The 144,179-nt window shown below is 31.8% G+C and overlaps 2 protein-coding genes across 3 annotated transcripts; both read right to left on the bottom strand.

Annotated features, from left to right (window-relative positions):
* Positions 1-63,657: 63,657 nt before the first annotated feature.
* On the bottom strand, positions 63,658-65,445 carry LOC126886061 (alpha-latrocrustotoxin-Lt1a-like). Its single transcript, XM_050652903.1, has one exon. It carries the CDS (start codon positions 65,443-65,445, stop codon positions 63,658-63,660), a length of 1,788 nt encoding a protein of 595 aa, XP_050508860.1.
* Positions 65,446-65,786: 341 nt separating this feature from the next.
* Positions 65,787-116,818, bottom strand: LOC114338418 (uncharacterized). Of its 2 annotated transcripts, XM_050652734.1 has the most exons (3): positions 116,692-116,812; positions 116,425-116,437; positions 65,787-68,661 (listed from the first exon to the last, which is right to left on the bottom strand). In XM_050652734.1, the coding sequence occupies exons 2-3, from the start codon at positions 116,425-116,427 to the stop codon at positions 65,788-65,790; spliced, it is 2,877 nt and encodes a 958-aa protein (XP_050508691.1). In that variant the 5' UTR covers positions 116,428-116,437; positions 116,692-116,812; the 3' UTR covers position 65,787. The 2 variants fall into 2 exon arrangements, with proteins under 2 accessions (XP_050508691.1, XP_050508690.1); XM_050652733.1 differs by lacking the exon at positions 116,425-116,437 and having other exon boundaries at positions 116,692-116,818.
* Positions 116,819-144,179: the final 27,361 nt, after the last annotated feature.

The raw sequence follows: 144,179 nt of genomic DNA, 5'->3' as shown, positions 1-144,179 counted from the left end.
TTTGGAAATTTGTTTATATTCAGAAATTTTAAGAAATCAATTTTTTTGTAGGTTGCACTTATTTTGGGCGTTGCGGGAGCTTGTCGTGGAAAAGAGTTGGTTGATTTAGAAATCGACGATGTGAGAGATTTGGGCGATTCCTTCCTAATTGCGATTAGAAACACCAAAAATAAAATTGACCGAAATTTTGTGATCAAAAATTCAGAAAACAGTGCCATCAGTTTTGTGGCGATATTTCGGAAATATGTGGCATTGCGAAAGACAGGGACAACTCATTCAAAATTTTTTGTTCAATACATCAACAAAGAATGTACTACGCGAGTAGTAGGAAAAAACATGTTTGGTACAATTCCACGGCAAATAGCAGCTTTCTTGAAATTAGAAAATGCGACGTCTTATACGGGACATTGTTTTAGACGCACATCTGCGTCTTTGTTAGCTGATTCGGGAGCAACAATAGACGTGCTGAAGAGACATGGAGGATGGAAATCCTCCAACGTGGCCGAGGGATATATTGAATCGTCTATTAAAAATAAACAAAAAATTTCAGATAAAATATTTGGTCAAGTCGCCGATTCGTCCACTATAGTTATGCCACAGTCCTCATTCTCGCTTCCTGTTTCCGCAGGATCTTCGAAACAAACACCAGTTCAATATGAAAAGGACCTATCTGTTACTCGTCAGTTACCTGCTGCATTAACCCAGGAAAGACTGGTCAATATGACGAACTGTCACAATATTAATTTGAATATTAACGTTAATTACCATTCTAATTAATTATATTTTTCAATAAAATATCCCTTAAATTCGTTTGTTTGTGATTTAATCGTTCCGGGAGTTTCGTCAATATTTAATCCCGGAGGGATTAAATGTGACACTTTAGTACCTGTCACAAGGGAGTGAAGTTGTCACTTTAGGCCCGGAAGTACGAAAAGGTACTTAACTCTTAGAGAGAAATTCATATTTTTCGACATACCTCGTATAAAGTTGGTAAAATGTGATATATTACGATTGAATCTTCGTTTTGAGAAAATGCAGAGCTTTTTATAAAGAATTTTTTCGTAAAATTAAAAAATTAATAATAAAATAGTTATTATAATTATTGTAATAAAATGATGTTGGTTATCGGTAATTTGAGAAATATTTGGAAAAATTAATTTTTTATTTACAAGGATGTAATTACATATTAAAATTAAAATCGTATATTGTTAAATATAAAAGTACTTTATCATTGAGTTAAATTCCTATTTTTTGACTTACCTCATATAAAATTGATAAGCTTTGATATCTGATGGTTTATCTGGCTTATTTTGTATCTCAGATTTAAGACCATTCAAAGCATTTCATGAAGAATAACTTTTTTCGTAAAATTGATAATAAAAATGTTTCCCATATGGTTCGAAGCCACGCAGACATACTGTATAAGTGCTCAAAAAAATTTATTTTGAATTTTCAAATTGTAATGTCTCACAGGGCCGTAACTACCATTGGGGCAACCGGGGCAGTGCCTCGGGGCCCCCGGCGAAGGGGGCCCCGCGATTGTAATCGCGTTATACTGCCTATAGGCAATATAACGCGATTAAAAACCTACATTATATCCGAAGAATGTAAGTAACATTATATGTATTTAGTATATTTTTTATGAAAACAGAAAATATGTTATATTGATGGTAAATATATTTAGCTTAAAATAATGTGATTTCAATTTTTTTTGTGTTGCTCAACTAAAATAGCAATATGTAGGTAGGTACAGGAAACTTCAGTCATGGAGTACATTAAAATGCGTTTCAAATGGTTAAATATCAATTTTCCCGGACTCCTTCTGCAGGGTGATTAACCCCAGACCTCCCGGCAGGGGGCCCCCAGATCACGTTTGCCCCGGGGCCCCCAACATCGTACTTATGGCCCTGATTTAATGACATGTTCGAATTCAGTTTAATCAAAAAGCAAATAGAAACATTTTTTAACAAAATAAAATGATGAATTCGCCGATATTTTTTAAAATTATTTAATATAAAACAGTTTTATTGTTTAAAGAATTAATAAACAATTAGAGGCATCAGTGAGTAGAACTTTTCACTTTAAGATAAGATATATAAACTAACAAAAAATGTATTAGAAAAATATAAGCTTGTTTAATTTTTTCCGAAACCGAAACAATGCAAGCTTTTCTACATTGACTCCCCTAAAGCGTAAGTGTTATTATTTCCTTATCTTACCGTTTATCTGTTGAGAGATTGTCCAATGATTACCTACACAAGAAAAGTCGTCAATAATTGTTAAATAAATGCGTACCAAACTGATGCAACTAAAACAACACAAACATAAATAACATTCAATGCAAACAACCAATATGAAATTACTGGCGATAATATTGTATCGAAATACTAAAAGGTAAAGAACAGAGAGACAGAAAACCCATTTTTAGATTTAAAAATATTGTTCTTAAATTCGTCAAATTGCAATTCTAATATCTGTCAATAGTCACGTACAAAGCATTATATAGGTAGTTTATTGTCGCTGCCATAAAATTTCGGTAGCGGCCGGAAGGGATTCAGTTTCTAGATATTATGAGATGATTCACTTGGCAAATACGTCTAGTTAGAAATTTTTACGTTTTTAAATTTAAACAGACAACGTAAAAATAATATAACAATAACAGATTTTTACATAATATCAGATGACAAGATGGGGCCCTTAACCTTTCGTTACTCGCGCCAACTTTTTGTGATCGGATACTCGCGCACGGTGCAGGAGACCGGGTCCAAAAATATGGGTCAGCAGTGTTTTAAAATTATTTTTTTTTTGCAAAATTGTGTATGATTAAATTATTTAATGAATATATGATCATATAATTTTGTAGATATGCGTTTGTGTTCACATTATATTACTTTAATCAAAAATTTAATAATTTTCATTGTTATCCATTTATATGTATATACAAAAACTTTGGAAGTGAAAAAAAATTGAATATGGTTAAATTTGTTTACTAAGAACTTTAGATCTTAATTCAATACACAAAAAAATTAAAAATAAAGAGTAATTGTAGTAACAACAAAAGTTATAAAAATTAATTAACGTTTTTAAAACATGAAATACACAATGGTGTCACATTCATTGGAACAATGGTGTTCCAAACACAGATATTTTGAGCATATTTGGCAGTAAAACATTGTTTTTCTATTTTTCTTCCAATCACAAACAGCACAGCGATCTGAAGTTCCTGGTGTTACGACTGGTACTTGTTCTGTTGGTAAACCACATATCTCCCTAAACCTCATTCTGATGGTTCTGGGTAAGTTATATATTTATATATATAAATATAAATAAACTAATCTATAAACATTGAAAATAAGGAAAAGATCTTAAATTACCTTACTAATTAAAAATATCGATGTGTGATCCAAACACAAAAATTGGTGCACAAATACTCGCACACGGTGTACGGGATCGTGTTGCGTAATAACAAAAGGACAGTACTATTTTTTACACTGCGAACTTACTTTACCCACAGTTGATTGACCACTGAAGAAGTATACGAAGTAGCCATTCAAAATCCCCACTACAAGCAGAGTTACAGGAATTTATTTACAGGCCCTGTCTCCCACACCGTGTGCGAGTAACGGAGGGTTAAGCGATTGGGGCCCCCCGCAAGCTTCACGCTGCGGGGCCCTCTGTTACGCCCCTGAACGACACAGAATACGACATCTCAATACTCTAGTTCTAATTTCTATTCCCAATTTTCCATTTGCATGATACAGTTTTCATCTTATAGGGCTTTTCATCGATTGTCATTTGTTTCGAGCTTCTGTCATATGTTGTATAATCTGTGTATAATATTAATATGCACGGATTATACGACATATGACAGAAGCTCGAAACAAATGACTGTGAATGAAAAGCCCTATTGAAAGCGCTTCTGGCCGTCTCAATGCGTCGTTTTATTTCGAGGATGTGCTCTGATTGTTCATTTAGCCCACATCCCAAATAATTGTATCTGGGTACTTTTTCCAAAGCTTTTTCTGTAACGTAGATTGTTTCGTATTCAATCTTGTTTTTACTGACAATCATGATTTTTGTTTTTTTTTGTGTTCAGAGCCATTCCATACCTCTCGCGGTACACCGAGAGAACAATTTCTTTTCTCCTAAAACACCGATTTCTTTGAGCAATATTTCTTAAAAGTTAACATATCCTATTAACTTAAACATACCGGTTCACATATAAAGGAACGAGCTTTTTAAACACAACTCAATAATTTCTTACAGATAATTTCTTCAATACTAAGAAATGCATTAATGGTTACACTTAATTTTCTTATCCTAAAGTTTTTATTTCTTAAATTGAAAACTACAAATATTTTGCAGTATAAGAAATATAATGTTAAGTTAATCCATATTTATATCTGTAAACAAGAAATTTTCTTGAAATCAAATAAATATTTTAAACCACAAGAAATAATTCTTCAGAAATACCCTCTGTAGTAACTGTGGTTATAAAATAAAAACTTTGTCATTAATGCCGAAATGTTACTTGCAAAGAGATTTTCTTCCACAAAAGAATTGCGCAGATTAACTATTTATGATTTAGTCGTCAGTGTTTGTCAAGATGGCGTGATATGTTCATGTTCATATAGATGGATTTCGGATTTATCAGTGTTCTTTAAAAATTAACGGATATTTTGAAGGTATTGAGTAATTTAAGATGTAATAATAATATTGTTGCGTATCCGAATGGTTAAAAGAGAAACATAATAGTATCTTTATATATGCTTTTTAGGTATAATGATGGACGACTCTGAAATAAAGGAGCTTATTATTCTAACTGGGAAATATGCCACAATTTAAAGCTGGGACAGAATGATATAATATATAGCTTCAGAACAATATTAAGAAAGGAGTTATTAACCAACTGCAAGGCCTTCCAGAAATGGTAGAACTTCATACATGTAAGTACCTTTTTAAAAATGTGTATACTTATGTATCAACTACATATAATAGGTTTCTTGAATGTATCGTCTTCTATAAAAATATACAATACAACGATATATCAAACATGGCGGGTGCAACGCTGAGGATGTGTTCTGTTAATTTATTTGAGATAAAGAAATCAGTTAGTCTAAAAGAAATATATGTTTATGGTTAAGAAATGTTATTGCCGAAAACCGTGAATTAGTTCATATGTATTAAATGACTTAGATGTAAACTAATAATACTTTCCCGTAATAAAATTTCTTAATGATTAGGTATGCTGTCTCTTTTAGATTATAAAAATTAAGAAAATTACATATTATTGTGTCTGCTTCAATGTTTTACATTGGTTGTATTTTCCCTCTTGTTTCAGCTAAACAATGTGTATTGCGTGACTTAATATTATACAGATAAATAATTAATATTTCATTAAGAAAAAGAAAAAAATAAACAAAGATGTGTAGGTTAAATAATGCCATGTTTGAACTAAATATGATTGATTATTATTAGTATTAATAGTTCTTATGTGGGGCCGTGTATTTGTTTTTTTTTTGTATTTCCTAAATTTGTCAAAATAAATATCTATATCTTTATAAAAATAATTTTATTAAAGTAAGTTTACTCTTTCTACATAACGATTTTGTTTTAGTGAATTGCTGATATACAAAGTTCTATTAACAAAAGAAGGAAATTTTGAGGAAGTTGGATTTGCCTCTCCGTCCTTTTATTGTTGTGTAGAAGCCAGTGGTTTAAGAGTGGAGAAAATATTTGTATGTAATAATAACGTTTTATATCTTGTTTTATTAATAAATAATGATTTTACCTTAACACAATGATTTATTTCGCCGTATGTAATATCACTTTATTTTCAAGAAATATTAACTTAACTCTAAATATACGTGTATCTCTGCGAAATATATTTTTTAACATTAAATACATTAATTATTAATAGTAAAATAATAATATTCCTTACTAAGAAATATTATTGCTCAGAAACAATAGTTTTGTAATGTGTAGAAAATATATTTTTATGACTAATAAAATTAATTAACATCAAGTGTAATTTCTTTCTGGTAAATGGGTTTGAAGTTTGCCAGAAAGTGATAGTTCAATCATGTTTAAGATATATTTCTTTGGCTATAGTAGAATTTATTTGAAATATTTTAGAAAATTATATCTTACATACAAAGATATATTTCTTAGGCAATATGCCAAGTCGATCTTTCTTAAATATTAAGAAAGTTTCTTTATGTCAAGATTTTTTTTCTCTCGGTGTAGGTACTGAATAGTGCTATCAACCAACATTTGCAGCCCTTCCCTGCTGTACGCAAGGAGTATTGTATCGTCTGCATATCTGAGATTATCCACTAGTGTTCCGTTAATTGATATACCTTCATTAATGTCTTCTAATGCCTTTTTAAACATCTCTTCTGAGCACATATTAAAAAGTAGAGGGGATGATGGTACTATGGTACATATCCTTGCTGTACCCGTCTTCTTATTTTAATCTCTTTAGATTTTTGTTGGTCTACTCGAATTATGGGTTTTTGATATCGGTATAAATTTTTAATTATTCTCACATTCTGATCATTTATTTCTGTGTTCCTTAAGAGGAAACAGTAGCGATCAACAGGTAGCGAAAACGCGTTCCAAGATTGCGGCTGTAATTTTGAATATTTTCTCGAGATATTTGGTACACGCATTCGTAATATAATAAAGAATGGCGGTACAGAGCCCAATTTGAAAAATATATTAATATGTGGAAGTTACTCTGTAATTAAATACAGTATTAAAAAAACGAGCCTGTACCGCCATTAAGAAGAACAAAAAATACACTTTCTTCAAATATTTTTTTTATCCGATGCCTAGATTTTGTGTCATTTTGGAACTACTAAAATTTTTTATTTCATTAGTAGTTCCAAAATGACACAAAATCTAGGCATCGGATAAAAAAGTTTATTTGAAGAAAGTGTATTTTTTTGTTCTTCTTAATGGCGGTACAGGCTCGTTTTTTAATATTGTATTTAATTACAGAGTAATTTCCACATATTAATATATTTTTCAAATTGGGCTCTGTACCGCCATTCTTTATTATATTACGAATACGTGTGCCAAATATCTCGAAAAAATATTCAAAATTACAGCCGCAATCTTGGAACGCGTTTTGGCTACCTGTTGATCGCTACTGTATCACCTTAATATGTTTGCAGGCCTTCTGTGTTGTATTTTGTCGAAGGCTTTTTCCCGCCAACCAGACATATGAATACGTTACAGTTGACAATGAGTTATTCATTAATTTAATTAGTATGATTATTTTTTCCCTAAGTATGTATTGTGATTACAATTATTTATGTACTATGCAATAAAAACTAATAATCGAGAAAAGAGAAAAATTGATAAAGTAATTTTAATAACATACTATAATCGGAAAAAGTAGAAATATTTTGAAATTTTTTTTACAAATTAAAATACAATTAGCGGGATTTTAGCGCGTTCTTCAGTCTCTTATATCTAATCAAAAACTAAAAGGTTCGTATCAAGAAAGTTTCAATCTTGTCCTGTAATAATAGACTAAGTTTTCAATCTAATAGCACATAACGTCGGTATACTGCGAAAACCAGGTAAATGACAAATTTTAAAATATTGAGTTAAGTATATCAAAATTCTCAGCTTTTTGCGCTCTACGTACAGGTAAAACCTAGTAAATGATACGACTTACCATTCAGCAGATAATTTGTGTGATAAACAAATAAGTTACACATAACCAACTTTTCATTTTCAAGTAAAACAATATATCGCTACTAGTCCTGTCGCCAGGGGGGTACAACGGCCTCCTTAATTCAGATGGACTTACCCAAGTTTTTTTTATATATTTTGACCCGTAGAATACGAATTTTTTGGGTAACAGTTGATCCGGATGTCGATAAGATTGTTATAGACAAAGAACTTGAGGAATTACATAACAGCGATTTCTCGCAAAACAAAACATCTTTTTGTATTTTTTGGGTCATTCTAAGCAAAAAATATTCCTACAAGTTTTTTTGTAGAATGCATAGTTTTCGAGATAACCGCGGTTGAACTTTCAAAAAATCGAAAAATTGCAATTTTTGAACCCGAATAACTTTTGATTAAAAAATAAAGTAGCAATTCTGCTTACCGCATTTGAAAGTTTAAGTCAAATTATATCGGTTTTGATTATTTGCATTGCTAAAAATTAATTTTTTTATTGCTAAATAAAGCTATAAACACATAGTGTTTCCCGCGCCTATACATGCGTTTTAACGCATCCTACGTAGAAATTGCCTCGCTTGCACTTGTAGCTACTCTACCTACTCGTTCGATTTTAAATGAGAAATCATTGAAAACATCACTCACGCACTAGGTGTTTATAGCTTTGTTTACCAATAAAATAATAAATTTTTAGCAATGCAAATAATCAAAACCGATATAATTTGACTTAAACTTTCAAATGCGGTAAGCAGAATCGCTACTTTATTTTTTAATCAAAAGTTATTCGGGTTCAAAAATTGAAATTTTTCGATTTTTTGAAAGTTCAACCGCGGTTATCTCGAAAATTATGCATCCTACGAAAAAACTTGTCAGAATGACCCAAAAAATACAAAAAGATGTTTTGTTTCGCGAGAAATCACTGTTATGTAATTCCTCAAGTTCTTTGTCTATAACAATCTTATCGACATCCGGATCAACTGTTACCCAAAAAATTCGTATTTTACGGGTCAAAATATATAAAAAAAACTTGGGTAAGTCCATCTGAATTAAGGAGGCCGTTGTACCCCCCCTGGCGACATGACTATACCTACTTCCACAAAATTAAAGTTCTGTTGCATGTAAAAACAAGTAAGCGCACATATATTAGTTTGCCAGACAACAATATATTTCTACTACTGTACACCATATTCAGTAAAAAGGTGATAAATGTCTTTAATACATTTTACATGTATATTTTATTAAAATTTCTCATTCATATCGACTGGGAAAATCGATAGTATCAACTATGTTTCTTTGAATGGTCAAGAGGTACAGGTATGTGAGAAGTTTTTTTGTTAAGACACTTTGTATATCAGCGTCGTTAATGCAAGATGTAAGAAAAATTGATATTCTATGTTGTTATGCAGATACGGGCAAAAGAGGCAAGCATATACTGCCAAATAAAGCAAGTAATGAAAACCGAAAAATTGTGAAGGCTCATATTGAGTCTTTTCTACCAATGGTCCCACATTATATTCGCCAAAGTTCGAAGCGTAGATATTTGGACAAAAATTTGAGTATAAGGAAAATATATCAACTTTATATAAATGATTGTCAGCTGAACAAACCGGAAGGTGTTAGCGAAATTACATACCGAAGAATATTTTCTAACGACTATAATTTAAGCTTTTTTGTCCTAAATAAGATCAATGTTTAGTTTGTAATAAATAATATTTATTAGCCCTATCATATTATGATATGGCTAATCCAACTAAGAAACTGGATTTAGAAAACAGTTACAGAAACATGAGAAAAAAAATAGAAGTATGAAATCTCGAAAAACGAAATGATAAGGAAAACTCTATATAATCAACAACGGAATTTTGTTTCAATCACTGTCGATCTACAGGCTATACTACAGATTCCAGATTAACTGGACAATTCATATATTCTTCCCGAAAATTATGGGTCTACAATTTGTATGTAAATAAAGCCGCATTACCAAATGTAGCTTACCGTTTTGCCTGGTCGGAAATTAACGGTAGACGAGGAAGTTCTGAAATAGAAAGCATTATACTCAACTACTTATCAAAATGTGTCCCAGAATATGTAAGCAAGTGAAATAAGAAGTGTATTTTCTTATACCTGCGGAGGACAGTATCGTAACATTAAATTTTTAGAGTCGGGACATTCTTGTATGGAAGTTGACTCTATACATAGCAGAATCTAAACAGCTAGAAATCAGGTCTCTCTATGGTATGCCAGATTACTTGTCTGTTTTTTCAAAATGCAAGGGAAACTAAAAATGTCAAGGTCAGTTATAAAAAAGTATGTATAGAACCATACAAGTGTACCTAAAGATTTTAAACAGGTACTACGACTTTTATGATTTAAAAAAATTGTCACACACTCTAATTAAAAACCGAACAAAAGACCTAAACGGCGAAAAAATAATGTGGTTAAAGACAAAAAGATGAGATTCGTGAAAGAAGAGACAAACAGAATCCATTTCAATTATGACGCATCACCAAGCTTCATTTCCTTATTGATACTGCACGGCAGTCAACAAGAAAAAAGCAAGCTGAGTTATCAACTAACATAAGCATGCTTAGTCGATAAAAACTTAAGCATCTTTATAATAGAACTTCGTTAACTAACATAGCAAAAAACAGAGATTTGTTACAGCTATTTGATAAGGGAGTGATACCGTAGGAATATAACAGGTGGTATCGTATGTTACGATGCCAATGGCATCGTGTCAGATCCTGCTTTCAGTGACTAATCTGACGAGTAATACGCATAGTGATACTATTTTCTTGTATCTATAACACGTTCAAAATAAATTTGATTTTTCTATAAAACTGCCTATCATTTATGTAAATAATATCCATATAACTACAAACAACTCTGAATAAAATGTTCACGGAAAACCAGTTAAATGTTATAATTATCGACTAATCCCTTAAAAACATGGCTATTAACTAGTTAAATCCTCATATTCCGATCACAAAACTACTAAATATTATATTTGGTTTATTATATTTGTTATAATTGTGTTATTTTAAGGGTAACTGATTAATTTAGATTTACAGGTAAAAACAGGTAAGTGACCGCATCTCCATCTTAAATTTAGGTTTAATCAGCTAGGTGTCTTAACTTTTTTAAACTAGTGATATAATATCATTTCTGATATATGAATCTTTCACTAGAATACCGAATATCAAACACAAGTTGTCCTCTTAATTCAAAATAAAACACTAAATTTTAAAAACGTTTTTTCTCGGTTTCGGTATTTCGGCATTTACCTGGTTTTCGCAGTATACCGACGATAAAACAACACCAAAAATGCTACTCTACATCCTACCAGATTGAAAACAATGGGAACCTTCTCTGGTTACACCTCCAAGGCTTCTACAATTTGCAAGCCATAACGGATGCTGAGACTAAAGAAGATGAGGGAATTTTACAATTTATAATTCACGTCCCATCTGCTCAGCGCGGTAAAGTTCCAACGATAATGGTTCCCTTCGTACTCCAATCAAAGTAAACATTGGAGTACGAAGGGAACCATTATCGTTGGAACTTTACCGCGCTGAGCAGATGGGACGTGAATTATAAATTGTAAAATTCCCTCATCTTCTTTAGTCTCAGCATTCGTTATGGCTTGCAAATTGTAGAAGTCTCGGAGGTTTTACCAGAGAAGGTTGCCATTGTTTTCAATCTGGTAGGATGTAGAGTAGCATTTTTGGTGTTGCTTTATGTGCTATTAGATTGAAAACTTAGTCTTTTGCTAGCAGTTGCCTCTAGGGCATCCCTGTCATTTCGTTCGTTGCATTTCGTAGCTGCACGCCGAGGTTTGTCCTGGTTGGGTCAGAGAGAGCTGCATATGTGGCTCCTGATCAGAGACTAATAAGTTTCGAAACCGGTAGAGGTGCTTGCAGTACTCTCTCATTGAACTAGAATATGATATGATGCGGCTCTAGTTTTGTGTTGCAACGAAATTGAAAATGGTTATTCATTTTTGATTTACATAATAACATTCAGTTTTGTTTAATAATAAGATTTCCAAAATTGTACGCCTCAAAACCTTATAATAACTTAGAAGTACAAATTTAAAATCTTCTATGTATTTAAAGAATTTCAAACGATTTAAAAAGCTCGCAAACACTTGTGACGTCATATTATCATATTTTGTAGACATTTCTAACGTCTTATTTAAAATTTCATACAATTTTGTTTACTTTGGAGTCTAACACAGTTCTTGAAGAAATAGTACCCAGGCAACCATATAACGTTTACAAAACGTTGAAAAGACGTCATAATAATCACCAAACCACGTCAGATTATCACGTTTTTCCGACGTCGAAAGTCACGTGAATTTGTCCCACCACAATTGACGTCATTTTTATCACCTTTTAACCTACGTGATATCAATAACGTAGTTTTTATGTAGTTTTTGAGATTATTTTTCATTTTATGGTTTTAAAAATAACAATTATTTGTATGGGCATTGTTGGTAATGCAATTTTTCATTTAACTGTTTTAAATTTAGCCCATAGGCTGAAAGTAAAACCAAATGGAAGACTATCTAAAATGTATAGAATTACAATACCCTCAATGCAACAAATATAGAATTTTCACTTTTTATATATACTTACTGTGTCAAAATTGAAACAACATATAAACTAATAAATTATTTATTAACAAAATAATTTAATTAAACTCGATAACACATAATTAGTTCATTAACAGAAAATAAACACCAAACAAAACAAATAACATAATCTCAAACAGTCTTCAAGAAGAACTATTGCATTGAACTAACTCACTTGAGGAAAACGAACAAAAATCTCTTAATTAACACATTTCTTCAACTAAATGTCTAAATGAAAAGTCTTATTTTACCACATAAACCATGTAAACAATAAATGAAAAATTTCTTATGGAAATTGTTTTGAGTCATAAGCATTACCGAAGTCTTTAAGCTCCTCCCAAATTTGTGACGTCAGACTTTGTGAGGCTATCAAATGAAAACGTGTTTTTAAACGTACCTATTTTAACGTCATTAATCTTACGTATTTAAAATCACCTACAAAAGATGTTTCTACGACGTAATGTTCAAACGCGTGTATATATTCAACCAAAAACTGACGTTTCTTCGACGATATTGACGTCACTTGGTCGCCTGGGTATTGAATTGTGTGTGTTTTAACTATCGAAAATAAAAGTAAATACTATGAAAGTGTTGATTAATACCATTCTGTTAAATTAAAACCATTAAAACCTCCAATAAAATATTTATTAGATTACCAGTCGATATGAAACGGAGTTTAATAAAGTGATTACAAAGGACATTAAAGATATTTTAGTTCATTCTCAACGTCATCATGGATGCGAAGCTATTTCTAATGTAAGAATTTGTTGTTTTTATGTAATATCTGTTGTCTGCTTATTGATTTATTAAAAAAACTAAGTGTATTTTGAACAAAAAGAACATAGAACTTTTGAATAGAGAATATAGATATAAAAGATAAAAATAATAATATAATATACTATAATATTGTAACAAAAACGAGCGTTCGTATTTATATACGACTTTATTAATTTATTTATACAAGTTTTCTTTACAAATCTCTAGCTTAAAACTAACTGTATTTACAAAATTCGTGTCGTTATATATACTCTAGCCGTTATTTTGGAATGTTCTGTCCATCTCTAGTTATGACCAAGAGATTCGGTTAGTTGCACGTCCTCCTCGCCGCTGCATCGCGTCTTATCACGAAACATCGATATTGTTCTGTCTGTGTGGAGATGGTTACTGTTATACGAGGGTCGGTCAAAAGTTCTCTTTCGTTACACTGGTCCCCTCTTAAGATCTGAACGTCTCGATCAGCAACTCTAGATGAAGGCCCAGTATGCCGGAATCTACAGGAGTCTCCAGCTCTGCATACACCCTTCAAGAAAAAATAACAGTCTACTGTCTTTAAAGGGTATGACATCTTCGGGTTCATGCAACACACAGTAATTCGTACGCCAGTTTCTCTGAAGACCACTTCAAGCATGCTTCTCACAATCGTCCAATCCAGATTTTCTACTGCATGGATTATTTTTGGTAAAGCCAATTTTTTGATGTCATAATTACACACGATTTTCTTCAAATTAGTTAGAGCACGCCATATGTTCTCGTAGCTTGGCGTGTCCGTATAAGACTTTCTGGTCACCATATACAGCAAAGATCGAGGACCATCTTCCAATCGCAGTACTCTTCCAATTTTAGGCTGCTGATTTCTTAACTCGTCCAGGCGGCCGAACTTTCTATTGAATACGGACGAGATTCCTTTAGTCATCTCAAGGTCTTGGGCAACACAGTGGGCTAGAGAGACGTCTTCTGGAACACAAAACAGATCTTGCTGAACTTCTGTTCAGGCCGAATTTAGCACTTTTTCTCTCTGCGTAATTTGACATAAATTCCTTAAAATTTGGCTGTGCGGCATCTGTCATCTCCTATTGGTGGACTCGGGCTTCTTCTGTTTCATTTGAGCCAGCATATGGTGCAAGACGATTTATGTGAATAACTTTTGGTTTACCGTTTGGCAACTTCATAATTCTGTATATTACGTCATTTATTTTCTTCTTAACTTCATACGCACCTTCCCATTGTCTCTGCAGTTTAGGACACAAGCCTCGACGACGTTGTGGATTATAAAGCCAGACAAGATCATCTACTTCGAAGCTTTCATTCTTGCATCGAGAATCGTATTGATCTTTCATTCTGTCACTGGCTATCTGGATGTGTTGTCGGGCAAGTTCATGAATGTTGTTCATTTTTAACTTCAGCCGGTCGACGTATTCTTCGCCTGCAACATGTTCCTCGGAAGGTCTGCAGCCAAACTCTAGGTCGCAGGGCAAACGAACTTCACGACCCAACATCAGGCAGGTTGGTGTCTGACCTGTAGTTTCATTCACGGCCGAGCGGTAGGCCATCAGGAATAAATGAATGTGCTGGTCCCAATCTCGCTGATGTTTAGATACAACTTTGGACAAGTGTTTATCCATCGTTCAGTTCATCCTCTCGACCATTCCATCTGATTGAGGATGCAGGGGTGTCGTTCTAGTCTTATTGACAACAATCAATTTACAAACGTTTTGGAAAAGGGCTGACTCAAAGTTTCGCGCATGGTCGGAGTGGATCTCCAAGAGAACACCAAATCGGCTGAAGAATTCTTTAACAAGTACCTCCGCAACGGTAGCAGTTTCTTGATTTGGTAATGCATAGGCCTCGCTTTATTTCGTAAAACAATCCATGGCTACCAGGATGTATTTATTTCCAGCTACGTGTAACGATAATTTAATCGTTACGATATTGTGCATAAGGCAGAATTTATTCAGATAAGCAACTTAATAGTATGCAACCAACTATGCGTTGACGTGTAGTGAGTGTCACATAGATTGGTACTATGTACTTGTAGTATGTTGGTAACCTTTGGTGAATTCGGGATTTATAAGTTGGTTCGTCTAGCGATGACAGCTTCCGCTTGGCGTGATTGGCATAGTGGCCAGAGTGGCCGGACACTTGACCTTCCGCCTCCGTTCGTTGCAGACGTCGATCCTCCAGCGGCCATTGCCTTGACACCATTTTATTTTATTTCGGAAGGTATTATTCAGTTTGGAGATTCAAGAATTTAAGTTGTAAGGAAGCTTTTTATTTTAAGTTGAAATTTATGAATAGAGTAAGGTTTTAGTTTCAATCTCGGAGAATTCAGGACACTGGGTATGTATAAAAATGTCACTTCGCCATGTTTTTTTTTCATTTCTCTTGCGATCCAATCACGCCAAGCGGAAGCTGTCATCGCCAGACGAACCAACTTATAAATCCCGAATTCACCAAAGGTTACCAACATACTACAAGTACATAGTACCAATCTAGGTGACACTTACACGTCAACGCATAGTTAGTTGCATACTATTAAGTTGCTTATCTGAATAAATTCTGCCTTATGCACAATATCGTAACGATTAAATTATCGTTACAATCGGTTTCTGGAAATGGACCTGCAATGTCGATTGCTACTCTTTCCATAGGACTACCAACATTGTATTGTCTCATGGGTGCTTTGTTTTTACCAACTGGACCATTACCAGATGCATACAGTTCACATTTCCGGCACCATCTTCTTACATCATCTTTACAGTTCACCTAATAGAACCGTTCTCGAACCTTTTGCAGAGTCTTCGTAATGCCAAAGTGTCCACCTGATGTACCGTCATGCAACTGACGCAATACTTCACAATCAACTGAAGCTTAGATTCTGTACCATCATCACTCTCAATGGTTCTGTACAGAAGATCATCTTTTAGTACTAGGCAATTCCATTGGCTCCAGTAGGCCTTGGCTTCTGGACTACATGCACTAATGTTCTGCCAAGCTTGGATAGCTGCTTCGTATTCCAAGGCAATAGCAAGTGCTTCAGCTAAAACTTTTGGTCTTGCTAGTCGTAAAGCTTTCTGTAGTTCACTCTCTTTCAACCCATTGACGAAGGTATCTACTGCAATTTCTTCTAAAACGCCGTCTGGCATCTCTGGAAAAGCCAACCGCACCACACGAGCCACATCTGCTTCAAATTCTTGCAGATTCTCACTTGCTCCTTGACTTCTGCTTCGCAGTTGTGCTTTGTATACTTGTTGTACATGGGAATCTCCATAGCGTTTTTCTAGACGAGTGAACAAGGTTTGGTAACATTTTTCTTGACCTTTAGGAATTGACATTAATATATCTGCAGCATCACCTCGTAAAGCAGCAGTCAAGGAAACAGCCTTTTCTTGTTCGGTCCAATGATTGGCGGCCGCAATAGCTTCAAATTGTCTAAGGTATATTACAAGTAATGTTCATAGAAAGGTTTCAAAACTCAATACAATTTTTTATCCGTTCATAACATTTATTACGTGCACAAAATTAGCAAGTTTACTTTCAATACAATCCTGAATTGGTAATACATATGAAGATGTGCCCTACTAATAGAACTGCAACCTTCTTGGAGTTCTTGTGTATTGGCAGATGATTTCTTCTGTCTTCACTTGCAAATCTCGATGTATGGATAAGAGTGCAAGGGAAGTGAGCCTTTCTTCACCTATTGAATTTCTTAAATAGGTCTTAAGTGTTGAAAATGATCTGGAAAATTAAAAAAAAGCTGGAATCTTTTGAACTTTAAAGTGAGGTAATGAGTAATATTTACTCCTCCGTCCGTACTCAGTCTCGGTTTTTTTTAGAAATGCGTCCATTTGATTTATTTAATATGAATATAAATTATCATCACAGTTCACAGCAAGCATTAGACTGAACACTAAAACACTTCACCATGTAGGCCTATGAATAATTACGTTTTCAACTGTCGAGTCGAGTCGGTGCGTCCTAACCTCAAAACAAACCAGAAAGGCGTGAGAGCGAAAAAAAGTGAGAGCTTAGCAGCCTAGTGGCTGCTGCTGCTGACAGTCAGTCCCATGAACAGTGTTGCCAACCTTTACCTTCTAGAGAAGAAAATATACCCAGTACCATTGATATAAAAACACCCAGGATAGAACCTATAAGCAAAATTCTGGCGTCCAAAGTAGCTGATAAAAAGTAGCTAATAACTTGACATAAGAATGGCCGACTCTTGGTTTCCGGAATAATTTCTTGATTTACCAACAGGAATGCATTAAATTATTGACTTAATATTTCCTTAATAGATAATGTTACCTATTTTACAATGTATTTTACATTAAAATATGTCACCAAATAAAATATTTATTATTTATTAACCACAAAAACACCTGTCAACGCCAACTTCACGTCAGAAATTTTAAACAGTATGTGACGTCAGCTCCGTCGCAGATCAGATGCATGTAAAATTATACACAGTTAGACCGCTTGCCCAGTACCGACACACTGTTACTTTATAATAACTGCAACTCTTTATTTATGAATGCAATAATACGTGTACACTGTTAAATAAGATGTGTGAAGCACATTGTTTTACGTACAAGATTTAATACAACTAAACCGTAAGTCAATACCCGTAAAACTTAGTTTTTTATGATTTCTACAATGTTTAAAATTTTATAAATTTCGGGGGGGGGGCGGCCCCCTTGGGCCCCTTCTCTGGCTACGCCACTGTTGTAGGCCGCGCAGTAGACATCCATGTAAAACAAACTTATTTTATTTTCAAAAGCATCGATGTAAACCTCCTGGATGGCATCGCGCTAAACCTTCACCACGACTTACCTACTCTGTTCTCTTCCATTCAGTACAATGTGTTTGTTTTATATGGATATCGACATCGACCGCGACCTCCACCTCCACCTCCACCGAGACCCACTTGTTCTGTTCTTACCCTTACTTGCAGTCCAGTCTGTTTTACCTCTGCTTAACATTTTCTACCTCCCTGATAAAATATTTTTGAAATTAAAAAAATAATATAATAAATTTCATTACAAATTTTTAATAACAAATAACAATTATTCAACCCTACGTGTCAAATTTTAAAACAAACGTATAACGCTTAAATTCAATATAGCGATAGCGCATATTGTTTATCAAGTTTTACAGGATAAATCAACAATATAATACGTGATTATAATTGATAATTATTATCAATATGAATCTCTATCGTGAATCAATATGGTGATGTAACTGAATGCATATGCAATGTAACATTTTTGCACCTATGTGTTTATTGGCTTTTGATTTTTTTTAACATCTGATATTTGATAAACGTGTTTGATTTTTGATAAAAATAAGTTTAGTGGAAATTTTGTCTACTATAATATGGATATAGTTGGAACACATATCCTCATGTCCATTTTTGCCAATTCGAGTTTATACATTGTTCTCGTATATAATAGTAGTTTCTTTATCTATCTCACACATTCAGTTGTGTAAAAATCTCAGATATCTAGAGTACACTACATAGAAAATTGGGATAGTTTTAGAAAAACAACAGATGTCCATGTTGTTTGTTGTAAAAGCAACACTTGTCCCATCTTAGTCAACGGTTATCGTTAAGCTTGAATGATCTTATCCGTAAATTTATCAGTTGTGTGCTTTCTTTGACAGTACGGCGTGCTGGAACTTTTCGAGCAGCTCGGTGATTTTATAGAAAAGCGGCCTCCCATCCTCATCTTACCTTCTATTATCAGGATTTTTTATTCGTTATTTATAAAACAAAAATACAAAAATATAAATTATTTTTAAATCAAACATAAGAATTTGAATTCAATGAAATTTTTTTTAAATTTGCTATATTTTTTATTTAGCAATAAGAAATTTTACAAATAATAAATATTATCACCTATCATCACATATCACATAATAAAATATACATCGCTTCAAAAGTTTTGCATTACCTAAAAGTATGCTCATTTTCATAGTTGACTTTTTCGTGAACAGATTAACGGATTCCGCTAATTTTTTTTATTATTTTAGATTTTTCTTTAGTATTTACACAGTTTTGCAAAGCTTTACTCAAACTTCTTTTTTTTGTAACTTATACCGGGTAGAAGAAAAGATATGTTTTTCCGATGTTAAGTTTGAGACACCCTGTAGGGAGGACAAGGTATAAGTGTTGATATACATCTAAATCGTATTATAGTCTTATGTTTTGTGAACATTTTGTTTTTTGAATGCCTGATATCTTTAGAAACATAGAAAATGGACGGTTTAATTCTTTAACATGACATGTTTTATCTGAAACAAAACTAAATTAACAATAAAAAATAACAGCTAACAAACCTTTAAAAACAGAGAGGCATATAACGTTAACAATTCTGGTCGAAATATTAAGATATATTTGTCGACAAAGTGAGCGGTAAGCACAGCGCAACATAAGAGAGACGAGATTGTTTAATAGAGGCTCTGTGATATTTTGGGGTGGAGTTTCCTTGAGAGTGAGTACGGATTTGGTGTCTACGCACTTTGTTCCTTTCGTACTATATATTGAGAATAATTTCATCTTAGTGTATGATACGACATAATCTCCTCACGTATCGCATGTCATCAGTTAAAACACATATTAAAGAGTAAAACCTTCTAGTTTCTTTGTTATTAAAGATATCAGAGAAACTAAAAAAATAAAATGTTCACAAAATATGGGACTACAACATAACTTCGATGTATACCCACCTTTGTACGTTTTCCTTCCTACAGGTGTCTCAAACTTTTGTTTCAGTTAAAACACATGTTAAAGAATAAAACCGTCTATGTTCCTTGTTTCTAAAGATATCAGTGACATTCAAAAAACAAAATGTTTTTGAAATGTTTTCTTAATATCATTCGATTAAAAATTTTAAAAAAATGTTTGTTTTACATCTAAAATTTTTTGGGAAAAAATCTTATTTTACCGGCCTCAAGAGGCCGCAGCCTCTCGGTGATTGCACCGATTCATTTATATGGCCAGCACGCCACTGCGGTACTGATAGTACGAGGGGATCTTTGTTTCTTTTGCATGCGATATAGTTCAGAATAGCGGAAATTGTTCAACATATTACCTCTATATTTTCCAATATATTTTCCTAAGTTTGTACCTATTTTTACTTAAAATATTAGAGCTGGATCCCGCGTACCAAAAAAAAGTTGATTATTAGCAAGCTGAAAATTTGTTAACATCTTAACGGTGTCTAGTCGGACAAACTTTGATGTATGGGAACACTGGAACAGGGGAAGTTTTAATTGTGGAACAGGTTAAATATGTGGAACGTCAGACTACGAAAACGTTCCATGTATTTTGTCGGACAGAACTTCCAATTGATTTGTTACCATTTCATTAAACTCTCATGCAAAAATCAGTTTGGTGTTTATCACCAACTGGGCATTTTAATGAGTGGAACACGAAGAACATGTCAAATGACAGGAATCTTGTTGGTTAGTAATGGCAGTCTGATTTTTGCATGAGAGTTTAATGACAAGGTAACAAATCAATTGGATGTTCTGTCCGACAAAATAAACCCACAAATGTTCCACAATTAAAACTTCCCCTGTTCCAGCCCGTACAGCAAAGTTTGTCCGACTAGACACCGTTAAGCTATTAACAAATTTTTCAGCTATTAATCAACTTTTTTTGGTACGCGGGATCCAGGCCTATATCAATAAAAATATGAAACTAACTTGTACATTTATTTTTATACGCACATTCCTTGCAATGAATACCTTGGTAAAAGTAAGATTTGAAATGAATTGAAGCTAGGCAGTTTTTCTTGATTTCTCACTTTTTATTTTTGGATAAGTGTTTTTTAAATAAACGCGTCAAATATGTACATGCATTTAATTACTAATAATTCACTTTATATTAATATTAAAACTATTAAAGAAAGAAATTTATTAAATTTTTCATTAGGTTCAAGTTTGTTAATAATAACTTTTTTGTAAAAACTTGTATTTGAGTTATTTATGAAAAACCGCTTTAAAACATGCATTTTTTCACGAAAAATTAAAATCTTTGATCTTTAATAACTCAAAAAGTATTCATCTATTTTGCTAACTTGATCTAATAATTTTGCTTAGAATTTGTCCCTCTATCGCTTTATGGGTTTATTTTTAACAAAATAATTTTCAGTCCCGGAAGGGATGGCATCCAGCCACAGGGTAAAAGCACAATTTAGCACCATGTCACTTTTGTTTCTTGAGGTATGCTCTAACTACTCACCAATTTTCAAGAAAATCGATGGTGGTCCACTGAAATCGGAGGTAATAGTTGATTTTTATCTTAATATGTACACTGTACACGGTTATTCACTATATTTTGACCCCCCTGTAAACTGCTTTAGTTACAAAATTAGTATTATTATTATCATTCTAATTAAATATTATAGTAGGGGAGGAAAGTATGCTAAATTTGCAGTTACTCGAGCGTTATGGGGACCTATTGGGTTGTGAAAATTAGCTCCCAAAACTAAAAAAAGTTAAGTAAAGTTTTCCATTTAAGTGGTGACTTTTCATTTTTAATTTAATTCTCCATTTCCAACAATCGTTTTTTCCGATTATAGCGCCATCTATCCATAATTATTGGAAAAAATGTATCGAATAAAAGTTTTTATTTTTACATAAGGAACCCAAATCTGCAATAAAAAAAGGGGGCTCCTATTTAAGATTTTAAGTAACCCCCCACCCCAAGTCCCCCAAATTTTTCAAAGATGTTAAATATGTATATGTCCCTATTTTGCAGTTTTTCGATTTGATGTTCATTTCGCGAAATATCGCTGTGTTCCTATTTAAAATTTTAAATTTAATTTAGATTTTTGAAAAATATTGAAAACTTATTTTTTAGTTTTTTGATATGACGTTTATTTCATCAAATATTCGCTTTTTTCTTGTGAAAGTTTGTGATTCGCCCATTTTCTTACGCCACGCTCAAATCGTCAGATTTTTGAAATATTCAATTTTCTGCATGTAGGTACTTAACTTATCTCAATCTGACGATTTCGAGTTTTTCTAAGGATATATTTTTTTTCGGGCCCCCCTTAACGAACTCCCTTGTATTAAGATCCAAAATATGGTAGGGGTACATTTACAGGATACAAGGTTTTTCCCCATATGATAATCTGATATCTGAGTAACTGCAATCGAGTAACTAAATAATAATATAATATAGAATATAGAATAATAGTAATGCAAAAATGCATCGAGTAACTAAAAACCCTGCTCGGGCTCCCATACCATTATAAATTGTCAAAAAATAACATTGTGGTAGAGGAGCCCAAGCGGGGATTTTTGCAGTTACTCGAGCGCGTCTGATTATCTTATGAGGAGAAACTTGGTACCCTGCAGATGTATCTCTACCATATATTGGCTCTTAACACAGGGGAGTTCGTTAAGGGGGGCCCGAAAAAAATCTATCCTTAAAAATACTCGCAATTGTCAGATTAAGATGAGTAGTCTGGGCTGATGATATCGGAGAATAGGCCATTTTTGGGAAAAGTTATTTACCAGCAATTTTATTGCTGGAATCGAAGCTTATGATTTATTAACAATATAGGTATGCAAAGTCCGCAGATAGTGTGCTACTTTTTTTTATAAACAAAATGGCGCCCGAAAATCGTGTATTTTTCAATTATTGCTCTATAACTCCGAAGATTTTAACTTTGTAACAAAAACACTCAAATAAAAATTCACCGCAAGTAAATTCTGCATAGAGATATGTTTTTCCCGATCTGCTCCGACGAAAATTTTCCTCGGAAAATGCGGGTTTTCCCAACAAAATCTTTAATTTTTAAATAAAGTTTTAGATAAGTAATTACCTACCAATAATTAAATAATTTGGTGACTTAAAAGCCTTCTTGGTTTAGATTATAGTTCCAGAAGCTGGTGAAAATTGAACGAATATTTTAGCAACAATTCAATTGTTAATTAATAATTTACGGTCGCAATAATAACCAAAATAATTATGATATAGTATTTTTACTACAAAAACGTTATTACGTAGGTCAAAATTTTTGACGTAAGAGAACTGTCAAAACATTAGAATGTGACTTTTCATTATTGCTATGTTTATTATAAACACGGCAATAATGAAAAGTCACATTCTAATGTTTTGACAGTTCTCTTACGTCAAAAATTTTGACCTACGTAATAACGTTTTTGTAGTAAAAATACTATACACTTAGATTACTGTTTAGCTACTTTAGATAAGATATGTTATGTTTATTTATGTTTTGTTTATATTATGTATAATTGTTTTGTTTGTATTATGTTTCTATTATGTACTACTTACTTTGTTTCTGGCCGCATGGTCTTATCCTAAAGCTATTAAAAAAAACTTTTTTGCAACCATTTGCAAAAAATTATGAAACAGCAAAGTAAACATACGATGACTACGTTGTTTATAATTTTTTTTAATTCTTTCAAAGCGTAAAAGTGAGTTTAAAGTACAAGCTAATTATTTACAAAAAATATCGACTATTAGTTTAATGGTTATATTTTAATTAAAGATTATAAATATATTTTTTTGTAATTTACACGCGCGAAAGTAGACTAATACAATACAGTAGCTATTTTAGCTACTGTAGCTAAAATGTTCACTCGAAGCGACGACCGCCGCGCGACGTAGAGTTAATAATAGTTATTTATGTACCAAGTCAGTAAAGTGACTTTTTATCGAACGAGTCTTGATATTACGAGAAGAGCGAGCGTAGCGAGCGAGGCGAGTAACAGACGAGTTCGATAAATAGTCTTTACTGACGTGGTGCATACAAAATTTTATCGCCAACATAATTTGATTGGAAATCAACTTGGAATTTGTATTCTGATGATTCGCACCTTAAAGTTGTCTACGTAAGAGTTTGGACTCTGTAATTATTTAAAAACAAAAATAAAATTTATAAAATAAATTGAATAAAAATCTGTCGTTTATTTAACTTCTTTAAAATCTCATTATAACACTACACATTTTTTAAATTTGATTATCTTCATTATTTCATAAAATTAATCATCTTCAATTTTAATAATCCCTGAATGAAAAACTGGAAAATGAAGTACTGAAAGCCTGACAGCTAGGATAATGCCAAAATATATTTTATCTACAATTTCACTTTCTACAATAATTTGATATTGGTTTTAACACTTACTTGCAATTTACAATTTAAGAACTTTTAAAATTTTAGACGTAATAATAATTTCATGACAGTGATGACAGATAACTTTTGCAAGATGGCCGCTTTCGATTTTTAATCGATAGTAGTTATTAATATTGAATAATTACTAAATCGGTAAAGTTTTAATTTATTTTATATGAATATATTTACAAAATACTACAGAATTTCACTTTTTGGCATAAATTTAATTGATAATAATTAAAGTAAATAAATTTTAAGTTCACTCAAATTATCGCCATTCGATTACTGCCATCGACCACTTACATTCAATCTGGGTTAATTTGATTAATCGCGGCAGGTAAAGTAAAATTATTCTTTCAGTACAATAAAGTGTTACTTTACTGCCGCAAATGAGTACAATAATGAATGACTTTAGTGACGGTTGGCGATAAATAAAATTATATTATTATGTATGCTGCGTGTCAGTCGCTTCGAGTAAACATTTTAGCTCCGGCTCTGTATCAAGCCTACTTTCGCGCTAAAAATTACAAAAAAAAATATTTTTAAACTTTGATTAAAATATAACCATTGAACTAATATTTGATATTCTTTGTGAGTAATTAGATTGTACCACAGACTCACTTTTAAGCTTTGAAACAATTAAAACAAATTATAAACAACGGAGCAATCATATATTTATTTTGCTGTTTCATAACTTTTTTGCAAATGGTTGGAAAAAACTTTTAAGCATTCATTTTCATGACCTTTGAAATACGCATTTTAAGTATTTTTTAAAATTAAAATAAAATAAGGAATTTCTGAGAAATGTTAATATGTTTATTACTATTTTTTTTTAACATTGAAAGATTATGCAAAAAAAAAATTATATTTTGTCGACAAAATATTAAATAGGCATCTCATCTTTATAATCTTTCTTAGTTTGATCAATGTCTCATGATTATTTTAGTTGTTATTGCGACTGTAAATTGTTAATTAACAATTGAATTGTTGCTAAAATATGTGTTTACTTTTCATCGGCTTCTGCAATTATAATCTATACCAAGAAAGCTTTTATTTCACCAAGTTATTTAATTATTGATAAATAATTACTTGCCCAAAAAATTAATTTGAAAATTCGAGATTTTTTTGGGAAAACTCACATTTTCCCAGGAAAATTTTCGTATGAGCAAATCGGAAAAAACAAGCCTCTATGTAGAATTAAATTGCAGTGAATATTTATTTGAGTGTTTTTGGTGTAAAGTTAAAATCTTCGGAGTTATAGAGCAATAATTAAAAAAAAAAACACGATTTGGGGGCGCCATTTTGTTAATAAAAAAAAGTAGCACACTATCTGCGGACTTGGCACACCTATATTATTAAATAGGATCATAGTATTCGATTCCAGCGATAAAATTGCTGGTAAATAACCTTTCCTTGTACTTTGCTAATTAGACCAAAGTATTATAACTATTTTTTTTTCAAAATTTATAGATTATGCAAAAAAACGAAAAATTTATATTTTGTCAATAAAATATTAAATAAGCATCTCATATTTATACTCGTTTAAGTTTGATCAATGTATCATGATTATTTTGGTTATTTTCGCCATCGTAAATTGTTAATTAACAATTGAACTGTTGCTAAAATATTCGTTTAATTTTCACCGGCTTCTGGAATTACAATCTATACCAAGAAAGCTTTTATGTCACTAAGTTATTTAATTATTGATAAATAATTACTTACCTAAAACTTTATTTGAAAATTAGAGATTTTGTTGGGAAAACCCGCATTTTCCGAGGAAAATTTTCTTCGGAGCAAATCGGGAAAAACATACCTCTATGCAGAATTTAATTGCGGTGAATTTTTATTTGGGTGTTTTTGTTATAAAGTTAAAATCTTCGGAGTTATAGAGCAATAATTGAAAAAAACACGATTTGTCGGCGCCATTTTGTTTATAAAAAAAGTAGCACACTATCTGCGGACTTTGCATATCTATATTATTAATATATAGGATCTTATAATTCGATTCTAGCAATAAAATTGCTGGTAAATAACTTTTCCATGCATTTTGCTAATTAGCCCAGAGTAGAGGTCAGTTAAGTACATACAAAAGAGTGTATATTTAAAAAATCTGACGATTTGAGAGGGGCCGGGCGTAAGGAAATGGGCGAGTCAAAAAGTTTCACAAAAAAGCGAATATTTCTCGAAATGAACGTCAGATCGAAAAACTAAAAACAACGTTTTCAATATTTTTCAAAAATCTATCGAATGATACCAAACATGACACCCGCGGAGACGGGTGGGGGGTAAATTTAAAATTTTAAATACAAATCCCGCGCTATTTCGCAAAATAAACATCAGATCAAAAAATTGCAAAATACACTTCTTATTCAATATTTTTGAAAAATCTATCGAATGGTACCAAACTCGAGCTCCCAAGGAGATGGGGTGGGGGGTTACTTTAAAATCTTAAATAGGAACCGCAAATTTTTATTGAAGATTTGGTTTCTTTACGTAAAAATAAGCAACTTTTATTCGAAACATTTTTTCGAATTATGGATGGATGGCGCTATAATCGGAAAAAACGATTGTTGGAAATGGAAAATTAAAAAATGGCAAGTCCCGACTAAAATGGAAAATTTTACTTAACCTTTTTTTTGGTTTTAGGACCTACTCTTCACAACCCAATAGGCCCCCAAAGCGCTCGAGTGACTGCACATTTAGCATACTTTGCTCCCCTACCATTTTGTTATTGTCGTGATATTCCTATCATTGTCATAGCCTAACACCATGACGGAGATTTATTCAAAAATATCTAGTATGCTTCTTTTCATGAGCATTTTTCAGTGCGTCACAAATGATAGAAAAAAAGGTAAGTCCTTGATAATATATTAGTGACATGACATTTTAGTTAAATCTGACAGTTGTCACATTTTATTTGCAATTTGGCATAAAATCAAATCAATTGTGTTTATTGCATTTATAAAATGGTATTTTCTTTGATTTGTATAGTCTTATAAATTGTTCAGATTATATTCGTAGATATATTATATAATTCGCAAATTATTTTATTTTCGATTATAGCTCCATCTATTGACAACTAGAATAAATGTTATAAATGTCACCGACGAAATGTAATCACCGACGTGCGTTTTTTTCTGTCACATACAATTTAATGCGTTAGAAAGAAATCGAAAAACTGTGACGCACTGAAAAATCCTCATGAGAAAAAGCATATCTAGCTTATTTTTCCAGATAGGCCCATGAAATTCAATATGGAAATGTTCGTTACAGAACGTTCTATTCAATTGTGTAACCATATACAGGCTGTTCCATTTAAATTAACAAAGTTACAAACATCTGCGGTCATTTTGTTTGCACCTTCTTTGTTTTTCTACTATCATTTTCGAAAACTACATTAAACACCATGTAACTTTTGTATTTTACATTTTTTTCTAGTTCTGTATATAAAGCAGTTTACAGGGGGTCAAAAAATAATGAATAGCTCTCTACATACTATCGGACCACATGGTTGCACCATCCTGTACGCACTAACCAACAATTTACGATCCTATAAAATTTTATAAATTAAAAAATATGATTAAGCCATCTCGCTAACATTTAATCACTCATTGTTTTCGAAACTATATTAATCTTTCTTTACAGTTTGCTAGGTAAGTCCTTTTTGAGTTAGAGTTTTTATGTTGAAAGTATTAAAATGCATGCTACGGTTTTGATTTTATTATTAGTATTTGGTAGGTAACTTTTGTAATTATAAAACATCGCAATATACATGTAACAGTGGCGGCACCTAGTTTAAAGTATTCAGGGTGCACACATATTAAGATATACAGGGTAGAGAGAAAGTATGGCAACATGGTAATTTCTGGGAAACCGCTTGAACGATTTTTATAAATATTGGCGGGTAGGGGTGTTCTAATGTGGCCGATATTATAGTGGTAATTACACTGTTGTCAAATCTTCCGTTTTTCTGTAAATCTAATGAACTTTCTAATTTTAAATAGAACACTCTATACTTTTTTTTTGAGTTTTGAAGTCCATAAGAAATAATGATTATTTTTCATGTTATATTCCCTATACCTAATTGCCATAATTTCGGAATTATTGCTACATTTATAAAAAAAAATGGTTTAACAAATTATAAAAATAAATTTTTTCGGCCCGGGTAGACATTATTTTAGATTCTTTGGATCATTGGGAACAAAAAAGATCTTTTGCATTTTTGCTCTAAAGTTAATCATTTCCGAGTTATAAACAATTTAAAACTGAAAAAAATTGAAAAATTACGATTTTCAAGGTTTAAAAACACAAGTATATAAGATTGTCCCTCGCAAAGTCAGAGTGTTCCACGTGACTTATAATCATAGTTAACGCTCTCAGCGGATAGGTGTGTTTGGCAGTCAACCTGTTAAAGTTATGGTGGTGGGGGTAGCCCCTCCGTGCACGGGGCTGATTCACTTATTGCTACTAATAAACACTACATTGTTATAAAAATAATAATATTATTTATAATATAATTATATTAAGTAAATAATAATTTAGGTTATTTGGATCATTGGAAACAAAAAAGATCTTTTGTAACTTGTCTATAAAATTAATCATTTCCGAGTTATAAACAATTTAAATCTGAAAAAAATCGAATACTGACGATTTTCAAGTTTCAAAAACACAAATAAAAATTATCAGTTTTGAAACTGCGTAGTACCCAAATTCAAGTTCAAGCCTTACTTTATCAAATACCGATAAGTAATTTGAACTTGTTTTATACTAAAATATGTTTTTTAGTTGATCGCCGGTCTTCTCATATGCGCTTTATTAACAAATTAAAAAGCGATATTTTAGAATAAAACGTGCCAAAAACTCTTATGGCAAGCTCCTAGAAAAAGGGTTGAGTTTAAATTTAGGTACATTAATTTAGGTAATTAAAATGTACTTCGTAATTTCTAAAATTATATTTTTTATTTGTGTTTTTGAACCTTAAAAATTGTTATTATTCGATATTTTTCCGTTTTAATTCGTTTATAACTCGGAAACGATTAATTTTATAGAACAATTACAAAAAATCATTTTTGCTTCCAATGATCCAAAGAATCTAAATTAATATTTACCCGTGCAGAAAAAATTGATTTTTATAATTTGTTTAAATTTTTTTTTTAAATAAATGTAACAATAACTGTGAAATTATGGCATTTAGGCATAGGGAATATAACATAAGGAATAATCAGTATTTCTTTAGGACTTCAAAACGCAAAAATATATAGGGTATTCTATTTGAAATAAGAAAGTTCATTAGATTTCCAGAAAAACTGAAAATCTGACAACAATGTAATTGCGACTATAATATCGGCCGCCTCAGAAAACCCTTACCCAAAAAAACTATAAAAATCGTGTAAGCCGTTTCCGAGATAATTGAGTGTTTCCATACATAAAACTCACTCTGTATATTAAAAAATAAGAGGAAATTGGTTTATTTCAGGACTGATTTCATTTGGTACTACTGAAGAAGCTAAAGATAATTGTGATTATTGCGTAGAAATAGCAAAAGCAGCAAGAAGATTGGTAGACGACGGAATAGGGGTAAGATATTTACTGTTTGTAATGAATTGTCCTCTTTACTTATAAAGGGAGTAACAAAAAGGTAGGGCATTATTTAACCCGTGGTCAGTACCGCTGTTAGAAATTATCTAACATTTTTAATTTTTGTTTGTATTACTTTTCTTGCACCTCGTATATTCATCTCCGGCTAGCTATGCCCAGCTTATCGTTTTGACTAGTCACCCCACAATCAGGGCCGCCGAGAGGGATGATTGGGCCCCCGGCAAAAAGTGAAGAGGGATTTTTTTTAAATATTTATAGAAATAAAATTATTAATAATAAATAATAAGAGACATTTCAAATATAACTTTTATTAAATTTTGATTATACATATTTTTATAATAGTGAAAATATTTGCAATATCGGCATTTTTTGAGTTTTTTGATTGGCAAAGATGTCTATAATTTTCGAGAAATCGCATGATTTAATAAATCATTATCAATGCACAAAGTTGCTTGACCAGATAATCGATTCTGTTTAATTGTAGATCTCATAGCATTTCTTATGCGAGAAAGAAAACTAAAGGATCATTTCCCTTTTGCGACTACCACCGGTAATATGCAAAATATTTTTGACGCTATAACGACGTTAGGAAGTAATGATTCCAATTTGGGATGTTTAGTTTTATTAAGTAAATCTATTTGAGAAAGGAGAGATTCACAAATATTCTGCTTGTATATCGCTCTATCGTCTTCTTTATAAAACTCACGCAATATATCAATTTTTTTTCTTAATATTGGCGTTATCTTTATCTCAGAATGTCCATAAATGTTAAATAGGGAATGAATTTCAATTGCCGCATTAAATCTTCTAGTTAAGTTGCTTATTATACAATCTATGATAATATTAAATATTTCACAGCGGAATAATGCGTCGGGCTCAAAATTATCAGTTGCCTCAATACTATGCCCTATATTTCAAAATAGAGTTAAAGATCATATTAAATAAATATAGCTTAACTAAACGCATTCATTATGCACATACAGTGAGGAGCAAAAATAAACGAGAAAAATTACGTCTTGGGTTTGGTCGATGCCTGGCCCCTTACATCGCCGGGGCCCGGTAAAATGTACCGGCTGTACCCCCCTCTCAGCGGGCCTGCCCACCATTAATGTATATCAGGGGTTGGTAACCTTTTTCGGATGGTGAGCCAAGTTCAAATAAAAATTTTATGCGTGGCGCATATTCAAACGCAGCTTAAATAGGGGAGAGTTGGACAAAACCGGGTACCACTCCAAAAACCGTCTGTATCTTTTGCTATGTGAGAGTAGCAAATGTTTGCTGCAGATTGAAATATTCTCAAATGACTTAAGTTTGATATGCCAATGTCAATTTTTAAAAATAGTCTTAGATTTTTAATTTTTTTAATTTTTATGAAAATATTGCAAAATTCCCGGTTTTGTCCAACCGGTATGATAAAACCGGGTAGTAACTTAATTACCATGTAAAAAGACAAATGGGCAGAAAATAAAATATTTATTAAAAGTTTGTGAACAAAAATCGAAAATCTATGAACAGAAGTCACAAATAAAAACTTCATCTACATCATCATAGGCACTACAGGCGGCATAATTGCCCATTTGGTGCAAGACACACATTTTATCCAGCCTTCCTTCGCATTATAATTTGAAAATAGTTAATTGTAATATAGACACGCATAGTCATTATTATCTTCTTCCTCCAAACTCTCCAAAATTTTGTTTTTGATGCAGCCCTTTTTACACGTTTTTTCTTTTTTGTCCAGTTCATTTAGTTTTAATTTTTTTACGACTGGAGATGTTTTTTTAATTATTCCTACTAGCTTTCTTACTAGCTTTTTCAACAGAAGAAGCCACATGTTGTAATTAACTAAAAGCAAAAAACCACTGCAAAAACTAGAAGTAATAACAGGTCTGATAAAATCGGGTACCCGGTTTTGTCGATTTTCGGACTACCCGGTCTTGTCAAACTCGTAAACAAGACATTAATTGTTATTTAATTTTTTAAGTTATGAAATAATATTCAAAATTTTTGGCCAAATTAAAAGTAATATACTAGGTTACATGTATTAAATTTTGAAATGGCCATTAGTTATTCATTAGAGGAGAAAACAGCTATAAACTTACCTTAAAAATCGAGTTTTCTGCATCAAAAAACAGGTGAGGTCTTATTGCTCCAGCACATATTACTCAAATGAAGTAAAAATGAATACACACGACTATTGGTGGTAAAGGGACACTAAGTTTAACATTGTCTAATAGATAGCAGCAGACAATTAAAAGAATTAAGGGGTACCCGGTTTTATCAACCTACCCGATTTTGTCCAACTCTCCCCTAGTCTTCTTCTTCTTCTTCAGTCTGTTTGCATCCATTCCTGAACAAAGGCATCCCCATGAGTTCTCCACTTCTCTCTGTTTTTTGCTATTTAGTGCCAGTCTCTCCCCGCTTTTGCTGGCTTTTTTTGCCATCGTCTCTACTACGACTGTGTACTCGTGATTTTATCGTGAACAGATTACAGAATTCCGCTAATTTTTTTTATTGTTTTAGATTTTTCTTTAGTATTTACACGGTTGTTGGGTAACACAAGCTAGAAGAACAATTGGATGCCTAAATGGAATACTTTGGAGCTCCGAAATAGGAATACAGCGAAAATACAACATCTATGAAACACTTATTAAAAGCAGCCTACTTTACGGAGCAGAGACTTAGAGAATAACCGAGAACAGCAGGAAAAAATTAGAAGCTGTAGAAATGGATGTGTTTAGAAGATCGTTAGGTATATTCCGTAGGGAAAGAATTCGAAATGAGGAAGTAAGACGACGAATTGGAATAGATGGTTACTTAACACAGACATTGAGAGGAAACAGTTGATTTGGTATGGTCATGTTCAAAGAATGGAAGACACAAGATTGCCCAAAAAGATCTTGGAGTGGGTACCACCATACCGCAAAAAACGAGGAAGACCCAAAAAGACATGGAAAGAAGGGGTAACCAAAGCAATGAGTACAAGGGATCTTAGAGATGGCCAATGGGATGATAGAAGGACGTGGAAGTTAGGCATCGGACAACGTCGAAAGACGTTCTAAAACCGATACATACATACATTTACACGATTGTGCAAAGGTTTACTCAAACTTCTTTTTTGTACTTATACCGGGTGGAAGAAAAGAAAGGTTTTTCTTATGTTAAGTTTGAGAGACCCTGTATAGAGGACGAGGTACAAATATGAGTATACATCAAAATCGTATTGTAGTCTTATATTTTGTGAACATTTTACTTTTTGAATGTCCTTGATATTTTTAGAAACAAAGAAAATATACGGTTTTATAGTTTAACAAGTGTTTTTTAACCGAAACAAATGTTTGAGACACTTTGTAGGAAGAAAAAGACATAAAAATGGGTATAAATGGATATTATGTTGTAGTCTCATATTTTGCGAATATTTTACATTTTTAATTTTTCTGATATCTTTAATAACAAAGAAATTAGACGGTTTTACTATATAATATGTGTTTTAACTGACATATAGTGCTAAAGCAACAGAGTGTTTAAAGAAAAAAATCTGTTTAATGTTCGTCTCGCTATTTAAAGCTCCTCCATGTAGACACCTAATCGGTACCTACTTATTCTCAAGGAAATTCCGCCCCAAAACATCACAGGGACTCCATTAAACAATTTCGTCTCTATTATATTGCGCTGTGCATACCGCTTACCTTGTCGACAAATAACTCTTTATGGGTGTCGGTAAGAACTGTTTACCTTATGTGCCTTTCTGTTTTTAAAGTTTTGTTAACAGTTATTTTGTTTTGTTAATTTAGTGTTGTTTCAATTAAAACACCTGTGAAAGAGTAAAACCATCTATCTTCCTTGTTTCTAAAGATATCGCGGACGTGCAAAAAAGAAGATGTTCACGACACATAAGATTCCTACAGGGTGTCACAAACTTAACATAAGAAAAACATTTCTTTTCTTCCACCCGGTACAAGTACAAAAAAGATGTTTGAGTAAACCTTTGTACAACTGTGTAAATACAAAAGAAAAATCTAAAATAATAAAAAATAAAAATTAACAGGATCCGATCAGTTCAAGAAAAAATGAACTATGAAAATGAGCATAATTTTCCATATCCCTAACTTTTGACGAGCAGTTTATTTCTCGTCCATACTTCGTTGTTTTTTCATGTCACGTGTCCTACCCAGTTCCATTTTATTTGTGCAATTATTTCAATTTTATCTTCCACCTTCGTCCTGCTTCACACGTCCTTATTTTCGTATATGTTGAATATGGTAGGGGAGCAAAGTATGCTAAATGTGCAGTCACTCGACCGCTTTGGGGACCTATTGGGTTGTGATTATTAGGTCCTAAAACCAAAAAAAGTTAAGTGAAATTTTTCATTTTAGTGGGAACTTTCCATTTTTTAATTTAATTTTCCATTTCCAACAATCGTTTTTTCCGATTACAACGCCATCTGTCTATAATTCGAAAAAATGTTTCAAACGAAAGTTGCTTATTTTTATGCAAAGAATCCAAATCTGCAATAAAAAATGGGGGCTCCCATTTAAGATTTTAAAGTAACCGCCCACCCCACCTCCGTGGGGGTCGTGTTTGGTACCATTCGATAGATTTTTCAAAAATATTGAATAAGTGTATTCTGTAGTTTTTCGATCTGATGTTTACTTTGCGAAATATTGGGGGATTTGTATTTAAAATTTTAAATTTACCCCCATCCTTCTCCGTGGATGGTCTTGTTTGGTATCTGTCGATAGATTTTTGAAAAATATTGAACACGTAGTTTTTATTTTTTCGATCTGACGTTCATTTCGTGAAATATTTGCATTTTTTTGTGAAACTTTTTCACTCGCCCATTTCCGTACATTTCACTCGCCATTTCACTCGCCCGTCAAATCGTCAGATTTTTGAAATATACACTCTTTTGCATGTACTTAACTTACCTTATCTTAATCTGACAATTTCGAGTATTTTTAAGGATAGATTTTTTTTCGTGCCCCCTGAACGAACGCCCCTGTGTTAAGAGCTAATATCTGGTAGGGGTACGTCTGCAGGGTACCACGTTTTTCCCCATATGCTAATCTGACGCGCTCGAGTAACTGCAAAAATCCCCGCTTGGGGTCCCCTACCAATATTATGTTCTTTCAGAGATCATACTGTAGCACCAATAAGATATATGTTTCATAATTAGGATATTACATTTCTACAGTGGCCAGCTCAATCGCCAGACTTAATCCCATCGACCATGTATGGGAGATTCTTCGAAAGTGACTGATGCCCGTACAATGTTCATATTAAACAAGATCCTCAAGATCATCTTACACAGGAATCGATCCTATGGCCTTAAAACAAAATTGAAAATCTACACTAGAAATCTACTGAAGCACTCACTTTTGGAGTAGAACTTTTTGATGTGTTGTTTATTAAACATTTCTTAATGAAATTGGAAAAAGTATTTCTGATTTGTGTATATATGAGAATAAATAATCTATTTGTTGTTTTTTTTTCAGAGTCATGTAACTAAACTGAGGAAGAAGTTATGTAAACGTTTACCTTGGTATGCACGATTATCTTGTCCAAGAATAGTTAATACAATACACAGAAACCTGAAGAAAAAGATTCGAGATTCACCCAAAGACTTATGCAAAGAAGTTAAATTATGTAATTAGTATTTTTACTTTACATGATTAATAAAGAAGAATTTTTCGTTATTTTGTTTCTTACATAGTGAGTGGCGTTATGGAGTGAGAAAGTCTGTTCGTTCGTTAGTTCGTGCGTTGCCGCTCCTGCAACACTTAGAGCCGATCTAGCGATGAATTCCTGTATATCTTTGTCCTCAAAATCCAAATCTGAAAACCGCATTTCGGTATCTCTAACCATCTTCGAGATATCCAACCTCAAATTCGACATTGTGACGTCACAATCCTTCTTTAAGTTTGTTTTCGTTTGCCGCAACTAAACGTCAACACAAAATTGAAACGTCAAATAAATAAATATTACGAACAAAAGTTTTACTTTTAATAATAGCAATATTAAAAATAAAACTTTATTACCACTAATCTTCTGGTTACACCATTCGTGGCTTTTAAAATTTGCAAGCCAACGAATTGACGAAGCTAAGAAGGCGAAGGGAGATCCATCAGGTTGTATCTCACTGCCCCCTGTCCAGCACGGTAAAATTCCAACAAAGATTAGTTCCCAATACTCAGAAGTAGAACTAATAAAAATAATAAATAATCATTTCGTTGTGAACCGAAACAAGAGCCGTCCTATATTAGTTAGTTCAGAGAGCGCCAAGAGCACTTTAACTAGTTTCAACTCTTTTAAGTTTATGGTGGCTCCTGACTTCTGAGCCACCCTGGATACTTAGGGGTGGTTACCCCGACTATGAGGGTTGATGTAGTAAATATCGTTCGTTGTTAATACATTTATTTACACGTTAAATATATCACAGAAAGTAACTGGTGGTATAGTATTTACTTGAAATCGATGTTACCCCCTGGAATCTCAACTGCTAATTGATTTATCTGTTCTCGTAAAAATATAATTAAAGTCGGTTATTGTTTATTTACTGTTTTGGTAAGCCAAGGTGAACGTGATTCAAAAGTGCTGACTGTTAATAAACACCCACTGAATATTATTGCAACTCAACATTGTATCAAATACTAGCATGCATAGATGCAAAAACTAGGTTAATCGTATTTATTAAAAACAAACATTACCACGGGCATTTAATTATTAAAAGGTTTATTTTTAATATGATGTTTACTGAGATGCTGTGTATCCCAATTCATCTTCCCCTTCCCCCGAAAATTTTCTGACTACGGAAAAGGAAGAAAATTTTTCTAATAGTACCACTAATTACTTGCTGCGTTTTACGAAGTACAATATATACATTTTTCCTATAAATACTAATTAAATACAAAAAATAAAAGTGAAAATGTTCGTTATCTACACTGTTCCCGTTTCACTTGTCACTCACGGTGTTCTCGGATTGTAAGCATATAATCTATTCTTATGTATTTCCTTGATTTTATTGTTTTCCGATCTGATCTTACAATTAACATTATTTACCTATGTTATTGGGAAAGGGCCTACATAAAGACTATCAAACTTACCATTCTCTTCCCTTTTTACCAGGACTAGGTCTCCTATTTTAAAGTGTTGTGGTGTTGCTTTGAGCTTATTCTTTTCTTGTCTCTCTCTTTTTTGTGCTTTAGTAAGAAGGTTCTAGCTCTCTCGTGTGCGCTTTGTAGTTTGTAACGTAACTCATTGTAGTAAGCATCTATATTGTAACATGGTTGAACCTCCTGTGTAAAGTCTTCTGGTAGGTTAACCCAGGCCCGGACTGGGCCGCCGGCCCACCGGCCCGCGGGCCGGTGCGCCTTTTGCCTCCGTTAGTATCTATCCATTAAAAAAATTAAACGCTGAAATTTGTTTTTTTAATCTTTACACAAAGATTAGGCGGCTAAAGTTCCCCTAAAAACTGTTTTTACTTAATGAAGAAACAGAAACTGCTACAAAAACCTACATAATAAAGCCAGTGGGCACAACAAAATATAACTTGTATCAGGTATCAGATAATCAAATAGCACAGATACGACGCGCGGCGCCCTCGAAGACCATTTTTACGATTAGGGCGCCTTTCGTATGTATCAATATTCGCTGTTTTTATTATAATACATAAGCGCCCTTGAAGACCATTCCTACGATTTGGGCGCCTTTCGTAGGTATCAATTTCCGCTGTTTCCGTAATAATAAATAACTTAGATACGACGCGCAGCGCCCTTGAAGATCATTTTTAGATTCTGCCGCCTATTGTAAGTATCAATATCCGCTGTTTCTATTGTAATAAATAGCTTAGATACGACACGCGGCGCCCTCAAAGATAATTTTTACGTGATGGGCGCCTTTCGTAGGTATCAATTTCCGCTGTTTATATTACCTACTTATAAAAATGGTCTTCGAGAGAGCTGCGCGTCGAATCTAAGTCATTTAATTATCTGATACTTTGATACAAACAGTGTTACATCCCACAATTAGCCTATAATAGATATGTGTAGTTTCTGCGCTCCATAACTACATTATACATATATAGGATTGTTGTGCCCCAGAATCCTAAATAATGAAGCCAGTGAGTACAACAAAATACAACTTGTAACCTTGTATCAGGTATTAGATAATCAAATAGCTTAGATGCGACGCGCGGCCCCCTCGAAGACCAATTTTACGATTCAGGCGCCTTTCTTAGGTATCAATATCCGCTTTTTCTATTTTAATATAATAAGAGTGTTACATCTCACAATTGGCCTAAAATATGAGTGCAGTCTTCTACGCTCCATAACTACATTATACATATAGGATTGGTGAGCCCTACAATCCTACACAATGAAGCCAGTGGACATAGTAAAAACGCAACTTTGTCAGAATGCGCAAAAAATGGCCATTTCAGTGTTTGGTATAAATATTTAAGAAATTCGATACGCCGCCTTTAAAAATAAGAGCTTGCCGATATTGTAACATCCCATTAATCATTAGTAGTCAACTTGCATATATTAGTACAGTTAAAATTATTAAAGCGTAAATTATTAAGCAAGAGAAATTTAACTTTTTTTCTACTTTTAAGGACAAACATTTCATTTCCCAATTTCATTAGCGAAACTGAATTCAAAATTATTATACACATCATTTTTCAAACGCTATTTGGTTAAAATATCTCATATTTGTTGGTAAAAAAATATATTAATTTGTCTGGACTAAATTACGGTTTTGTTGATATCATAGGACTTGGTATTCACACAATGTTGCCAAACTGAATTTTGTTACATTCGGTTTAAATTTTCTAGCGCATTTCAGAGCCGACTATACAACAAAATTTAACACACTCGTTGGTACTGCCTCGTTCAAACTCGTTGAGCAATACCTTGCTTGCAATATTCAAAAATTCGTTGATTGTCAGAGCCATGTTTAATATTTTTATATCTTGTTTTATGTCGCTTTTTCCCTCTTTTATTTCCTCGTCAATTTTTTCCTCTATCTCCTCGTCACTTTTTTCCTCTTCTACTTCTTCGTCGCTTTGTTCTTCCTCTATTTCCTTGTCGATTGGTTGGTGTATTGAACTTGGAACTACTGTCCTTAAGTTTACAGCTTGAAATGAGCGTATAACTTTGTCTCTTATTTTTCCGAAATATTTGTTGCACGCTTCTCTTTGTTTGTCCGATAGCGCTTCCCAATTTTTCTTCGTTAAATGTGTGAATTTGTTATACAATTTAATTAGCTGTGTCGTTACTTCTTCTTGTATATCCTTAGATTTAGGTACTTTCTTCTTCAAGACCCTTCTACTTTGTCTTGTTACCTCTTGCGTAATCTCCTCAACTATTTTGATGAAATCTTCCCAAGTAACTTTGTTGCTACTCATTTATTCATAATTTTCTTATTCCTGTACCCGTAACGAACGCATAAATTTGACAGTCTTACGATGTATAGTAAATATATATGTATATAAAATGTTATGTCAAAAATAGTAAAAATATAGTAAATTGCAATAAAAAAATCATTATATCAATCAATATAAATCACCATAAAAATCAGTAGACCAATAAAAATGTAATAAAAATCAGTAGGTAAAATAATAAATGGATAAAAAGTCAGTAAAGATAAAAATGTATGTTGGTAAATATATAAAAATCCAATAAAAATCAATATTAAATAAAAATGTATCATTACGTCCTATAAATAACCATAATATTTGTAAAAAAAAAAATTCTTATATATTGGTAAATATTGGTATTATAAGGAAATTAAAAATAGAATAATTAAGTAAAAATAGGTAAAACTTAAAACGTTATGTGCATCTTAAATTATAATTACGTTAATATTACTTTATACTTTATACTTTATATTATACGAATCAGGAAATACCATAAAAATAGCTAATATGGACTTACCACTTTAAACGTCTTTGTTCGTATCACCAAAAAGTCCTCGCTGCACGTCCCATACCATTGTCCACACGAAGTTCCATCTCCATACCAAGTTCCATTTTCCATATCATTCCATTTTCCATACCTCAGCTCCGTCTCGGGCCTGACGTCTCCATCGTTTTCCTATATACCACACTGTTCTAGGGTGGTCGAGGTGCCAGAACCTCAGCCATAGACGTTTTTCCCATTTCTCGTTCTAGACTGCTTGTTCCTTACGTTCTCGCCTGGTCTTGGATCGCCATATGGTGGCTCCTGACTTCTGAGCCACCCTGGATACTTAGGGGTGGTTAAACCGACTACGAGGGTTGATGTAGTAAATATCGTTCGTTGTTAATACATTTATTTACACGTTAAATATATCACAGAAAGTAACTGGTGGTATAGTATTTACTTGAAATCGATGTTACCCCCTGGAATCTCAACTGCTAATTGATTTATCTGTTCTCGTAAAAATATAATTAAAGTCGGTTATTGTTTATTTACTGTTTTGGTAAGCCAAGGTGAACGTGATTCAAAAGTGCTGACTGTTAATAAACACCCACTGAATATTATTGCAACTCGACCTTGTATCAAATACTAGCATGCATCGATGCAAAAACTAGGTTAATCGTATTTATTAAAAACAAACATTACCACGGGCATTTAATTATTAAAAGGTTTATTTTTAATATGATGTTTACTGAGATGCTGTGTATCCCAATTCAAGTTTCTTCAGAGAGCGCATATTTGAACTTTTGTTAGAGTTTCTTCAGAGAGTGCAAGTCATCAGAACCGACTCCCGGAGAGCACCTGGTGCCCAGTGTCACTGTTAACGCAAGTCATCTTCTGGTGGTTCGAAGACTTTCTGCATTAAATTGATGCAAATAGATTACTTGCGAGGTTTTTTGGGGTTTCTGAAAACGAATACGCCATCTTAACGGACACTCGGAGCACCTGGCATCTTCTGGAGTTTCGAGGAATTTTGGTACTAAATTAATGCAAGCACATTACATTGTTGTGTTCAATGTAATGGTTTTTGGGGATACTGAAGAAGAATACGCCGTTAGAACTGACCGGAGCACCTGGTGCCCAGGGTCACTGCCAAGGCAAGTCATTATCTCGAAGTTTTTCGGCCTTGAATAGATGCAAAAAGATTACTAGGCAGTTTTTGGGGTTGTTCCCTAATAACACAAAATATTCTAGGAATGTTCCTAGAAGGTACACACAGGACATTGAAAACATTCCTGGAATGTCCCCAAAAGCACACGAACGTCCTTGGAAAGTCCCAGGAAAGTGCTGTGTCAGCATTTTAAACATTCCTTGAATGTCTTGTTGGAACATTCCATGAATGTCTACAAATGTTCTTTGAACATTCACAGTATATTTTTTAGACAGGATGTCTTGTTGAAACATTCCATGAATGTCTACGAATGTTCTTAGGAGATTCAAAGTATATTTTTTTAGACATTTTCTGAAATATATCGTCAGTGATGTGACACTACCTCCTATATGTTTTTTCATGAGTTTTGCAGGAGACGAAAAACCTTTTTTAAGGTCACCTCCTGTTATCATACATAAGATTTGACTTGTTTTGTAGTAAATAGATAGTTGAATTTACTACAAAACAAGTCAAAAAATATATGAAAACAGGAGTTGGCCAAAACAAGTTTTTCATCTAATACAAAATTCATGAAAAAGCAGATAGGAGGTATTGTCAAATCACCGACGATATATCAGAAGTATATGTGGCCATACCAAATAATAAATCCTTGATAAATATAAACATTTTTATTGCACAAAACCTTGTCATATATTTTTTTCCATAATCATCACTACGATGACGATTCATTGTATTGAATTGTACATTACAATTACAATTTGGTCATAACTCTGACCAATGAGCAATTTTAATTTAACCTAAATTACTACTGTTCCTTAAAATGAAGAGCTTACCCCATGGCGTTTCTTATCTAATCTAACAGGCACACAAGCACTATGCTCTGCTTTTCTAACCGCACTATTCTAACATACACGGGCACACAAACATTATGCTCTGCTTTTCACTATCACCTATCACTCAAACTAGTTCAAAAGGCTTTGTCCTCTTCAATCTTCTAGTTTGCCCAGTAGTATCGAGGAGCTGGATTTCCTCAATATTCTTGTAGGTACTTACGAAGTTGGTGCTTGTGACTTCCAACTATACTCCAACTTTAAAAACAAATCCAGCTGTAAAATATTTATGTACCTGAAGGCTTTTGTATGCTTTCATCTGCTGCTTAGAGTAGTAACTGTGAGACTTTACCAGATATGTATAAATATCTATAATAGTAATTTGGTGGAATGCACTTTATGGTAAAATCCAATTCTGACTGAATTGTATGTGGATCTAAATCCCCAATTATTTTCAGCTTCAATAAATATCTAAAACAATAAAAGAAATAATGTTATGGCTTGCAAAATTCATCAATATTGATAAATATCAGATAAAATTGAACAGTAAATAAAAATAATTGTTTCCCTACCTTTCTCCAAACATCTGGAGTTCCCAATAATAATTTCCTTAAATAATCACTTTGTAGTGTGGTAAAGTTTATAAAGTTCACAAAATAGAGCAAACGAAATCCAAATGAATCAAAAATAGACAAAATACGTCGATAAACAATGAAATGAAATTATTTTACAAACATAATCTCTGTAACCTGTAGCTTTTTGTATGCCAACCAGAACCAGAAGTCACGTGATTTATATTGTCTAAATACCTATATACACGCGCGGCAAATTTTAAAATGAATGCAAATTGAATAGTAAATGGCCTCTCTTAAAATATAGGACATTGGTAGTATGTTCATAGAATGTCTTGTGGTAACATTCCACCAATAACTTAATCAGATGTTCACCGAATGTTCCTTGAATGCCCAGGACATTCAAACATTAATAGAACTTTGACAGTACATTCCAGGAATGTTTTGTGTTGTTAGGGTTGAATACGAATATGTCGTCAGAATCGACCCTCGGATCACCCGGTGCCCAAGGTTACTGCTAAGGCATGTTATCTTCGGGAGTTTGGAGGGTTTTTGGACACCAGGTGCTCGGGGGGTCGGTTCTGATGGAGTATTATTCGTCTTCAGCGACTTCAAAACCTCCGAATAACAAAATCTGGCCCTTAATACACTTATTCTGACATTATTATATTGCTTGGTAAAAAAATTATTTTAATAATTTAACTTTATCTCTCATTCATAAGAATTAATATTAAAATTAAACTCACCGGGTTTACGGGTTTGAGTGCGGCGATATTATCATGGCCCTTAGTTGTTGTTTTGGACTTCAGGGTGTTGATGGTGAAGGGATTTAGGTATAACCAGAAAATTAGTCTTCTAGAAGTTAAATGCATTTATTGCACTTCGTTCTGCTAATCATTGTTCCTATCTGCATTAATATTATATTATCAATGAAAGCTAGTACACAATCCTAGCACCCATGTCTGAGGACACTATTGGTCCTCATACAAATTAGAGGACACTATTGATTTGGTGGTATAGAGAATGAATGAGGTGGAGTGAATGAGTGAATGAATGAGTGAGCTGTCGAAACACATTTATAGCCTGAGACCGGATGGAGTGACATAGGATTGATGGCCTGGGATAGATGGCCTGTAATGATAGAGACCTGGGTTAATGACAAAAACGACCAAAGCAAAGAAATTAAAATCCGAATTGAAACTGCAAGGCAAGCATTTATAAAAATGGAGACACTGCTTACAAACAAAGACCTTCAGTTGCCTCTCAGATTGAGGGCTCTAAGATGCTATATATTTTCTATATTGCTATACGGAACGGAAGTTTGGACATTGAAGAGACAACACATAAGGAGAATAGAAGCGTTCGAAATGTGGTGTTACAGAAGAATATTGAAAATTCACTGGGTTCAAAGGATTACCAATGTTGAAGTACTACGACGTTTAAATAAGGAGTTAGAAATTATGAAGAGTATAAAAACTAGAAAACTGGAATATTTGGGTCACAGTACCATAGGAGAAAAATATGAGAGAAATGAATGTCGACTCGATTCAAGTTCTCTGTTTAACCCAGGTATGACAGTAACAAAAGGCACCGTTAGGAAAATATTCCAATTTTCGGTTTCAAAGAACCCGTATGAATCGGGTCTTTGTACTCTAATACAGAGTATGGCATTAGTAAAATAAGAAAATTTACGGTTTCATTTTGATTAAAATCTGTCTCCCTCCATCCCCCGATAGTACTATTTCTAGGTCTACCTGTTGTCAAGGAGGCTCTGAGGAAGACAAATTTACACCAACACGACCGTAGTTTCTCGATATAAATGCGTATGGTTAGAACGCCTTCTAACGAGGAATAAGTGAAATGAATGTCTACGAGAAACTACGGTCGTGTTGGTGTAAATTTGTCCTTCCTCAGAGCCTCCTTGACAACGGGTAGACCTAGAAATAGTACTATCGGGGGATGGAGGGAGACAGATTTGAACCAAAACGAAACCGTAGAATTTTTTATTTTACTAATGCCATACTCTGTATTAGAGTACAAAGACTCGATTCATACGGGTTCTCTGAACCGAAAATTGGAATATTTTCCTAACGGTGCCTTTTGGTATTGTAATACCTGAGTTAAACAGAGAACTTGGATCGAGTCGACATTCATTTCACTTATTCCTCGTTAGAGGGCGTTCTAACCATACTGCGATATAAATAGTTTTAATTTATATCGAGAAACTACGGTCGTGTTGGTGTAAATTTGTCTTCTTCAGAGCCTCCTTGACAACAGGTAGACCTAGAAATAGTACTATCGGGGGACGGAGGGAGACAGATTTGAATCAAAATGAAACCGTAGATTTTCTTATTTTAGAAAAATATGAGTTGCTGAGAATTATCATGCAAGGAAGGATCGAAGGAAGAAGAAGCATAAAAAGAAGACGCATCTCCTGGCTGAGGAACCTTAGAGAATGGTCTAACTGTAGTTCATTACAACTGTTCAGAGCAGCAGCCAACAAAGTGACCATAGTTACTATGATATCCAACCTCCGATAGGAGAGGGAACTTTAAGAAGAAGAAGGATGGAGTGAGTAGAAGAGGCAGGCCCAGAGTACGATTTAAGGACAAGGTGGAAGACGACTTGCGAGTGTTAAGAGTACGAAATTGGAAAACCAAGGGGAAGGATAGGAAGGAATGGTAAAGAAATTCTGGAACAGGTCAAGATCCACTATGGTTTGTAAAGCCAATGATGATGATGATTGATTTGTTGGCAAAGTTCTACGATATGAATTTAGCAATAAATAGAGGAAGAGATAATTGGCGAATACGACATAAGATAAGTTAAATTAAGGTTTTGGGAACATCAGTTGATGATCAGTTGATCTAAGCCATTTAAGATTTGTCGATGATGTTAAGCTAATAGCAAAAGACAGAGAACAATTTCAGAAAAGGCTGTTAGACTTAAATACCTAATCAAAAGAAATAGGATTAAAAATAAATCTAGGAAAAACTAAATATCTAACCAACAAGTCTCTAGATATAACTGAAATATAACTCTGCATTATAATAATACAGAAAAGTTCGATAAACAAAGAAAAATCAAAAACAATGATAATTGGAAGACAAAAAGGAAAACATGAAATAGAAGTAGATGACAAGCAACTTGAACAGGTAGACAGATATAAGTATTTGGGGGTAATCATAAGGCGGGATGGAAAATTAGAAGATGACATAAATGAAAGAATTGCAAAGACTGATAAGCTGTACAATATTATTAAGAGTAACTTTTTAACTATTTATATTGGGAAATAAGCCACACTATTATTAAAAAATGATTTTTATTAACGTTTCGACGCCCAAATCGGGTGCCGTTGTCAAAATACAAAATACTATTAACATAAACAAAAATGTTGTTGCTTAGTAAAAAAATTCTTCTAATAATTTATTTAATCTGACTCATTTATATCGGCAATTCAGACACATATGCTACATTTTAAAGAAGAAGACTTTAAAATGATATTGCCAATATTTATGAGTTGCGTTCCTGGGACGACTTTACTGAAAGATACTTCATTCGATTACATGAAATTAACCCTAACTCAAGAATATCCGTCACAAAAAAAATCATAGCATGTGATCTGTCTTTAAAAAGACAACCACATGCAACGGTGACATTAAAATTCTCGCGTTAGAGATCTCATAGTAAATCACGAGGGAAAACCAGGAAAAACCTCGTGATACTATCCCGACATCATAAGTATTTGGTCTTACATAATTTACTTAATTTACTCTCAAAATTAATACCAAATTCTGACTTTACTATAATTTTGTTTAAATTATAAATAATATTATAAATACATGGATATATAAGTAATACTAAAATATATATGTACTAACTTGACTATTGACTTACTAATTGTGGTATTTTCTTTCTATTGACTTCCTCTTTCAGTATGGGTATCCACATCCTACTGCATTCCACCGAGGAATTTGCGACACAATTGGTTTCGCTTAGCATAATTAGAACCGCTTCTTTGATTTTTCTCTTTTTACTATCACTTATTCTAACGTTTAATGGTCTTGATGTTTCACCTATATAAAATTGTTCGCATTCACAAGGTATTTTATAAATACAATTCTTTGTTCTTTCTTGTTCATAAAGAACCTAATTCTAAGCAAAAATTGTTCTATAATTTTTTTTTGAAAACTCAATACTTTTTGAGTTGTTCGTGGTTGAAAATTGGCCGTTTTCATTGAAACAACATCTTTTCGAACGGTTTTTTTTGCAATATTTTAAAAAAATATGCATCTAACTAAAAAAACTGCACAAAATATTTTTGTAGGTTATAAAAAAACAAAGACACACTTGCCTTCATAAATCTTCTAGTTATAATACAAAAAGAGGTACATATGGTAGGTGAAAAAGTTTGTTTTTTGCTACATGCTCCAATTGGCTCCAACTTGAAATAAAAGATAAACGGTTAATTTTATGCGTATAATGCTACCAATATTTTTTGTAGTGCTTGAAAAGATCTTTCAAATGAGCAATATTAAAGGTAAATTACATTCAAACTAAGCGAGATATCTTGCAAACGAAATTGATAACTAATGGGTTTTTTTCTACAACCTTGTTAAAAATGCCATTTTTAGCACTCCATAGGAGCGTTAAAAATGCTACTTTAAAGCACTAGTGCTTTAAAAATTTTAAGGCACTGCACTTAAAAGCAAATTGTCAAATTGTCATAAACGTCAAAATATTTATATTTCATTTATTAACATTAATATTAATAGTACAACTTGCGCAATTTGAAAAAGGTGCTTTAAAAGGTTTTTTAAAATTTAATTTAAACTGTATTATGTATTATATTTTTAACACGTTCGTAGAAAACAACTATTAAAATTTGTTATTCTTTTTCTCATGATCATCTTTCAGTGCGTCACAGTTTTTCGATTTCTTTCTAACGCATTAAATTGTATGTGACAGAAAAAAAGGCACGTCGGTGATTACTTCTAGTTCTGTTATTATTCTAGTTGTCGATAGATGGCGCCATAATAAAACAAGAATGTGTGTGTACTTTGTACGCACGTAAGAAGTTATACTTCTACTACATATTATGTGATTTGTAAGACAATACCAAAAATTTAAAAAAATAAAAGAATAAAACGCACACAAACACATTGAAAAATGCCACAAAAAAAATGATTTCTGAACGATAATAATTGTTGGCAAAAGTTTTAAATACGCATTTTCTGAAAAAAAAAATTATATAACAAATATACTTACAATCATAACATGCATAAAAAAATAAAACTTGCATCGGGAATTGAACCCTTGAATTTCGTGTCGCTTTGACTCGTAATCGAAGCGTAGACTCACTCGTCCAATTCCACATTATTCGTCATGTGGAAAAATAGGGTAACTGACCGTTTTACTGTTTGACAGTTGTTTTGAAAATTAAAATATGGAATTTAAATTTTGTGGAAGAAAATATAAAAATATAACAAAACAATATATTAGATGAAGATTGGTAGAACTTTTGTTGGTAATCAAATTAAGTATGTAAATCAAAGCATTACATACCTACTAGATAAATAAATCTACGCCAAAAAATCATAATTTAAAAATAAAAATCGAACCTAATTTGGGATTTCTCTCTAAAATCCGCATTCTTGAGAAAATAAATGTATGTATTTCAACCTAATCCAAATGTATAATTACAATATGATTATAATAAAAACTACTTACCAAATGAGAATGAGTTTTCCTTGTCCAAAATAGTCCAAAAGTCCAAAAATATAGGTATATGAAAACTATTTAAAAAGGCAGTATAACTATTAACTAACTTTTGTTTGTTGTTTCTTTTCACACAAATTTTAAAAAGCAACAACCATAAATAATCTAACTACAGCTGTGCCACAGCCGCCATATTGAATAATTTTTGACATGTCATTTGAACATCCAATCAGAAGTTATAATGCGCATGCGCCCGGTCGCTAGATTTTCCCATATAAAAATTTACCCTCTATCGCCGGTAAAGAAGTATAACTTCAAAAAAATAATTTTTTTTAATTAGATAATAATATTACAAATATAATCTGTATAATTTATAAGACTATACAAATCAAAGAAAATACCATTTTATAAATGCAAGAAACACATTTGATTTATTTTTATTCTAAATTGAAAATAAAATGTGACAACTGTCAGATTTAACTAAAATGTCATGTTAGAATAAATGTATGGCTCCAGTACACGTTGGGCCAACTAGTTGGCCAATGAGTTGGGCCAATAAGTTGAGCCAAGTAAGAACAGTGAATACCTACATGGTGATTACACGTTATCAGTCTGCATTAACCTTTCTTAGTGGATAAACAAAAAACAAACTCTGATTATGGATATGGATGTGGAGACTGTAGCAGCTGCCGCAATTAATTTGTACAATGCGTTCAATGCTTATAGAAAAGTGTACCAAACAAGAGTGATTAAAAAACAATGGCGCAAACGACGGTGCTTTTACACCGAAAAAAGTATTCATATTAAAACACAACCTTAAAATTAATACTTATAAACAGTATCAGTATTGTGAGAAGAGAAAACAAATATTTTAAACTCAACGACAACAACGTGTTCAGTGTTCATAACCAAACAGCTGTTTGGCAGATCGCGCAAGTCCCAAAAATCCTTTGATTTGTGCACCAAATACCGACAAGATTCGGTTTGTAGACCAACGCTGACCGCCAATCGCAAACTCATGCCAAGTGGTCCTGTACACGTTGGCCCAACGTGTACTAGCCCCAATAAATGTGTATTATCACGGACTTACCCTTTTTCCTATCATTTGTGACGCACTGAAAAATGATCATGAAAAGGACAATAGAATATACGCGATGAGCTTCTCTGGTGTCGCTCCTGGCGGATTACTAATTCAACTTTCACCGGTAATTTTTAAATTTATTATTTAATTGTTATCGATTAATATTTACAACGCTAAAAAGTAATTAAATTGTTACAGATTTTTTTAAGATTTTGCTAATTATTTTGACGTTCTATTGATGAAATATTAATTTCTTACTTCGGATACTTTCACAATTATCGTGTAGATGGCGCTAAGATTAACAGATTAATTTATAATTACATATTACGGAACATTAAAAAAACGTAAATTCAGTATTTAAAACGTAAGTATATTTAAGGTAAAAATATATAGGTACCACAGCTTTGACAAACTAATATTTTTTATAATTAATGTTTTTAATTTTAGTTTTAAATTAATCACTTTGACATTTATGTCAAATTTCCGGTAAACGTTTACAGACTTGCCACTACTGGCGCTCGCGAATTTATAAATATCCCCTCTACGTACGAGCTCACAGCGTATACAACAATAAAAGTAGATGTTAATATTCTATAGTTGTTATGATTTACGTATTGACAGCATAGGCAGTTTTGACGTAATGTCAAGAAAAATATAAAAATGGAATGTCAGTCAAGTTCAAGTAAAAGTTTTTGTAGATATTGTCCTGTAATTGAGAATGAATAAATTATAATAGCTGATATATAAGACGTTTGTAGAAAAAATATTGTATGATATATCTGTTAAAAAGTACATTTTTAAGGCACTCATGTGAATTGCAGAATTCGCTTCGCTCATTCTGTAAACTTTCACATGCGTGCCTTAAAATTGTGCTTTTAACACTTATATCATAAATAACTATTAAGAAAAAATGAGAAGTAAGTTTAACCCCCATCCACCAAAATGTAAATGCATCATTTTCCGTCTACAATACCTTTTATTATAGCGTTATTTCTATGTTCAAAAAGTTGGACGAGTTTAAAATGAATTGTTTTTGAAAAAAAAAAAGATTAAATTATAGAGCGCATTTTTAAATTTTCTTAAAAATCTTCCTTTTTCTCCATGTAACTGGAAAATGATAACGGATATAGTAATAAAAAATAGAAACGAAATTTTTATCTAAAAAAACTTTACATTTTTGTATTATATCTTTTTTTTGTACCTCTTATCATTTTATCATTTTCGAGTTACATGGAGAAAAAGGAACATTTTTAAGAAAATTTAAAAATGCGCTCTATAATTTGATCTTACTTGTTTTAAAAATCCTTCATTTTAAACTAGTCCAACTTTTTGAACATAGAAAAAACACTATAATAAAAAGTATTTCAGAAGGAAAACGATGTATTTAAATTATGATGGATGAGGGGTTAAATATACTTCAAATTTTTTCTTAAAATACATTAGTGATCAATTGTTTGCAGCATATCTCGCTTAGTTTCAATTTAACCGACATTTAATACTTCCCATTTTAAAGATCTTTTTAAGCACTACCAAAGTTATTAGTACCATTATACACCGAAAATCAACCGTTTCTCTGTTATTTCAAGTTGAATACACCGATTTGAGCATGCACCAAAAAACAAACTTTTCTCACCTACCATACCAATTTTTTTATTATAACTAGAAGATTCATGAAGGAAAGAATCACTTTGTTTTTTTTTATAAGCTACAAAAATATTTTATAAAGTTTTTGAAGTTATACTTCTTTACCGGCGATATGAGGGTGAATTTTTATATGTTATAACCTATGATCCCGGCGCATGCGCATTATAACTTTGTTCTGATTGGATGTTCAAATGACATGTCAAAAATTATTCAATATGGCGGCTGTGGCACAGCTGTAGTTTGATTATTTATGGTTGTTGCGTTTTAAAATTTGTGTGAAAAGAAACAACAAACAAAAGTTAGTTAATAGTTATACTGCCTTTTTAAATAGTTTTCATATACCTATATTTTTTGACTTTTGGACTATTTTGGACAAGGAAAACTCATTCTAATTTGGTAAGTAGTTTTTATTATAATCATATTGTAATTATACATTTGGATAGGTTGGAATACAGTAGAGCGTCGATTATCCGAACTAATTGGGGGACATAGGTGTTCGGAAAACCGATTTGTTCGGATAATCGAACTACAATATATTGATACATATTTATAGTGATACATATTTATCCACAAGTGAATAAAAGCCATATTTATATACCTACATATTTATCTATATCTTGATAATGACAACTAGCAACTAAACAAAAAAGTGCAGTCTTTGCAACAACATAATTATGTTTGGATACAATATTGAAGAAAATTGAAGATATTTTAAGCGTCAATTACTAACGCTTGCTCGGTATTCGAGTGCGGGACGCGGGAATCGATAGTTCGAATAAGCGGTCGTTCGGTTGATCGACGTTCGGATAATCGACACTCTACTGTACATTTATTTTCTCAAGAATGGGGATTTTAGAGAGAAATCCCAAATTAGGTCCGTTTTTTATTTTTAAATTATGATTTTTTGGCGTAGATTTATTTATCTAGTAGATATGTAATGCTTTGATTTACTTAATTTTGATTACCAACAAAAGTTCTACCAATCTCCATCTAATATACCTATTGTTTTCTTACTGTTTTGTTATATTTTAATATTTTCTTCCACAAAATTTAAACTACATAGGTAATTTAATTATATTTTAAACAACTGTCAAACCGTAAAACGTTCAGTTACCCTATTTTTCCACGTGACAAATAATGTGGAATTGGAAGAGTGAGTCTAGGCTTCGATTACGAATCAAAGCGCCCCGAAATTCACGGGTTCGATTCCCGATGCAAGTTTTTATTTTTTTATTTTTTTATGCATTTTATGATTGTAAGTATATTTGTTACATATTTTTTTTTCAGAAAATGCGTATTTAAAATTTTTGTCAACAATTATTATCGTTCAGAAATCATTTTTTCTTTGTGGCATTTTTCAATGTGTTTGTGTGCGTTTTATTCTTTTATTTTTTAAAATTTTTGGTATTGTCTTAAAAATCACATAATATGTAGTAGAATTATAACTCCTTACGTGCGTACAAAGTACACACACATTCTTTTTTTGTTGGATGCATAGTTTTTAATTTATTTACAAAAATCCGTCCGAAAGGGTATAATTTTTCAATGAAAATGGCCAATTTTCAACCACGAATAACTCAAAAATATTAAGTTTTCAAAAAATAATTATAGAACAGTTTTTGCTTAGAATTAAATTCTCTAGCCTCTTTCGTAGCTAATTGATCCAAAAAAATTTTCACCCCGGACAAGGGGTGAGAAGCACCCCCAAGATAAAAGCGCACATCGACATAGGGTAAACTTTGTTTCTTGAGCCATTCCCTACTTACTGTGAAAATATCTAGTAAATCGATGTAGTAGGATGGAATTCGGAGCCAAATACCCTCACTGACTGCTCTATTTAGAGAAAACCTGCAAATACGCCCAGTTACAACAACAATCAAACAAGCACACCTTATATGGCTCGGATATGTACTGAGAAGAGGAGAAGAAAATATAGTAAGACATATATATGAAGCGAGAGATATGGGAAGAAAGAAGAGAGGAAGACCAAGAAAGACGTGGACAGAAGAAGTGAGGGAAGCGGCCTATGGTGGTTCCTCATCATCTGGACCATCTCAGATGGTTGGGGGTTGGTTACCCTCTACGATAGGGGTTGATGAAGTAAACAATACTTACGGTATATTCATTTATTCACAATTCGGAGTAACTTCGGTAAAGAGTTGGTGGCTAATGTATGTTCACCCTCTGGGGTCTCAAATATCAATGATGAGTCTTTACGCAATGAATTTAGAATGTGGAATTCCCTGTCTATGTTTTGTATATAGAAAAGTTAGTGTTTGTATTATAAATACTCTGGGCTAATTAGCAAAATACAAGGAAAAGTTATTTACCAGCAATTTTATTGCTGTAATCGAATCTTACTATTGTATGTATTAATAATATAGGTATGCAAAGTCCGCAGATAGTGTGCTACTTTTTTTATAAACAAAAGAGCGCCCGAAAATCGTGCTTTTTTCAATTTTTGCTCTATAACTCCAAAGATTTTAACTTTACACCAAAAACACTAAAATAAAAATTCACCGCAATTAAATTATGCATAGAGATGTGTTTTTCTTGATTCACTTCAATCAAAATCTTTAATATTCAATTAAAATTTTAGATAAGTAAATGTTAATCAATAATTAAATATCTTGGTAGTGTAAAACCCTTTTCGTATAGATTATAATTCCAGAAGCGGATGGAAATTGAATGAACAGTTTAGCAACAATTGAATTGTTAATTAAAAATTTACGGTCGCTATAATAACAACAATAATTATGATGCATAAAAATAACTATGATTTTTTCATAAAAAGACACTATACCTATCTAATCTACTTTACAGAATTGAATTTGGACTATTTAAGCGGCCTCAGGAATATTTCAAAATTATAAACAATTTTTTGGTTTATAAACAAATATAATATCTCGGGAAATGTTAAACTAAATTAAATTGTGAAAACGGTATTCAAAAAACAGCGGGAGGACGCTTCTTTTAAAGAAAAAACGTTTAATTACGACGAGTGGTTCCTGAGATACAACCGGTGAAAGTTGACCGGAATTTACGGCAAAGATATAAACAATAAGATCATAATATTCAAACCATCACCTTTTTATTTTTGTCCTCTTTCTCCACACCAATTTTCATATCTTTAAAATACTCATAACATATATTATTATAATAAAAACTATCGATAATACGTAAGGAAATTGCCAAAAGTAGCAAAATTCCATCAAAAATTAGGTTGGAGAAAGTGTAACCCTCAAAGTTCAAAATCGGTATACGTTAAAAAAATGCATTTTCTCGGCCTCCCATGGAGCAATTTCCTTCATTCTTTTTTTGTTCCTTGATAACTCGAGTAGGGCCATCGAACTAACGCATTATTAAATGTCAAACTTGCTTTTGTTTTGTTATAATAGATTAATTTATTTATAATAACAGAAAACTACATATTTTTTCCAGTTGTAGGCTTTTTTAGATAAACTTACTACAAGTGTACCTTTTAAAGTTAAAAACATAAATATTCTCATTTGAAAGCTGTATAATTATTTAAACAATTTTTATTTAAACAAATTAAAATTTTGTGTTATAATAAACAAATTAATTTATTATAACAAAACAAAAGCAAGTCTGACATTTAATAATGCGTTTGTTCGATGGCTCTACTTGAGTTACTTGGGAACAAAAAAAAGAATGAAGGAAATTGCTCCATGGGAAGCCGAGAAAATGCATTTTTTTAACGTATACCGATTTTGAACTTTGAGGGTTACATTTTCTCCAACCTAATTTTTGATTGGAATTTTGCTATTTTTGGCAATTTTCACACGTATTATCGATAGTTTTTTTTATAATAATATATGTTATGAGTATTTTAATGATATGAAAATTGGTGTGGAGAAAGAGGACAAAAATAAAAAGGTGATGATTTGAAAATTATGATCCTATTGTTTATATCTTTGCCGTAAATTCCGGTCAACTTTGGCCGATAGTATCTCAGGAACTACTCATCATAATTAAACGTTTTTCCTTTTTAAAGAAGCATCCTGTCGCTGTTTTTCGAATACCGTTTTTATAATGTTATTCTGTTTAAAATTTCTCGAGATATTCTATTTGTTTATAAGCCAAAAAAATCTTTATAATTTTAAAATATTCCTGAGGCCGCTTAAATAGTCCAATTTCAATTCTGTAAAGTACCATTAGATAAGTATAGTGTCTTTTTATGAAAAAATCATAGCTGTTCTTATACATCATAATTATTGTCGTTATTATAGCGACCGTAAATTTTTAATTAACAATTCAATTGTTGCTAAACTTTTCATTTAATTTCCATCGGCTTCTAATTATAATCTATATAAAAAGGGCTATTACCAAGTTATTTAATTATTGATTAACAATTACTTATCTAAAAGTTTTTTTTTCCTGGAAGCCGTCTGTTGTGAACCGGTTGTATTGCAGCCACTTGGCTTATTGTACATCTTCCATTCGTTTATGAAACCCATTCCAGAATTCTGGAACCCTGTACCAGCTTGTACAGGTCTAGTTGGTGGGTGCCATATAAATTTGGAGTCATTTCGATGTCTCCGAAAAGTGTTTGCCGCCTCCGATCCAATGCTTCACAGTCATGCAAAATATGGTTGACTGTTTCAGGTTCTCTGTTACAGAGTCTGCAGCTCAAGTCTCCATGAAACAGCCCCATTGTATGCAGGTGACCCTTAACTGGCGCATGTCCAGTGAGGAAACCTGTTATGACTCTGAGCTGATTCCTGCTTGTTTTCAGCAGTAACTCAGCTCTACTAGCACATGTCCTTCCGATATACATCTTGCCATGTGTTTGACCGGGTACACTCTCCCAGTGTGAGGTGTGTTGGCTTCGGATCCAGGCTTTTTTTCGTTCACGGACGGTGCTTTTTGGCATTCCAACGGCCGGCTCTGGACCCAGGTATTTTGTAGCTGATGCTCTCTTGGCAAGTGCATCAGCTCTTTCATTGCCGTATATGCCCCGATGACCTGGAACCCATACCAGTATAACACTGTTATGTTGTGCCAGTCTATCAAGTTCTTGTCTAAAAGTTTAGTTGAGAATTAAAGATTTTGTTGGAAAAACCCGCTTTTTCCGGGGAAAGTTTTCGTCAAAGTAAATCGGAAAAAACACGTCTCTATGCAGAATTTAATTACGGTGAATTTTTATTTGGGTGTTTTTGATGTAAAGTTAAAATCTTTGGAGTTATATAGCAAAAATTGAAAAAAAACACGATTTTCGGGCGCCATTTTGTTTATAAAAAAAGTAGCACACTATCTGCGGACTTTGCACACCTATATTATTAATATATACAATCATAAGATTCGATTCCAGCAATAAAATTGCTGGTAAATAACTTTTCCCAAAAATGGCCTATTCTCCGATAATCAGCCCAGAATAAAATGCCGAATCAGCTTGATTATAAATAAAGAATAATATGTGACACTTAAAAGCTGACGCTTGCAGTATCGATAACTGATACACTCGTGGAGTAATCTGGGTCAATCATGTGTATGAAAACAAAGCGTATTTGTTTACCAAGGACATTTAAATATTAAAAGAAAGTGTCTTGCTCTTAATAGGATGCTTACTAACAGATGCTGTGAATCCCAATACAGGCCGACAAAAGAGGAATAAAATGGGAGGAAACAAAAGCATTGGCCATGGATAGAAGGAAATGGAAGGAAATGTGGAAGAAAACGACGGAGAACCTAACGCCGTAATAAATCACACCGAAAGGTATATGAGTTCTGGATTAAGTAAGTAAGTAAGTTCGAGTCGTAGGTATACCTATATACTTAGGACAAAAAATCGAACTATCAAAGCTTAACCTAACACACCTAAGAAAGGCTCACATCTGACGATGGATGGAACAGCTGTTGATGATGATGAGTGATACATGTTTATAAATAATAAAAATATTTAGGAGACTAAAATTAAACAAATGGCGGAAAATCTTAGAACAAGCCAAGACCCAAAAAGGGCTGTCGAGCTACTGATGATGATGAAAATTAAACAAATCCTGTTTTATTTATCATTTTCTTTATTTATTTGTTTAATATGTCGTTACAAAAAATACAAATATTACTCACACTTACAAACTTACAAAAATTTCCTTACAATATAGACTACTTAAAATTAGATATTTATAAGAAATATAACAATAAATTAAAATAAAAAATTAATAGGGAATATAATGATGTTTATTTATTTATTTATTACGTCTTTACAAAGATTACAAAGATTATTCACACTTACAAACTTACAAAAATTTCCTTACAATATAAACTATTTAAAATTGTTTACAAGAAATATAACAAAAATTATAATAAAGAATTAATAAAGAATATTATGCTATTGTTCAACGTTTTATATTTTTTTATACAGATTTACTTATTGTCTAAACAGACCTGGATCCCGCGTACCAAAAAAAATTTGATTAATAGCAAGCTGAAAAATAACTAACAGCTTAACGGTGTCTAGTCGGACAAACTTTGATGTACGGGAACAATGAAACAGGGGAAGTTTTAATTGTGGAACAGTTTAAAAGTTTGGAACGTCAGATTACGAAAACGTCCCATATATTTTGTCGGACAGAACATCCAATTGATTTGTTACCCTTTCATTAAACTCTCATGCAAAAATCAGACTGCTATTGCTAACCAACATGATTCCTGCCATTTGTCATGTTCTTCGTGTTCCACTCATTAAAATGCCCAGTTTTGTTGATAAACACCCAGTCTGATTTTTGCATGAGAATTTAATGAAATGGTAACAAATCAATTGGAAGTTCTGTCCGACAAAATACATGGAACGTTTTCGTAGTCTGAAGTTCCAAATTTTTAACCTGTTCTACAATTAAAACTTCCCCTGTTTCAGTGTTATCATACATCAAAGTTTGACCGACTAGACACCGTTAAGCTATTAACAAATTTTCAGTTTGCTATAAATCAACTTTTTTTTGGTACGTGGAATCCAGTTCTAAAAATTTCGATAAGGGATTTTGTCTTTATATCTTGTGTACTATTTTTTATATGCCATGATTATTTCCATTTACTATTAATCGATGGGTTTTGACAAAACATCGTAACCGACAAAAAGCAAATTTTACAGGAGGCGACTTTTTCTTCTACCGACTTTTCGGTTAATATAATTAAAATTTTGAAACTGTGATAAATTAGTACATAAAAAAAGATAATAATTAAAGAAAAAAAACTGTAATATAACATTCTTTAATTAAATTATGTAGCATACGATACTTTGTGAGACCTTGTCTGTGTAAATTTTAGTTGAAGCTTGTCGCTTAAGATAAACATCGATAGTTTTAAGGTATCAATTTATAAATGAATATTCATAAATAACGTAAGTATCTTAAGAGGAAAAATATTATTCACGACTCATGACAAAAATCGACAAAGAAAAATAAAATTTAATACATATATTAATATGTGACACTCTGATCTTCTTTTTCTGCCAATGTGTCAGGAATTTCACTTTTGTAACTTAACTCTTCATATTCTTGCACAAACTCCTGTGGTATGACATGTTTCCTACATAGGTTTATGTGTCTTTTAAAGCTTAAGATGTAATCTTTAAACTGCACTAAATTATTTTGCATTAGACATGAAATAAACAACATCTTTTTGAGAAAATTAAGAAAGATAAAACAAATGTAGGTAATACAATAACCGAAAAATATCAGTTAAAAGAATGTTTGTACAAAGTCATCAAAACCTTTTTCTGTACCTACAACTTACCTAAATAATAACAAGCTTAAAAATGTATAGATGTAATTGTTTTTGAGCTCTTACACAGTATGTCTGCATATCTTGGAACCTATTGATTACTTTTTATTATTAGTTTAAAAAAACTACTTATCACTCTTATCAGATATTAAATTTCATTAATTTCATACGAGGTATGTCAAAAAATGTGAATCTTGTTCAAGAGTAAAGTAGCTTTATATTTCACAATATCGAAAATTGTTAATAAAAAAAGTTGTTTACAATTAAAAACTATCTTTCAATGTTCGTTCTATATTGACTCCCCTACATTTGTTTCAGGTTTCAGTGAACTTACTACGTTGATATATTTATTACTAAGTTGATATATTTTTGTTGCAAAGATAATATTTATGATATGTGCACAAGAACAACTAAAAACCATAGGTTACGTCATTACCAAATTAGTAAATTAGACTTCAAATTCTATGAAAAAGACAATAAACCATAAAAACAAGTACTAAAAACTTACCGCATCTATTGAATAAAAGGATTTATAAAAACTACCACTATTTTCGTTTTAAATTGTTGGAGCGAAATAAAATTTCCACTGAATTCTAACACATTTAAGATAACACTGAGTAATCCTAACGGTCATTTTGGTCATTGAATCTTATTGTAAGCGGCAAAATATCCAAACGTAAACGACAAGATTGATGGCGTTTACCATCAACTGTCGGTACTACCTTGGCGTTTACGATACCATAGGCACAAAATGAGTTTGAAATGGGGTGGTTACGATAAACATTAAATTCAATTTTAGACAATTCGGATGTTATTAGGAAAAAAATAATTTTTAATTAGCTGTATACTATCGTAAGGAACTATTTAAGATAAAAATCCCATTTTCGGAAAATTGATGCTTACGATGTTTTGTCAAAAACCCGTCGTAATATTAGGTAGTCTTAATTAACTTAATCAATGGCTTTTAGCTAACACGTCAACATGCTCGTTATATAGAAGACCTATGTAAGCTTTATCCAAATAAATGAACAATTAATTGGTTTTTATGGATGCCATAAAGAAGTTTTTCTAATTTAAAGGACTCGCACGTTTAATTTATTACTAGGAAAATTTGAAATTTCAATGGCTATATAATTTAAACATAACAGATAATCAGTTCTATTGAATTTGTTGTTTTCTGAGTTTTTATTTAATATCTTAACGCTTCATATATTGGCGTGGCTCCAGCACTAAAGATTACGAAAATAATATTAACTTGACAAGTTTTACTCTTAGTTGGTGGTGTCGCGTTTACACGATGCCAATTGGCGAGACAATTGTCATCACGTGGTTGCGGATTGTCGAAGGCCAGTCCAGTTGAAGGAGAAGATGTTTACACGGGGCCAACTATTGCCATTGCAGTAGACAGCTAAAACATGGCCGACTGCTCGTCATCTAGAGGGAACTGGCAAAAAACAAGACAGCACTAGTGGCCTACAAAGTTCACATGGCGCCAATTGTAGCGACAATTGAGATTTCGAGTGGTGGGGCCTCACTGGGCGCAGCTCATTTTCCCCAGTCTACTCCCGGAGACAACTGAATTTTGGACCAATTGTGAGGGCAGTTGGCAAGGCAATTGGAATAAAATGTTTACACGAAGACAATAATTTCATGTCAGTCAGAACGCGACTTTAGGGATGTAAAAACTAAACGGTCTGAGAGAATATAAAATCACAACCACAAAATTTTGAAACTTTCCATGATATTTTGGTTGTATTTTGTAAAATGCAGAAACAGAAAAACAATTTCGAGAAGAACTAAATAGAGAACTTCTAGAACAGAGAGAGGACACAATACAAGAAGAATGAGATAGGAATAAAAAAATAACATGAGAAACGGCTAAAAGGGTGATAGGAATTAAAAAACATCAAAGAAAAGTGGTTTGGTTTGACGAAGAATGTAAACAAGCAATAGACAAAAGAAATGAACTTTACGTGCAGTACACTTAAAGAAGAAAAAAGAAAAAAGACGTGAAAAATTTGAAGAACAACGACGAAAGGCAGACAAAATATGCAAAAGAAAGAAGACGAGATACGAAAACGAAGAAATACTAAGAATGGGGGAAGATTTCAATCAGGGTGACACTAGAGGAGCATATAAATTCCTGAAACGACTTAGAGAGGGATATAAACCACGTACTACTCATTTTAGAAATAGCGAAGGACAAATTATCAGTGACGATGCAGAAATAAAAGTAGGTTGAAAAAATTATTTAGACGATCTGCTTACAGAGCAAGTACAAACAAACACAGCCCATGCCGTACCTGATGTCGAGATAGCAGATCAGAACCAAAATAATGAACTGACAAATTCACCCACAACACAAGAGATATTGGATGCCATTAAAGCACTAAAAAATAATAAAGCCCCAGGGATTGATAATATACCAGCTGAAATTCTCAAAATTGGAGGACACACATTGATAGATAGATTCCATAAACTAGTAAGAGACGTATGGAACACAGAAGAAATTCCAGGAGACTGGAAAAGAGCAATTATATGCCCAGTCCACAAGAAGGGAGTCAAACTGAGGTACAAAAACTATAGAGGCATATCCTTACTCTGTGTGAGTTATAAGATGTTTACTTGAATCATAAACCTGAGATTAAGCCACTTCACAGAACAAATACATAGGAGAATACCAGGCCGGATTCAGACCAAGATTGTCTACCGTTGACCAGCTATTCAACGTAAAACAAATATTAGCTAAAGCCTGGGAGCACGACATAAATATCTACCAAATCTTTGTAGATTTTCGACAAGCCTAGAGATAAAATATTTGTGATTATGCAAGAATTTAGTATCGCGCAAGTACGAGTTCAAAATTAATTGACAGATCCTTTTCAGATAACTAGAGGGCTAAAATAGGGAGATGGGCAGGCATCGATCCTGTTTGATATATTTATGGAATATGTCATGCTTCAGTAGTTAAGTAGGACATGGAACGAGATACCCCAGAAGGACATTGACAACCTAATTAAAAGCGAACCCAGGCCCATCCGAGAGTGATTTGCCTGCCAGGCGCGTAAACACATTTTTAGTTGATTTATGTTCAAAATGTTCTTCATTCACCTGTTTCCAGTAATATAACCTATCTATTTTTCATATGATTTATGATTATGTCGTTTATTGTAGTTGTTATTCTATAACATATTGACATATTTTGCAGTTTACGTAGTTGCCATTTATTTTTAAGTGCTTTTCAGAGTGTTTTTTCCTAACAGAAGTAGTAAATCCTTTGACGGTTTTTGCTGTAAATTTTAAAGAACCGCTTAGATTGACATGAAATTTGGCATACGCATAGCTAATATGTCAAAGAAAAAAAGTGATATTGTGACGTGTGTGCTTTTGCCTCGGAGATTAAAATAGATACTTCCAAAATAAATCTGGAATTCGATAAACTGACTAATTCTAAGCAACTTTTGTTCTACAGAGTTTTTTCACCAAGACAATACTTTTCCAGTTATTTGCGAGTGAATATGTTCATTTTTCAACAAAACAAACACGTTTTTAGACATTTTCGCAAATAATTCAAAAAGTAAGTAAGTATTTTATCGAAAAAAAAACATTCTTAGCAAAAATGGAGCCTGTAAAAAAGTGATAAAAATGGTGTACACATGAAATCTTTAGACCTAGTAGAAGCAGAGTTACAGCTAAAGAAAAATAGGTTTATATTGGCCAAATTTCAAATAGAATATTTCTACGTGAAATAACCAAACAATCAAGCACCTTTTGGAGAAAACTCATTACAACTTTTTGAAAGAGTTTAAAAAGCTTTACTTCTCTTTGTATAGAAAAATATTTTAGTATGAAACATAAGCAAGTTACGCTTAAAATACAGTAGGTGCCGTTTGTTTTGGCAAAAAAAATCGGGAAAACCACCCCTTAATTAGCAAATTAAATGGAATTAATCGTTACCGCTTCACAAGTTGCTTTATTTATATTACGTTTATTATGATCTGTAAGTTTTTAAAGTAAATTGGTTTTAAAATAAAATTGAAAAAAAATTTAATTTTCAAAATGCTTTTTTTCAAAATAACATAAAAACTCTTATTGGTACCAAAAATCTCAAACAATAAAAAATGTCGGTATTGCTTTTCTGAATATCTTGTATTTTTTTGTTTTTTTTGTAAGACAAATATTGGCTAAGAATTGGTGTTTCGAAATTTACATACACTCATGATTGCATGATACACTCGTTGAAGCCCTTTCAACTAGAGCCCTTTCAAAAATAAGAAATTTGAACCGATTAAACTTATAGATCGTATAAACAATACATACTCCAGTAAAGTAGCATGTGAAATGGTAACGAATAAGTTCATTTAAGATGCTTTATGGGGTGATTTTCCTGATTTTTTTACCAACAAAAAAGGGATCAACTTTATTTTGAGCGTAACTTATTTACTTTTGATGCTAGAATTTTTTTTTATTAAACAGAAATAAAGCTTTTTTAAACACTTTAAAAAAGTTGTAATGAGTTTTTCCCAAAAAGTGCTTTATTTTTTGGTTATTTCACGTTAAAAGATTAGATTTGGAATATCATGAATATGAACCTATTTTTCATTAGCTAAGTATATGACTGCTTTTACTATGTCTAAATACCCAATACCTACACAATCTTTTTACTTTTTTACGGGCTATATTTTTGCTAAGAATATTTTTTAGACAGAATACTTACTTTTGGAGTTATTTGCGAGAAACTGTCTAAAAACGTGGTTATTTTGTTAAAAAATGAACATATTCACTCGCAAATAACTCGAAAAGTATGGACTTGGTAAAAAACTCTATAGAACAAAAGTTGCTTCGAATTAATCAGTTTATAGAATTCCAAACTTATTTTGGAAGTATATTTTTTCATCCCCGAGAAGGGGTTAAACTCACCCCCAGGGCAAAAGCACACATAGGCATAATATCACTTTTTTTGACTTGTTAGCTACGTGTATGCCAAATTTCATGTCGATTCAAGCAGTTTTTTAAAATTTATAGGTTTTGTCATATTTTACCATTAAAGAACGTACTAAAGGCAAAGAAAGTAAAAAAATGCACCCTAAATTCTAACATTATTACAAGCAGCACTATCTTCATATCCATGTTTATCACATAAGTCTTAATTAAAAGAAAGTTTGCATTCATCTTTAAGAAAATTTAAAACATCAACCGCACCAGCTGCAGCTGCTATATTCACTAGAGTCTCTCCTTTATGATTGCATTGATTTAAATCACTCCCAACTGATTTAAGATATCTTAAAATCTCAACTTTATTACTTTTAGCTGCGAAATGAGCCGGTAAATTACCATTATTATCAGAAACGTTAACCTCCAGTTTACATTCTTTTACTAAATATACTAGAACGTCTAATGTGCCATATTCAGCAGCTGTATGAACAAGTGTATACTTATCCTTGTTGGAAATGCATAGATTTGCCCCTTGCTCTTTAAGATACTTTAATGCTTTCAGATTACCATAACTAACTGCAATGTGACTGGGTGTATATCCATTATTATCACCGAAGTCTAAAGAAAATTTACATTCGTTTTTAAGAAAATTTAGAGTCTCAACTGCATCACCTGCAGCTGCTAAGTGTACTAAAGTTTGCCCATAATTGTTATATTGATTTAAATCAATTCCAATTGATTCAAAGTAGCATAAAATCCCAACTTTATCACAAAAAGCTGCCCAATGAGACGGTAGATTCCCATGAATATCACAAACGTTAACATCCATTTTACAATCTTCTACTAGATATTGTACGACTTCCAAATTACCAGATTGAGCAGCTGCATGAACAAGTGTATGTTTTTTATTATTGGAAATGCTTAGATTTGCACCTTTTTCTTTAAGATACATTAAAATATCAACTCTACCAAATTCAGCTGCTAGATGAACCGGTAAATTTCCATCAACATCAGAAACGTTAACATCCATTTTACAATCTTCTACTAAATATTGTAGGACTTTGAATGCGCCAATTCGAGCAGCTTTATGAATAAGTGTATATTTTTGATTTTTGGAAGTGCTTAGATTAGCTCCTTTTTCTATAAGATACTTAAAGAGGGCAATATTATAATCACTCATATCTATCATATCAATCGGTAAATTCCCTTTAACATCAGAAACGTTAACATCCATTTTACAATCTCCTACTAGATATTGTAGGACTTCCAAATCACCAAATCGAGCAGCTTTATGAACAAGTGTATGTTTTTTATTGTTGGAAATGCCTAGATTTGCCTTATTTTCTTTAAGATACATTAAAATCTCAATGTTCCTTACTGCCATATGAGTCGGTAAATTTCCATCAAGATCACAAACGTTAACATCCATTTTACAATCTTCTACTAAATATCGTAGGACTTTGAATGCGCCATTTCGAGCAGCTTCATGAAGAAGTGTATGTTTTTGACGGTTGGAAATGCTTATATTTGCTCCTTTTTCTTTAAGAAACTTTAAAATCGTAACATTAGAATTTGTAATATCTATCATATGAACCGGAAAATTCCCATCAACATCAGAAACGTTAACATCTATTTTACAATCTTCTACTAAATATCGTAGGACTTCGAATGTACCATTTCGAGCAGCTTCATGAATAAGTGTACGTTTATCCTTGTTGGAAATGCTAAGATCTGCCCCTTGTTCTTTAAGATATTTTAAAGATTTAAGTGAATTATACTTTGCTGCGAAGTAACTAAGTGTATGTCCATCTTCATCACATACGTTTAAATCTATATTGTATGCTATAGTTAAAAATTTTAAAAAATTAACTGCATATTCATCGTAGTCGTAGTCGGAGATTGTCGTAGAGGGGAAAGAGTATTTTAAGTGGAAATTTTCTATGCAGAATTTTGCAATAATAAAACCCATTTCATTGACTTTATTGACCTTTGCTCCCATTCCTGCAAAGTATTTTAGGAAAGTATCAGAAAGTTTATTAGAATAAGTTGCCCTTTTTATTAACCCCCAATCATTGAGTTTTTTTAGAATAATTAAAGATGACACAGTCAATGAATGGACTTTCCAAGGAACAAATTACAAAAGAAATTGGACCCAATATAAGAGTTTGCCAATTAAATAATGGAAGGTATAAGTAGAGCAAAATGTCAAATTCTATACAGATATTAAAGGATGACGATGTTGATCTGGTCGCAATTCAAGAAACACACACAGAAAACAAATTTCAACTAAATTGTCGTTTATAAAAATTAATTATTATTTATAATGTATTGTTATCTTTATTTATATACAAAAACTGTGATATAGCCGTACGCTAAATAAATTGAGTTTTAAAATATCGTGAGACTTAGTATAATTATCTAAAATTAATTTAACGATAAAGAAGTAATTATAATCACATAAATGTGATATATCTTTTTCCCAATTTACCTTAGTAAGTGCCGAATTGTATTCAATGGATACTTCAGATATATGATTTTGATTAATTTCCAGAATTTTTTCAAAAAAATCCAAAACACCTCTATATGTAAATTTAAAATATAACCCATATAAACCACCTAAAAATACTTTATCAAGAACTTTGAGCAATAAATCATGATTATGTTTCTGTTTATAAAGGCGGTCCCATAGCAATTCTGCTGCAAAATATTCCTCAAAAGTTTTATGAACAAATGCATACCCTTCATCTGATTTCTTTAATAGCCCAATAATTAAAATGTCTTCACTTATCTCAAAATTAGCATCAACATTAAGCAAACCTAAAAGGTCCGGAAAATTAGAAAACAAATTCTTAGCCGCAAATTTTTTTAACGACTCTATATAGTATCTGTCAAACACAATACGGAATCTTTTGTCATCTTGTAAAAATTCGTCTTTGATCACTTGTAAATAGCGATTATAAAAATCATATATGTTTGTAACATTATCAAAAGCCTTTGAAAAAGATCCGATAGAGTCACCTTTAGATATTTTGTTTTTGAATATTTTAGAAACCATTTCTAGCGATAATGGCGTTGAACAAATATCTTTAAATGCTGGAGCAAAATTTGTTATCTTTTTAAATAAATCATTATTAGTATTTTCTCCAAGTAATAACTGTTTAAGATATTTTTTGAGAAAAAAAGACTGTTCATAAGGTGAAAATGGAGATATTGTAACTAACTCACAACCATGTAAATCTCTTAATCTGTTTAAGATAAAATCGTAATCTCTGGCACCCATAATAACCAATGAAATATTCAAAGCCTGGAGGGAATTAAGATCTGCTAATAGTTTTAGTAATTCTTCGATATCTTCCGAACAGTCCTCGTCAATTCCGTCTATAATCAAAATTTTATCGATAGACTCAATAAGTTTTCCTTCGAAATAAGAGCTATCAGGAGTTATATTTTCATTGTGACACAATAGATTATTTATGGTTTTCTTGATGTCAGTCCGGAAAAATTCTCTAGACTTTTTTAAATCAACATTAATTATCCATGTCAATTTGGAATTTACTTTTTTTTGGAATTTACTGTCTTGGTCTTTTTTTAGTGAAACTAGTTGTTTCAATAAAGTTGTCTTGCCTGCACCAGGTGGACCAGTAACAACAACTATTTTTTTTTCTATTTTTTCGAAAAACTCTATTTCTGTAAATTCTCCCGAGTTAGCCATTAGGCGTCTTTTAACATAGACTTCCTCACGTTTTGATTGGGCTTGCATATTAGAACCTATCGAGTAACTATCTTCGCTAAATATTATTTCTTTAAGACATTCATCTATCTCATTTTCATATTCATTAAGTTCAGTGTTTATATTTTTCGTAATTAAATTATTAAATGTGACAATTTCTCCTTGAAACTGAATTTTTTTGGCATATATGTGTTGTTTTGTTTCAGTATCTAGTGAATTGAAATATATTTCATCCTTAAATATTTGGATTGGTATTTCACTCATTTCGAATTGATGTTCTTTAATGATTATAAATACTTTTTTATTTGAGTTTTTCCTAGAAGCCATATACTCAGATATCTCCTTTAACAGTTTTACTGCTTGATCTTGACTAAGTGATAGGAATGAAACAATCAAGTATTTAATTTTGTCGCAACATCTAAATGTGTTTATCATATCACATATAACTTCATATTGCATTATATATTTCATTTTATGTAATGTATTTTCCATTTTTTGCATTAAACATAATGTATTCTCTTCTAAATATAACCCTTTTGCAATTTGAATGCTTCGAAAAATTTTTAATAAATGCATAGCGATATTATCATGCGGTTGGACACAAATAATATTTGAATCAAATTGATATAATGTTTTTTTCTGGAAATAAATTTCAAGATTAACGAACCTATGAAGAAAGATTTGATTGTTTTCACCACACAAAATATACATTAGATAGTCTTCTGTCATATGCACAAATTTATTAATTTTTAAATAGTACCACTTTTCGACATGATGTTTTACATATTCGTAATTTGAAGGTTTAAACTTCAGACAGTTATTGAGCTCACTTAATTTGCTTTTAATTAACGTTTCGATGCTCGCTAGATTAATTTTAACAACAACAAAAAAACAAATGAAAAGTTTTATATCTTCTTTGTTGATTTCCAAATTCTTCCATTCTTTTTTTTCTTTATCGGTTTCTTCAATACTAATGCTACCTTGAAATTGTTTTATGATTTTTAAAAGCTTGTCAGCGATGTCTTCTTGATTTTTAAGTTTATACTTTTTTGTCCCGGGACCAAAAATTTTCTGTAAGTTATCATCAGCAATGCTTTTTGTTTTGGGACCAAATTCATCCATAATATCAGCAGCTTTCATCTCAGCAGCAGTACATAGTATTAAGGAGTTACGTGTTCTTTTACAAGATTTCTTAAAAGTTAAAGAAGATAGAAAATACTTTGCTATACTGAAATCACTTTTGTTGGGATTGACTGTCATAAAATCTTTAGTGCACTTTATACCACTTTGAACTTTTGCTTGTAACCACATGCACTTTTCATCCGATTCAAAGCCGAGATCATCAAATTTTCCCGCGGATTTAACTTCATTTGATATTTTCCAGTTTGTGTAACTTTTGAATGCAGATAAAGCAAAAAGTGTATGTAGAGCTTTCTCGTAAGGTAAGCCTTGGCTGGGATTTTGTGCTTTTACCGAACCCATCACCTGAAAAAAAAACAAATAATTTTACGGAAACCAAAGATATGAAAAAGAAGATATGAAAAAATAAAACAGACTTTAGTCACGTGATTGCGTTAGGGGCGCAGTGTTATTTTTGAAGTGAAAACTTCTTTAGGGACGTTGTGCGATTTTTGGATAGGGGAAAAAGCATTGAATTCGCGACCGTCATCCGCGTCGTTGTGAGATTTTTGGATAGGGGAAAAAGCACTGAATTCGCGACCGTCATCGCGGCCGTCATCACGACCCTCATCGCGACCGTCATCACGACCCTCATTGCGACCGTCATCGCTTATTCTATATATTATGTGTATGTATTGTTGTGGAATTGTTTTTTTAAGGAAATTCAAAAAATTAAAACAAACTCAGAGAATGTTTTTGAGAATGTTTATACATGTTCAAAAAAATTAAATTTATATCAACGACCATGAAATGGTAGATTTCACCACCCTGTATATGACCAAATTTGTTTAGAATTTAATTTTGCTTTTAAACAAGTGTTTCCGAAAAACTAAAACGATTAGTGATAATTATTCGACGAAATGGACGGGGCATTAACAAAACATTTCGGTGATTAGAAAGTGGACAGAGCGTTGACAGAACAATAACGTTTTTAAGATTCTTCCGGGAAGGTATTTTAATTTTTAGTTGTAAAAATAGAAAGTAGAAAATAACTAATTATGATTTTCCTTGAATTTGACAAATTGGAAAAGTTATGTGAAAGAATATTGGGTTTCTTAAGAAATAAATGGTTTGAGAGAGGGTGTTGTTTATTGGACGGAAGATATCGGGAAAAGGGATGATGAATGTGAGAGTATGGATTTGAGAGAAAAATAAGGCACTGTGTAATTGACATTTGAAGAAGGCAGTCGAGTTTTAAAAGTGGATAATCAGTGTAGAGTGGTGTGATCAGCCTTTGTGAGGAGAGTCAAGTTGAAACCAAATCGTCGACCGTTTGAAGAGTTAATTTTCCTGGTCCGAGGGAGATTCCTTTATTTGTCTAGAACGAGTAGCTGATTATTATCCGTTTTTACACAAGATATTCGAGCAAGTCCTGTGTGCTTTTCTTGGAAGCCGTTTTGACGAGGGGGACTTTGTCACAACAACCAGAGAGTACGTGTTGAGAGAATCAAGGACAGCGCAATCCAGAAAACGAGGGAGTGAAGAATAAAAGGTTAGTCAAATCATTTGTCTGAATGGAGAAAAGTTATTTATATAAAGACCATATTTGTTTACTTGTTTATTGAACAATTTTTTTTTGGTAACGCAGTTAGTCATTTCAAATTTGAGAAATCAATTCAAAAGAAGAAAAGTAAAATTCATTCAATTTAGTATGAGTAACTAAGAAATTAATTAAATATAGTATATTAAGTATGGAGAACGGTAAGGGTTTTATACCGATCGAAGACAATTGTTTGGAGGAGAAGCGGAGCGACGACTCCAATTATTGTCTGAGATCGGTTACCCTTAACGTTCGACATGCTTATAACGTTTTTTGCACGACTGATACCATTATAAATTATAAAATTAAACATTTTCGTCATATTGACTACAGTTTCATTCATTTTATCAAGATAGATACTTTGGTTGTTAGGTAGTAACTAGGGTGCATAACAACAATGGAGAATTGAGTTTTTATTTAGTTGTCAATAATTTTAAGTACAATTTTGATTATTATAAATTAAAATATGAGCGAAAGTGAATTTGAAGAAATTGAACGGGCTTGGGAAGAAGGGTGTTCCGCAATTAGTCCCGAAAAATCCAAAGTCCGTTATCAAAATACCTACCAAAGTTTTAAAAAATGGTGCGAAGGCAAGAATTTAAGAATCGAAGAAAAGACGCTATTGGCATATTTCGTTCAAAGACCTATGCAGTTGAAAGCTCCTGGAAGCCTCTGGGCAGAATATTCAATGATTAAATTCACCGTTTTTCTTTATGATGGCATTGATATTTCCAATTTTTTCAACTTTGATCGTGTATTTGAAGAGAAAAAATGTTGGCTATAGGCCTAAGAAAGCGAGAATTTTTACACGGGAGCAATTTGAAAAATTTAACTCGACGGTAAGTGAATTATTTACCGTCGAGTTGGAGTACTTACCGTCGAGTTAAATTACTTACCGTCGAGTTGCTAGGAAATGTGACCTACTGACGTAAAATCTGTCACGGTAAACAGTCAAAAATGATCAATCGTGCAAAAAATAATTTTGTCAAAACAAGGAGATATCACAGTAGAGTTTTTAATTTATTAAGTTAGGGATTGTTGCAACAAAGTTAAATTTTAATATTTTTGAATCATATGTACACGGCATTTGATAAAAACAATAGATTACATTTATATGAATTTGAGTGTTGTTAATTTCCCTGTTTCTACCCTGGAAGAAGTAAGCAACTAGAAATACTAGAAGCCACAGATTACAGGTATTGTATCAAATACAAAATAAGCCCTGATAATAAAATTAATTGGAAAATTTAAGTGGAATTTAGTTATGTCTTTACTTAGGCAATAAATAAAATAATTGGATAATCAATCATATTAAGAATTTGCTAGTTAATCTAAATAAATAGAAAAGGTAGAGCATAACAGTACATATATACAGGGTGAGGCAGATAAAAGTCCTATTAGAAATATCTCGAGAACTAAAAGAAACAGAATCATGAAAATTGGAATGAAGGGGTTTTGAAGAGTGGTCTCTTTAATGAAAATATTTTCATCGATTTGCTACTTCCGGTTATACTGGAAGTGGCTTATAACTTCGTTTTTTTAAATGGAACATCCTGTATATTTTTACATTTTTGGATTCTCCTGGATGTCTTCTTTCTTAAAATATACGTTTGGTAATGTTATACAGGGTAGTTTAAGAGATAATTACGTTTCTTTTCTTAATTTCCTAGCAATATTTACACCCTGTAGAATTGTAGTAGTTTGACATCAAAAACTCTATTTATGTTCAAATGATTTTTAATATAGTCTAATATTGTTAAAAATTGTTAGTATAGATAATGTTGAATTGTACTATACAGGGTTGGTCGAAACTCGGAAAGAGTATTTTCTGAGTTTTCTTAAATGGAACACCCTATATTTTATTATTGTAATGAAATGATATTTTCTGCTACTTTTTTTATTTCTTAAGCATTCCCTATACCTAACTGCTTTAATTTGTGAGTTATTGGTGATTCAAGCCAAACATTAATTTCAACAAAAAATACGTGAAATTTTATTAGGTTGGCCGTGAAAATATTCAATCACAAATAATTTTTCGGAAATAAATACATATTAATCTAGACTGATCTTTAAAATTGCCAATAATGGTTGAGCTATCAAAATACCTACATAGTTAACATTCTTGGCGCGATTAACAATTAAGCACAAATTAAAGCATTTAGGTATAGGGAATGCTTAAGAAATAAAAAAGTATCATAAAATGTTTTTTCATTGCAATACTAAAATACAGGGTGTTCTATTTAAGAAAACTCAGAAAATACTCTTTCCGAGTTTCGACCAACCCTGTATAGTACAATTCAACATTATCTATACTAACAATTTTTAACAATATTAGACTATATTAAAAATCATTTGAACATAAATAGAGTTTTTGATGTCAAACTACTACAATTCTACAGGGTGTAAATATTGCTAGGAAATTAAGAAAAGAAACGTAATTATCTCTTAAACTACCCTGTATAACATTACCAAACGTATATTTTAAGAAAGAAGACATCCAGGAGAATCCAAAAATGTAAAAATATACAGGATGTTCCATTTAAAAAAACGAAGTTATAAGCCACTTCCAGTATAACCGGAAGTAGCAAATCGATGAAAATATTTTCATTAAAGAGACCACTCTTCAAAACCCCTTCATTCCAATTTTCATGATTCTGTTTCTTTTAGTTCTCGAGATATTTCTAATAGGACTTTTATCTGCCTCACCCTGTATATATGTACTGTTATGCTCTACCTTTTCTATTTATTTAGATTAACTAGCAAATTCTTAATATGATTGATTATCCAATTATTTTATTTATTGCCTAAGTAAAGACATAACTAAATTCCACTTAAATTTTCCAATTAATTTTATTATCAGGGCTTATTTTGTATTTGATACAATACCTGTAATCTGTGGCTTCTAGTATTTCTAGTTGCTTACTTCTTCCAGGGTAGAAACAGGGAAATTAACAACACTCAAATTCATATAAATGTAATCTATTGTTTTTATCAAATGCCGTGTACATATGATTCAAAAATATTAAAATTTAACTTTGTTGCAACAATCCCTAACTTAATAAATTAAAAACTCTACTGTGATATCTCCTTGTTTTGACAAAATTATTTTTTGCACGATTGATCATTTTTGACTGTTTACCGTGACAGATTTTACGTCAGTAGGTCACATTTCCTAGCAACTCGACGGTAAGTAATTTAACTCGACGGTAAGTACTCCAACTCGACGGTAAATAATTCACTTACCGTCGAGTTAAATTTTTCAAATTGCTCCCGTGTAAAAATTCTCGCTTTCTTAGGCCTATAGCCAACATTTTTTCTCTTCAAATACACGATCAAAGTTGAAAAAATTGGAAATATCAATGCCATCATAAAGAAAAACGGTGAATTTAATCATTGAATATTCTGCCCAGAGGCTTCCAGGAGCTTTCAACTGCATAGGTCTTTGAACGAAATATGCCAATAGCGTCTTTTCTTCGATTCTTAAATTCTTGCCTTCGCACCATTTTTTAAAACTTTGGTAGGTATTTTGATAACGGACTTTGGATTTTTCGGGACTAATTGCGGAACACCCTTCTTCCCAAGCCCGTTCAATTTCTTCAAATTCACTTTCGCTCATATTTTAATTTATAATAATCAAAATTGTACTTAAAATTATTGACAACTAAATAAAAACTCAATTCTCCATTGTTGTTATGCACCCTAGTTACTACCTAACAACCAAAGTATCTATCTTGATAAAATGAATGAAACTGTAGTCAATATGACGAAAATGTTTAATTTTATAATTTATAATGGTATCAGTCGTGCAAAAAACGTTATAAGCATGTCGAACGTTAAGGGTAACCGATCTCAGACAATAATTGGAGTCGTCGCTCCGCTTCTCCTCCAAACAATTGTCTTCGATCGGTATAAAACCCTTACCGTTCTCCATACTTAATATACTATATTTAATTAATTTCTTAGTTACTCATACTAAATTGAATGAATTTTACTTTTCTTCTTTTGAATTGATTTCTCAAATTTGAAATGACTAACTGCGTTACCAAAAAAAAATTGTTCAATAAACAAGTAAACAAATATGGTCTTTATATAAATAACTTTTCTCCATTCAGACAAATGATTTGACTAACCTTTTATTCTTCACTCCCTCGTTTTCTGGATTGCGCTGTCCTTGATTCTCTCAACACGTACTCTCTGGTTGTTGTGACAAAGTCCCCCTCGTCAAAACTGCTTCCAAGAAAAGCACACAGGACTTGCTCGAATATCTTGTGTAAAAACGGATAATAATCAGCTACTCGTTCTAGACAAATAAAGGAATCTCCCTCGGACCAGGAAAATTAACTCTTCAAACGGTCGACGATTTGGTTTCAACTTGACTCTCCTCACAAAGGCTGATCACACCACTCTACACTGATTATCCACTTTTAAAACTCGACTGCCTTCTTCAAATGTCAATTACACAGTGCCTTATTTTTCTCTCAAATCCATACTCTCACATTCATCATCCCTTTTCCCGATATCTTCCGTCCAATAAACAACACCCTCTCTCAAACCATTTATTTCTTAAGAAACCCAATATTCTTTCACATAACTTTTCCAATTTGTCAAATTCAAGGAAAATCATAATTAGTTATTTTCTACTTTCTATTTTTACAACTAAAAATTAAAATACCTTCCCGGAAGAATCTTAAAAACGTTATTGTTCTGTCAACGCTCTGTCCACTTTCTAATCACCGAAATGTTTTGTTAATGCCCCGTCCATTTCGTCGAATAATTATCACTAATCGTTTTAGTTTTTCGGAAACACTTGTTTAAAAGCAAAATTAAATTCTAAACAAATTTGGTCATATACAGGGTGGTGAAATCTACCATTTCATGGTCGTTGATATAAATTTAATTTTTTTGAACATGTATAAACATTCTCAAAAACATTCTCTGAGTTTGTTTTAATTTTTTGAATTTCCTTAAAAAAACAATTCCACAACAATACATACACATAATATATAGAATAAGCGATGACGGTCGCAATGAGGGTCGTGATGACGGTCGCGATGAGGGTCGTGATGACGGCCGCGATGACGGTCGCGAATTCAGTGCTTTTTCCCCTATCCAAAAATCTCACAACGACGCGGATGACGGTCGCGAATTCAATGCTTTTTCCCCTATCCAAAAATCGCACAACGTCCCTAAAGAAGTTTTCACTTCAAAAATAACACTGCGCCCCTAACGCAATCACGTGACTAAAGTCTGTTTTATTTTTTCATATCTTCTTTTTCATATCTTTGGTTTCCGTAAAATTATTTGTTTTTTTTTCAGGTGATGGGTTCGGTAAAAGCACAAAATCCCAGCCAAGGCTTACCTTACGAGAAAGCTCTACATACACTTTTTGCTTTATCTGCATTCAAAAGTTACACAAACTGGAAAATATCAAATGAAGTTAAATCCGCGGGAAAATTTGATGATCTCGGCTTTGAATCGGATGAAAAGTGCATGTGGTTACAAGCAAAAGTTCAAAGTGGTATAAAGTGCACTAAAGATTTTATGACAGTCAATCCCAACAAAAGTGATTTCAGTATAGCAAAGTATTTTCTATCTTCTTTAACTTTTAAGAAATCTTGTAAAAGAACACGTAACTCCTTAATACTATGTACTGCTGCTGAGATGAAAGCTGCTGATATTATGGATGAATTTGGTCCCAAAACAAAAAGCATTGCTGATGATAACTTACAGAAAATTTTTGGTCCCGGGACAAAAAAGTATAAACTTAAAAATCAAGAAGACATCGCTGACAAGCTTTTAAAAATCATAAAACAATTTCAAGGTAGCATTAGTATTGAAGAAACCGATAGGTAGAGCATAACAGTACATATATACAGGGTGAGGCAGATAAAAGTCCTATTAGAAATATCTCGAGAACTAAAAGAAACAGAATCATGAAAATTGGAATGAAGGGGTTTTGAAGAGTGGTCTCTTTAATGAAAATATTTTCATCGATTTGCTACTTCCGGTTATACTGGAAGTGGCTTATAACTTCGTTTTTTTAAATGGAACATCCTGTATATTTTTACATTTTTGGATTCTCCTGGATGTCTTCTTTCTTAAAATATACGTTTGGTAATGTTATACAGGGTAGTTTAAGAGATAATTACGTTTCTTTTCTTAATTTCCTAGCAATATTTACACCCTGTAGAATTGTAGTAGTTTGACATCAAAAACTCTATTTATGTTCAAATGATTTTTAATATAGTCTAATATTGTTAAAAATTGTTAGTATAGATAATGTTGAATTGTACTATACAGGGTTGGTCGAAACTCGGAAAGAGTATTTTCTGAGTTTTCTTAAATGGAACACCCTATATTTTATTATTGTAATGAAATGATATTTTCTGCTACTTTTTTTATTTCTTAAGCATTCCCTATACCTAACTGCTTTAATTTGTGAGTTATTGGTGATTCAAGCCAAACATTAATTTCAACAAAAAATACGTGAAATTTTATTAGGTTGGCCGTGAAAATATTCAATCACAAATAATTTTTCGGAAATAAATACATATTAATCTAGACTGATCTTTAAAATTGCCAATAATGGTTGAGCTATCAAAATACCTACATAGTTAACATTCTTGGCGCGATTAACAATTAAGCACAAATTAAAGCATTTAGGTATAGGGAATGCTTAAGAAATAAAAAAGTATCATAAAATGTCTTTTCATTGCAATACTAAAATACAGGGTGTTCTATTTAAGAAAATTCAGAAAATCTTCATTCCGAGTTTCGACCAACCCTGTTTACTAAAATTTAACATTTACCTATACTAATAATTTTTAATAATAGTAGACTATTAACCTAAGCGCGTTAGGAAAAACTATTATGGCCTAGGTCAAACTAGTTTGTCCTATCGCGCGTAGGCCAAACTAATTTGTCCTAGGCCAAACTAGTTTATCCTGACATAAATACATACACTTCAGGCCAAACTAGTTTATCCTGATATAAAGACACACACTTCAACCCAAACTAGTTTATCCTGAAGTTTATGTTTTATATCAGGATAAACTAGTTTAGCCTAGTCCAAACCAATTCAATTTAGTCGAAAGTAATTGATTACAGATTGGTTGCTGATTTAAACGTAGGTTTAGAAGACACTATTAGGAGTTGTACAAGAGATGGCACTTGCATGAAAGATATAAAATGAAAATAGTACCAGGAAAACAAGCCACGAAAGCACTCCATGGAGTGATATGGAAGAACACTCTAGCTAAAGAAAACAAAAAAGGATTTTTCAGAGTACAGTGCTGAAAACTACCCTACAAGAGCGGAAGAATGGCCAATGACAACAATAACACAAAATAAAATACGAACAGTTAAATTGGAGTTTATGAGAAAGTGTCTAAAAATCACCAGGTAGGATAGAATAAGAACAGAGGAAATATGAAACAGAATAGAAGTAGAATGCTCAATTACAAAAAAGTTGTGGTAGTAAAAGTATAGCCCTGAAATGGTACGGGCCTGTACAAAGAATACCGGAGCACAGGTGGCCGAAAAGATTACTGGATTTGACCCGCGGGGAGAAAGACGGAGAGTAAGACCTGCTGTGAGATGGAAAACTCACATACGAAATGCTGTGATATTTAGAGACCTCAGAGATGGCGACTGGAAGAAAAGAGTGCTATGGAAGACGTAATAAGACTTATAAATAATAAATTGAATAAAATATTTTTTCTAGGAAAAATAATCATTTTTATTAAAATTAAAATTACTCGTAACAAACAAACAATAATATTGAGTTACATTCGCGGCCGGACGGACAGACAGCCTAGGTCAAATTTCTCACCTTTAGTACCATCTTTGGATTATAAGCTTTCATTTGACACCTCGTTTGTCATTCTACCTGGTATACTGACGAAGGAGTTGAGTTCACGGACAGACAGACAGACGGACGGACGGACAGACGGACGGACGGACAGACGGACGTGGATAATTCAACATTTTCACATTTTTTCAAAATTGGTGAAAACAATATTAATTCCTACTCGATTTTATTTGTAAGTGTATCTTTTCTTTTAATTTTTGGAGAACACCTCATCCTTTTATTTATTATTTTTTATATTATTTAATTATACAAGAATATATTAATTTATAGCATGTATCAATATCTTCATTCGATTTATCATATGATACAATATATCGATGTATAATTTTTTTTGCCATCCCTGTTGGAATGTGATTTGGGAATTTCCCCCATGTAATAGCTATATAGCTATTTGTATAACAAGTGAGGAAAGTGCTACTTTTCCTCCCGATAATGAAGTTTACTGCCCGACGCGTAGCGGAGGGCAGTAATCATTTATTCAAGGGAGGAAAAGGCACTTTACTCCCATGTTATAAATATGGTTTTTCCAACTTCCTCAAGTAAAAAGTAATTTTTTCATTTTTACTTAATTTATTTATGTAACTAACCAACCAAATTTATTAGAAGTAAATCTAACAAGTAGGTACAATATAACTGTCAACTGTCAAATATAAGTCAAATTATTAATGTAAACATTGTTAAATCAGAATAACTTTCATTTACTGTTTCTTACCATTCTGTAAAATAGAGAGTTTTTAAAAATAAACGTTAAAATGTATAGATACTTACGTAATAGAAAATAGATATTGTACAGGGCGTCAATAAGTTATATTTCATGAATGAAATACCATGACGTCACTTTTACTTTTCCTCCCTAGGGAGGAAAAGTACAACTTTGCTCCCTACAATCAGGTCCGGAAAAGTATACTTTCGGTAGAGTTAGGTGGAAAAGTCCTTACATGTTCGCTAAATTATTTTCGACTCGTCTAAATTGGTTTAGACTAGGCCGTACTAGTTTATCCTGAAATGTGAGTCTTTATTATATCAGGATAAACTAGTTTGGCCTGAAGTGTGTGTATTTATATCAGGATAAACTAGTTTGGCCTAAGACAAACTAGTTTGGCCTACACGCGATAGGCGATGGCCTAGGCCGTACTAGTTTATCTTAACGCACTTAGGACAAACTAGTTTGCCTAGGCCTAGGACAAACTAGTTCGTCCTGAAATCGGGTTTGGCCGGTAACATATACATAAATTGTATAGAAGTATTTAAATTTAAAATAAATTTAAAACCTATTCTGGGATGGGGAAAAAGGATTTATTTCCCGACCGTCATCTCTTCGGCGAAATAAATTTTCTACGTACATTTATTATGTGTATGTAGGTATATATAATTTGTGTAGGAGTATAAAAATTTAAAATAAATGTAAAATCTATTTTGGAATGGGGAAGAAGGATTGATTTCGCGACCGTCATCGCTTCGACGAAATAAATTTTGTACGTATTTTATTATACATAATGTACGTATAATAATAGTAATAATATGATTAAAGTGAAAACTTCTTTAGGGACGTTGTGCACTTTTTAGATGGGGAAAAAGTATTGGATTAGCGATCGTCTTTGCTTCGACAAAAATAAATTTTTCAAGTGAAAACTTCTTTATAGACGTTTTGCCCTTTTTAGATTAAGAAAAAGTGTTGAATTAGCGACCGTCATCGCGACCGTCATTGCTTTGACGAAATAATGTTTTGAAGAGAAAACTTCTTTAGGGACGTTTTGCCCTTTTTAGAGGGGGAAAAAGTATTGAATTAGCGACCGTCATCGCGACCGTTATTGCTTCTAAGAAATAATGTTTTGAAGTGAAAACTTCTTTAGGAAAGTTGTGCCCTTTTTAGATGGAGAAAAAATATTGAATTAGTGACCGTCATCGCGACCGTCATTGCTTCGACGAAATAAATTTTTGAAGTGAAGCTTTTTTAGGGACGCTATACACTTTTTAGATCGGAAAAAGTGTTGAATTAGCGATCGTCATCAGTAAGGGTACTGCAACAGTTCTAGCTATTTCCCCGTGTTAAATCCCATAAGAAATCGCTAAGGTCCATTCTGGTCATTTTTGTCTCGTTTTACGGTAGAGGCGCGACGGCTCGTCGGAACGTGACGTGTGAGGTATCGTAGGAAAGGGAGGGGGTAAGGAATAAGTTTACATAAAAAAGATGACGGCCAAAACGGTATTACAGCATATCACCGTTATTGATCGTGACGTGTGAGGTATCGTAGGAAAGTGGAGGGGTAAGGAATAAGCTAATACAAAAAAGAGGACGGCCAAAACGGCACTACAGCATATCTCCGTTATTCAGATCGTGACGTGTGAGGTATCGTAGGAAAGGAGAGGGGGTAAGGAATAAGTTTACATAAAAAAAGATGACGGCCAAAACGGTATTACAGCATATCACCGTTATTTATCGTGACGTGTGAGGTATCATCGGAAAGGAGAGGGGGGTAACAAATATGTTTTCACAAAAAAAACCAAGGATGACGGCCAAAACGACACTATAGCATATCTCCGTTGTTATTGGCCAGATCGTGACGTGCATCGAGGAATAGCGAATATGTTGAGAAAACAATCATCGGGTCATTACCAAAAGGAGTATTGTATCATGGAATTACAATGGCTGCATTGTCAGAGAAACATTTGCAATGTAGACTTATCTTATAAGACACAATAGAATCAATAGGATATTATATCCAAACCACCGAACATACATGGCATGATCTCACTTTCATCTTCCGTTCTTTGTCCAAACCATCTAGCATCTATAAGACATCATAAAAAGACTCTCTCTCTCTCTCTCTCTCTCTCTCTCTCTCTCTCTCTCTCTCTCTCTCTCGCTCGAAACAGATCATAAAAGATACAGGTGTTGATAAAAACAAAATAGCAACGTATGGGGTATACTAGAAACAGAATATAATTAATCAACGAATGTATACCATTCTTTCAGCATGACCAAGCCAACAACTATCCTCGATATAATCTATTATTGAATACTACTATACATGAATCTCCCTCCATTCATACACCAGGTCATTACAAAGAACATTCTTAAGACCAAACTACTATACATCAATCTCCCTACAATCTTACACCTGGTCATTACAAAGAACATTCTTGCGGCCAAACCAACAAACATCCACCGTCTTCTCTGATTCCCTAGATCTCCTTCCAATCATACACCTGTTCCTTACAAAGAACATATAACATTCTTAAGACCAAACCAACAAACATCCACCGTCTTCTATGATTCCCAGGATCACCCGCCAATTATACGCCTGTTCCTTACAAAGAACATTCTTACGGTCAAACCAACAAACATCTACCGTCTTCTCTGATTCCCTAGATCTCCTTCCAATCATACACCTGTTCCTAGAGACATATAACATTCTTAAGATCAAACCAACAAACATACACAATATAATATTCTCTGATTGGATCTACATAGATCTCCCTCCAATCAAACACTTGCTATTTACAAAGATTGTAAGTTGCATACTATATTTTATCTACGGCAAGTCGGGTAATATTATGTTTTATAGGTAGGTAGGTATCTCAGGTAAAAAATGGGAATACGTAATAAAGTTGATATCACAGTCTTTACAAAGAGAAACTAATTTTGGCAAAGAGAAACAAAGAGAAAACTAATATTGTAAACATTTACTTTGTATATTTATGCGAATAACGTATAATTATTATTTTTAACCAAGAAGAACCTAATAATCTACATTGAATACCAGAAAACTATTAGATACAATTTAAGATGAAGTTCCTAATGAGAAGTAAAGTACCTTTATTGTTGCGTATACAAATGCATTACACCCTGCAGAGTAGAAAAATAGTCAGAGTTCAATAAATCATTAATTTAGACAAAAAATGTATCGATAATGCTAAAATTACGTAGTCTACTCGTATACAATTACTAAATAATCAAATGTCTGAAAGCATCGTTATTTTTCAAAGTGTATTGTAAAAATAGATTAGCTATATTTTTTGGTACCTGTCTAATATAGAACTAAACAAAAAAAAGTTCTGTTCTTAAAAAGTTTGAAGATATTCAACACATAAGTAAGATTTCTTTATTGTTTATAACCAAACTGTTTTTTATCAATTTAAAAATATACCATTTTTGTCTTTATTGATTGTACCTTGAATAATTGAAAATTATTTTACCTATTATTAACCGAAATCAAAGAATAGACAAGACAATCGATAGAACAGTACTCAATAGAGTAAGTATAGAATAACAGAAAGCACTTTACTGTAATTATTTATTATAATACCTTAATTTCATTTAGTTTACTCAAGAGCTGTATACAAGTTATATAGTAAAACAAGTCAAATATCTCGATAACCAATTAATTATTATAGTAGAATCAATCATATTCGTAATGCATATATTAAGCATTGTAAGCAGATGTTATTGGAGCGGAGCATAAAGCGGTTAGGCGTAATAAGACAGGTGTTGCATTACATTACATTAAGAAGACTTTTAGCGGAGCATACTGCAGCAGGTTGATTTTTACAAAAACAAAGTGGAGAGTAAGTGTTCATATAAACTCATATTGAATCAGTATTGTGAAAGCGCGTGCGGTTGATGGTATAGCTAGGTAAGTACGTATGCATTATTACAATTATTAAATAATTTCTGATAAGTAGACATATTTTAAAACTACTGATGAATACACATAACATTAAACACCTTATTAATAATAAACATTTCGTATATTGGTAATAATTCTGATAGGATTTTGTATGAAAGTAAATTTCAGTACTAGCTATAAGTACGTAAATTAAAATTTTCAGCCGGGTGGTTTTGTACACTGGATATCTTTGTACACTTTTATAATTGTTACAATACGTAAAAAGTAAGAGAATGTATACAATCAAACATTTTTTCTGAAAATAAAACTAGAACCTATCATAACTTTATCAATTAGTTTGTTATTAAAAAATTGTACTTCTCTTGTTTTTCACAGAAATTATCATGTATCTATTAGTATTTCTTACAAAATTTAAAGTTATTTTTATTTTTATAGTTATTTCGAATTTGTTATTGTAGTCTCATTAAAACATCGTGTTATGTATGTACATACTTACCTGCTACCATTCTTCTTTTTGCATCCACTCCTGGACAAAGGCCTACCCATGAGTTCTCAATTCTTCTCTGTTTTATACTATTTTTACTTTTTGCTTTGATGTCGTCTAGCCATCTTCTTCTCCTTCTACCGTGATGGATTATATTTCATTAATAAGGCAATCGTTAATCATTTTTCCATATGGATAGTATTTGTAAAATTGTTTTCCTGAAATATACATATAACATCATAATTAATCTTCGCTAGTCCACAGCTGAACAGAGCTCACAATTTTCTATCTATTTCGACCTTTTGCATCCAATTCCTATGATTGTCAATTCGTCAGTTAAATTGTATCCGTTTATCCATCTATCATAAATATATGGACTAGATTTAAATTTTTAATCCTTTAATGCTCCTTATACTTGTAGAATAGCTCATACTTAAAAAAAAAATACAAAACCCTTTTATGTATCTAAAAGACACCAAGATGAATTCCTAAAAATTTTTGGGTAGTAAATGCTGTATTCATTTTTCGGGTAACAAATTCGTCTATTTGAAATAATTCGGATTCTGTAATATTTTTTCCTTGTGCGAGACGAATGTAATTATTCTCTCAGTTGTATGATTATCACTTATTAAGGGTGTTTAATGTACGTTTTCTTTTGTGACTAGGAGAATCCTCTTCATTCGATCTATGTATAACTCTTCTTATTTTCCTAAATTCATTACTGACAACATTAATCACGATTTAGTATGCAAAGGTTGTTTTGATAAAAATAGAATTCTCAAAAACTCGTTCGTAAAAAGATATATTTTAAAAATAATTAAAATCATATCTTGCTTGAACATCTTGAATATTATTCACACTAAATATCATTTTTATTCAAAATTTGTTTATACATTATCAAAGATTTTTATCGTTAGAATGTTCTAAAGCTGCACCTTATTTCATGTATTGGAATATACCTACTTCAGTTAGACGATATTCATTCAAATGAATTTCTACTGGAGTACCTTCTACGTCAGGAAATGTAGCGATTCCTGGCATACGGTTATCGTGGGTATTATTTATTTAGTATGATGTTAGAGATATATACACATACTGATTTATTAAAGATCTTCTTTCAAAGTAATATCTCTCTTAAAAATAATACTCTCTTAATACCTCTAAAAATTACTCTCAACTGCTTATAAAGATATGATTAACTGTAGATCTCATAAGGTTTTCCCTATTCCCGATCTGATGTAAGATAATCCCCTTCTGGTATATCGTAGATAGGTTCTTCAATATTCCTTTAATAAATCCCATTTAACCCATGAGTTGGCTTGAAATTCACCAAATGCTTTAATGATATCATCGGTATCACATTCCACCATCATTTTTTTAACATCTGCCTCAATTTATTTACATAGCCGAAAACAAACACTACCACAAATAACAATTCACTATTTACTTTTGAGTTTTTAAATCCCTAATGACCGACTAATTGTTTGGATTTTATATGATATACTGGATTTGCAAACCGTAATTGGCTGAAATTCCGGAAAGTTTGGCAATTTTCTATCATATAATCCAATATTAATATCATGTATTACTTAAATTAATAAACAAAAAAATTATATTGTATAGACAGAAGAATTTTCAGTAATTATAATACTAAACTAGCTAATGAACTATTTCTACTCACAGTCCTTTTCACAAAATGTTTATATTAATACTCATATATTCACAAAGAATGAGCGGCTATTCAAATTTCTGAGAAGATATGCTAGTCTGTTTACATCACCTGAATCATTCCATCTTAATTTGAAAGGTTTAATGACAACAAAAACTCAGCTTTTTGGAAATAAATAAAAATTTATTAGTTTATACAATTATGTGTCTAATGCGTAGGGACTTTTCTTCATGTGCCTCATCCTCTAAGGATATTATCGATCTGCATTTTACTCTGATTGCAGCAATTCCTATTGTTGTATTGTTGTTTTTCTACAGCTTTAAATTTTTTAGTCAGGACGTTCATCGTCTAAAAGATCCTCTTTTTCTTTCACTTTCCCTTATATAACCAACCTTATCATATTTTTTATTTCTTAATATGTAATCAAAGTAGTTCATTATTTTTCTTTATGCCACTACTTGTTTCATCTTTCTTAATATTTCAGTGGTTGTTACATGTTATGATAATACCACAGCTCTCATTTTTTTCACTTACGTCCGTAATTCTCCAAGTTTCAACTTTCTTTATATAGCACAGTTCCTAATGGAACCCTTTAAAAAATTGTGTAAACCGAACAAAGAAATATATAGACAATTATGATTATAATACAGGGTTGTTTAAAATATAAAAAAAATCCACATCAGATATAATTCAAATGAAATATTAGTTCAACAAGTTCCATACTTCCACAAAACAAGGTAATGCCACTACAGCTGTTTCGGCAGAATATCTTTCTAGAGTAATTTATCTATGAGTCTGCACTATCTGAATAGGTTGAGGTGCGGAGAGCGGTAGCCTCAAGTTGGGCATACATAATTATATCTCTATTTTTTCCAGTTTATTGATTTCCATAAATTTCAATAAAGATAGCTTGAGGCCTTTATTTTGGATAGGAAGAATTTGAAACTGTATATATTAAAAGAAGAATTATGATCTAGAAGGTACTTACGTAGAATCTGTTTTCCTATCTCTTTTCTGGTTTGTTAAAGGCGTCTGATTGATGTAAGTTTTTGGCCAGTTACCATAGTATGTCAGTTTGTATACACCTCTCTAAAATTGCATTTTTTGACTCTTATTGTTTTTTAATGTATTTGTCTAAGTTATCTAAGCTGGTGTCATTTCCTTCTTTTTTATGCGTTTGATGAAAATTTAATTCTAAGAGGGTTACAACACACAAAACAAAGTCATATGTTTACAATATCTACATTTATTCGCAGTGATATTAATAATGCTTTAAAATAATTCATATTTAAAAAATCAGAACTAAATACCAATAATATACTCCATATAATTCGTTTTTAATTAAATAACTTCACATACCTTCATTAATAAAATTACTTGGGTATTCAGTATATACATAGAAATTAGTTTAATACGTTAAATTTCATATAGATATCTCTGCTAACAATTTCAACAAACAGAAGAATTAGTAAAATACTTGATTTTCAGTGTGCTTTTCAAGTAGCTTGTAGGTTAATGACATTTCAGAAATTTCTGACGTAAAAAAACTTCTACGTGATCTAGTTTTCTTGTGCAGGATTTCAATTCAATTAAAAAATAAATTAGATTGCTGCAAAATCTATTATATGGGTTTTAATGAAATTTTTGTGTACTGTTTTATTGTGCTACAAGATTTTATAGACGAATTATGAAGGTGCAACCTAAGTAATTGAAAACCATTGAGTAGGGAAAGGCTTGTTTCACCTTTTCTGTATTTATTTTTTCAGCAAGTGTAGTAAATTAAAACATTTTCAACCAGTCGTATCTCGTAGATATTTCAGTTATCTTTATTTTGTGTTCATCTTTTGCTTCCAAATTCATCATCTTTAAGTTATAAGCAAGGAAAGCAGAAGAAACGCAATGTTTTTCGAAATTTTTAAATATTTTAATTTTTGTTAATATTCAGGACATATTTGAGAGGTAGGATGAGTCAATTATTATTACTAAATCTTATCTACTTTTTCTGCAAAAATCCTAATGCCCTCTAAGTGTGACAAAAATAATTTTAAATAATATATAATAAAAATAAGCCTAAAAAATTTGAAGACCTAGTAGAGAAGAAAGCAGAGACAAAGTATTTCCTTATGTACAAAACTATTCATATTTTAAGCATATCAGTGTGTATGATACTCTCAGAATTTTAGAAGAGGAATATCATTTAAATCCCTGAAGTCTAATCAAAGTATAAAAAAATGAAAAAAATAATATAAGTTATATATAATTATATTATTGGAATGGGATTTAAAATATAGTCGTAATATCAATCTTGAAATTATTAATATGTCAACACCCGAATTTTATTTTATAATAACTAATTATTGAGAAAAAAAAACGCACATAAAATTGTTTAAACTTGATTTTATCGTTTAACAACTTGTCAAATAAAATGCTATAAAACATGCAGAATTAGTGTTATTAGGATTTCTATTACTAAAAATATATTCCTTTAGGCCATAAGTAAAATAAAAGCTGATTGCATTTTTAAACTCCATCCACAATTGTATTATAATATCCCAAACATTATTTTTAGTACAAACAGTTTTTCATATGCATATGTTTTATACATATTTTAATAAACATGACGATATATTTTAATGTTTGAAAAGTAGTCGGAATCAGCAAAAAATGTGAATCTATATTGTTTATTTATGACGCATAACGTAAACAATTATCGTAAAAAGTAAAATTATGTAGAGTTCATATAATCTGTAAAAGTCACAAGTTTCTTCATTGTAAGAAAACAAGAGAATTTAACCATTTTCCGTTAAAATCTTTTTTTTGTTCAATCAATTATTAATAAACATAAAAAAAAATTTATTGACTATTCGTGTATTGTTTCCGCGAACGCATATTTCTACACATTTTCAGTCATTTGCATTGAAAAAGACAGTCAAATTAACGTCTAAAGATTTGGTCCAAACGATCGAGCTAAAGAAAAGCGTTTAGTTAATACGCCAAAACGAATTCTAACATTAATTGTAGCACAAAAACCTCTTTACCGGTGGTTTTTCTAACACTACAATAAAAACAGAAATTTTTGAATTCGAGTTTTGGTTGAATTTGACACGAACAAGAGCCGATTTTTATATAAACAAATATATGAGCGTTCAAAATTTGAAACTTTATTATTTATTTATGACGCATAACGTAAACAATTAACGTAAAAGTGAAATTATGTATAGTTCATATTAGCTACAATCTGGAAAAGTTTCAAGTTTTACATTTTAAAAAACAAGAGAATTTAAACATTTTTCATTAAAATCGTTTTTTTTTATTTAATCGATTAATAAACAAAAATATTTTTATTGACTATTCGTGTATTGTTCCCGCGAATGCATACGTCTGCAAATTTTTATTCTTTTGCATTGGAGAAAATGCAGTCAAATTAACATCTAAAAATTTGATGCAAACTATTGAAGTAAATCGTTTAAAAATACTCTATATTCCCATTTTAGTAGTCATCATGTTTTTATTTTTCTATCTTAATATGTTCGTTAGATCCTCCCCTTTCATTTGATGCTTCATATGTTACGATTCTACTAATTGTTTATTTTTACTATATCAGAGGTCTTCTTTATATCAATAAATGCAAATTTACCTCATAATGTGTCTATTATAGTCCATTGTATTATACGAGATGACGTATGTAGCTATACATTCATTAGATAATAGCAAAGATAGTGTATAGTGCTCTTTTAACAGTCGCCATGTCTATGTTTATATCTCAACATATACATAATATCACCCCACTTTCATTGGAGATGTTGTATGTAAGGAGTCGGTGGGTTGTTGATTTTATTCTCAATCAGAGGTCTTCTTCATATCAATAAAACAAAATTTGTCTTACAGCAATTATATTAACATCCATAGCGTCATATATCTCGTGTTACTATATATTTATTAATAACGCTAAAATTAGTTTTATTTTCAAAGTAACTTTTGATCAACACCGTATATTCAATTACTTTCTATAGATATTTTTAGTTATAATAATTGAATTTTTAGTAGTTGTGTGTTCAGCTTTCCTTTAAAAGCATGCGTTTAGTTGCGAATAGAAATATTTCTCAACTATTCTTGCTTTTTTGTTTAAATGTATATAGTTTAGAGATAGTATCAGTGCTTATCGCGTAAGAATAAAATTGTCGAATCTAATTTTATATTTTATGATGTTATCCAGTAATTTAGGTAACATTTATACTTTATATATTTCAAACAATCATAACTATTTTTTGTTTTGAATACTTTTTATTATGACTCCGATTATTTCCAATGAGCTCTGTTTTTTGTTACTTTTTTTCTACATTATCCTCTGCAAACACTCAGTATAGAGCGTCTTATGTATTTTAACACAAATTTGACTGTAGTCGTCTAGCATAATAATTCTACCATTTCTTAAATTCTTTAGAATAGGATTATGATTTACTGCTAAATGCTGTAACTTGTTGGTATTATTCAATGTAATTAATTGTGTTAGCGCTGAAAGTGGTGGATGGGGTTGGGTAGGGTTGGTCAAGATTGATGGATGTTTACAGCTATAACTTGCTATTTATTTGGTTATAATATCTACGGCTATTCTTGTCAACTAACTGATTACCCAACCCCCTCCACCACTTTCAGCGCTAACACAATTAATTACATTGAATAATACCAACAAGTTACAGCATTTAGCAGTAAATTATAATCCGATTCTAAAGAATTTAAGAAATGGTAGAATTATTATGCTAGACGACTACAGTCAAATTTGTGTTAAAATACATAAGACGCTCTATACTGAGTGTTTGCAGAGGATAATGTAGAAAAAAATAACAACAAACAGAGCTCATTGGAAATAATCGGAGTCATAATAAAAAGTATTCAAAACAAAAATAGTTATGATTGTTGAAATATATAAAGTATAAATGTTACCTAAATTACTGGATAACATCATAAAATATAAAATTAGATTCGACAATTTTATTATTACGCGATAAGCACTGATACTATCTCTAAACTATATACATTTAAACAAAAAAGCAAGAATAGTTGAGAAATATTTCTGTTCGCAACTAAACGCATGCTTTTAAAGGAAAGCTGAACACACAACTACTAAAACTTCAATTATTATAACTAAAAAGATCTATAGAAAGTAATTGAATATACGGTGTTCATCAAAAGTTACTTTGAAAATAAAACTAATTTTAGCGTTATTAATAAATATATAGTAACACGAGATATATGACGCTATGGATGTTAATATAATTGCTGTAAGACAAATTTTGTTTTATTGATATGAAGAAGACCTCTGACTGAGATTAAAATCAACAACCCACCGACTCCTTACATACAACATCTCCAATGAAAGTGGGGTGATATTATGTATATGTTGAGATATAAACATAGACGTGGCGACTGTTAAAAGAGCACTATACACTATCTTTGCTATTATCTAATGAATGTATAGTTACATACGTCATCTCGTATAATACAATGGACTATAATAGACACATTATGAGGTAAATTTGCATTTATTGATATAAAGAAGACCTCTGACATAGTAAAAATAAACAATTAGTAGAATCGTAACATACGAAGCATCAAATGAAAGGGGAGGATCTAACGAACATATTAAGATAGAAAAATAAAAACATGATGACTACTAAAATGGGAATATAGAGTATTTTTAAACGCTTTACTTCAATAGTTTGCATCAAATCTTTAGATGTTAATTTGACTGCATTTTCTCCAATGCAAATGAATAAAAATTTGCAGACATATGCATTCGCGGGAACAATACACGAATAGTCAATAAAAAATTTTTTGTTTATTAATCGATTAAATAATAAAAAAAAACGATTTTAATGAAAAATGTTTAAATTCTCTTGTTTTTTACAATGTAAAACTTGAAACTTTTCCAGATTGTAGCTAATGATATGAACTATACATAATTTTATTTTACGTTAATTGTTTACGTTATGCGTCATAAATAAATAATAAAGTTTCAAATTTTGAACGCTCATATATTTGTTTATATAAAAATCGGCTCTTATTCGTGTCAAATTCAACCAAAACTCGAATTCAAAAATTTCTGTTTTTTTTTGTAGTGTTAGAAAAACCACCGGTAAAGACGTTTTTGTGCTACAATTAATGTTAGAATTCGTTTTGGCGTATTAACTAAACGCTTTTCTTTAGCTCGATCGTTTGGACCAAATCTTTAGACGTTAATTTGACTGTCTTTTTCAATGCAAATGACTGAAAATGTGTAGAAATATGCGTTCGCGGAAACAATACACGAATAGTCAATAAATTTTTTTTTTATGTTTATTAATAATTGATTGAACAAAAAAACGATATTAACGGAAAATGGTTAAATTCTCTTGTTTTCTTACAATGAAGAAACTTGTGACTTTTACAGATTATATGAACTCTACATAATTTTACTTTTTACGATAATTGTTTACGTTATGCGTCATAAATAAACAATATAGATTCACATTTTTTGCTGATTCCGACTACTTTTCAAACATTAAAATATATCGTCATGTTTATTAAAATATGTATAAAACATATGCATATGAAAAACTGTTTGTACTAAAAATACTGTTTGGGATATTATAATACAATTGTGGGTGGAGTTTAAAATTGCAATCAGCTTTTATTTTACTTATGGCCTAAAGGAATATATTTTTAGTAATAGAAATCCTAATAACACTAATTCTGCATGTTTTATAGTATTTTATTTGACAAGTTGTTAAACGATAAAATCAAGTTTAAACAATTTTATGTGCGTTTTTTTTTTCTCAATAATTAGTTATTATAAAATAAATTTCGGATGTTGACATATTAATAATTTCAAGATTGATATTACGACTATATTTTAAATCCCATTCCAATAATTTAATTATATATAATTTATATTATTTTTTTCATTTTTTTATACTTTGATTAGACTTCAGGGATTTAAATGATATTCCTCTTCTAAAATTCTGAGAGTATCATACACACTGATATGCTTAAAATATGAATATTTTTGTACATAAGGAAATACTTTGTCTCTGCTTTCTTCTCTACTAGGTCTTCAAATTTTTTAGGCTTCTTTTTATTATATATTATTTAAAATTATTTTTGTCACACTTAGAGGGCATTAGGATTTTTGCAGAAAAAGTAGGTAAGATTTAGTAATAATAATTGACTCATCCTACCTCTCAAATATATCCTGAATATTAATAAAAATTAAAATATTTAAAAATTTCGAAAAACATTGCGTTTCTTCTGCTTTCCTTGCTTATAACTTAAAAATGATGAATTTGGAAGCAAAAGATGAACACAAAATAAAGATAACTGAAATATCTACGAGATACGACTGGTTGAAAATGTTTTAATTTACTACACTTGCTGAAAAAATAAATACAGAAAAGGTGAAACAAGCCTTTCCCTACTCAATGGTTTTCAATTACTTAGGTTGCACCTTCATAATTCGTCTATAAAATCTTGTAGCACAATAAAACAGTACACAAAAATTTCATTAAAACCCATATAATAGATTTTGCAGCAATCTAATTTATTTTTTAATTGAATTGAAATCCTGCACAAGAAAACTAGATCACGTAGAAGTTTTTTTACGTCAGAAATTTCTGAAATGTCATTAACCTACAAGCTACTTGAAAAGCACACTGAAAATCAAGTATTTTACTAATTCTTCTGTTTGTTGAAATTATTAGCAGAGATATCTATATGAAATTTAACGTATTAAACTAATTTCTATGTATATACTGAATACCCAAGTAATTTTATTAATGAAGGTATGTGAAGTTATTTAATTAAAAACGAATTATATGGAGTATATTATTGGTATTTAGTTCTGATTTTTTAAATATGAATTATTTTAAAGCATTATTAATATCACTGCGAATAAATGTAGATATTGTAAACATATGACTTTGTTTTGTGTGTTGTAACCCTCTTAGAATTAAATTTTCATCAAACGCATAAAAAAGAAGGAAATGACACCAGCTTAGATAACTTAGACAAATACATTAAAAAACAATAAGAGTCAAAAAAAGCAATTTTAGAGAGGTGTATACAAACTGACATATTATGGTAACTGGCCAAAAACTTACATCGATCAGACGCCTTTAACAAACCAGAAAAGAGATAGGAAAACAGATTCTACGTAAGTACCTTCTAGATCATAATTCTTCTTTTAATATATACAGTTTCAAATTCTTCCTGTTTAAAATAAAGGCCTCAAGCTATCTTTATTGAAATTTATGAAAATCAATAAATTGGAAAAAATAGAGATATAATTCTGAATGCCCAACTTGAGGCTACCGCTCTCCGCACCTCAACCTATTCAGATAGTGCAGACTCATAGTTAAATTACTCGAGAAAGATATTCTGCCGAAACAGCTGTAGTGGCATTACCTTGTTTTGTGGAAGTATGGAACTTGTTGAACTAATATTTCATTTGAATTATATCTGATGTGGATTTTTTTTATATTTTAAACAACCCTGTATTATAATCATAATTGTCTATATATTTCTTTGTTCGGTTTACACAATTTTTTAAAGGGTTCCATTAGGAACTGTGCTATATAAAGGAAGTTGAAACTTGGAGAATTACGGACGTAAGTGAAAAAAATGAGAGCTGTGGTATTATCATAACATGTAACAACCACTGAAATATTAAGAAAGATGAAACAAGTAGTGCCATAAAGAAAAATAATGAACTACTTTGATTACATATTAAGAAATAAAAAATATGATAAGGTTGGTTATATAAGGGAAAGTGAAAGAAAAAGAGGATCTTTTAGACGATGAACGTCCTGACTAAAAAATTTAAAGCTGTAGAAAAACAACAATACAACAATAGGAATTGCTGCAATCAGAGTAAAATGCAGATCGATAATATCCTTAGAGGATGAGGCACATGAAGAAAAGTCCCTACGCATTAGACACATAATTGTATAAACTAATAAATTTTTATTTATTTCCAAAAAGCTGAGTTTTTGTTGTCATTAAACCTTTCAAATTAAGATGGAATGATTCAGGTGATGTAAACAGACTAGCATATGTTCTCAGAAATTTGAATAGCCGCTCATTCTTTGTGAATATATGAGTATTAATATAAAAATTTTGTGAAAAGGACTGTGAGTACAAATAGTTCATTAGCTAGTTTAGTATTATAATTACTGAAAATTCTTCTGTCTATACAATATAATTTTTTTGTTTATTAATTTAAGTAATACATGATATTAATATTGGATTATATGATAGAAAATTGCCAAACTTTCCGGAATTTCAGCCAATTACGGTTTGCAAATCCAGTATATCATATAAAATCCAAAAAATTAGTCGGTCATTAGGGATTTAAAAACTCAAAAGTAAATAGTAAATAATTGTTATTTGTGGTAGTGTTTGTTTTCGGCTATGTAAATAAATTGAGGCAGATGTTAAAAAAAGATGGTGGAATGTGATACCGATGATATCATTAAAGCCTTTGGTGAATTTCAAACCAACTCATGGGTTAAATGGGATTTATTAAAGGAATATTGAAGAACCTATCTACGATATACCAGAAGGGGATTATCTTACATCAGATCGGGAATAGGGAAAACCTTATGAGATCTATAGTTAATCATATCTTTATAAGCAGTTGAGAGTAATTTTTAGAGGTATTAAGAGAGTATTATTTTTAAGAGAGATATTACTTTGAAAGAAGATCTTTAATAAATCAGTATGTGTATATATCTCTAACATCATACTAAATAAATAATACCCACGATAACCGTATGCCAGGAATCGCTACATTTCCTGACGTAGAAGGTACTCCAGTAGAAATTCATTTGAATGAATATCGTCTAACTGCAGTAGGTATATTCCAATACATGAAATAAGGTGCAGCGTTAGAACATTCTAACGATAAAAATCTTTGATAATGTATAAACAAATTTTGAATAAAAATGATATTTAGTGTGAATAATATTCAAGATGTTCAAGCAAGATATGATTTTAATTATTTTTAAAATATATCTTTTTACGAACGAGTTTTTGAGAATTCTATTTTTATCAAAACAACCTTTGCATACTAAATCGTGATTAATGTTGTCAGTAATGAATTTAGGAAAATAAAAAGAGTTATACATAGATCGAATGAAGAGGATTCTCCTAGTCACAAAAGAAAACGTACAATAAACACCCTTAATAAGCGATAATCATACAACTGAGAGAATAATTACATTCGTCTCGCACAAGGAAAAAATATTACAGAATCCGAATTATTTCAAATAGACGAATTTGTTACCCGAAAAATGAATACAGCATTTACTACCCAAAAATTTTTAGGAATTCATCTTGGTGTCTTTTAGATACATAAAAGGGTTTTGTATTTTTTTTTAAGTATGAGCTATTCTACAAGTATAAGGAGCATTAAAGGATTAAAAATTTAAATCTAGTCCATATATTTATGATAGATGGATAAACGGATACAATTTAACTGACGAATTGACAATCATAGGAATTGGATGCAAAAGGTCGAAATAGATAGAAAATTGTGAGCTCTGTTCAGCTGTGGACTAGCGAAGATTAATTATGATGGTTTTATATGTATATTTCAGGAAAACACTTTTACAAATACTATCCATATGGAAAAATGATTAACGATTGCCTTATTAATGAAATATAATCCATCACGGTAGAAGGAGAAGAAGATGGCTAGACGACATCAAAGCAAAAAGTAAAAATAGTATAAAACAGAGAAGAATTGAGAACTCATGGGTAGGCCTTTGTCCAGGAGTGGATGCAAAAAGAAAAATGGTAGCAGGTAAGTATGTACATACATAACACGATGTTTTAATGAGACTACAATAACAAATTCGAAATAACTATAAAAATAAAAATAACTTTAAATTTTGTAAGAAATACTAATAGATACATGATAATTTCTGTGAAAAACAAGAGAAGTACAATTGTTTAATATCAAACTAATTGATAAAGTTATTATAGGTTCTAGTTTTATTTTCAGAAAAAATGTTTGATTGTATACATTCTCTTACTTTTTACGTATTGTAACAATTATAAAAGTGTACAAAGATATCCAGTGTACAAAACCACCCGGCTGAAAATTTTAATTTACGTACTTATAGCTAGTACTGAAATTTACTTTCATACAAAATCCTATCAGAATTATTACCAATATACGAAATGTTTATTATTAATAAGGTATTTAATGTTATGTGTATTCATCAGTAGTTTTAAAATATGTCTATTTATCAGAAATTATTTAATAATTGTAATAATGCATACGTACTTACCTAGCTATACCATCAACCGCACGCGCTTTCACAATACTGATTCAATATGATTTTATATGAACACTTACTCTCCACTTTGTTTTTGTAAAAATCAACCTGCTGCAGTATGCTCCGCTAAAAGTCTTCTTAATGTAATGTAATGCCACACCTGTCTTATTACGCCTAACCGCTTTATGCTCCGCTCCAATAACATCTGCTTACAATGCTTAATATATGCATTACGAATATGATGGATTCTACTATAATAATTAATTGGTTATCGAGATATTTGACTTGTTTTACTATATAACTTGTATACATCTCTTGAGTAAACTAAATGAAATTAAGGTATTATAATAAATAATTACAGTAAAGTGCTTTCTGTTATTCTATACTTACTCTATTGAGTACTGTTCTATCGATTGTCTTGTCTATTCTTTGATTTCGGTTAATAATAGGTAAAATAATTTTCAATTATTCAAGGTACAATCAATAAAGACAAAAATGGTATATTTTTAAATTGATAAAAAACAGTTTGGTTATAAACAATAAAGAAATCTTACTTATGTGTTGAATATCTTCAAACTTTTTAAGAACAGAACTTTTTTTTGTTTAGTTCTATATTAGACAGGTACCAAAAAATATAGCTAATCTATTTTTACAATACACTTTGAAAAATAACGATGCTTTCAGACATTTGATTATTTAGTAATTGTATACGAGTAGACTACGTAATTTTAGCATTATCGATACATTTTTTGTCTAAATTAATGATTTATTGTGACTATTTTTCTACTCTGCAGGGTGTAATGCATTTGTATACGCAACAATAAAGGTACTTTATTTCTCATTAGGAACTTCATCTTAAATTGTATCTAATAGTTTTCTGGTATTCAATGTAGATTATTAGGTTCTTCTTGGTTAAAAATAATAATTATACGTTATTCGCATAAATATACAAAGTAAATGTTTACAATATTAGTTTTCTCTTTGTTTCTCTTTGCCAAAATTAGTTTCTCTTTGTAAAGACTGTGATATCAACCTTATTACGTATTCCCATTTTTTACCTGAGATACCTACCTACCTATAAAACATAATATTACCTGACTTGCCGTAGATAAAATATAGTATGCAACTTACAATCTTTGTAAATAGCAAGTGTATGATTGGAGGGAGATCTATGTAGATCCAATCAGAGAATATTATATTGTGTATGTTTGTTGGTTTGATCTTAAGAATGTTATATGTCTCTAGGAACAGGTGTATGATTGGAAGGAGATCTAGGGAATCAGAGAAGACGGTAGATGTTTGTTGGTTTGACCGTAAGAATGTTCTTTGTAAGGAACAGGCGTATAATTGGCGGGTGATCCTGGGAATCATAGAAGACGGTGGATGTTTGTTGGTTTGGTCTTAAGAATGGTATATGTTCTTTGTAAGGAACAGGTGTATGATTGGAAGGAGATCTAGGGAATGAGAGAAGACGGTGGATGTTTGTTGGTTTGGCCGCAAGAATGTTCTTTGTAATGACCAGGTGTAAGATTGTAGGGAGATTGATGTATAGTAGTTTGGTCTTAAGAATGTTCTTTGTAATGACCTGGTGTATGAATGGAGGGAGATTCATGTATAGTAGTATTCAATAATAGATTATATCGAGGATGGTTGTTGGCTTGGTCATGCTGAAAGAATGGTATACGTTCGTTGATTAATTATATTCTGTTTCTAGTATACCCCATACGTTGCTATTTTGTTTTTATCAACACCTGTATCTTTTATGATCTGTTTCGAGCGAGAGAGAGAGAGAGAGAGAGAGAGAGAGAGAGAGAGAGAGAGAGTCTTTTTATGATGTCTTATAGATGCTAGATGGTTTGGACAAAGAACGGAAGATGAAAGTGAGAGCATGCCATGTATGTTCGGTGGTTTGGATATAATATCCTATTGATTCTATTGTGTCTTATAAGATAAGTCTACATTGCAAATGTTTCTCTGACAATGCAGCCACTGTAATTCCATGATACAATACTCCTTTTGGTAATGACCCGATGATTGTTTTCTCAACATATTCGCTATTCCTCGATGCACGTCACGATCTGGCCAATAACAACGGAGATATGCTGTAGTGTCGTTTTGGCCGTCATCTTTGTTTTTTTTTGTGAAAACATATTTGTTACCCCCTCTCCTTTCCGATGATACCTCACACGTCACGATCAATAACGGTGATATGCTGTAATACCGTTTTGGCCGTCATTTTTTTTATGTAAACTTATTCCTTACCCCCTCTCCTTTCCTACGATACCTCACACGTCACGATCTGATCAATAACGGAGATATGCTGTAGTGCCGTTTTGGCCGTCCTCTTTTTTGTATTAGCTTATTCCTTACCCCTCCACTTTCCTACGATACCTCACACGTCACGATCAATAACGGTGATATGCTGTAATACCGTTTTGGCCGTCATCTTTTTTTATGTAAACTTATTCCTTACCCCCTTTACTTTCCTACGATACCTCACACGTTACGATCAATAACGGAGATATGCTGTAGTGCCGTTCTGCCGTCCTCTTTTTTGTGTTAACTTATTCCTTACCCCCTCCCTTTCCTACGATACCTCACACGTCACGTTCCGACGAGCCGTCGCGCCTCTACCGTAAAACGAGACAAAAATGACCAGAATGGACCTTAGCGATTTCTTATGGGATTTAACACGGGGAAATAGCTAGAACTGTTGCAGTACCCTTACTGTCATCGCTTTCGACAAAATAAATTTTTGAAATGAAAACTTCTTTAGGGACGATGGGGAAAAAGTATTAAATTAGCGAGCGTCATTACTTCGACGAAATAAATTTTTGAAGTGAAAACTTCTTTAGGGACGTTGTGCACTTTTTAGATAAAGAAAAAGTATTGAGTTTGCGACCGTCATCACTTTGCCGAACTAAATTTCGTACGTATATGTATATACAGGTGAGTCACCACTAACGGGACGGAAGATTACAGCAAAATGGTAAAAGATTTGTAAAAATGTTTATATTAATAGATTGTAAGTTGATAAAAGCTACAATTTAAAATTATCTTGAAATATACAGGGTGTCCCAATAAGGGTGGCGACGTATCAAAGTTATATTTTTTCTTTTGGAACACACTGTATTTTATTACATTTTTTAATTGTCCGTAAAAAATAAGGTATAGTTTTACAAGGCCTCCCTATATCCATGTACAGAGTGTTCTGAGTTATGTTGACTTTTCTTAAAATTTAAAGGTTTAAAAGAAGGCTTGTTCTCAAGTTATTTAAATAATTATAAAAAATTACTTTTACATTTAAATAGCTGGATACTGGTTGGATGTATTCTATTATTGATTATTACGCATTTATTTACAGAGTTTTCAAAATTTACATTTTCATTATTGGATTATTCAATGTCATATTATGCTTATTTTAAATGGAACACCATGTATATTAATAAATAGTTATACTGAACAGATTTACTACCTCTTTCGAATGGTGTATGGAGTTCATATACCTAGGTCTCATAGTTATTGCGTAATTTGCAATTATTTAAATTCTTAATCTGTAAATCGATTTTAAAACAAAATATGTAGGTAGTTAATTAATGCCATTGTATGACATTGTCATTTTAGGACAGTATGATCTGGTAGTTATCAAAAATATAAACATCCGTGCATAATATTCAAATTTAATTGTTCCTAAAAATGAATAATCACGCTACCTACGAAAGCCACCCAGGTCACCAGGATTGGTGACCCGGGGTCTTGGTGACTTTAAATGGGGTTATATTAAAAATATTGTTTATGCTACACTTGCTACTACTTAAGATGATATGAAATTAAGAATTTCGAACGCTTTTGCGTCTATAACACCACCTATGTTAAATAATGTAAACAAATCATTTGAAGATAAAATGGCTTGTTGTATTGCACAAGAAAGCAAACATTTTGAACATCTATTACATAACTGATAATTTTTTACTAATAGTAAGTTGTGGTTCATTTTGTGTTATTTATGTATTTGTTTTAAAATTCTTTGTTTCGTTATGTATTTAATTATTTTCAATAACGAAAAAAATTATTTTTCAAATCAGCAACTAAAAGTATACATTTTTATTTACAACTACACTCGTTTATACCAACTATGCCAAGATGATGGGTTTAAAAATCGAGAGCGACTCTAAAATAAATATTTTTAAAATCGATTTACCGTTTAAGAAAATTGTAATTTACGCAAAAACTATGACTCCTAGTTATATAACATCCATATACCATTCGAAAGAGGAACCTGTCTTTAGTATAATAATTTATTAATATACGCCATACGGTGTTCTATTTAAAATAAGCATCGTATAACACATTAAATAATTCAATAATGAAACTGTAAATTTTGAACACCCTGTAAATAAATGGATAATAATCAATCATGGAATGGGCCATTTAATTTCAAATCACTAAATTTTGGATCAAAAAAATTTTGGATCTTTGATTTGGCTGAAAATTGGCATATAGCATCTGTGGAATGTAAAAATAAGATACTGTCAGTCGAATTGTCTTATTCTACTTCTTCTTCTTTTTTTCTTCTCAAAATGTTATTTAAAGCGATTTTACAGTGATTCGGTAATTATTTAAACAAATTTGCATTTTCTATCGTAAAGTATCAATGTAAAAAATAATATTTTAATAGAAGTGACTCAAAAATGTCATTATAACAAATTATTCTGTTTCAAAATAAGTTTTTGATCAAATTTTAGTGTAAAAAACGTTAAAATACCGTTTTTTACATTTTCCTCCATTCCTAAAATACATCATAATCGATTTGGCTGAAAATTTGGCGACAGATTGCCAAACCATAGTACTTTAAGTGTTTAAAAGGATTTGAATTATATTACAATACAAAAAAAGTTACATGCAATATCCTAGTCAAAATTGTAGGTTTCTACTTAAACTGCTGAACTATACAGTTATCATGAAAAATGTTTATTGATATCATATTCTGCATTTATTATACAATTTATTATTATTATTGATCCAACTACGTCAAAACTTATGAATATAATAGAAAATGAATGAGAATGCTAGGATTACAAATCTTGGTGCTTGCGTTTTCTGCCACGCTTCGAAATCACATTTTCCACTTTGTGAATGTTTTTGTTTTTTGATTTTGCATACGTTTTTGTTTCTATTTCGTTTTCAGATATAGGAACAATGCTGTGACATGTCCTAATGTTTAGTATAGACTGTGCTAAATTAAATCTATTTACAAGAAACGATCTTGCATCATCAATTTCAGCTTGCTTAACAAATGAAAATTGTATGTTAGTATTATCTGCCTTCCATTTCGTATTTGCCCATTCAAATAATTGCTGAGGATTTAAAATAACATTTCCTTGCAAACTTGCTTTGGCCGCATTTCGTTTCACTGTACCGTTCAAACCATCACACGGAGATTTACCATGTGACGTTGCAAAATACATCCATTCTGCAGAAATTTGAAAGTCTTGATGATGATTCACAATATTTATTACATTATACTTGTTTTTGTATTGCGAAACTGCACCATTCGAAAAATATATTATTTTATTAATTCCAGGTATTTTCGTTTTTGAAAATTTAATAAATTTTTTCTGGAATGCATAAAAGGATTGCACGTTGTGTTCTGTTGTATCCGATATCACCATCAAATTTAGATGTTGTAAATTTCCATCATCGTCTTTGAAGTATGAAACGAAAGGGTGAAGAGTACCCATATAGCACACAACGTCCGATGTACGTCCATATAACGTACATTTAAAGTCCAAACGTCCATGGACCAAAACTATACGTACTATGTACGTACATTACGGGACGTCCATTGGACGTTTGATTTCAACGTACATTGGACATCCATTTGTGGTCCATGGATATTTTACACAAAACGCGACTATTATATTAAGTCACAATACAAACTAAATGAGAATCTTCTTGACAACGTTGTCGCTCTTCGCGCTATCGGTCGTGAAAGGTAGTTTAGGCAGGTACTTTTAGGGGATTATCGCTGTTAATTGTTGTGGAATACTGAAGGAGGGTTTATTTATGATAATTCATAGAATGGTAAACCAGCTTGTAATATACAACAACCGTACTGACTCTAAAAATAGTTTGGAACAGAAACAGAACAGAGATTAAACCTCTTTTAATGTGCATGCTTCCTAGGGCGTCATTATCTGAATCTCGTCTTTATGAAAATACATCCTGTGATATATTATATATTTGTGTTTTCTGTTTATCATGCAAGTGCAGTCGTGCATTAATGAAGTTCCTAGTTCCTATAATAAAGTATATATTATAATGAAGTTATAGTAAAGAGAAATAAAAAAGGTCTTTTGTGTAATATTTTTAAGTATAAGTTTAGTATTATAAGGAACTATTTCCTATAAAGGCTTTTTGCTATGTATTCACAAAATTATGGATACTAGATTGCTTTCTGAAAAGTGCCCTACAAATGTCCATAAGACGTACATTGAATGTAGATAAGGTGTACACTGAAAGCTCCAATACAACGTACAATGTACGTTTGTAGCGGACGTTCTATGGACGTCCAATTTTGTGAACTCTGGACATTCGTTGGACGTCCATCGGATGTCCATTGTACCTTAGCGGGACGTCCATTGGACGTTCCAATGTACACAGATGTACGTCCATTGGATGTCCATAAAACGTACTTGTGCTATCTGGGTATATAGCTTGTTGATTATTCCAATGAAAACGTTGAATTTCATCTTGTACAATGAACTTATAATTTTCGGCATAGTCAACAAGCACAATAACTTCACCTTTGTTTAAATTTTGTTTTAATTCCCGCAGATAAGAACTTTGCTGTTTTGCAATGAAATCGTGCATTAATAACGCCGGCATTCTGTCAATTAAATTATCCATAAACTCTTCAACAGTCATTGAAATTACTTCCAAAGTACACCGTTGATCAGTTCTCCATTGTTTAAAAGTAACTTTATCAATCAATTCACTTTCAAAAATATCTGTCAGAGTGTCTCTAAAAAATTCTAAACCAGGACTACACTTTGAACACACAGAAAAATAACAATCTTCCGACGGATTTTCACAAAGGATAATTTGAAAACAATTTTTATAAGTGGAAATCTTAACATCAGAATTGTTGGTTAATGAATAAAGATTACTTCCATCGATCATAAGTTTTACATTTTCATGTATCATGCAAACGCACACAGTGTGGGTACCCGCAGATCCAGCCAAAACGCAGTGTTTTGGTCTCAATTCGGCAAATTTTGAAAACCCAACTTTGATGTCAGGATAAGTTGTTTTATATTCTTGATACAGTTCTTTTAAATTTTGAATAATGAGCCGTTTTTGTTTTTTTACTTTTACGCCATTTCCCATTATACTAATACAGTCTCGCATGCCTGGCATTAATTATGAGCTAGTTTCATCGTTTTCGTAAAAAGAGGTAAACAGTTCAATTGTCGATGAAGCTAAAGAATGACCACATTTGGCATTCGGGGTAATCAGGACTCCATTCAATTTCTTCATATGTCGAACAATATAATTCGAGGCATTAAACTTTTTTTCAATAGTTTTAAACTCCAGAATTTTGGAAGAACCGATAAAGTTAAAATTTTTTCACTTAATGAAGAAGCATTCTCGAATTTATCTTTTAGTTGTAAAATCATAGCATCATAACTGAGTTCTTTGAATGACTTTTCACTTTCTAAACTGTTAAATCTTTCTATTTCCACTTTCTTTGCTGCTGCTGTATAAAATTTATGTTTTGAAAATTCTTTAGACTCGTCGAATTTTCTTAAAAACGTTTTTACCGGTGCATTAGTCGACAAAGGAGACTGCTTAGTTGATGGAAAAACATTTTCATTTAGAAATTCCCAAGCATGAATTGGTGGAGTTGAATAATAAGAGCCAACGTTGGTTACTTCACTTATTGATGAATCAGTTCTGTTCATGAGATGACTGTGGATAGACCTACAAAGACAAAGTTCAGGTAATTAATATGAAAACTAGCTACATACGTAAGAGAAGAAAACACAGTGAAACTCCTATTTTATAAAAAAAATACGTCTTTTTTTATTTGCATAAAAATTCCAGTGTGTAGGTTAATTTAAATTTAGTGTTTCTTCTTATTTTTTAAAGAAAATGATTAGCTAAAAATGAATTCGAAATGTTAGTCCTAATATTTATTTTATCACATAAATTAACTATCCATTTTAACACCTAATAGATTGCTTCAATTGATTTAGAAGAATGCTAGATCCTTGTAATCAATCAATATATTACAGTATGAAAGATAAATTCAAAAAGGGGGAAAAGTGAAGTTATGTATACGTGGTATGTACTTGTCGCCATGTACAAATTATTAAGCTGATTTGTTCTCCGTTTAAGGTTAGTTAATAATTAAAAACAATTGGTTGGCAAAATATAATATTACCTTGAAAACTCTTCTTGAGAATATTCGAATTCCATGGGGGTAGCGGTAGATGCAGAAGAAGTCCCTGGATTATTATTGCTTAGATTATTAGTGTATGGATTACTGTTATCGCTCAATTCGTTAACGATGCCTTCAAAACACCCGTGTTGAGCTGGCCCCCCCCACTTGCAAAAATTAAAAAACAAATAGCCTTGATTTATGAGCTATTTATGAGCTCTCATATTCCGCAAACTAAAAATTTTGAGCTCGTTCCACTGAGCAGGAATTTAATACCCTAGTGGGGGGGCTGAGTCAGCCCCCCCACTACTTAAAAATAGGAATATTGAATCGGTTTTTGCGGCAGAATTACGAGCTATTTATGAGCTCTTGAAATTATATAGTTTCGATTTTTGAGCTCATCCCCTTCACCCCCAAACAACCCTTTAATTGATTTAACTTAAGAGAAAGATGCTGAGAAAACTTAAAATATATCGTATTGCGGATATAATTCCTATAGCTTATATACTCTAAGAATAAACTATTAAATCAAGGGCATTTCGATTATTGAGCTACAACCCCTTCGCAAGAAAACCACCCTATCTTCCCGGCTTAAGGGAAAGTTGTATTTAAAATGCGTTAAACTAATTATTTGGCGACTACATATCATTTAATAATTTATAAGCTTCCAAATTACGCGAATTTAGATCAGTAAATTGCAATTTATTTTGTATAGTGCAGTCACTGAAGGTAAAAATCAACGATTACCTTCAAGTTCGGTGAACCTTCATCGATTTTCACGAAAATTGGTCAGTGGTTAGAGGATACGTCAAGAAACAAAGGTGACATGGTACCACCTTGCGCCTTTACCCTGAGGGTGGATACCGCCCCTTCTCGGGGGTGAAAATTATTTTATAAAAAATAACTGCACAAATCAATAAATGAACAAATTAAAAGCAAAATTTATTATATAAAGTTAATAAAATAAGTCAATACTTTTTAAGTTATTAAAGATCAAAGATTTTAATTATTTGTGAAAAAAATGCATGTTTTAAAGATGTTTTTTGTAAATCACTGAAAAACTGTAAGTTTTTACAAAAAGTTAATAGTAGTTTAATTCGTATAGTTTATATTCTAAGAATAAACTCTTAAATCACGCACCTTTCGATTATATAGCTACAACCCCTTCGCAAGAAAACGACCCTATTTTCCCGGCTTAAGAGAGAGTTGTTCTTAAAATAATTTAAATTGATTATTTGGCGACTACATATCGTTTAATAATTTATTAGCTTGCAAAATATACGCATCTCAATTATTGAATTGGCATTTTCTTTCTATAGTGCAGTCACTGATGGTAAAAATCAACTATCAACAAATTATAATAAATTGCTTACTTGAAAATCCTTTAATATTAATTTAAAGTAAGTTATTGGTAATTAAATGTATATTTTTTTCCGCGACTGTTCAAATCTAAGGGTTCAAGCTTAAATAACGGGAAAAAGATGCATTTTATAACACTTAGGTACTAAATACTTGTCAAAGTACTTAGAAATACCCATCAAAAATAAGATCCAGAAAAAGTTGATAGTATCAAAATCCGCTCACCAATTTTCGTGAAAATGAATGGAGATTTACCGAAATCGAAGGTCATAGTTGATTTTTACCTTCAGTGACTGCACTATAGAAAGAAAATGGCAATTCAATAATTGAGATGCGTATATTTTGCGAGCTCATAAATTATTAAACAATATATAGTCGACAAATAATTAATTTAAATGATTTTAAGTACAACCCTCTCTTAAGCCGGGAATAAGGGATGGTTTTCTTGCGAAGGGGTTGTAGTTCAATAATCGAAAGGCGCGTGATTTTAGAGTTTATTCTTAGAATATAAGCTATACGAATTAAACTACTATTAACTTTTTTGTAAAAACTTACAGTTTTTCAGTGATTTACAAAAAACCTCTTCAAAACATGCATTTTTTTCACAAATAATTAAAATCTTTGATCTTTAATAACTTAAAAAGTATCGACTTATTTTATTAACTTTGTATAATAAATTTTATTTTTTATAAAATAATTTTCACCGCCGAGAAGGGGCGGTATCCACCCTCAGGGTAAAGGCGCAAGGTGGTACCATATCACTTTTGTTTCTTGACGTAACCTCTAACCACTGACCAATTTTCGTGAAAATCGATGAAGGTTCACCGAAATTGAAGGTAATCGTTGATTTTTACCTTCAGTGACTGCACTATACAAAATAAATTGCAATTTACTGATCTAAATGCGCGTAATTTGGAAGCTTATAAATTATTAAATGATATGTAGTCGCCAAATAATTAGTTTAACGCATTTTAAGTACAACTTTCTCTTAAGCCGGGAAGATAGGGTGGTTTTCTTGCGAAGGGGTTGTAGCTCAATAATCGAAATGCCCTTGATTTAATAGTTTATTCTTAGAGTATATAAGCTATAGGAATTATATCCGCAATACGATATATTTTAAGTTTTCTCAGCATCTTTCTCTTAAGTTAAATCAATTAAAGGGTTGTTTGGGGGTGAAGGGGATGAGCTCAAAAATCTAAACTATATAATTTCAAGAGCTCATAAATAGCTCGTAATTCTGCCTCAAAAACCGATTCAATATTCCTATTTTTAAGTAGTGGGGGGGGCTGACTCAGCCCCCCCCCACTAGGGTATTAAATTCCTGCTCAGTGGAACGAGCTCAAAATTTTTAGTTTGCGGAATATGAGAGCTCATAAATAGCTCATAAATCAGGGCTATTTGTTTTTTAATTTTTGCAAGTGGGGGGGGGGGCAGCTCAACACGGGTCTTCAAAACTACCTGTACTTATATCTAAAATTATTCATTACTCATCATTATTTTCTGTATATGTATTTACTGTTACTACTTTAATACAAATAAACTTACCATCAATTGAAATTATTGGTTCAAAAGTTTCTTGTACTCTTTTTATTTGACGGTGTATTTCCACAAAACAATTTGGACACATATCTTCTGTCCAGGAATCAAATGCAAATTCAAAATATCACGACTGGTTTCATGCAAGTTAAGAGTTACAGGACGAAGGTTTTTCCTAATCACTTTTTTGTGTTTTCTAACTAAACCACAACATACATACTGATTTGCTTCATAGTAACTCAAAAACATATTTAAATGGAACTCACAAATTTTATTTAAGTCAGTCATATTTGTTCTTAACTGAATAAGTTTCTGATTAATTTGATTAATCTCACTAAAATTGCAGATAAAATCATTCTGGCAATTGAGGTTAGGTAGTTTTTCACCTACGGAGCACATTTTGACGGTACTATACAAAGCTACGCCTCAGTGACTTCGACTTGCAGTGCAGAATGCAGTGGGTTTCGGTATTGGCGCCATTGGCCACTGGCAATTTCAAGCGCCACCTTGCGCTTTGTAGATAAATTACGCGTCGCGCTACATGTCTTTTTAAAGATACCTACTCAACAATAAATAATTAGTCAACGTTATTGTACATCTTGAATAACAAAAAGACGAGTGTATTGTACTTGACGCTAGAAGTAGACGTAGATTTTTTACTCTGATATTATTGCATGTAAGTTTCTTGTATTGTAATATAATCCAAATCTTTTTAACCACTTAAAGTACTATCGTTGATTGATAAATATAGGGGGAAGATACGAAACCATGTGCATTATTTTGTTCCCTTTAAAATCTGCCTGTATAGTGGCGCGCCTAGCGTAAATTTGTTGAAGCTAGCCAAGAACAAGCACTTATTCTACGTGGTCCGTATTCAAAATTTTAACGCACAGTCGCTATCATATTAATCTGTATTAATACCTGTATTAATTTTTTTTCTGCAAAAACGTTGAAAATATAAATTGACTATAGAGTTTTTTTCACTAGTCTTGACCTCACAAGTAAATACTTTTCGAGTTATTTGCGCGTGAATATATTCATGTTTCAAAAAAAGTATGTTTCATGAGGAAATGAGGAAGTATTTCGCCAAAAAAATATTCATAGCAAAAATACAGCTTATAAAAAAATGAAAAAAATGTTTTATATATGACATATGAAGTCGTAGACTCAGTAAGAGCTGAGTTGTAGCTAACAAAAAGTAGGTTCTTATTCGTCAAATTCCAAATTGAATATTTCTACGTAAAATAACCAAAAAATTAAGCACTTTTCGGGGAAAACTCATCATAACTTTTTTAAATTGTTTAAAAACAGCTTTATTTTTTTAAGTTTCTAGTATCAGAAGTAAAAGTTGCGCACAAAATAAAGTTGATCCCTTTTTTGTAAACAAAATCTTAAATATCACCTCTTAATTAGCATCCCAGATGAAATTAATCAGACCTATGGATATGACCTTTACACTTTGGGATATTTCGTATCACTGATAATTATAAAGTTATTTTGAAAAAAAGGCATTTTTCTTTCAAAACAAAAAAAATTACTGTAAAACTAAATTTACGATAAAACTTACAGATCATGACAAGGCGAAAACGGCGGGTCCGTTGGGAAAAATATTCCCATGAGATTTTTTTGCATAATCACATTCGTGAGACATCCCAGAATAAGGTTCAAGAAGTCGCCCACGTGAAAAGTGGGCCAAATTTTTTTTAACAATTTTTTTTAATCAAATTGCAAAAATCAATATTTTTGGCTCGGACATTTGTTTTTGTAGGTTTTTTGCACCATTCTGGATAAAAAAGGTTTCTTATTATTTTTCTCTAAAGTTGATCGTTTTCGAGTTATAATCAATTTAAAATTGAAAAAAAAAAACGAAAAATAGCGATTTTCAAGGCTTAATAACTCGGTTAAAAGTTATTATAAAAGTCAGAAAGTGACTAAATCAAAGTTTAATGCCCCCCCTACAAGATCCTGAAGAAATTTTTGTCATTATTTTATTACTAAGCTGTTATTTTTAAGTAATAATAATGAGCGCCATGCACGAGGTAGGCGGCCGTAAATGTGAGTGCAAGTAAGATGCACAATTGGACTGCCGGAGTGGCATCTCTCTCGCACTCAGCATTTACGGCCGGCAACCACGTTCATGACGCTCAATATTTTTACTTAAAAATAGCAGCTTAGTAATAAAATAATGACAAAAATTTCTTCAGGATCTTGTAGGGGGGGCATTAAACTTTGATTTAGTCACTTTCTGACTTTCATAATAATAAATTTTAACCGAGTTATTAAGCCTTGAAAATCGTTGTGGCATGTTTTTATGGCAGCAACATCTTTAAAAAAAAATTAAGTAAAATTTGTGCACCCCATAAAAATTTTATGGGGGTTTTGTTCCCTTAAACCCCCCCCAAACTTTTGTGTACGTTCCAATTAAATTATTATTGTAGCACTATTAGCTAAACACATTGTTTTTAAAACTTTTTTGCCTCTTAGTACTTTTTCGATAAGCCAGTGTTTATCGAGATATTTTGAATATTTGTCGAATCCACCACATATTTGTATATGGTTAAGTACGATTATAGAGACCTGTTAATAATCTGAAAATTTATTTATAATTTACATTTTTAGGTATATTTTGAAAAAGAAGCTACATCTCGATAAAAGGTGACTTATGAAAACAAGACTAAGAGGCAAAAGTTTTAAAAACACTGTGTTTAACTAATGGTACCACAATAATAGTTTAATTGGAACGTACACAAATATTTGGGGGGTTTAAAGGAACAAAACCCCCATAAAATTTTTACGTAAATATATTGAAAAAGAAGCCGCATCTCAATAAAAACTGGTTTATCGAAAAAATACTAAGAGGCAAAAAAGTTTTAAAAACGTTGTGTTTAACTAATGGTACCACAATAATGAATTAATTGGAAGTACACAAAAGTTTAGGGGGGGGTTTAAGGGAACAAAATCCCCATAAATTTTTATGGGGTGGACAAATTTCACTATAATTTTGTTTTAAGATGTTCCTGCCGTAAGAATGATACATGTCCATTTTCAGTAAAAAATCTCTAATAGTTTTCGATATATTGAAAAAAATCGATTTTCATTTTGTAACTTCAAAGGGCTGTAACTTTTTTTATGAGCACATTTGTACTAAGGTAAGTTAGGTTCAATCGAACTATTTTTGACCCCAGAATGTGTGGTATAATTTATGACCAATCTTTTCGGGACACCCTGTATAACGCGTACCATTTGGGGATTAGATATAAGAATTCTATTAAGTTGTTCAATTCAAGGAAATATAAAATTTATTAATAATTATCTATATAGACGAAGCTTATTCGAATAAATAACGTTCTTTTAGACTCAAAAATCCAATTAAACGGCATTCCTCAATGGTCTACTCTTAGTGTTGCACTTTTCCTTATTGCAATCAATCACATCGCTAAATCACTTAATCCACTACTCATTTATAAATTTAAGAATTGTTCGAACACTACTGGCTTAGAATTTTCTCCCACTAAAACGAAAACAGTAATCATCAGTAAAACTCCAAAGAAGCACATTATACTACCGAAAATCTACCTAAAGAATTTGTTCTTCTTCTTTTTCTTTTATATAGGCAGTACTGCCCGTTTTTCTTCAACGGTGCCTTTCATTCTGTCCCTAAATTGTCATTCCATCTTTTCCTTGGGCGTCCTATACTTCTTCTGGCTATTCTTACTATCCTTGATTCAGACATCCTGCTTAAGCGTTGATTCCACTCTTCTTTTCTATTCTTTACCCAGGTATTTATATTGTCTATCCCACATATGCATTTGATTTCCTCACTTATTACCCTGTCCCGTAGTCCTTTTCCAGCAATCCTTCTTAAGATCTTCATTTCGTTGGTCTCCAGATGTCTTTGTGTTTTGCTTGTATCTGGTCTTGTTTCGGCAGTGTAAGTCATAACTGGTCTAATAACTGACTCATATTATATTCTGGCCTTTGTTTCCACTCTTAGGTGTTTGTTTTTCCAAATTGTGTCGTTTAGGCATCCGGCCGTTCTACTGGCTTTAATTATTTGGTCTTTAACCTCTTCTTCGATATTGTTGTCGGCTGATAGATTAATTTATTATTAATCCAAGGTATTTGAAAGTCATTACTTGTTGTATAATTTGATTGTCCAATTTGCATCTTATTGATTCTGTGGATATTACTAAGATTTTTGTTTTTTTAGGCTGATATTTTCATATTCATTTCTTTTACGTTAATGTTGAACTCGTGCAGTATTCTTTGTAGGTCGACTTTGCACTCTGCTACCAACACGGTGTCATCAGCGCAACAGAGTTTTTTATCTCTTTATTGCCCATTTTGTACCCTCTTTTTTCTTCACTTGTTTTATTATTGCATCCAACTTTATTTTAAACAGTATGGAATGTTTAGTGAATCCCCTTGCTTGATTCCTGTGTTTGCTTCTATGGGTTCTGTTATTCATTGACTTTCATTTCTATTTTATTTCTTACATGTATGTTTTCTATCAGTTTTATGATATCCAGTGGTAAATTTTTGTTATATAGTAGGTGTAACGCATCTTTTAATTGTATTCTATCAAACGCTTTCTCTAGGTCTATGAAACAGAAAAAGGCTGGCTTATTATATTCTAATGATTTCTCCGCTGTTTGCCTTATCACAAAAACTGCATCGTTACATAATCTTCCACTTCTAAATCCTTGTCGTTCAACCGATATATTTAAGCACCATTATTTTCTCCATCAGTATTTTTGTTGTTTCAGTATAATACTGCTCAGTAAATTTATCCCTCTATAATTACTGGGGTCTGCCCTATCACCGTTCTTAAATAACGCTATCATTTGAGTGGTTCTTCATTCTTCTAGATTTCTTCCTGTATTTATTATTTTACTTATTATAATAATAACGGATCTAAATAAAGAAATTACAATAAATTATTCAGAATTGATTAACTTCTTGGGAATAAAACTGGACAATCGTCTATCTTGACGTAAGACAATATACACTCACTCCAACTGTCAGCTTAAACGGCCTCAACTTAATGAAAAATATCTCCCATAAAAAATGGGATGGCGACTTCCAAACTCTTATGAATGTTCACTGAAAGTTGGATTTCTACCTGAGATACAATATGCTAAAGTGTTACGTTTGGCTTTTTCTCTTGTAAGAATGAAAGCGTGGATATTAAATGCCGGCTCCATTAAAAAACTTGAAGTCTTTGAAATCAGGTGCCTGCACCGAATGCTTTAAATATCATGGACATGAACGACCTGAGACATAGTCTCAGCATCCGTTATGGCTTGCAAATTGTAGAACCCTCGGAGGTGTTACCAGAGAAGGTTCCCATTGTTTTCAATCTGGTAGGATGTAGAGTAACATCTTTGGATGTTGTTTTAGATTTTGCTATTAGATTGAAAACTTAGTTTTTTGCTAGCAGTTGCCGCTAGGGCATCCCTGCCATTTCATTCGTTGCAATCCGTGACTGCACGCCGGGGTTTGTCCTAGTTGGGTCAGAGAGAGCAGCATATGTGCCTCCTGATGAGAGACTAATAAGTTTCGAAACCGGTAGAGGTGCTTGCTGCACTCTCTAATTGAACTGGAATATTAATGCGGCTGTAGTTTCGTGTTGCAACGAAATTGAAAATGGTTATTCATTTTTAATTTACATGTTTACTCTGATAGGAGTATGAAGGGAACCATTCTCGTTGGAACTTTACCGCGTTGAGCAGATGGGACGTGAATTATAAATTGTAAAATTCCCTCATCTTCCTTAGTCTCAGGATCCGTTGTGGCTTGCAAATTGTAGAAGCCTCGGAGGTGTTACCAGAGAAGGTTCCCATTGTTTTCAATCTGGTAGGATGTAAAGTAACATCTTTTGATGTTGTTTTATGTGCTATTAGATTGAAAACTTAGTTTTTTGCTAGCAGTTGCCGCTAGGGCATCCCTGCCATTTCATTCGTTGCAATCCGTGACTGCACGCCGGGGTTTGTCCTAGTTGGGTCAGAGAGAGCAGCATATGTGCCTCCTGATGAGAGACTAATAAGTTTCGAAACCGGTAGAGGTGCTTGCTGCACTCTGATTGAACTGGAATAATGATGCGGTTGTAGTTTCGTGTTGCAACGCAATTGAAAATGGTTATTCATTTTTGATTTACATTTTTACTCTGATAGGAGTATGAAGGGAACCCTTCTCGTTAGAACTTTACCGCGCTGAGCAGATGGGACGTGAATTATAAATTGTAAAATTCCCTCATCTTCCTTAGTCTCAGCATCCGTTATGGCTTGCAAATTGTAGAAACCTCGGAGGTGTTACCAGAGAAGGTTCCCATTATTTTTAAAATGGTAGGATGTAGAGTAACATCTTTTGATGTTGTTTTATGTGCTATTAGATTGAAAACTTAGTTTTTTTTATCATGGACATATTTCGGGACATATTACGAGGAGAACGATATACGGCAACTGGTTATCAAAGGAAAGATAGAGGGTAAGAGAGGTCTAGGAAAAGATGTCATGGCTGCGTAATATTCGCCGAATGATATTAATGAAATTACTCTTAATAGAATAATGTAGGTAATTCTGACTATCTAATATCTCACCTGACAATACAATCCACGGTGGACGCCTACGCAGAAATACAAGGCACCTTTAAGAAGAAAAGTTAATAATAGATAAATAATTCAATAAGTATACTTAGTCACGATTTTCCCCCTAACTCGGAAAATATCGACCGCATGAAAAAACTTGGAAGAAATTGTAGGAAATCGCAACAACTTAAGTCCTTACCATTTTTTCGAAGAGTTTAAAGTGGCCGAGCGGTTTACTTAGTAAATTTTATATTAAGTAAATACCGTTGCAATATCTCCAAACAAAATATACAATCATCAGAAGAGACTGTAATTAACGAAAATACCTACCTAATTTTTTATCGAGATTATGAGGCAAATAAGATAAATTTATAATATCTAAAATCACCCAGTGAGTATTTTTCTCGTTAAATAATTTTTTTATTTGGAATATTCAATGATTTCTTTCAAGAATTCAAATTAAAGACAAATTACAACTACAATTCTTGTTAATTTAAAAACGAGTTTAGAAAGTAATAGGTGCTAACTTCAATAATTATTTTAAAGATTGTCTGATTGTCATGATCATGCCACTATTATCGCTGAATAGTTGAATGATAACTCAAATATAAATGAATGAAAATAAATAAATACGTTATATTATAATCCAGTCGGCCGGCCGACCCCAAATTCCGATAACCAAAGCTACCTGAATACGTCTCATCGTTGTCTCAGGTAAATTCAATCTCGCACCTAGAAAGCTGCTAACGCCATCTATTTCTAAAACCACTGGTGTCGTACATAAACGCTCGTTTAGTTTCGTATCTTCTCCCCTATATTTATTAATCAATGGTACTATGCTTTGACTATCTGTTGGCAAATTTTCAGCCAAATCGATTATGATGTATTTTGGGAATGGAGGAAAATGTAAAAAACGGTATTTTCAGGTTTCCTACACTAAAATTTGACCAAAAACTTATTTTGAATCAAAATAACTTGTTATAATTTCTTATGATGATATATTGTGAGTCCCTTCTATTAAAATATTATTTTTCCCATGGATACATTACGATAGAAAATGAAAATGTGTTAAAATAAACATCAAATCACTGTAAAATCGCATAAAATTACATTTTGAGAAAAAAAGAAGAAGAAATAGAATAAGACTTTTTGACCTTAAATATCTTATTTTTACGTCCCGCAGAAGCTATATTGGCTCCGTGCGTCTCCCATCTACTTACAGTCACGTGACACGCTGTCAGATTTTGTCAGGACGTTTTAACATTGAGTCTTATGGGATTATTTTGTTAAACTTGAATATTTTATTTTGTAGTGATAATAACAGAATACAATTGTTAGAATTCATTAGTTATTAATTTATACTGTAATTTATAGTGCAACAAAAATATTTTCTTTTTCGTTAATAAAGATTTCTTGACATAAACTGCGATAGTGAGGTTATGTATACAAAATCAAACTGATAATCAATATTGGAAATAGAAGAGTTTATATCAAATTAAGTGCGTTTTTATTTTCTGTTTATATTAATACATAATATCACTAGCGGGACACGGCATTTTTTTTAAATGTCTCATTTAAACATACACAAAGCGTCCTAATGAAATTTCAAAAAACTGCCACCATGAGCAGGTCGGTCGATTTTGCTTTGACACTTTGTTAACGCTCAGAGCGAATACCAATTTTCAGACAAATCGGAGATCCAAAATTTTTTGCCTGAGTGATTTGACATGGAATGTACCGAATACATTAATTATAAGATAATTACCAGACCGTACTGTCATAAAATGACAATGCGATACAATGATATTAATTAACTACATCTTTTGTTTTAAAATCGATTTTCAACTTGATCTTTGTCATAGATAATGACGTGCAACGTATTTATACTATTTATACTGTACCAACCGTATGTACGCTCTTTCTGATAGGCATCTTTCAGTGCGTCACATTTTCGATTTCTTTCTAACACATTAAGTTGTAAGTGACAGAAAAAAAGGCATGTCCGTGATTACAGACATTTATAATATTTATTCTAGTTGTCGATAGATGGCGCTATAATCAAAAAATATTTATGAATGATATAGTAATATATCTACGGATAAAATCTGTACAATTTATAAGACTATACAAATCAAAGGAAATACCATTTTATAAATTCAATAAACAAAATTGATTTGTTTTTATGCCAAATTCCAAAAAAAACTAACAACTGTCAGATTGAACTCAAATGTCATGTTAGAATAAATGTTGTAAATGTGTATTATCCAGAGATATGTAAAGAAAATAGATCAGGCTAGTCATATGCCACTCAATGCATCGGGGTGTAACGTCGATATCAAGTACGGTGGTCTAGCTATCTTTGTCTGTCGTGTGAGTGTGAGCGTATCTACCAAGAGGTGGGAATAACGGAACGACAGTGACACACAGGCGGCGGCCATCATATGCTAGAGAGAGAAATTTAAGCGCCGGTAGAGAGAGATAGATAGACCACCGATCCGAACTGTTCCGCGTTACGCTATTTTTCGAACTGGCCTAATCTATTCTGTTATATCTATGGTATTATCACGGACTTACCTTTTTTTCTATCATTTGCGGCGCACTGAAAAATGCCTCTGAGAAGGAGACTACCTGCCTACCATGAATGGTGCTCTGAAAAATTTTGTTGAAATATAATTTATTATATTTTAGACAACCTACTCTGTATTTTAGATAACGTACATAGCTAATAATTGCTAATATAACCAAAATAAGATTTAAAACGAAGTATAACTACATAGTAATGATGACTTTGGCGATAGAAAAGAAAAAACAAAATCTAAAATATTTAATTAAAAAACTAGTATCAGAGAAGGCGGACAGATATGTTTGTAAAAAAAATATAATATAAAAAGTTTGTTTCTTACCATTTATTAGTAAATTTTTCTATTTTTACTGCTTTTCTCTGTCACTGCACTCCACTATAAATGCTTGTAACAACTAAACATGTTGGTTGTGAAATTTAGAAAAACTAATTTGATTATTATTTTAAACATCTAATGATAAACTACTGATAAAGTTTTATCAAATGTTATCAATATATAGTAAATAGAAATAGTATCAGATTATTAATAATATTCTAAAATAAGTTTAATTTTTTAAAGAATTGCATACCATTTTCCCTACAAATACAACTTAAACATTTATATCTACAGTGGAACCTCGATAACCCGGATTAATCGGGACCGCGGCCGATCCGGGTTATCGAAAATCCGGGTTAGCCGGAGAATATAGTAAAAATTAATAAATAACCTCCATTATAATTACAAAAACATGAAACACATATGCACAGTACACATCTAAATTACGTATAGTTGTATAGAGTGTAGAGTTTTGTTCATTTCTTGGTAAAAAACTCAGTCATACTGTAGAGATGTACCGACACCATAATATGGTAGGTCTGGATCCCGCGTACGAAAAAAAAGTTGATAAATAGCAAGCTGAAAATTTGTTATTAGCTTAAGGGTGTCTAGTCGGACAAACATTAATATATGGGAACACTGGAACAGGGGAAGTTTTAACTGTGGAACAGGCTAAAAATTTGGAACGGTCAGACCACGAAAACGGCACATGTATTTTGTCCGACAGAACAGACTTAAACTCTCCGAACAGAGATTAAACTCTCATGCAAAAATCAGACTGCTATTTATCACCAAATTGGCGTTTTAATGAGTGGAACATGTAGAATATGTCAAATGACAGGAATTATGACAGGTGATAAATAGCAGTCTGTTTTTTGCATGAGAGTTTAATCTCTGTTCGGAGAGTTTATGTCTGTTCTGTCGGACAAAACAAATGTGCCATTTTCGTGTTCTGACCGTTCCAGATTTTTTACCTGTTCCACAATTAAAACTGCCCCTGTTCCATTGTTCTCATATATCAAAGTTTATCCGACTAGACACCCTTAAGCTATTAACAAATTTTTAGCTTGCTATTAATCAACTTTTTTTTCATACGCGGGATCCAGACCTATGGTATCATAATATCATATTATGATGCTGCAATAAATTTATTTTAAAGATTCGCCTTTATCAATCTTACCTAATGTTTCTAGTTTCTTTTCCATTGTCACAACATTTTTACGTTTTGTTACCATTACGTAGACAAAAATCAGGCAAACACAATCTGAAGCACGATTACAGAACGGAAGTGATTAAAACAATGTTGTTATTTAAGAACAGACTAAGGCCATTGTTTTAAAAAAGAATTTTTAAATAGTCACGTCTATTTTAAACAATGCTAAGACAGTTTGACATAAATAACGGAAAAGGAATACAGACAGGTGCCTGTTCTTTCCGATAAGCTGAGACGGTCGCTCTGCCTGCCGCCGTGTGCATGAATCATTTTTACTGTTGTACATACTTATATGTGTTCAAATTACACAAATACACATTATCTCTCAAATATTATTTGACCTACATACATTTTTATTTGATAAAATTGTTAAATTGTTTATTTGTTAAATTTTTGCCTGATGAAAATCGGTCCGGGTTAGCCGGACTTCCGGGTTATCGGGGGCCGACTTATCGGGGTTCCACTGTATTTAGCAAGACAACGAAGCACTCAAAAGCACTGAACCTACAAATTTTCTGTAGGTAAATCACTATGCAACTTTTCGCCTTCGATTCGGGTGAATGTCATTAAGGCTTGTAAATAAAATTGATGTCCGAGGGATATTGTAGAGAAATATTGTATTTTGTGCGTTTACAAAGTGCATAGGAAACAAAAAACTTGTAACTCGGAACATATCGACGGAAATAAGCTCAATTTTGCTATAACGTGGGTTTTTGAGATAACTGAAAACGAATATCATGCCGGCCATATTCGCCAAGCTGCGTATTGGTGCTCAGATTGGACATCGACTTTTTGAATTGTATGTTAATTTAATTAAAAATCAACCAAAAATGTTACTTGGGTGGTTTTTTGTGGTCGCTGAATACAAATATCATGGTGACGATGATCCCCGAGGTAACTGGTGCCCACCGGGAACCTTGTCCTTGGAGTTTTAAAATTTAACTTAAAATGAGTCAAAAATAAGTACCCGGAGAGTTAACTCGAATATCATTATGGCGATATTTCCTGAGGTACTTGTGCCCAGGGTGGACCTGGAGTGTTATAGAAGAATACCTCATACAACTTGACAGAATAAAGAAAAGAGAAAAGTCCCAGATATAAAATCTATTATTAAAATAATAATAAATAATTATTTAAAAATGAGACTTTCCTTATTAGACCCCCTTTCTGTTAACGTCCTTAATCTCTAACTTTTACAATTTATAAGACAAGAGACGACGAATAAAGAAAGCTAAAAGGATTCTACAATATGTAATCAAATTCTGCTTTCATTCGATTGGGAAAACGTACGAAAGATAGTTCTTAGTACTCACAATAAAATTCTAGCTAACTAATTCTGTTATTCAAAAAGGACATAAAAAGCAGTCAGAAAACTACAGAGGTATCAAATACTACTCTAAAACCGTTGATTGAATACACGGATCCGTGTATTCAATCATCGCTAAAACCTACAACTAAAATTTTACAAGGGAAAGATCGTGTACATATGCAATATTTGTCAAAAAGTAATTTACTGAGAAATAAGTAGAGTACAATAGAACAGCTCAGCATTTCTATGTCTGATTGACTTGAAGAAAGCATTTGACAGAGTAAGACTCAAAGATGTAATTCATATTCTGTATAATAGAGAAGTTCCCCTATTTATAATAAAAACTATTCTATCTATCATCTACCAAAATATCAAAACGAAAACCAGAATAGATGAGCAACTTACCGAATCTATAGACATATTAGGCTATTGATTATATTCAAAATAAGATAGCTAAAAGGAACTACAACGTTAACGGGGTTTTATTATTTCATATGGTCAATGGACATCTATATATGAAAAAACCGTGGAGTGCTACCATTTAAAGGGGTGCGTTTTTGAGAAATGGGTGAATTAGTCCCTGGGTACAGGTTACATTCGGGCGAGTTCTAAGCACTTTTGGTACAAACACGTCTACATAAAAATTGTTCCTGGTTAAATTTCCTATCTAAATATAGCTTTTTAAAGTCAAAGATACGTTTTTTTTACAAAAATATATTTAAAAGAAAAAGCACAAAGAAATCCAAAAGAAAGAAATTTTGTTTTTTGTCCCATAACTTTTGTCCACGAGGATATAGATATAGACATTGCTTTAAGGAAAAAAAACCTACATATTTCTTCTTTAAAATATTGTTTAGTAAAGGTAACTAGGATTTATAGTTTTCGAAATATGATTTTTCAAAGTTCTCCACTGACAGCAATTTTGGTCAATTTTCCTTGTTATTTCGTAAATATTGTTCTGTAACTTTTTTCTACGTAACTTTAGGTATATGCAATGGTACACGTAATAGGAATAGAAATCAATTACCTTTAAAATGGTCTACTGTATAACGTTGTACGACTTTTTTTAAAGAGATTATGGTTTTTCAAGACTTTACACTTTTGACGATTTTTTATAATATAAAAATAAAATAATATTATTATATAATATATAATATAATATTATTTTTTACATTCTTTACGATTATTTTTCAAATTTCTTATTATAACTTTTTTTTCTTGTACATGAATATACTATACATTGCTCAATAAAGAGGGCTTACTTTCTGTTCTTTAAAATAGTGTATCATCTACATATATTTAAATAATGGAAACCGAGTGATTCTTTGATACTTTTTTACCTGTATTATTTAAAATTATTTCTTTTACAAAAATTACATAAACATTAGTCTTAAAAAACATCACTTTAGTTAAAATTATTTAAACGTTGACATTTACAAAAATTTTAAAATCAAAGTCCATTTCTTCGTTAGCATTAGCTTCAATATCTTCCTGTGACACCTCAGTTATCTTAGAGTTCCCACAATTAGTACCCATGCACATGCACATGCAACTTTTGCAGAAAATTGAACAACTAATTCCTATCTTCCTACAACCGCAGTTTTTTGTACATCTTTTGGTACATTTTACATGCCATTTTTTCAAGCAAAGCTTGTGGTGCAGGAGCTTTGATAGTAAATATTGGAATTAATCCATATTTTAAAGTTTGCCCGGCCGAGTCAAGTGGATCCAAAGTATTACCTATAAAAATAAGATTCAACCATATTAACACACAATCACATAAAAAAGTTATAATGAAAAATTTAAAAAATAATCCTAAAATCAAAAATCGTTGCGAGTACTTATTACATTTTGAAAAAACATATCTTATTCAAAAATAATCCTAGAATTTTTTATAATACACCATTTTAAAGTAAACAGAATAAGCTTTCTTTTTCATTATTATAATATATACCTAAATGTAGAACAATAAAAGTTATAATGGGAAATTTAAAAAAAAAATGGTAAAAAATATAAAAACTCGTTAAAAGTATAAAATTTTGAAAAAGATAACCTCTTTAAACGAAGTCGTACAACATTATACAGTAGAACATTTTAAAGATAATTGATTTCTATTCCTCTTACATGCACCATTGCATATGCCTAAAGTTACGTAGAAAAAAGTTACAGAACAATATTTGCGAAATAACAAGGAAAATTGCCCAAAATTGCTGTGAGTCGCGAACTTTGAAAAATCATATTTCAAAAACTATAAATCCTAATGACCTCTACCAAACATCATTTTAAATATAAAATATGTAAGTTTTTTTTATGTGCGGCAATGTCTATACCTATATCCCCGTGGACATAAGTTATGGGACAAAAAACAAAATTTCTTTCTTTTGGGTTTCTTTGTGCTTTTTCTTTTGAATATATTTTTGTAAAAAAAAGTATCTTTGACTTTAAAAAGTTATATCTAGATAGGAAATTTAACGAGCAACAGTTTTTATGTAGACGTGTTTGTACCAAAAGTGCATAGAACTCACCCTAATGTAACCTGTGCCCAGGGACTAATTCACCCATTTCTCAAAAACGCACCACGTTAAATGGTAGTACTCCGCGGTTTTTTCATATATAGAGATTCATTGACCATATGAAATAATAAAACCCCGTTAACGTTGTAGTTCCTTTCTATAGTACATAATCAATAGCCTATATAGGCAGCGGAAAAAGACAGGAAGACTCATTGAGCCCTATGCTCTTCAATTTAATCACGGATAAAATCATTCAAAGCGTAAACAAAGGAAGAGGGTACAGAATGGGAAACACAGAAGTAATAAAAAAAATATGAAAAACAAAAATTATTTAAGAAACGCTTTTCTTTAGTTACGAGTGACTAAATTTAAAAATACTATAAAAAAGTTAACTAAACAGCAAACAATAAAAAAATTCAAACTCGAAGGAGTATTCGAAAAAAAAACTGTTAGACATATTAAATATTTTTGAAAAAATCTAACACATTCGTCAAAGAAAAGCGTGGGGCGCGTCTTCATCGAATAAACGGTTTTCGCCCCACGCTTTTCTTTAACCCTTAAACGCCCAAGGGTGGGTAAAAAATGTCCACCTAATGCGTATTCCCTTGTAACATATTTATTACGTGTTTAATTTTTTTTTTTAATTATTTATTGTTAAAAAGACCACCCATTATCGAATGTTAATTTGGTTCTACCAATATTTTTGAAAATAAAAGCAGCATCTTGAGTTAAATATGGCTGGGCATAAAAAGTACACCCTTGGCAAAACTTGTTACTAAAGGTTTCTATATAATTTCTCGTTGGTAGGAAGATAATCCATATAATTATCGATGTATAATTACATAATCTACATAATTATGCGCCAATGAGGAGGCTGAAAGAAAGAATATGGAGAAAATCGACAAATCTGAATTACTGGCTTTTACTGGTATGTTAATTTTGATGTACATTGTAATTTTGTTGTAAGGTTTGTAAATTGTTTATATTAATATTTTAGAAGATGCTGTGTTTATTAAGCATAAGATTCTAAACTTAAGAATCTTATGCTTAATAAACACCATTTCAACAATCCATTTTCAACAACTCTCAATAAATATATTAGCTATTTTCGAGGTGGACATTTTTTACCCACCCTTGGGCGTACATGGAAACTAAAAAAGGTTGGGCGTTTAAGGGTTAACGGATGTGTTAGATTTTTTTAAAAATATTTAATATGTATAACAGTTTTTTCGAATAATCCTTCGAGTTTGATTTTTTTTATTGTTTGTTTTTTGTTTGATTTTTTATAATCTTTGTAATATTAGTCACTCGTAACTAAAGAAAAGCGTTTCTTAAAATTTTTTTTTCATATTTATTTATTTTTTACTTTTTAGTCTTACACTTTTTAAACATTAAAATATGTATATCGTCATGTTTATTAAAATATATGTATAAAACATATATGATGTACAAACATGAAAAGTAGTCGGAATCGGCAAAAAAATTGAAACCCTTATTTGTGAAGCATAAAGTAAACAATTAACGTAAAAAGTGAAATTATGTATGGTTCATATCATTAGCTACAATCCGTAAAAGTTTCAAGTTTCTACATTGTAAAAAACAAGAGAATTTAAGCATTTCCATTAAAATCGTTTTTTTTTTATTTAAACAAATAAACATAAAAAAAATTACGAAAAGCCCCAGATACAAAGTTTACTACTTTTTAAACAATTAGAATAATTGAAATAAACATATAACAAACAATATTCTAAATCTAAGACTTTTCGTTAATAAACTGCTTTCTGGCTGCATCCCATATCTCCGGATTTTACAATATATAATCACGTAGAGACGACGAAAATAGGAGAAAGCAAATAGAGGACACTTAGGCCACGCATTTACCTTCTCTTCGTCTAGGAAAAGGACCGAAAGACAGTTTCTAAATACTCAAAAACTGAGTAAAATGAAAGAGATAAAAAAGGGTTCAAGGCAGGTTTTGTTTATATTCGATTCAGAGTTGGACTACCATCTCCATACAAGGAAGGGAATATAAACAAAATCTGCCTTGAACCCTTTTTTATCTTTTTCATTTTACTCAGTTTTTGAGTATTTAGAAACTGTCTTTCGGTCCTTTTCCTAGAAGAAGAGAAGGTAAATGCGTGGCCTAAGTGTCCTCTATTTGCTTTCTCCTTTTTTCGTCGTCTCTACGTGATTATATATTGTAAAATCCAGAGATATGGGATGCAGCCAGAAAGCAGTTTATTAACGAAAAGTCTTAGATTTAAAATATTGTTTGTTATATTTTTATTTCAATTATTCTAATTGTTTCAAAAGTAGTAAACTTTGTATCTGGGGCATTTCGTTGTTTTCCTCGTAATACGAGAGATGTCGCTAGATTGCGTCTCAAAAGGTGGGTTCATTGCATCGCGATGGTTTGCCTTAAAAGAGGCAGAATGTTTATATTCCCTTCAGAGTTGTGACTGCATAAACTTCACTGATGATGCATGAGGATGCTGAAATAGTTGCTATATGGAGATGGTAGTCCAACTCTGAATCGAATATAAACAAAACCTGCCTTGAACCCTTTTTTATCTTTTTCATTTTACTCAGTTTTTGAGTATTTAGAAACTGTCTTTCGGTCCTTTTCCTAGACGAAGAGAAGGTAAATGCGTGGTCTAAGTGTCCTCTATTTGCTTTCTCCTATTTTCGTCGTCTCTACGTGATTATATATTGTAAAATCCGGAGATATGGGATGCAGCCAGAAAGCAGTTTATTAACGAAAAGTCTTAGATTTAAAATATTGTTTGTTATATTTTTATTTCAATTATTCTAATTGTTTAAAAAGTAGTAAACTTTGTATCTGGGGCTTTTCGTTGTTTTCCTCGTAATACGAGAGATGTCGCTAGGTTGCGTCTCAAAAGGTGGGTTCATTGCATCGCGATGGTTTGCCTTAAAAGAGGCAGAATGTTTATATTCCCTTCAGAGTTGTGACTGCATAAACTTCACTGATGATGCATAAGGATGCTGAAATAGTTGCTATATGGAGATGGTAGTCCAACTCTGAATCGAATATAAACAAAACCTGCCTTGAACCCTTTTTTATAAAAAAAATTATTGACTATTCGTGTATTGTTCCCGCGAATGCATATGTCTGCAAATTTTCATTCATTTGCATTGAAGGAAAGGCAGTCAAATTAACGTCTAAAGATTTGACGCAAACTATTAAACTAAAGAAGAGCTTTTAATAATAAAAAATACTCTCTTACTTAGACGACGCAATATTGATAACCCAAGATGAAGATAGTCTGCAAAGAATAGTCCACAGATTTAACATAAGAGCAAAGTAATTATTCAATATGACGATTTCATTTCAGAAAACGAAAACAGTAGTAACATAATGAATCAGATGTAAAATAGAATTTGATGGTATCAGTATTGAACAAGTAGTGGAAATAAAATACCTTTCAATTACATTTACAGCTATGGAGATCGAAACAAAGAATTGAGAAATCAAGTATAAAAAGCACATAGACTGGCAGGATGCCTTAATAACACTATATGGCGAAACCGACAATATTACCACTGAGATGCAGTCAATAATTATAAAGCCAGTGCTAGTGTAAGACCAATAATGGCATCATGTATCAGAAACAAGACCCGATAAAGCCACAACACAAACACTACTGGAAACGACAAAGATGAGAGTACTAAGAAAAATTGCAGGAAATATGCCAAGAGATCGAAAGAGGAGTCAAGACATTAGAAGAAAATGTAACGTACAAATGCCTGGCCACGAATGGATTCAAAAAAGAGTAAACATAAATGAATGGACACACCTAAGGGAGGCTTACATCCGACGATGGATGGAATTATTAAAAATATTAAAGGGATTAAAATTAAACAAATCGTCTTTTATTCACATTTTTATTTCTTTTTTATATTTAAACTACAGCGATTATCTACACTAAAACAATTTCTTTTGCAATATAAACTACTTATAATTATTTACAAGAAATATATAAGAAATATATTTCTTGTTTATAAGAAATATGACAATAACCTATAATTAAGTATTAACCCTGGAAGATCGCACCTATTTTTTTTACATAAACCGCACACATGGGTGTCAGATACCCAATGATTTTTTGTAAAGAATTAAAAAAAAAGTAAATATTTTATGATTTCCAGAGACTCTCTAATCACTATTGAATACATACGAATAATTAAATCAATAATTTTATTTTCTCTCTATTAATTGTAGTAACACAAAAGAACAAAATATTAAAAATACCTAAAAATAATTAAAAAACATTTTCTAAAAAACCGGAAACATAATTTAAAATATTTTAATTTAATTTAACAACAAAATGGTCTTTCTAACTAAAATATAAGACCTTTTGTTTATAGAACTCATATTCATTCTTAGCCAGGTATTTCAGTTTCACTCATTTTAGTAACTACATTCATAAGACTCTAGAGCATAAGGCTCTATGCTCCATGCATTATGCTTTATAGCAAGCCGAGCATGCACGCTTTGCTTTTCCATCTTTACCTTTGCAAAAATAACACCTAGTTTTCTTTACTAAATTTGTGGGATGTTGTGTTGTTAGGTCATTAACTTGAACGCACACTTGATCGCAAACCTCACACATGGGTGCTACATACCCTAGCCTGTATTCAATAAATTCTCGTGATTGGAAATATTGCTCAAATGAAACCGCAACTACATACCCGTCCTTGACAGACTAGAGACTGAATTTACATAAAGCAGCATTACAATTGAAATGCAGCTGCGCAAGCTACATGCAGTTAAGTGTCGCTATGGGTATCTCACACCGAAGTGTGAGCTTCCAGGGTTAATAAAGAATATTATGTTATTATTTAACGTTTTATATTTTTTATACAGATCTTCTTATTATAGTTCATACCAAACCCTTCTTTCAGTGGGTCAACGATAAAATGTCGAAATATGCTAACTTAGAATGATAATTGTAATTTTATCCCTTGACATTTTTAAAGTATGCAACTATTCTTCAAAGAATACATAACTTTCTGAGTTCTATGTACCTTAATAATAGTCACGATAGAGAGGATTTGACAAACTATGACTCACTGAAATAAGGGTTTGGTATGAACTTTACCTAAAATCCCGATTAGGGATTTTATCTATTATATTTACATATATCTTATGTACTATTTTATAGTCCTAGTAATGAAGCTTAAAATAGGACAAAACCTCGCAATTTTTACAAAATTGATCGATGTGCTGCACATTTGAGAATAAGTAGTGGATAGTTCAAGAATCAAAATGTATATCATGCCAAAAGGCGCTTTTACCAAGGGGGTGGTGCCACCCCATCTTGGGGGTGAACATTTTTATTATATTTTGACCGCAAGAGTTGGTAAAAACATTCATTATAAGAAAAAACGTTCTATAGTTTTATATCGAAAAAATCAATGTTTTTAATCAGTTTTCTGCTAGTAACTAAAAAAATTTTCGTTTTATCAAAACAATTTTACTAAAAAAAATGTACCTTTTGAAAAAATAAAAAAAACACGTTTTTTTTATTTTCTTTAAAACCAATAGTAATCGAGCTATACTTTATTATATGTTGGCTCTTCTTCGTCAAATGCTAAATATTGTAGTTTCAAAGTTAAAGGACGGGAAAACTATGCATTTTTCGAGGATGACTTGTTGAAACTAATTTGAAGTACTTACAAATATATATCTCTACAAATAAAAAATAATCTCTAGCTAAAACAATTAAGTGACTTATAATGAAAAGAATGTCAGTCCCTATTTTTTTTTTCAGCAGAAAAGTGATCGTAAACAACCCCCTAATCAAAACCCTAATTAAAATTTGTCATTAACCTGATTTGGTTTTCTTCATTTATGTATTGTTAATAGGTTCTAGAAGTTTGATCGGCTTAGAATGATTAGTTTTAAGAAAATGGAGTTAAAAGCGAATAACGAGTTTTTGTAGTTTGGTAAAAAATGCCCCCTTCTTCCGAATAGAAAGATTAGCATCAGACATACGAAAAAGTATTTAAATATGAAATTATAGCTTATTTAATTCCCACGAACTTGGTTTACAAAAAAATATTTTACGGCAAAAATGAGTGAGCTATTGACAATTAAAACTTGTAATATCTTGCAAAACCACATTTACCAACCCTTTCAATGCCACCTCTTTTTGTGACTGAGAACTTTAAAAGGATTTAATATTAACAGCCTAATAGATCTTGTAAAAACCTACAAAATTCTTTTTTAACGAACTTTCGAAAATAAATTTTTTTAACGAAAAAATATAAAATAATTACGGTTAAAAAATCAATATATTTTTTGAAAAAAAAAACGAGAGATCCAATTGGAAGCATAGTAATGGTGGTTAGCGATGTTAAAAATGCATTAAAACGCATCAAAAGAAAGAAGAGAGAACAGACATCAGACATGAGCTTACTCAAGGACGTAGAAACAAAACAGAAGATATCACAAGAACTTAACCACGAATGTCGAGAACTTAAAAACAGACAAAAAAAAACTGATTTACCAGAAGAATCCGACGACTTAAACCAAATATGGAGAGAACTTAAGACTGTATTTCTAAAAGCTGAAGACCACCTTAAACCCGCAAATTAAAGAGGCAAGAAACCATGGATAACTAATGAAATATTAGAAATGATGAATGTGAGACGACAACACAAGAACAAAGACTGGAATAAATATAAAGAAATACAAAGATTAATAAGAAAAATGATAGTGTAAGCAAAAGAAAAGTGGCTTGCAGAAACTTGCGAAGAGACAGAAGATCTACAGAATAAACATGATGATAGACTTCTCCATAAGAAAATTAAAGAAATGACCCGTGTTGAGCTGGCCCCCCCCACTTGCAAAAATTAAAAAACTAATAGTCCTGATTTATGAGCTCTCATATTCCGCAAACTAAAAATTTTGAGCTCGTTCCACTGAGCAGGAATTTAATACTTTAGTGGGGGGGGGGGGCTGAGTCAGCCCCCCCCACTACTTAAAAATAGGAATATTGAATCGGTTTTTGCGACAGAATTACGAGCTATTTATGAGCTCTTGAAATTATATAGTTTCGATTTTTGAGCTCATCCCCTTCACCCCCAAACAACCCTTTAATTGATTTAACTTAAGAGAAAAATGCTGAGAAAACTTAAAATATATCGTATTGCGGATTTAATTCCTATAGCGTATATACTCTAAGAATAAACTATTAAATCACGTGCATTTCGATTATTGAGCTACAACCCCTTCGCAAGAAAACCACCCTATCTTCCCGGCTTAAGAGAAAGTTGTACTTAAAATGCATTAAATTAATTATTTGGTGACTACATTCATTTAATAATTTATAAGCTTTCAAATTACGCGCATTTAAATCAGTAAATTGCAATTTATTTTATATAGTGCAGTCACTGAAAGTAAAAATCAACGATTATCTTCAATTTCGGTGAACCTTCATCGATTTTTACGAAAATTGGTCAGTGGTTAGAGGATACCTCAAGAAACAAAGGTGACATGGTACCACCTTGCGCCTTTACCCTGAGGGTGGATACTGGGGGTGAATACCCTGGGGGTGAAAAATTATTTTATAAAAAAATAACTGCACAAATCTATAAAAGAACAAATTATAAGCAAAATTTATTATACAAAGTTATTAAAATAAGTCAATACTTATTAAGTTATTAAAGATCAAAAATTTTAATTATTCGTGAAAAAAATGCATGTTTTGAAGCGGTTTTTCGTAAATCACTGAAAAACTGTAAGTTTTTACAAAAAAGTTATTAGTAGTTTTATTCGTATAGCTTATATTCTAAGAATAAACTCTTAAATCACGCGCCTTTCGATTATTGAGCTACAACCCCTTCGCAAGAAAACCATACCATATTCCCGGCTTAAGAGAGAGTTGTAGTTAAAATAATTTAAATTAATTATTTGTCGACTAGATATCGTTTAATAATTTATGAGCTTGCAAAATATACGCATCTCAATTATTGAATTGCCATTTTTTTTCTATAGTGCAGTCACTGAAGGTAAAAATCAACTATGACCTTCGATTTCGGTAAATCTGCATTCATTTTCACGAAAATTTGAATAAAAAAATTGAATGAAATTGCTCATTTTTGATAGGTATTTCTAAGTACTTTGACAAGTATTTAGTACCTAAGTGTTATAAAATGCATATCTTTACCGTTATTTAAGCTTGAATCCTTAGATTTGGAAAGTCGCAGAAAAAATTATACATTTAAATACCAATAACTTACTTTAAATTAACATTAAAGGGTTTTTCAAGTAATCAATTTATTATATTTTTTATTAGCTTCAATTTTAGTAATGAACACTTTTTTGTAAAAACTTACAGTTTTTGAGTTATTTATGAAAAATCGCTTTAAAGCATGCATTTTCTTTCACAAAAATTAAAATATTTGATCTTTAATAGCTCAAAAAGTATTGATTTATTTTAATCACATTATATAACAAATTTTGCTTACAATTTGTATCTCTCTCGATTTGTGGGTTATTTTTAATAAAGTAATTTTCACCCCCGAGAAGGAGTGACATATACCCCAGGTTAAAACCCCAAGTTGTTATTGTTAATTCGTGAAAATGAATGGAGATTTACCGAAATCGAAGGTCATAGTTGATTTTTACCTTCAGTGACTGCACTATAGAAAGAAAATGGCAATTCAATAATTGAGATGCGTATATTTTGCAAGCTCATAAATTATTAAACGATATGTAGTCGCCAAATAATTAATTTAAATTATTTTAAGTACAACTCTCTCTTAAGCCGGGAATATGGGATGGTTTTCTTGCGAAGGGGTTGTAGCTCTATAATCGAAAGGCGCGTGATTTAAGAGTTTATTCTTAGAATATAAGCTATACGAATTAAACTACTATTAACGTTGTTGTAAAAACTTACAGTTTTTCAGTGATTTACGAAACCGCTTCATAACATGAATTTTTTTCACGAATAATTAAAATCTTTGATCTTTAATAACTTAAAAAGTATTGACTTATTTTATTAACTTTAAATAATAAATTTTGCTTTTAATTTGTTCTTTTATTTATTTGTGCAGTTATTTTTAATAAAATAATTTTCACCCCCGAGAGCGGGCGGTATCAACCCTCAGGGTAAAGGCGCAAGGTGGTACCATGTCACCTTTGTTTCTTGACGTATCCTCTAACCACTGACCAATTTTCGTGAAAATCGATGAAGGTTTACCGAAATTGAAGGTAATCGTTGATTTTTACCTTCAGTGACTGCACTATACAAAATAAATTGAAATTTACTGATCTAAATGCGAGTAATTTGGAAGCTTATAAATAATTCAATGATATGTAGTCGCCAAATAATTAGTTTAATGCATTTTAAGTACAACTTTCTCTTAAGCCGGGAAGATAGGGTGGTTTTCTTGCGAAGGGGTTGTAGCTCAATAATCGAAATGCACGTGATTTAATAGTTTATTCTTAGAGTATATAAGTTATAGGAATTATATCCGCAATACTATATATTTTAGGTTTTCTCAGCATTTTTCTCTTAAGTTAAATCAATTAAAGGGTTGTTTGGGGGTGAAGGGGATGAGCTCAAAAATCGAAACTATATATTTTCAAGAGCTCATAAATAGCTCGTAATTCTGCCGCAAAAACCGATTCAATATTCCTATTTTTAAGTGGTGGGGGGGGCTGAGTCAGCCCCCCCCCCACTAAAGTATCAAATTCCTGCTCAGTGGAACGAGCTCAAAATTTTTAGTTTGCGGAATATGAGAGCTCATAAATAGCTCATAAATCAGGGCTATTTGTTTTTTGATTTTTGCAAGTGGGGGGGGGGGGCAGCTCAACACGGGTAAAGAAATGTGTGGGATCAGAAACGCTTGGCGGACTGGCACAATAACAAGCACGGACGCACGGATGATAGAGTCCTGACCACAATAAAAGAAATAAGCGTTGGATGGCGAACATACATTACTCTGGGCTAATTAGCAAAATTCATGGAAAAGTTATTTACCAGCAATTTTATTGCTGGAATCGAATTATAAGATCCTATATATTAATAATATAGTTATGCAAAGTCAGCAGATAGTGTGCTACTTTTTTTATAAACAAAATGGCGCCGACAAATCGTATTTTTTTCAATTATTTCTCTATAACTCCGAAGATTTTAACTTTACAACAAAAACACTCAAACAAAAATTCACCGCAATTAAATTTTGCATAGAGATATGTTCTTCACGATTTGCTCCGACGAAAATGTTCCTCGGAAAATGCGGGTTTTCCTAACAAAAATTCTAATTTTCAAATAAAGTTTTAGGTAAGTAATTATTAATCAATAATTAAATAACTTAGTGACATCAAAACTTTCTTGGTATAGATTGTAATTCCAGAAGCCGGTGAAAATTAAAAGAATATTTTAGCAACAATTCAATCGTTAATAAACAATTTACGATCGCAATAATAACCAAAATAATCATGATACATTGATCAAACTTATAAAGGTTATAAAGATGAGATGCTTATTTAATATTTTATCGACAAAATATAAATTTTTCTTTTTTTTGCATAATCTTTAAATTTTGAAAAAAAAATAGTTATAATACACTGGTCTAATTAGTAAAGTACAAAGAAAGGTTATTTACCAGCAATTTTATTGCTGGAATCGAATTATAAGATCCTATATATTATTAATATAGGTATGCAAAGTCCGCAGATAGTGTGCTACTTTTTTTATAAACAAAATGGCGCCGACAAATCGTATTTTTTTCAATTATTGCTCTATAACTCCGAAGATTTTAACTTTACACCAAAAACACTTAAATAAAAATTCACCCCAATTTAATTCTACATAGAAGCTTGTTATTTTCGATTTGCTCCGACGAAAATTTTCCTCGGAAAATGTGGGTTTTCCCAACAAAATCTCGAATTTTCAAATAAATTTTTTGGGCCAATAATTATTTATTAATAATTATATAGCTTGGTGAAATAAAAGCTTTCTTGGTATAGATTATAAATTCGGAAGCCGGTGAAAATGAAACGAATATTTTAGCAACAATTCAATTGTTAATTAAAAATTTACAGTCGCATTAACAACCAAAATAATCATGAGACATTGATCAAACTTAGAAAGATTATAAAGGTGTGATGCCTATTTAATATTTTGTTGACAAAATATAAATTTTTCATTTTTTTGCATAATCTTTAATTGTTTAAAAAAAATTGTTATAAAAAAATTAACATTTCTCAGAAATTGTTTATTATATTCTAATTTTATAAAATACTTAAAATGCGTATTTCATAGGTCCTGAAAATGAATGCTTTAAAAAAAATTTCCAACCATTTGCAAAAAAGTTATAAAACAGCAAAGTAAATATACGAAATCTCCGTTGTTTATAATTTGTTTTAATTGTTTCAAAGCTTAAAAGTGAGTCTATGGTACAATCTAATTACTCAAAAAGAATGTCAAAAATTAGTGCAATGGTTATATTTTAATCAAAGATTAAAAATACTTTTTTTTGTAATTTTTAGCGCAAAAGTAGGCCTGATATAGAGTCGGAGCTAAAATGTTCACTTGAAGCGACTGACACGCAGCATATATTATTATTTATAAAAGTGTACGTCTCGCGCGGCCGGTCGTTGCTCCGAGTGAAAATTTCAGCTACAGTGCTGTATTATTCTGCTTTCGCGCGTGTAAATTACAAAAAAATATATTTATAATCTTTAATTAAAATATAACCATTAAATTGATAATCAATATTTTTTTGTAAATAATTAGCTTGTACATTATACTCACTTTTACGCTTTGAAAGAATTAAAAAAATATATAAATACCGTAGTAATCGTATGTTAATTTTGCTGTTTCATAACTTTTTTGTAAATGGTTGCAAAAAAGTTTTAAAGCATTCATTTTCAAGATATTTGATGTGCGCATTTTAGCTATTTGTTAAAATTACAATATAATAAAAACTTTCTGAGCAACGTTAATTTGTTTATAACTATTTTTTTAAACATTTAAAGATTATGCAAAAAAATAAAAAATTTATATTTTGTCGACAAAATGTTAAAAAGGCATCTCATGTTTATAAGATTTCAAAGTTTGATCAGTGTATCGTAATTATTTTGGTTATTATTGCGACCGTAAATTATTAATTAACAATTGAATTGTTGCTAAAATATTCGTTTAATTTGCATCAGCTTCTGGAACTATAATCTAAACTAAGAAGGCTTTTAAGTCACTAAATTATTTAAATATTGGTAGATAATTACTTATCTAAAACTTAATTTGAAAATTAAAGATTTTGTTGGGAAAACCCGAATTTTCCGAGGAAAATTTTCATCGGAACAGATCGGGAAAAACACGTCTCTATGCAGAATTTAGTCACGGTGAATTTTTATTTGAGAGTTTTTGTTGTAAAATTAAAATCTTATATAGAGTTATAGAGCAATAATTGAAAAAAACACGATTTTCTGGCGCCATTTTGTTTATAAAAAAAGTAGCACACTATCTGAGGACTTTGCATACCTATATTATTAATATATAGGATCTTATAATTCGATTCCAGCAATAAAATTGCTGGTAAATAACTTTTACCAAAAATGGCCTATTCTCCGATAATCAGCCCAGACTACATACAAAACCTATTCTTAGACAATAGAACAATAAATATTGATAGACAAACATACATCGAAAATAACGACTTACCCATCTTAACATCAGAAATAAAATACGCCTTAAAAAATATGAAAACCAGAAAAGCCTCTGGACCTGACTACGTCCATAGTGAAATTATACAACTTTTGGAAGAAGACAATTTAGAACTATTGTCAAGACTCTTCAATAGTATGTATATACAAGACTGGTACAATTCCACAAGAATGGTTAACGTCTACGTTTGTACCTATACCTAAATCAAACTACGCAAAAAAATGTAACGACTTTCGATTAATAAGTCTCGTGCCCCATATTCTGAAACTATTTCTAAAAATTATCCATAACAGAATTTACAAAAAATGCGAAGAAGATGTGGGTCCGGAACAATTTGGCTTTCGAAACGGTATGGGCACTCGAGAAGCTTTGTTCAGTTTCATTGTTCTCATGCAAAAGTGTCAGAATCAACAAAAATATGTCTACTTGTACTTTATAGACTATGAAAAGGCTTTTGACAAAGTCAAACATGATCAGCTAATAGGATGCTTGCAAAAAAAGAACCTCGATCCAAACGACATTAATACAATACGTGAACTCTACTGGAATCAAATCGCCTCTGTTAGAACCGAAATGGGTGATACTGAAACCATAAGCATTCAAAGAGGAGTTAGACAAGGTTGTATATTATCACCATTATTATTAAACTTGTACTCAGAGGAAATTTTTGGACGAGCTCTAGATGAAGCACAAGAAGGCATAAAAGTCAATGGAAAAAATCGTGAACAACATCAGGTACGCCGATGATACAGTACTGATTGCTGGCAGTGAAGAAGAACTACAAATTCTGTTAACCAAAGTAGTGCGAGAAGGAGAACTATATGGTCTCAAGGTGAATGTAAAAAAAACTAAAACAATGGTAATTTCAAAAAAGCACACACCAGTTATAAACATCCTAGTCAACAACAATCTCGTTGAACAAGTGAAAAAGTATAAGTACCTAGGATTGTGGATACATGAAACGTTAGAACAAGAACAAGAGATTAAATGTAGAATAGAACAGGCAAGAAACACCTTCTTAAAGATGCGACAGGTGATGACTCACTGCCCGCAATCTTGATCTGTCACTACGATACCGCATGATAAAGTGTTATGTATATTGTGTACTGTTGCACGGCGTGGCAGCTTGGACGTTAACAGTCAGCTCGTTACAACGTTTAGAGAGCTCTGAGAAGTGGGTATGTCGTCGTATGCTGAAAATTCCATGGACTGACCGCGTTAGAAATGAAGAAGTGTTAAGGCGTATGAATAGAGAACGTGAACTCACAGAAATTGGATGGAATCGTAAAACATCTTATCTTGGATACCTATTTAGACACGACAGGTGTAACTTCCTTCAACTTATTATGGAAGGGAAAATAGAAGAAATACGCGGTCTGGGTAGACGACAAATGACCTGGCTGCGCAACATCAAAGAATGGACATGATTAGACTTTCAAAGTCTAATAAGAAAAGCCCAAAATAGAGAAGACTTTGCAGAAGTCATCGTTAACATTCGCTAGGAAGACGGCACCCAAAGAAGAAGAAGAAGCGGTGTTTTTAGTCATTGGCCTTATTTATTCTTCTTTATTTATTAATTATTAATAGATTCTAGAAGTTTGACTGGCTTAGAATGATTAGTTTTTCAAAAACTTAAGTTTAAAGCGAATAACGAAGTTTTGTAGTTTAGTAAAAAATGCCATTTTCTTCAGAATAGAAAGATTAGCATCAGAGATGTAAAAAAATGTTTAAATATGAAATTGTAAATAACATTGATTTTTTAGATATAAAACTAACACTTTCGATAGCGAATAAATCAAAAACTATTAATTTTATCAAAAAAATGTTTAGAACATTTTTTGCTTAGAATGAATGTTTTTAATAAGAGGATGGGTAGGGGAAGGACGGGGAAGATGACGCAGCGTCTAAGATGACGCACCTCTGTATTTTATCAAGTACTTCACTAAATTCAGTTTTTATACCCGTGGCGCCCTCCTTTAGAAACTACTATTACTTTAAAACTTCATCGGTCAGCTTTCGTACTGTTTAGTATCTGTGAGGCAGAGTAACGCGATACACGTTGATTTCTTGTTATTTTTGACACTGTGAATATTAATGGTAAGTTGTTTAAAAATGGTTCCATTGGATTTTCTTCATATTCATGGGAGTAGGTGATATTTATTTTCAGTTAGCGAGGATTTATCTGTTAAATATTTGATGATGGATAATTTTGATAACCATTTTTTGTAGGTTATGCTGAACAGGCTAAGTTGACGCAGACTGCGTCATCTTTGCTGTTATAGTGCGTCATCTTTGCCTTTTCAGTTCATTACCTTAAATAACAATGGAGTATAGAATATTTATTATTTAGTGTCTATTTTGCATTTTGAGGCATCTTTTTCTTTTTTAGAAATGGGAAAATATATACGAAAAACACAGAGAGGATCATTTTCTGCAGCAGCTCTTAATGCAGCATTGAATGCAATTTGTAGAGATGGTCGTAAAATTCGGGAAGTGGCAAGGGCATTTTCAATACCAGAAGCTACATTGAGGAGAAAACTTAAGGTTAAAAATTTATTAAAGGAAGTCAAATCAGAGTCTCTTGGTAGAGCCCCATTGTTTTCGGCACATCATGAAAAGGAGATACTAGATCATGTTCTCAAGCTGGCCAATTTATTTTTTGGTATCACTTGCATAGAGCTGAGAACCATGGCATTTGCTTATGCAGAACGCAATGAAATTAAACACAATTTTAATAAGAATAAACAAATGGCTGGAAAAGACTGGTATCTAGGATTTATAAAACGAAATCCTCAAATTTCCTTGAGAAAGCCAGAAGCTACAAGAATTAATAGAATAACAGCCTTCAATAAAATAGAAGTAGACCGCTTTTTTAAAAATTTGGAAACAGTGCAAGAAAAATATAAATTTCTGCCAGATCGCATTTACAATGTTGATGAAACCGGTATATCTACGGTTCCTAAAGAATCATGTAAAAGACTTGGACCCAAAGGAGTAAAGCAGTTTGGAATCATTTCTTCGTGGGAACGAGGGAAGAATATCACGGTAATAATGGCGTTCAGTGCCTCCGGTAACTACATACCTCCATTATTTATATTTCCCAGGAAGAGGATGAGCCCACGCTTCAGAAAAATGGACCAAGCGGTGCGATTTACAACTGCACGGATAATGGATGGAGTAATACGTCTATGTTTTTATTATGGCTGAAGCATTTCCAAAAAAAAGTCCTGTCTAGTCCAGATAATCCCGTGCTGTTAGTATTAGATAATCACTCGAGCCATATTTCACTGGATATTTATAATTACTGCAAAGAGAATGGGATTATAATGGTTAGTATTCCACCCCACACATCCCACAAATTACAACCTCTTGATGTGTCATTTTTTTCTGCATTAAAATATGCGTATGGTCGCCATTGCAATTCCTTTCTAAAATCTAAGATCAGCAACTCAGAGTTTGAAGATAAAATTACTCCATATGATGTCGCCGAGATTTTTAAGTTAGCATATGATCAGGTGGCAAATATTGATAAGGCCGTTTCTGGTTTGGGAACGTGCGGAATTTTTCCGTTAAACTCTGATAAGTTCACAGAAGATGACTTTTTTCCTGCTGATAATTTAAACAATGATAGCTTGGATAGAGATGTTTCTCCTGAACCTGCACCTCAGGGAACACCTCCACTAATAACAACACCATCTATAAGAGAACCAGAATTACCACGTCCATCAACCAGCCGACAGTCTCCTGAAAGTCGTCACACAACCCCCACAAAACAAAATGAAATAACCAAACGTCCACATATTTCTCTTTCACTTATTTCTCCAGTTCCTTTGCCCAATAAAAAAATTAAAAGAAAATATGGACGACAAAAGCAACATTCTGAAAGTCTAACAAGCACCCCTTTAAAAGAATTCTTAGAAGAAAAGGAGAATAAAAAAAAAGAAAAACTGGCGAAGTCGGAAGAAGGAAAGAAAAAAGTAACCAGACAAGTATTGGTTAATGATGCAGGATTAAAACTAAATAAAAATAAAGGGAAAGCCAAAGTACAAAAAATAATCAAACAAAAAATAAACAAAAAAATCTTGGAGGATAGCGATACTGAAGAAAGCGATTTTGATGATGAAGGTCTTTGCAATGACGATGAGTTGGATGACATAATCAACGAGGGAGGTGAAACTGATATCTGCATATTATGTGGAGACTTCGGCAAAAAGACGGAAACATGGTTCAGATGCACAAGTTGTGGACAATGGGTGCATAAAGAATGCAGTGGAGCCAAAAGTCCCGAAAACTACATTTGTGACTTTTGTTAATATGTTAAAAAAGCTTTGTTTACATTTTCTTACTTTCAGTATTAAAAAATAAATTTTCTTTTCATATCACTTGCGCTTTTAATATAGATACCTACATGCGCCATCTTCACCATCACTGTGCGTCATCTTTCCCTCGGTGGAAGGTAAGATGGCGCAAAAGCGTTTTTTTTAAATCCGCATAAAAAATACTTCCTTCTATTGAATTTAAAAATAATCCTAGAAATTGGTTATAGAAATGTCCAAATTACAGGCTCGTAGCATTCAAAGTTAGCTTAAATATTTTTTACCCTTAAATAAAATGTATTTTGCTTAGGTGCGTCATCTTCGACGTCCTTCCCCTACGTATTTTCGGCTGCAATGCTATTCAAATGGGGATTCATTTTTTTCGAATCCTGAGAAAACGAATAAGTATTTTTGAAAAATTTAAGCGCAGAATGAAAGATTACGTTATTAGTGAGGGCCGAAAGTCCCTAAGAACTTCTATAATGTTTATTTTAATAAGTTACAGAAGTGAAAAACTTAGAGAACATTTAGTGTGATTTTTAATTTCAAATATCTCATTCAAAATAAACTTTTTATTTATTCTAAGAGACTTTCGCCCCTCGGTAATAATTTAGTATTTCATTCTGCGTTTAAATTTTTTAAAAGTATTTATTATTTTTTTCAGGATTCGAAAAAAATGGACACCATGTCCGTGGTAATATTTTCCAAATCTATCTTTGTCTTACAACGCACTCAGTCGAATATAATATTGTCAGCATATTGTCAGTTAGACAGTGACAATCAGTAACAATTTAAAATATTTGACATGGCATCGGGAATATTTTGAGTTGTTGATTAAATAATATTGTTATATTATAGTGTATTTGATAAATAATTGATTTAAAACGTGAACTTAATAAAAAGTTATTTATTCTGTATTATTTGTGGAAGATCCAAGCAGAGAATACATCAGGATAATATATTCTATGATCCAAGTATTTTGTTGTTAAAGATGTTTAAAATTGTAAGCGTTCCATAGTAACAATATATTATTAAAAAATCACTTTAACACTTTTCCTCTTTTCTCGATTGAGTATTAGTTTTTGTTGTACATATTAATTATTACAATCACTGAATACATAGTTAGTGAAAAAATTATCACATTTATTAACTGAATTAATAATTTGCAATTATACAAATAACAGTTATCCAAGAACATTAAAAAGCCATCTCTTTAAATTAATGATTACATTTTCAAGTAGAATGACATTCTAGTAATATTTACATATCCATACCAGTGTGAATTTTACTACACGTAATTTGCCGTGTAAAGACAGAAAAAGTAGGGATAGCTGTAAAATATTTGCGAATTATGTACCCATGGCCTTAACTTTTGCGGTCTTAATATAAAAAAAATTCCGCCCCCGAGAAGGGGTGGCAACCACCCCCATGGTAAAAGCGCCTATCGGCATCATATAGATTTTGATCCATGGACTATCCACTACTTATTCTCAAATTGTCAAGCAAATTGATCGATTCTGTAACAATTACGAGGTGAAAACCTTTGGTTCCTGGACTATTATAATGTCATAATTATTTTCATTTACTACTATTGATGTTATTCTTAAGTAGCTTAATCAATGGCTTTTTACCTCATAGACCCATAGGCCAACATGCTCGTTATATTTAAGGTTTATGTGGGCTTTTTCCTCAAAAAATTAACAATTCTCTGGTTTTTATGAATGCCATAAAGAAGTTTTTTAATTATAATGACTGAGTTCACCAGATGCAAACACGTTCACAAATGTTTGCGCTTTGATTCTAAACTTGTTGAGAGCGAGCTGAACGGTTGGTTGTTTAGGTTAAAATTTGACATTTTGCTTGCTTGGTTTGAACGTAACCTAAAATAAATTTTCTCAATAAATACATTTTTGAATTTATTTTTTTTATTAAAGGAAAAAAGAAAATTTATTTAATAGATAATAACGTAGCAGAATGTCTTCAGTAGCCTTTATTTTATATATAAAACCCTTATCAATATATTCTACAATATATTATACAATTTAAATTCCCGCCATATTTTTTCAATATTCAACACGTTTGCAAAGTTCAACTTAAATATTTTATGTTTGCAAAAATGGCGACCGCTTTCCAAACATGTTTGACGTTAGCAAGTCGTTCAGAAGCAGAAAGCGCAAACTGATTGCCAACGTTTGCATCTGGTGAACGCGCCCAATGACACACATGTTAAGTTATTATTGTCCTTTTCATGATCATTTTTCAGTGAGTAACAAATGATAGGAAAAAGGGTAAGTCCGTGATAATACACATTTATGACATTTATTCTAATACGACATTTTAGTTAAATCTGACAGTTGTCACATTTTATTTTCAATTTGGAATAAAAACAAATCAAATGTGTTTCTTGCATTTATAAAATGGTATTTTCTTTGATTTGTATAGTCTAAATTATACAGATTATATTTGTAATATTATTATCTAATTAAAAAAAATTATTGTTTTTATTATGGCGCCATCTATCGACAACTAGAATAACTAGAATAAATGTTATAAATGTCACCGACGAAATGTAATCACCGACGTGCCTTTTTTTCTGTCACATACAATTTAATGCGTTAGAAAGAAATCGAAAAACTGTGACGCACTGAAAGATGATCATGAGAAAAAAAATATTAAGAAAATTTGAGATTTCAATGGCTTTATAATTTTAGCGTAACAGATTGATAATGAGTCAGATATCATTGCAATTGATGTATTCTGAGTTTTCTCTAAATATCTAAATGCTTCATAATATATCCCGAAACTCTACCGACAAACGAAGACAGGAGATTCGTCAGATAATTTTAAGACAATTTAACCAAATTCACCTAGTCCGAAAATGGGAGTTAGAGCTCTTTGAAGATGGCATCTTTTAATTAGTTTTTCCTAAATACCTCCAGAACGTTTCTAGTTAAAAAAATCAAAAATTGGTAGATATATTTATCTTCCAAAGATAAATCGATTTCATGTACTGTTTCTAGTACCAGTCATAGGAGTCCGTTTTGGGTGGGGCAACGGATATTTTATCGCATAACTTTTTTTTCCTTAACTTTTAATCATTTTTGGTACTGGATTATTAAATTGTGAGGTATTCTAGTACTAAAAGGTACTCTTGCGTTAAGTCGGTATGACACACCGATTTCTAGAAAAATCGATTTGAAAATTTTTCGTTTCCTGAATTTGAAAAAAAAAATTAAAAAAATTTTCAAAAAAAAACGGTGTATTTTTCCTACTTAAATCAATAGTAACTTTTATTACTAGAATACCTCATAATTTAATAGTCTAGTGTCAAAAATTCTTAAAAATTAATGACCAAAAAAATTATGCGATGAAATAATCGTTGAAAAACGGACGCATATGACTGGTACTAGAAATTCGCAATTAATGAAATCGATTCATCTCTGGAATATAAATAAACGTACTTACCAATTTTCGTTTTTCTAAATAGTTTTTTTTTATTTTTTTAGACATTCAACATTAATTTGTTTTTTAGATATTCAAAAAACGAAAAATTTTCAAATCGATTTTTCTAGAAAACAGTGTATCCTATCGACTTAAAGCAGGAGTACCTTTTAGTACTATAATACCTTATATTTTAATAATCCACACTCAAAAATGCTAAAAAGTTAAAAACAAAAAAGTTATGTGATAATATAACAGTTGCCCTACCCAAAACGGACGCCTATGACCGGTAATAGAAATTTGCAATGGATGGAATCGATTTATCCCTGAAAGATAAATACGTATACCAATTTTCGTTTTTCTAAATAGAAAAGTTCTGGAGATATTTAAGAAATACTAATTACCAGACGCCATCTTTAAATAGCTCTAGCTTCTTTAGGAAGCATTTTCGGACTATGTAAATTGGGTTAAATTGTCTTAAAATTATCTGAGGAATCTCCTGTCTTCGTTTGTCGGTAGAGTTTCTGGACACCCTGTATATTGGTGTGGCCCCAGCACTACGGATTAAAAAATTAGGATTTAGTTGACACAGTTTTTCTGTGTTAGTTGATGGTGTGAGAGATGTAGAAAGCACATTCAATACCAACAGTAGACTGTAGACTTAAAGGCATCAGAATAAATAACTAAACGGTATAAGACACTAGCTAAACACAACCTCAAAATATTAAAACTATTAGTATAAGAGCTAGTGAACCCTCCGACTAACGGTTGTCCTGTAAGGCTAGAGTGATAATAATTCATAGCACACCATGGCTAAAAACTATGACCTGGCAGGCATCAGCCGTGCATGTGTATCTACCAGGTGAATCGGAAAGTGCATAGTTTAGGGGTAAAATAAACTGTACGTGTTTGAGTAAGTCATTTAGAAGAAATGTGTACAATGACAGGCAATTCTGAAGAGCATAAAACCTTGCCAGGCGTCCCAGGCGAGGGGAAAGATTAGGGGTTTTTCCTAAAATTATTTTTTTTGCATCGAACAAATTTTGTTTAGGTTTTTTGAATCATTCCAAACAGAAAAGGTCTTTAGTGATTTTTCTCTTAAGTTAATAGCTTTTGTTATATAAGCGATTGAAAATTTTGAAAATTGCGAAACCGGCCATTGCCATTTTTAACCCTAAATCGGACATTTATCTAAAAATTTCAATGTTGCCAAGGTACGTAGATATTCTATAAACATTGATTGATGAAATCCCGAAGAGTTTTTTGCAATAAAGTGTCGAACACCCCTTTGTTTTTTTAATTGCTAATCAAGCGGGCGCGACACTGTAGTATAAGTGAGGACGTTTGAGTTTGCATAAATTCATTATCTCGAGAATGAGTAAATTTCAAGAAAAATCCTCAGACAGGTCGATTTTTATTTTTGAATTAGGACTTTTTGGCATATATATAATACTAGTGACGTCATCCATCTGGGCGTGATGACGTAATCGATGATTTTTTTTAAATGATAGTAGGGGTTGTATGATAGCTCGTTTGAAAGGTTATTTAATTCTCTATTCAGTAATATAAACATTAAAATAATTATTTATACAGGGTGTACAAAAAAATTTTTTCTTCTATTTGTCAAGTTTAATCAAAGTTAATTTAATAAAAAAAATTTTTTTGTACACCCTGTATAAATAATTATGTTAATGTTTCTATTAGTGAATAGAGAATTAAATAACCTTTCAAATGAGCTATCACACAACCCCTACTCTCATTTAAAAAATCATCGATTACGTCATCACGCTCAGATGGATGACGTCACTAGTATTATATATATGCCAAAAAGTCTTAATTTAAAAATAAAAATCGATCTGTCTGAGGATTTCTCTTGTAATTGGTCCATTCTCGAGATAATGAATTTATGCCAACTCAAACGTCCTCACTTATACTACAGTGTCGCGCCCGCTTGATTAGCAATTAAAAAACAAAGGGGTTTCCGATATTGTATTGCAAAAA

This window comes from Diabrotica virgifera, chromosome 6, assembly GCF_917563875.1.
Source record: "Diabrotica virgifera virgifera chromosome 6, PGI_DIABVI_V3a".
Classification (NCBI taxonomy): Eukaryota; Metazoa; Arthropoda; class Insecta; order Coleoptera; family Chrysomelidae; genus Diabrotica; species Diabrotica virgifera.
This window is presented reverse-complemented; position numbering and strand designations above follow the sequence as displayed.

What these genes read in the sequence shown, in the direction of transcription:
- LOC126886061 (XM_050652903.1), bottom strand. Translation starts at nt 65,445, where the DNA reads ATGGGAGCAAAGGTCAATAAAGTCAATGAAATGGGTTTTATTATTGCA.